General features: G+C 46.0%; 9 protein-coding genes, 2 long non-coding RNA genes and 2 pseudogenes across 15 annotated transcripts in view; 5 read left to right on the top strand and 8 right to left on the bottom strand.

Moving 5' to 3' along the window:
• Positions 1-3041, bottom strand: part of LOC136522138 (uncharacterized) — a 3980-nt gene extending 939 nt beyond the window's left edge. Inside the window, exons 1-3 of one of the 2 annotated variants that reach the window (XR_010775796.1) lie at positions 2839-3041; positions 2006-2771; positions 1-1701 (exon numbers count right to left, since the gene is read on the bottom strand). The exon at positions 1-1701 is cut by the window's left edge and continues 939 nt beyond it. This is a non-coding gene — a long non-coding RNA (uncharacterized lncRNA). Of the gene's footprint in view, positions 2772-2838 lie in introns of both variants that reach the window. The other variant, XR_010775795.1, reaches the window with a different exon arrangement.
• Positions 3042-20689: 17648 nt separating this feature from the next.
• On the top strand, positions 20690-22500 carry LOC136523217 (sugar transport protein MST1-like; annotated as a pseudogene).
• A 1435-nt stretch (positions 22501-23935) lies between these two features.
• LOC136522565 (sugar transport protein MST1-like) lies at positions 23936-25899 on the top strand. Its single transcript, XM_066516369.1, has 4 exons — positions 23936-24071; positions 24320-24642; positions 24725-25357; positions 25448-25899. The coding sequence occupies exons 1-4, from the start codon at positions 23936-23938 to the stop codon at positions 25895-25897; spliced, it is 1542 nt and encodes a 513-aa protein (XP_066372466.1). The 3' UTR covers positions 25898-25899.
• A 5802-nt stretch (positions 25900-31701) lies between these two features.
• On the bottom strand, positions 31702-33629 carry LOC136522738 (aspartyl protease family protein At5g10770-like). The gene is made up of 2 exons (XM_066516549.1): positions 33401-33629; positions 31702-33215 (listed from the first exon to the last, which is right to left on the bottom strand). The coding sequence occupies exons 1-2, from the start codon at positions 33555-33557 to the stop codon at positions 31888-31890; spliced, it is 1485 nt and encodes a 494-aa protein (XP_066372646.1). The 5' UTR covers positions 33558-33629; the 3' UTR covers positions 31702-31887.
• An 18873-nt stretch (positions 33630-52502) lies between these two features.
• LOC136522726 (aspartyl protease family protein At5g10770-like) lies at positions 52503-54422 on the bottom strand. Its single transcript, XM_066516536.1, has 2 exons — positions 54194-54422; positions 52503-54016 (listed from the first exon to the last, which is right to left on the bottom strand). Exons 1-2 carry the CDS (start codon positions 54348-54350, stop codon positions 52689-52691), a joined length of 1485 nt encoding a protein of 494 aa, XP_066372633.1. The 5' UTR covers positions 54351-54422; the 3' UTR covers positions 52503-52688.
• Positions 54423-74526: 20104 nt separating this feature from the next.
• LOC136523216 (uncharacterized) lies at positions 74527-76378 on the top strand. Its single transcript, XM_066516977.1, has 6 exons — positions 74527-74710; positions 74814-75201; positions 75293-75485; positions 75577-75792; positions 75881-76054; positions 76130-76378. Exons 1-6 carry the CDS (start codon positions 74527-74529, stop codon positions 76376-76378), a joined length of 1404 nt encoding a protein of 467 aa, XP_066373074.1.
• A 6161-nt stretch (positions 76379-82539) lies between these two features.
• On the bottom strand, positions 82540-84504 carry LOC136522794 (aspartyl protease family protein At5g10770-like). The gene is made up of 2 exons (XM_066516594.1): positions 84277-84504; positions 82540-84095 (listed from the first exon to the last, which is right to left on the bottom strand). Exons 1-2 carry the CDS (start codon positions 84431-84433, stop codon positions 82768-82770), a joined length of 1485 nt encoding a protein of 494 aa, XP_066372691.1. The 5' UTR covers positions 84434-84504; the 3' UTR covers positions 82540-82767.
• Positions 84505-98793: 14289 nt separating this feature from the next.
• LOC136523215 (uncharacterized) lies at positions 98794-99249 on the bottom strand. The gene has a single exon (XM_066516975.1). It carries the CDS (start codon positions 99247-99249, stop codon positions 98794-98796), a length of 456 nt encoding a protein of 151 aa, XP_066373072.1.
• Positions 99250-105811: 6562 nt separating this feature from the next.
• On the bottom strand, positions 105812-108976 carry LOC136521172 (rRNA biogenesis protein RRP5-like). 2 transcript variants are annotated; one of them, XM_066514874.1, is made up of 8 exons: positions 108346-108976; positions 108112-108223; positions 107743-107879; positions 107157-107260; positions 106982-107062; positions 106829-106903; positions 106645-106746; positions 105812-106058 (listed from the first exon to the last, which is right to left on the bottom strand). In XM_066514874.1, the coding sequence occupies exons 3-8, from the start codon at positions 107768-107770 to the stop codon at positions 105996-105998; spliced, it is 453 nt and encodes a 150-aa protein (XP_066370971.1). In that variant the 5' UTR covers positions 107771-107879; positions 108112-108223; positions 108346-108976; the 3' UTR covers positions 105812-105995. The 2 variants fall into 2 exon arrangements, with proteins under 2 accessions (XP_066370971.1, XP_066370970.1); XM_066514873.1 differs by having other exon boundaries at positions 107743-108223.
• An 8757-nt stretch (positions 108977-117733) lies between these two features.
• LOC136520406 (uncharacterized) lies at positions 117734-118314 on the bottom strand. The gene has a single exon (XM_066513911.1). The coding sequence runs from the start codon at positions 118289-118291 to the stop codon at positions 117734-117736; it is 558 nt and encodes a 185-aa protein (XP_066370008.1). The 5' UTR covers positions 118292-118314.
• A 9178-nt stretch (positions 118315-127492) lies between these two features.
• LOC136519690 (sugar transport protein MST1-like) lies at positions 127493-128710 on the top strand (annotated as a pseudogene).
• Positions 128711-129967: 1257 nt separating this feature from the next.
• LOC136522195 (sugar transport protein MST1-like) lies at positions 129968-132051 on the top strand. Its single transcript, XM_066515987.1, has 4 exons — positions 129968-130133; positions 130382-130704; positions 130787-131419; positions 131510-132051. The coding sequence occupies exons 1-4, from the start codon at positions 129998-130000 to the stop codon at positions 131957-131959; spliced, it is 1542 nt and encodes a 513-aa protein (XP_066372084.1). The 5' UTR covers positions 129968-129997; the 3' UTR covers positions 131960-132051.
• A 692-nt stretch (positions 132052-132743) lies between these two features.
• Positions 132744-134674, bottom strand: LOC136522196 (uncharacterized). 3 transcript variants are annotated; one of them, XR_010775807.1, is made up of 5 exons: positions 134029-134674; positions 133793-133882; positions 133616-133709; positions 133441-133528; positions 132744-133194 (listed from the first exon to the last, which is right to left on the bottom strand). It is a non-coding gene; the product is annotated as an uncharacterized lncRNA (long non-coding RNA). The 3 variants fall into 3 exon arrangements; XR_010775806.1 differs by having other exon boundaries at positions 132744-133528; XR_010775805.1 differs by having other exon boundaries at positions 132744-133709.
• Between the last annotated feature and the right edge of the window lie 7487 nt (positions 134675-142161).

Below are 142161 nucleotides of genomic sequence, written 5' to 3'. Positions count from 1 at the left end.
AGCAATTGAATTACCATACTAAACAATTAAGTGGTCACATGTCAGACTCTTTGTAGGTTAGCATTTTGATATTTTGTAAACACATTCCATTTACGGTCAAGTTACAGTAGTGGTCCAAGATGGAGTGACTGTGGTTGTGCAACAGCTAAAGATTGCTTTAAAAGTTGATTCACTATTGCATCAAAGTGATACTTCTGAAATTAGAGGTTCACTTAGCTGCTCTACTACTACGGTAACAGGCTTACACAAGTATACAGGGTAGCTATTGATGACCTGCTGTGAAAAGAAAAAAGTTGATGCCAGACCCATACAGCTACATGTTCTAATGATCAATCAAAGGAGTCAACATCCAAACAAGAACTAAACCATTCAGAACCTATACTTATCGGCAATGTAATAAACTAAAAGTCACAAGCACTTGCACGCGGATTATTGTCATTTATGCAAATCACAATGTTCAGAACCTATGCCAACTGCTTGCTGCTGCAACCGAACATAGCGGTCCAACCAAGTAAATTAAAATGAGCTGCTATAAGATCAACAATTTTCAACACACATGCAGGAATTGTTTAAAGCTCAGTGATGTTCAAATTACCTTGCCATAATTAGCTTAACTAATGGATTAGAACTGTGTTGTTGCTATCACTGAACAATAACTGGTGTTGCTGATCTGAAAATGAAAGTGGCTACTAACTGAATAAGAAAGCACATGACCAGACAAGAAATTCAGAACAGCGTGATCTGCAGCTGCTAACAGCGAGAGACAGATAGCAGATCGATGGGAGTTGGGAGGAATGAAAAACAAACAAGCTAAGATCAAAGTGCGAGATCTTATGTGGGTAGCGACGACACGGAGGAGCCCCCTTGCAAATCCTGGCTTAGTACATAATCTCTCCTGAACGAATTAGTAAACCTACAGTATTCCAATTCATAACCCACTATAGTGATCTTGCTGGCCTTAACCGTGCTGTCATGTTAGTTAGGGCTTGGCATTGAAGTTCATGGACAAATCATCTGAAATAATAATAGTACCTGACATCAGTTTATACAATAACATAGATCTGTAATATGCCCAGCTACAATTTACAAATCAGCTGTTAGGAAAGGAACATTAATTCTTCTGTGAATGGCATAGTTGGACATGTAAACTTGTACATTTAATAATTTATACAATAACATAAATCTGTCATATGCCCACCCAACTTTTATCTGTCCCATAATGTTGCATTCAGAATAAGCCAATTAATATGATATGAACACCGAAGCTATTACAAGCAGCATAGGTAAAGGAAGTTATGCTCCTCATGATCAAGGAAATAGCCCACCAGAGTCAACAATAAACAAAGATATAATCTCATACAAAAAAGAAAAAACTGTACTCATGTTATGATTCTAAACTCTTATTCCACATGCTGCGGAAAGAACTGCATTACACACAAAAATACAGCTTAGATCGCAATTACATTGGATTTACTCATAAACTATGATTCCGAAATCCGAATACCTGATACTGCAGTGGTGCTCCTCACTGCTCGAATGAAAAATCCCCTGTGTTGGTGCCCCAAACATGTGAGGATAGTGAGAGAGAGTGAAGGCCCGATGCGGCCTCGTCGTCGAGTGGCCACAGCCATGTTGGAGCCACCCCCACGGACCCCAGTGCTGCCGGTCAGGAGAGGGGAGTCTCTTTCATGCTGTCCAGCTCTTCAGTTATCTCAAAGAATACTACAGTGTTATTAGGTGAAATAACAATTGAAAGAAGTAAAGAACCTTTTCCTATTTTTTTTTCTCAAAACAGTAATGGGTCTTTTCTCAAAGTCACTGGTTTTCTTTTCTCAAAGCACTCTATATCATGATGAAAGAACCAGGATTAATTAATTTCCAACCATACTATTGCATTATCACTTGCTATCTAAATTGTTGCTCTAAATTACACTACTGCATCATGCCCATGAAAGAAAATAAATTACAAGGAGGGACTAAATATTCGGTTGTTCAGTAAACTCACATTAGGATCGTCTCCAAATCCTCATGTTCAGCACTGCAACAATGACAACAAAAAGATGGATTGCAAATGTCTTATAATCCGTACTTTTCAGCTTGTTTTTTCAGCCGGAACAGTGTTTTTCTCTCGCAACAAATCAGCCGAAACACTGTTTCGGCTTTTTTTAGCGAAGCGAACGGAGCCAATTAGAGATATCGAGCCACTGAATTGAATGCTCAAATGAAATAACAAAGGCTTAATTGTGGATGTATTACTCTCAACATTATTGACAAATTGGACAATATACTGGAATATCAGATTCCTCGGTGGTCCAGTCTGGTCGGGCAGCCCAGCGCGACGAGCATGGAGAACGGGAGAAGTCAACAACCAGGTAAAATAGGAGCCCATCTTCGATAATTCCCGTGGGATTGATGTCGTGGAACCCATATCTTCTGCCCCTGTGGATGTCGCGTATTCGGCAGCCATACGTCTCGCCGTCGGGCACCATCGAGAAACCGCTCGACAGAGCTGTGTGCAAGCCAACGCAGCACGCGGCTCTGGCGCGCGGGCGCATGGGCATTGACGCAGATGCAGCACGTGCGCTGCCTGCGTCCGTCCGAGAGGTGCGGCGTGCTCTCGCGACCCCCTGGTCCTGCTGGACCGCCATCGGCTCCGGCCGCAACGCCCCCGGGATCCCTCCATAGAGCCACCAAGGACCGCCGGGGGAGGACATCGGCTTCCTCGTCTGCACCCCAGCTTGACCTGCTGCTTCATAGAGGACGACGCGCATCTGCGAGAGAGGGAGAAACAATGAGGGTGAGGTAAAGGACAGGGACAAGGAGAGGGGAGGGGCTCACCACGGCCTGGGATTAGGCGCGGTGACCAACGGATCCCAGCCGTGTCACGCGCAGATCCTGGCTGCCTGCCTCACGGCGAGAACGACAGCGACGGCGAGGTTGCGAGGGCGAGGACGGCCGTGGCGCGGGGGCGGCCTCGAGGCGCCCGCGCGGTTGCGACGGCGAGGGCGGGGGGAACGGCGGCGCGGGAGGAGCGAGGGCGGGGGCGGGGCATCGGGGCCGAGTGGGCTGCGAGTGGGCCGAAAGCAAGTCAGTGGCCGAACAGTAGGATGAATCAATGGGCCAGACGAAAAAGCCCAGACAAAAAAGAGGCTGAAATTTTACCTCTTTATTAATATATATAGGTATATATTCTTTTTAATCAAATACTACATTTACAATTATTCATTCAAAAATATTATTTTTTAAAAAAATTCATGAGTTGCCCTGTCGCGAGGAACTTGGGTTCGACTAGTGGGCATATTTACTGTGGGCTTGGCTCGTATGGGGCCTCCATGTTTCTTTTTTGTTGGCCCGGGCGCACTTGGGCTTACTGAGATTGGCTTGCCGTTGTGAATGCGCTGCCAGGAGCCGGTTGTATAATCCCCTAAAAAAAAGGAGCTGGTTGTATACTTGTTGTGTACTCGCTCCATCCTAATGTGTTGTCTAAAAAAGAATAGGGAAAATTAGTTGTGCAACATCTAAAGATCGATCTCCGTAAAATACAACTGAAAGTTTAGTGCTCCGTAAAACACCACTGAAAGATTGAACGTGAACTGAAAGTATCTGTTAAAATGAAGTCACCGGAGTGACAGAAGCCTCCGCCGTGCCTGTACGCGATGTTGTCGCAGATGCTCGCCACGAACAGGAACGGCTTCTGCGGCACCCCGCCACCACGTGCAGCGCCCGTAGGTTGTGCTTGCGCACGTCCTTGCCAGATAGGACTATAGGAGCACGCGCCAGGACATGGGCTCGTAGAACCGCTGCACCAGCGCTAGCAGGTTCCAACGGCCAGAAGCATGTGTCCTTGTCGAGTTGAAGAAGCACACGTCCAGCAGCAGGTTCCACCGGCCAAAAGCAGCACATCGCCTTCGCCACTGCCGGACCATGGCCCTGTCAACGGCTTGGACGAGACCGACGAGACCGAGGGTGACGCAGCTGTCGAGGGTGGAGCCGAAGTCGGCCTTCCACTTTAGAAGCACGCCATCGTCAGTGCCAGCTCGATGCTGAGCGGAGCACCTCAGAGCACAAGTGGTGGACTGGTGGGAGACGTCCGCAACGGGCGCGGGCAGTGGCTCGGAGCGCCAGGAGACGCCCGCTGCAGCGGGGGACAGGATCTGGCCGAGCGCGTGGCGATGCCGCTGACCAGGACGCTCACGATGTGCATGAACACGCCACGCCCGCAGCTAGCGCCTGGTGCGGCGGGGAGCCTGGTACAGCGGAGGAGGAGGGCGGCGGGTCGTCGGGATGACGCAGCCGACGCGAACGAAGACGGAGTCGACGAGCAACACGAGCGCGTGGAAGCGGCGCGAGACGAGGACGCAGCTGCCGAGCGCCTTGATGTCGCTGATGCGGTTGAGGACAGCCCGCTGCAGGGGCCCTCCTCCTCCTCCTCCATCCCACGCAGGTTACAGGCACACAGATCGGGATCAAGGAGAGGCGTCGGCACAGGGCAGGACCGGGCGGGGCGAGAGCCAGGATAGCAAGGACGTGCGCAAGCACGGGCGTTGCGGCACGTGGTGCCGGTGGTGCCACAGGAGCCGTTTCTGTTCACGGCAAGCGTCCACGAGAACAACCCGTAAGGGCATGACAGCGTGACGGAGGCTACTTTCAGTTCCGCCACTTCTGTCCCTTTATTTTAACGGAATGCTATTTTCAGTTCACGGTTCAATCTTTTGGTGGTATTTTACAAGGACGTAAACTTTCGATTGTATTTTACGTGATCTTTCCATGCTACACAACCAATTTTCCCAAAAGAATATAACTCTAGCTTAAAGAGTAGGAGTGGTATCTAAAAAATGTGCTCTATGGATGTATGACACAATAAAGTATACAATTTATAATTGCAATCAATTGTTTCAGGCTTTTGATATTGCCTTCGTTTTCATCCTACTTCTAAATGGACTTTGTGAAATTTTGGGTAGGTATGAAAAGCGGCATACTTGCGGCACATAATTTTTCTAAGTCAAAGAGTGGATCCAAGGAGATGTAAGTCATACACTTTGATTAAGAAGTGCAAGTGTGTAGAATTTTAAATTAAACATTGAGTCATGGGGATTCTGACAACTGATGAAGGACACTGGTGTTAGTGTTGATCAAGTCATGGGGAGAGCAGAGGTACCAATACTCCCAGGAGCTGATGTCTGGAAATATAAGTATGGCCAGAGTCTTGTCAAACCTGCCTTGATACCGAAGCTGCCAACGCAAATGCACCGTTTACACAAATGGTACATGAAAGCGTGTCAGGAAGGTTGGGAATGGCTCATGGCAAAAATTAAATACGAGCATTACTTCCGTGGCGAGGACTCGATAAACATTGAGTTTCCGGAATCTCTTGACAAATCTATCGTCAGCTACCGGTGTCTGTAAGTGATACCTTTCTATATGAATAATGTCTCTTGTTCATTGTCTATAATTATCCTCACTATATTTTTTTGTACTATATATATGTAGAATGGAGATGATGAACCACAAAAAAATGGGATCTATGATGTTGGTTCCATGTATCCATATACCATACACCATGAAACAGTTCGTGGTAAACCAGATGATGTAGAGAAGAGCATGCTCAGGTTCTTCAACAACCAACATCACAGGACAATGATACTCTTCCCTTACAACTTTAAGCGAGTGTTACTGTCTTGTACACAACTTACTCCATGTTGAGTGTAATTAATGAGGTATGCATGCGTATAAACATGCAGCTTCCACGGGATATTGTTGGTCATCACTTTTTACAGAAGTAGTGTCTGTATCTTGGACTCCTTGAGGAAACCGAGACAGGATTACCGAGCAATGATAGTTATTCTCCTGAGGTAATTTCGGTCTCGCACTATACCTCTATCACCATTTTCTTGATATATCAGGAGAACAACTCCTTTTATTTATTTTCTTGGGCAGGGCTTGGGCAAGATTCATTTCTAAAAACACAGGTGACTGGAAAGCTTCTCTGCATATATTTGACCACAAAGTAAGTACTAGCTAGGTCTCCGCATCTTTATTTCGTTCATTCCATTATTACCATGCTTGACTATGGTTTGATGAATCATTTTCTCGTAAAGTAGTGTATGAGGTAGGAACCAGGGAACAACTTATAGGGCGTGATTGGTTGTAGACCAGGCCATAAACCAGGATGGCCAGGCTATGCAGGACCAAAGAAGTTGGGTTGAGCTTGTGCAAGTGGTCGTGTTTGGTTGTCTTTGCTGTTGCTCTAGTACGAGATGAGATTGTGTTTGGTTGCATGCATGCATCAATTTTTTGGGTGTCTGACGTATGGGTCCCTGCATCCTGGGTGAATCAAGTCATCCTGCATCATGAGGGAAGGAGAAATCCAGAAGACGGAGGCGTGCAGGATGGAGGAGGGCAAACGAATGAAAAGATGCAGGCAAAAGGTGCGAGCAGGGCAACCAAACACGACGCAAGTGCACGGAGGAATGTAGGATGCCCCTTCGGACGCCCTGGTTCGGGCAACCTAATGTCTTACTCAAAGAAAACACTCGAAGAACATCTGGCAGTACGCAAACAATATACACAATTTATTTATTATATATATACACACACTACTCATATATTCATATTTTTTTCTTTCGTTCGTAGCTTGAGTGGAAGCTGCGACCGGAACAAATCAAAGCAATACAAGAGGCATTGGCAGGACTTATCTTTTAGCATGGCATAGATCCCTGTCGGTACGGGACCCACGGGATACCCCGCAAGGAAGGGAGAAGACCTAGTCTAATTAGGATTCTTCCCCTGTACTCTTAGTAGCAGTATTATTCTGTAATCCTACTAGGAACTCTCATTGTAAACCGACTAGGACTCTGTCCTCCTGACTATATAAAGGAGGGCAGGGCTCCTAGGGTCCAAGGTTACAGAGAACAATTGTACGATACAACACTTGATAATCAATCCAACGCAAAGGCTAACGCCGACTGGACGTAGGGCTATTACTCGATCGAAGATCGAGGGCCCGAACCAGGATAAATCGACTGTCTCTTGCGTTAACCGTCGAGTTCTGCATACGCTGAAGCCCGAACATACTGCCCCAGGGACCCCCATGGTAGGCTATCGGTGGTCAAACATCGATAGCTGCACGCGCCAGGTAGGGGCTTTCGGTGACTTTGCATCCGAGAGCTCGATGGACCTCGACAACATGATCTTCTCAAAGGGATCAACCTTCATCTTCGGTTCATAGATCTGCGAGGCAGGCGATGATGGCAAGCTCCAAGGTCGTCTCCTCGAAGATTCAGATCATCATCCGGACTTTTCCATTTCGGCAACAATGACAGATCAGCTTGCCAAAAGGTTCGCACGGCTCGTAATGTCCAATCCAACTCAGATTTTATGACTGCGCGCATCCGATTCAAACTCAAGTTCTGCTTCCGAGATGGAGTCTTATCCAAGTTCTTTTGGAAAACCGAGTTCTTTTCCGACAAGGCTCCGAGGTACGATGTCAACTTGTCAAGGATACAACTTGGAGTACACTCAGAGTACTGAAAAGAAGTCGGGTCCTCTTCCGTTTGGACTCCACAACATGGCAACATCTTATCAGACATGGCCCGAAGGATCCACCTATCCTGTGCTTAGAATGCCGCTGAAAGGAGCCCAGGAAGGTCTCGTCTTAACTATAACATCTCAAGACTGCATCGTCCACTGGCTAGGTTCCGTTCCTGAGGATGACGACACCCAACTAGTCGACGATACGACAACTACAACTCTACCCTACCAAGAAGGAGACTCGATCTGTGACCTTGAAACCTCTACTAAAGTTATCAATAGCTTTGGCAGTACGGAAATCAACGACGATGATAGAACAACTCATGCTAGAGAAGTATTCATGATTCACCGTCCTCGATCACCATTGGTCCCCGTAGAAGCACCCGATGTCAGATCTTTAGATGAATCTGAATCCAACATATCACCATTTATCCAGGGGCACGATGGTGAAACTAAGAGTCAGAGGCAGGCCAGAGAGAGAAAGAACAAATTGAAGCAAGGACGTCAACACTGTGCTAAGCAACGAAAGGAAACTTGGATCAAATATGAGTCAAACCTAGCCGAGTACAATAGAAGAAGATCAGAGCGAGAGGTCGAAGAAGGACAAGCAGCAAATACACCCTACGACAAGATCCGAGAAGCACTAGAAGAACTCAGGGCGACTTCACATCCCAATGAAAAACAAGAACAGCTTCGGGACTTCCTCCAATCAATAGTCCTAAGGACGCACGACGGAAAGGCCCGCTCAAGACTACCTGACAGGTCAACATCTCATGAGCAGGAAGATCAAAATCAAAGGAAGTCCGCTTTTGAAAGACTTGGACCAAGCAAAAGTCACAACAGAGAAAGTAGAAGAAATCATAGTCAAAACGACCGAGTCAAACAAGCAAGAAAAGCCAGAAGCAAAGCACCCACACGGACAACTACGCAAAACTACTCTCACCAAGACAACAGTTGGCAAGAAGGGGGCGCTGAATCAGAATACACAGAAGCCAAAACGCACGATAGATTCTCCTATTTTGCAAAATAGACTTTCTTCAATACGACTACCTCACAAGTTCAAGCCATCCAACCACTCCAAGTATGATGGTAAGACCGAACCAAAGCAATGGCTCAGGATTTACTCGCAATCGATTAAATTGGCCGAAGGAGACGATGACATCAAGACCTTATTCTTTCCCAAGGCCCTAGAAACCATGCCACTTCAATGGTTTGACAAATTAAATCCAGGATCAATTAGAAATTGGGAGGACTTGCAAAGAGCTTTCTGTGAAAATTTCACGGGTATTATTATACACCCAATCACCCACGCAGAGTTAAAAGGACTCAAGCAGAAAGGAGGTGAAAGTCTCAGAAATTACTATCGATGATTTGGTGAACTACGAGCCTAAGTACATGACATCACACAATGAGAAGTAATCGAAGCTTTCTCTCACGGAATCATGGCTAGGTGGCAATTTCAAGACTTCTGCAAAGAAAATCCAAGAAACAATGAAGAATTCAGACGAACAGTGGAAAAGATGATTACTGCAGAGGAAAAGACACGAGAAAGATTCCCGAATAGAAATAACAGAGATAATCTGGACAGGCAAAATCCTCGAAACAACAGACATCAGGAAAGAAAACGTGGTCCAGACAACACCGTAGCAGTGACTGACAAATCAAGGAAGTTTTCAAAGACAAGAAGGTATGACGACATTGAAAACATGCGTTGCCCCTTGCACCCCAAAGGAAATCACACCATCGAAGATTGCTATACCTTCAAAGATCGATACACGAGGAAAGATAGTAAGGAGAATACCAAAGAAGGCAATCAGAAAAAAGAAGGCAACCACGAAGACAAAGGATTCCAAAAATCTAGGGGGATAGTGGCAGTAATCTTTGCTGGGGTTCTAGATTCCAGAAGCAAACATCAAGAAAAGCTAGCGTTACAAACCATCATGGCAGCAGAACCTGCTACACCAAGATATCTCAATTGGTCAGAGTATCCAATCTAATTTTCAAGAGAAGACCAATGGACCAGCGTAGGAAACGCAGGCCATTACCCACTGGTTCTAGATCCAACCACTGCTGGAATGACTGTTACGAAAGTACTAATCGATGGAGGAGTTGGACTTAACATCATTTTTTCAGAAACTCTAAGGAAGATGGGGCTACAACTCGCCGGGATGATCACACCAACAAGCATGCCTTTTTATGGCATAGTACCCGGTAAGGCAGCAATGCCACTTGGACAAATCACTCTACAAGTTACTTTTAGGACTCCCTCAAACTACCGTACAAAGTTCATCAAGTTTGAAGTCACGAACTTCAATTCATCATATCACTCAATCCTCGGGCGCCCAGCACTAGCAAAATTCATGGCAATATCGTATTATCCATACCTGTTGCTTAAGATGCCAGGGCCTAATGGTGTTCTCTCTCGTCGGAGTGATTTGAAGTGCGCATTTGACTGTGATGTTCAGACAATCCAAATTGCAGCAAAAGCACAGGCCAACGATGGAAGAAAAGAAATAACCACCGTTGCAGCAGAAATGAGCCTAGAAGAGCTAGAGATACCGGCTAAAAAAACTCAGCATCCTAGCACCACCAAAAGAAGCCGACGTCAAGCAAATTGACCTAGGCACCGGTGATCCCTCTAAAACAGCAACCATCAGCGCCCACCTATCGGCAAAATAGGAACTCGCCCTCACCAACTTTCTTCGAGACAGCAAAGATATCTTCGCTTAGAAGCCGGCCGACATGCCAGGGGTCCCAAGAGAGTTGACTGAGCACAGAATTGATATCAATGAAGGCTCCAAGCTTGTGAAGCAACGACTACGATGATTATCTCCCGACAAGAAGGCAAAAATTAAAAAGGAAATTACAAAACTAATGGCAGCCGGATTCATCAGAGAAATCCTCCATCCAGATTGGCTAGCAAACCTAGTTCTGGTATAGAAAAATAATACGGACGAGTGGCGCATGTGTGTCGACTACATAGATCTCAACAAACACTGCCCGAAAGATCCGTTCGGGCTACCACGCATTGATCAGATAGTAGATTCAACAGCAGGATCTGCCCTATTGTCCTTCCTTGATTGCTATTCAGGATATCACCAGATTGCATTAAAGGAATAAGACCAGAGCAAGACATCTTTCATCACTCCATTCGGTGCCTACTGCTACAAAACCATGTCATTTGGACTCAAAAATGCTGGTGCGACTTACCAAAGAGCTATCCAAACATGCCTCGATGATCAGATCGGCAAAAATGTAGAAGCATACGTGGATGACGTAGTGGTAAAGACAAAGAACCCGGATACACTAATCAAAGACCTAAAGCAAATCTTCAAAAACCTGAAAAGATAGAGGTGGAAATTGAATCCAAACAAATGTGTATTCAGAGTTCCTTTAGGACAACTACTCGGATTCCTGGTCAGTCATCGCATAATCGAAGCAAGTGCTAAGCAAATTCAAGCCATAACAGAGATGGGTCCTCCTCGAAGTGTCAAAGATGTGTAGAAGCTAATAGGCTGCATGGCAGCACTAAATCGTTTCATATCAAGAATGGGCGAAAAAGGGTTACCTTTCTTTAAATTGCTAAAAAAGACAGACAAGTTCGAGTGTACAGAAGAAGCCAACGATGCTTTCAAGAAACTCAAGGAATATCTCACATCCTCACCCGTTCTCACACCTCCAAAGAAAAACGAAGACATGATGCTGTACATTGCGACAACTTCTACTGTGATCAGCACAGCGATTGTCGTGGAAAGAGAAGAAGAAGGGTGTGTATATAAAGCACAATGCCCCGTATACTACATCAGCGAAGTACTGTCAGAATAAAAAATCCGGTACCCGCATGTGCAAAAACTACTCTACGCCCTCTTGATCACTTTATGCAAGCTTCACCACTATTTTGAAAGCCACAAGATTACCGTAGTAATAGATTTCCCACTCGAAGACATCCTACACAATAGAAATGCAATAGGGCGCATATCTAAGTGGGCAGTTGAACTTGGTGCTCTTAATATCAATTTCACCCCATGGAAAGCAATTAAATCTCAAGCCTTGGCTGATTTTGTTGCCGAATGGACAGAAATTCAACAACCTATGTCAAATACCATCCTTGATCACTAGAAGATGTACTTCGACGGATCACTCAAGCTAGGCGGAGCCGGTGCAAGCGTCCTCCTAATTTCTCTAGACGGAAAGCAACTCAAGTATGTCCTTCAGATATTATGGCAAGCTACAAACAATGAAGCAGAATACGAAGCCCTCATCCATGGGCTACGAGTGGCAATTACCCTCGGAATCAAGCGTTTATTCGTTTACGGTGATTTAACAATGGTAATCAATCAAGTCAACAAAGATTGGGACTACACCAAAGAAAACATGGGCGCTTACTGTACTGAAATATGAAAGCTCAAAAAACATTTTTAAGGATTAGAAATTCTACACGTCCTGCGTGATTCTAATATTGCGGCAGACATCCTCGCCAAGCTAGGATCAGACAGGGCAAAGGTCCCACCCGGTGTATTCATAGAGGAGTTATCAGCCCCCTCTATCAAACAATCCGATGAGATAACCCCTGAAATCTCAGCCAAAGACACCCAGATCTTGGTAATCACCACTTCATGGACCCAGGTTTTTATTGATTACATCAAAGAAAATAAGTTACCAGCGGAAAAAGAAGAAGCTACTCGAGTTGTTCGTAGAAGCAAGAACTACGTTCTAGTAGGAGACAAGCTCTATAGAAGAGCCGCATCATCATGAGTACTCCTAAAATGCGTCTCATTTGAAGAGGGCAAAGAGATCCTAGACGAAATACACTCAGGTTGCTGTGGAAATCATGCCGCTTCAAGAACACTAGTCGGAAAAGCATTTCGCACCGGTTACTACTGGCCAACTGCTTTGAAAGACGCAGAAGAACTCGTCAGAAGATGCAAAGGTTGTCAAATGTTCGTAAGACAGGCTCATGTGCTAGCTCACAACCTCATCTACATCCCACCTGCTTGGCCTTTCTCCTGCTGGGGGCTAGATCAAGTGGGACCCCTCAAGAAAGCAAAAGGTGGCTTCGAGTACATCTTCGTAGCAATTGACAAGTTCACCAAGTGGATTGAATTCAAACCACTCGCAAAATATAGCGCAACCAAAGTAGTCGAGTTCATCCAAGACATTATGCACCGCTTTGGCATACCCAATCGAATCATCACGAATTTGGGTTCTTCCTTTATAGCCACATAATTCCAAAGTTGGGCACAGGACTACGGCTTCAAAATAAATTACGCATTAGTCGCACATCCAGAGGCCGACGGACAGGTCGAAAGGGCAAATGGACTCATACTAGCTGGATTAAAACCAAGATTGTATGAAGAACTAGAAGACTATGGATCAAAATGGATTGAAGAATTACCCAAGGTCGTATGGGGGCTATGGACTCAAATAAGCAGAGCCACCAGATACTCACCTTTCTTCCTGGTTTATGGATCAGAAGCCGTACTACCTGCAGACTTGATCTGGATGTCACCAAGGATAGAACAATACGACAAAGGAGAAGCAGAACACACCCAAAGATTAGAACTCGACAGTACAGAAGAAGTTAGAGTAAACGGTACCCTTCAATCAGCAAGATACCTCCAAAGACTAAGATGCCACTGCAACAAGAATACCCAGTCTCGATCATTACAAGTCGGAGACCTAGTACTAAGAAGAATACAAAAAACCGACGGACGCCATAAACTACTCAGTCCATGGGAAGGTCCTTTTATCGTCACAAAGGTCATCGGACCGAGCACATACAAGTTGATAATCGAAGACGGAAAAGAAGTCAACAATACATGGCACATCAGTCAGCTATGAAGATTCTACGCATGAAAACAACTTAAGGGAAAATATGTATACAAGACACAAGAGATCAACGTTCATGGTCAACAAAGATAGCGCTCATCAACAACATATGAACTATTGTGATCTATCAATATTCATGATCAATAAAGATGGTTCTTTCTCGACAAACACATGTCTCATTATGGCTTTCCCCGAGTTGTTTCCAATATGAACAAAAAGCAAAATGGCTGAAAAGACACCTGAGCATACCGGCCGAGAGCAAAAGAGCTGAAAACATGCTTGAGCCCGCCGATGAGGGTAGCTAATAAGCTAACACCCGAACTAAAAAGCAAAATGGCTGAAAAGACGCCTAAGCATACCGGCCGAGAGCAAAAGAGCTAAAAACATGCTTGAGCCCGCCGATGAGGGTAGCTAATAAGCTAACACCCAAACTAAAAAGCAAAATGGCTGAAAAGACGCCTGAGCATACCGGCCGAGAGCAAAAGAGCTAAAAACATGCTTGAGCCCACCGATGAGGGTAGCTAATAAGCTAACACCTGAACTAAAAAGCAAAATGGCTAAAAAGATGCCTGAGCATACCGGCCGAGAGCAAAAGAGCTGAAAACTTGCTTGAGCCCGTCGATGAAGCTAACACCCGAACCAAAAAGCAAAACGACTGAAAATAAGCCTGAACATAAATCAGAGCAATTTCAAGAAAAGACCCTCAAGCTCCTTGTTCCAAATAGCAAGAGGCTCAGGAGCTACACTCAGAAGATCCCAAGAAGCGCTACACGGTTTCGCTCGCTCAAGAAAGCACTCGGTCAACGCTTGTTCCTGCTCAACAAGACTTGAAGAAAACAAGACGAGGCTTCTAGAGCTCTACCATGAAGTGCTCGGGGGCTTGCCGGTCCTAGGATATTTTTGCAACTAGAGATAGGACCAGTTGCTGACCACACTACGAACCAAGCCGAGAAGAAGAAGCTAGAGATATCACTAAGTCTTTTCAGTACTAACAAGAACACAAAGTTTATTGAGACAACGGTCTATACCGGGTTGTTTACAAGTCACATACAAAAGCTAGACAAGCACTCGACAAGTCAAGGAAGTCTATCAAGACATCAATCTACATATGTCGAGTTGTTTACAAGGCACAAACTAAAAGCCAGAGAAGAACACGACAGATCAATAGAGTTTGTCAAGACAATGATTTACCTAACCCGGGTTGTTTACGAGACAAAGAAATACAAACAAAGAAGACATCAACAAAGAACCAAAGATCTCCATTCAGTTTTCAAGTATAGTGTTTTATTACAGAAGCTAGAATACAAAAGTCGATTACATTAGGCATTTTCATCAGGAGAAGAAACATCAATGTTAAGATTGTCTACAATCTTCCTGGCTAAGTCATCGACCTCAGGCTCCAACCTCTCAACAGCATCCAAGTACTCTTGGCTCTCGGCTTCATCAGCAACCTTGGACAAAGGAAAGTCTGGAGAAAGAACCCGGACCTAGGCAAGAACGTTCCTGGTACATAGATGGGCGCACCTCTTCATGAACTCCTAGAAACGAGTCGGCACTTGGGGAATAAATTGAGCCCAAGATTGACCGTCATCTGCTGGAGTCTGGAGAAGGTCGGCTACTGACCGAAAAGACTTCCACAAAGCATTCCAGTTATCAGTAGCCGTTGCCAACCTACCAGTCAAGTCTTGAACAGTTTTTTGGGCCTGCATAAGATCCCTATCAGCTCCATGCCTAATCGACTTAGCAAGCGTGAGTTCTTCTTCAGCTCGAGTAATTACCTCCTTAGCTTTGTTGTGGCTAGTGCGAACGAGTACCTTCATCTCCTCAATACTCTCCGAGAGCTTCTGCTTTTCAACTCGGAGAGCTAGGCGAAGCAACAAAAAACAAGTCAACAGAAAGAGAAGTCAGAATACAAAAGGAAACAAGCGGAACCCACAATACCTTTGCACTCGTTCTTCATGGACTCCACCGCAGCATCCTTTTGCTTCTCTTCCTCTACCACCTAGGCACGAAGAGCCTTCTCCTCCTCCTGATGCGTCTGACGCTCAGTCTCTAGCTCGGCCCGATAGAGGTCAAGCTCTGCCTTCAGGGTACTCACCTTAGAGGACAACTTTTTCTCATTTTCAAACGAGAAAAAGAAGCCAGTATGATCATGAGAAAAAGACTGAGCAAGAAGAGACAAAGAAAGACAAGACATAAGGACAGAAGAAAAATGGACATCCAAAGAAAGAACTACAGAAAAATTTACCTAGAGCCTTTCCCTAAAAGAAGTCGCAAGGGTTGATAAGCTTCCCCAGGCGACAGTTAGCTCCGACAATCGATGAGTGGCATCAAACTGCTGCACCATGTCATCAGCAAAAAGCGGACCACCGGAGACAAAAAGAGGAGAAGGAGAAGCCAGCCGAGGCGAAGAAGGCATGACCCGGGCAATCTCCTAGGAAGCCAAGGCCAATCCCTCAGATGAACCCGCCACCATGGCCACGGTCACCTCGGGAGCCAGCAAATCAGCAGCTGTGGACTTTGTCCCCCTCACAGCCACCTCGACGACCGTGCGTTCTGAGTCCTGAGACTCAGTATGCAAGGGCGCACTAGAGGTTTGATAAGAAGTCGACTGGAGGCTCGAGGAAGATGAAGGCCTGAAAGACGACAAGGAAACCCGTAAAAAAGAATAAGAAAAAAGGAGAACAGAAGCAGAGAAATAAAACCAGAATTCACTCACTCAGCTATCTTCTTCTTCATAAAACCAAAAGAAGACCTCACAGGGGGAACCACGGCAGCAAAAACATCCCCACCACTCGACGGCAGGAGCGGCGTAGCCGGTACCGGAGCCCCGGAAGAACTCGGTACCAGAACTACGGAAGAACTCGGTACTGGATCTATAGAAAAACCCGGTGTAGGAGCCTTAGAAGAACTGGTACCCGACGAACGCCTGCTACAAGGGAACAAGACCAAAAGTCAAAACAAGAAGAGGGTTTCAACAACAGGAAAACAAGAAAAGAACTCACCGACGAGTAACAAGGGGAGCATCATCATCCTCTTCTTTCTCACTCTCAACTAAGGCCACCATAGCACCAGCTGAAAAAGGACAAAAGTACTCAGTCAAAGATATAAGCAAACAACAAAAGGATAGAGCATATTAATATGCTCACCTAAGAGCATGCTAGCTACAACTAGAGTACCTGGATGAGTACTCGTCTGATAGGACTTCTTGGCAGCAGATAGAGTAGAAGAAGAACTATCTGCTCGCCTCCTCTTTCTGGAAGTACGAGGAGCTCGAGGAACTAGACGAGGGACATACTCTTCATATACGTCAGAAAATGCGGAAGAAACACCAGGAAGCATCATAATAGTTTGAGACTTACTGGTCAAGGACGCCCTAGCAAGACTACCCCCAGTCTCCACATTTGCAGGGAGATCATCAAGGGGAATTGGATTAGAGAAATTACGCCCCAATTCCTATAAAAGAGTAAAACAACAAGACAAGGAAGATTAAGCAAAAGTGGATACAACGAAAGAGAATCCAAAGTACCCGAATAAAGAAAAGAACAACTCACAACAGGGGGCGAGTTCTTTGCGCTGTACTCGAGGACAGCAAGTGGAACGACGCTTACTCCTTTCAGCATCTTCTAGAGACGCTCGAGCACTTCCTCGTCGGTCAACTCAAGGGCAGGGACCATACGAGAAGGGTCCTCTGCCACAGAGTACTCAAAACCGTAATGTTCATGCTCCTTCAAAGGTTGAACTCGGCGGCGAAGAAAACTTGAAATAATACCAAAGCCGGTCAAGCCTTGCTGCTTCAGAGGGCAAATCTTCTCGAGAAAGGGCTTGATTGTCTAGAGCTCAGCAGTCGTCAACGGGTTCTTTTCCCATCGGTCATTAACTAAGGGACCAGACCCAGAATGAATAGAAAGAAGAGGAATCAAGTTGGCAGCATAAAACTAGTCAGCACGCCAATCTCTTACAGAATCAATCAGGTCATAGTCAAAGAATTTACTTCTAAAACCCTAGCGAAACTAAATCCCATAGCCACCAAGAATGCTGGTGTCATCGCGGCGAGGTTGGGGCTTGAAACGAAAGAAGTAATGAAAGAGGGAAAGAGAAGGAGGAATTCCAAGGAAGGTTTCACAGAGATGAACAAAGACAGAAAGATGGAGAACAGCATTGGGAGCAAGGTGATTCAGGCTAATCCCAAAATAGCCAAGAAACCGATGAAGAAAAGTAGAAGCTAGGAGGCAAAGTCTAGCACGGACAAAGGAAACAAAGAGAATGATCTCACCAGGACCTAGAGCAGGGACCCGATGCTCGCCCGGAGCCCTCCATTCAGCAATGTCCTTGCTCTAGATCAGGCCATCGCCAACAAGCTCGCGAAGCTGGTCTTCAATCGTTGTCGGAGCCGGCCAAACCTTCTTGGCAGCCCTCATGGCCATGAACTCTTGGTTCTTGATCACGGAAAGTGATGATTCCTCATCCACAAAGGTTGCCTAGGACTTGCTCGTGGCTTTCTTCCTACCCATGTACTAACAGAGGCAAAAAGGCACTAGGGAAAGAGAAGGCTCGGACAGCGGCGCTCAGATGGCGGCGGCAATGGCGACGGCGGAGTTGCGAAGGCTAGGGTTTTTCAAGGCAAAGGCAGGGTACCAAAGAAAAGGAGGACAAAGGCCTTTAAATAGATTTTACACCGGTAAAAACGCGGCCCACCAGGCCCGTTTTAACACGGCATGAGGACACAACAGTCCATTTACCGACGCAGCTAAAATAACGGACAGCTCAAATCCACACAACGGTACAGTTCAACGGGTAGATTTCAGACTTAGCCATCCAGCACCACGGCAGAATTATCATATCACCACAAAAAGAACTCATCAACAATGAAGCAAAGAAGGGTTATCTCATAAGGAGCGCAACAACCCGGTCCTTACAGAAAGAACTCGAAAATCTCATCAACAACCAGGACAACAGGAAAATAAAGAATTACAACTCAGAAGACAAGATTCTTTCCATTATAACTAGTTTAAAAAATAGAAGATTACACATCTTACAAGACCCAGCGAACTCGGTACCACGAAAAGCAAAGTAGCAAAGAGAAACCCAGACACGGCTAGGCTCTGGAACGACTACGCGTTTCAAATTGCTACTCGGCAGGACAAACCGGCCTCGGCTACACTGTTTTCTTCAAAGGACAGGCGTAGTGCATCCAAGGCGGAAATCAACAGCACGGCGGGACAACATGGAGCAGAGAAGGCCGGCAGACATATGTCTACCCAAGTCCGATGTGATGCTGGATATGATGCTAATCTGCACCGGACAGTCTCAGGGCAGGCGATGAGGATCAATCTAGAACTGCCAGATGAAGGATCGCATCCCACATCACAAGACTCCCTCCAACTACCGCCACATACTTCCAAGTACAATGCTGCTGCGGGATTAGCCTACCTCTAATCCCTATCACAAGACTCCCTCCAGCTACGGCAAGACACACAAGAACTGCAAAAATAAGCTCGGGGGCTGCTTCACTTCACAAACTACCATATTCATGACTACAGAGACTTCAGAACAAGCAACAAAACGTTCAACGAATCAAAACAGCACTCCAGGAGGGTATTTATAGACCGAAGGAGCGGTGCACATGGACCAGGAGCACAAACGAAACAAGCCTAAAAAGGATATAGTGAAAAGACAGAATTCAATGAAAAAGGACTCAAGCGTAAAGGAACAGTACTCAAGGACAAGCATATTCGGAAGAATATACCAACACTATACAACTCGTGAACAAACAACATTCACACTCAACCACCACCATACAACTACATCTGACAACAGCAGACTACCAAAGAATATGCCAAGACCCTGCATCCGAGTTCTTCCTGAACAAAACAACCCAGGTATATGCTCGGGGGCTGCAACAGGAGAAGTTCTCAGTTCTTTCGAACAACTCAGATTCAAGACCCTCCAACTTTTTGTTTCAAATAGCAAGAGGCTCGGGGGCTACACTCACTCAGTGAGTGCACTTTTTCTTTTAAAAAGCGCACGTCACCAAGACGACTACTTCAAGACAACAGTTTTTCAAACCACATAAAATGGCAGTATTTTTTTCTTCAAAAAAGGTACACACCACGCAAAGATCTCACGAAGCGCTACACGGTTTCGCTCAAGAAAGCACTCGGACGACGCTTGTTCCTGCTCGACAAGACTTGAAGGAACAAGACGAGGCTTCTAGAACTCAACCATGAAGTGCTCGGGGGCTTGTCGGTACGGGACCCACGGGATACCCCGCAAGGAAGGGAGAAGACCTAGTCTAATTAGGATTCTTCCCCTGTACTCTTAGTAGCAGTATTATTCTATAATCCTACTAGGAACTCTCATTGTAAATCGACTAGGACTCTGGCCTCCTAACTATATAAAGGAGGGCAGGGCTCCTGGGGTCCAAGGTTACAGTGAATAATTGTACGATACAACACTTGATAATCAATCCAACGCAAAGGCTAATGCCGACTGGATGTAGGGCTATTACTCGATCGAAGATCGAGGGCCCGAACCAGGATAAATCGACTGTCTCTTGCGTTAACCGCCGAGTTCCGCATACGCTGAAGCCCGAACATACTGCCCCGGGGACCCCCGTGACAGGCTATCGGTGGTCAAACATCGACGATCCCAAAGGAGAATACTTTTATGACAGAAAATTAAATCCTTTGTTTCCTGAACAGCTGGATGACTTGGAGCGTACACATCGTAATATACAACCTCTTATTAGTTTATGTATAGTTTCATGTATATACAAGCTTTTGAAATATATGTATAGTTTCATGCTAGCATATGTATAGCTTCTAATATATGTATATATGCTCGAACGACAACTTATGTGTATGGACATAGGTTAGTAGCGTAGAATACGTATACGAAAAAAATATTTGAAATGAAAAAATGAATTAAATTGAAAACAAACCATAAAAGAAAAGGATACCATAAAAGAAAAGAAAAATAAAAAGAAAAAAAGAAAAAGAAAAGAAAAAGGAAAACAAAAGGGCTCCGCAGATAGGTTCCCCTAACCCTGGACCAAAGGGGGGCTTTAGTTCCAATTGGAAAACTGGAAACAGGGACTACAGGTTTCCAACCGGAACTGTAGCCCCTTTCTGTACCGGTGTTTGGATAGTTTATTATGAAGCTGAGTCTTAATATAATGTTCCCGCTGCGTCTATTCGGATACAACTTCGTTATTAATAAGTGTTCTTTCTAATATAGTGCTTAGGCGAAGTCATTATATGTGCTCATTCTGCAATATGCGTCCTCGAAGCAAAGAGAAATTTGATCACATTTCTCTCTCCGGAGGGAAATGGCCGGAAGTGTCATCGTTCCCGATGACGGCCCTGCCGCAAAATACGATGGAGGCCTGACGTTCTCAGTGTTCATGACATGCCTTGTTGCAGCCTCGGGCGGCCTAATCATGGGCTACGACATTGGCATCTCCGGTCTATTATCTTCCTCTGATGATGATCATGCGTACAACTCCATTTTTGTAAGCTTTGTTACTTCAGAAACACTAACAGAGTCATCTGTTAATCCAAGGCGGTGCCTCTGAGATGGAGCCGTTCCTGCGGCGCTTCTTCCCGGGCATCCTCAAGAGGATGGCGGCGGCGAAGCAGGGGAACGAGTACTGAACCTACGACGGCCAGGCGCTCACGGCGTTCACATCCTCGCTCTACGTTGCCGGGATGGTGTCCTCGGTGGTGGCCAGCCGCGTCACCAGGGCGATGGGCCGGCAGGCCGTCATGCTCATTGGCGGGCCGGGGCGCTCTCCATCGCTGGCAGCGCCATTGCCGCCGTCGCCGTGAATATCGCCATGCTCATCGTCAGGCGCATGCTGCTCGGCTTCGGCGTCGGCTTCACCACCTAGGTCAGCAACAGCAAGTTCTTTCAGCATTCAGGCATTGCTCGCTGATTCGGTCACCCCGTGCTTCCACAGGTCACTCCTCTGTTCCTCGCCGAGATGGCCCCGTCGCGGTGGCGGGGCTCCCTCTCTGCCCGCTTCCAGTTCTTCCTCCCGGTCGGTATACTCACCGCCTACACCACGGCGCGCTTCTAATGGGGCTGGCGCCTCTCCATCGGCCTCGCCGGCGCGCCGGCCGTCGACATCTTCGTGGGCGCGCGCTCTTCCTCACCGACACGCCCAGCAGCCTCGTCGTGCGCGCCCGCGCCGCCCTCGCCCGGGTACGCGGGCCCGGTGTGGACGTGGACGCGGAGCTCAAGGAGATCTCGCGCGCCGTCGAGGCCGCGCTCCAGAGCGAGGACGGCGCGTTCCGCCGGCTGGCGACAAGGCGCGAGTACCGCCCGCACCTGGTGCTCGGCCTGGCCGTGCCCATCTTCTGCCAGCTCACCGGCGTCATTGTGCTCGTCTTCTTCGCGCCGCTGGTGTTCCTCACCATCGGCCGGCTTCGGCAGCAACGCCGCGCTGATGGGCGTCGTCATACTCGACGCCGTGAAGCTGGGCGCGCTCCTGGTCTTCACCCTCGTCGTCGACCGGTACGGCCGGAAGGTGCTCTTCTTGGTCGGTGGCGTCCAAATGATCATTGCCCAGGTACGCCCTGTGTTCACCTTGAATAATCACTTGCCTATATTGGAAGGTCGCGGTTGCTTGATTCATGGGCGCGCAAATCGGCAGGAGCGGCGAATCGGCGATGGCGCGGTGGCGGTGGAGGCGTTCACGTGCCTGCACGGCGCCGGGTTCGGCTGGTCGTGGGGGCCGATGAACTGGCTAGTGCCGAGCCCTGTGGACATCCGGCCGGCTGGGCAGACCATGAACGCGTCCCTCGCCCTCGGCCTCATCTTCGTGCTCACGCAGTCGTTCCTCGCCATGCTCTGCCGCTTCAAGTACGCCACCTTCGCCTTCTACGCCGCCTGGGTCGTCGCCATGACCGTCTTCTCTTCGTCGAGCTCTTCCTGCCTGAGACCAAGGGGGTGCCGCTCGAGCCCATGGGCACCTTCTGGGTGAGACACTGGTACCGGAAGCGGTTCTTCCAGGATGGAGAAAAGAACGCTGCCGCGCCGAGACCGTCACCTGATTATACGGTGTGGGTGTGGTTATTAAACTTTGTGGCCAGACATGCCAGTGCATACTCTCTCTATATCTGTGCACATATTTTGTGACCATTCTTTGTCTAGCGTTGTATTCTGCTACCCGCTCTTCCTTCTTCTTCTTATTTTTTTTTTGTTGGCATTATTATCTGTCATCTTCAAATTATATGTACTGCTGCACTTTCATCTTTGGTGACCACCTGTCGGCTGTCGGACATGCATCTCCTTTCTCTGATTAATCACAGGGTTAGGATATATCAACCGAAGTGAAAATGGCTCACAGCTAATCTGCAAATTTGTTGGAGTCCTTCTCAAAATTTCCTGAGTTCTATGTGAGGTGCATTCATGCAAAATTTTAAGTGCAAATTCGATCATGTTCGTGAGATGAAAAAATGACAGAATTTCAGGTTTGTCATCATGTAGTTCTATTTCCCCCTAATTTTGTGTTTTTAATCCTACATAGACAAGTTCAAATTTGCTGTTGACTTTTCATGTGCCTGTGCATTTTGCTTCAATTTTTTTTAAGCTTCAAGCAATGTTTTCTTATGAGCTTGCAAATTTGGCAATATTTGCAGTATTTTCATTGGAGATGCATCCACCTTTTAAAATATTAGGCACTAATTTATTGCTGCAAGTTGGAAAGCACAATTAAGGTTTCTAGCGTCACCAGAAGTACTAGTCCTTGCTTGTTGTGAGCACTGAACAATGACCCTCGGGGTTCTAAATTGAACCAAAGGCTGAAAACACGCCTGACAATGTTTGTCCCAGGTAACACCTATTTCCTTGATAAGTAAGTCTGCTTTGTGTTCTAACAATTGGTTGGCTCATATTAAATCTGTGCCATAGCCAATCTCCTTATTTGCCCTTCCACGAACTTCTGACCAAAATTAAACAAACCAAAAACAGTTTCAAGTGGTTATATGTTTATTCCCCAAGCGAAGTTGACCAGCACCCAACAAATTCAAAAACAGTTTCAAGTGGTACTATATTTATTCCCAACTGAAGCTGACCAGTAATCAACAAAATTATTATCCGAATCCATCAAGTTTCTATGAGATTCCTAGTTCTCATCCAGGCCAATACATTGATACTTTCTTAGTCCAGCGGTCCTGCCGGCCTTGCACCAGAAATAGTTCTCGCAGTGCTGACTTGCGGATCAGTAATGCAATTCAGTCTTACAGTAGTATATTGTTGGCGCTAATATATCGACATGCTCTCTCTATCTGGAATTCTGTATACAACAAATTGGCCCTTCTCAAATCAAATGCCAAGATGACATATATAGGCCCCGTTCGCTTCGATGAAAAAAAGCCGAAACACTGTTCCAGCTGATTTGTTGCAAGAGAAAAACATTGTTCTAGCTGAAAAAATAAGTTGAAAAATACGAATTATAAGAGAAGCGAACATGGCCTATATATGTCTTCATCTACATGGATCTTTGAAGCAAAGGGGAATTGACCAGAACAGCTCTGTCGTCGGTGAGAAGAAAGAGTGGGAGATCGAGACAATGGCTGGAGGTGTAGTCGTTCCGGATGGTGTCTCTGCTGTAGATTACGGCGGAGGCCTGACCCTCTCGGTGTTCATGACCTGCCTTGTGGCTGCCTCAGGTGGTCTAATCTTCGGCTACGACATCGGCATCTCAGGTGCATCTCACACTCCTGTCGATTTTTCTTGTGTGCGTGATGAGCAGCCCAGTTTTCCTTTACTGGTCAGGGAGAGCATCTTGGTTCAGTTCTTGCTTCTTTGTCACAAATTGCTTGGGTCCATCTTCTGATCGTCTGTTTAGAACAAAAGCATCATTGGATGTTGCTTGATCTTACCGTGTGTCGTTTTGGCAAGCCTTGTTAGTGGAGTAGTTGAGTAACACATTGACCTGTCAATTCAATTCAAGGCGGTGTCTCTGAAATGGAGCCGTTCCTGGAGCGCTTCTTCCCGCACATCCTCAAGAAGATGGCGGAGGCGACGCAGGGGAACGAGTACTGCATCTACGACAGCCAGGCGCTCGCGGCCTTCACGTCGTCCCTGTACGTGTCCGGGCTGGTGGCGTCGCTGGTGGCCAGCCGCGTCAGCAAAGCGCTGGGCCGGCAGGCCATCATGTTGATGGGCGGTGCGCTCTTCTTCGCCGGTGCCGTCTTGACCGGCGGGGCCGTGAACCTAGCCATGCTCATCGTCGGGCGCATGCTGCTTGGCTTCGGCGTCGGGTTCACCTGCCAGGTAAATCACAGCTCTTGCGCTCATGCACCGGTGACGATTTCACTTGTAGGCATCACTGACACGCTTGACGTACGTGCGGCAGGCCGCTCCCCTGTTCCTCGCCGAGATGTCCCCGCCGCGGTGGCGCGGCGCCCTGACGGCAGGCTACCAGTTCTTCCTCGCGCTCGGGGTGCTCATCGCCAACCTCATCAACTACGGCACGGCGCGCGTCTCCTGGGGCTGGCGCGTCTCGCTCGGCCTCGCCGGCGCGCCGGCCGCCCTCATCTGCGTGGGCGCGCTCTTCCTCACCGACACGCCCAGCAGCCTCGTCGTGCGCGGGCGGGCCGACCGCGCCCGCGCCGCGCTCGTCCGGGTGCGCGGGCCCGGCGCGGACGTGGACGCCGAGCTCAAGGAGATCTCGCGCGCCGTGGAGGCCGCGCGCCAGAGCGAGGACGGCGCGTTCCGCCGGATAGCGACGAGGCGCGAGTACCGCCCGTACCTGGTGTTCGCCGTGGCTGTGCCCCTGTTCGCCGAGCTCACCGGCGTCATCGTGCTCTCCTTCTTCTCGCCCCTTGTGTTCCGCACCGTCGGCTTCGGCAGCAACGCCGCGCTGGTGGGCGCCGTCCTCATCGGAGCGATGAACCTTGGCGCGCTAATCCTATCCACCCCTCTCATCGACCGGTACGGCCGCAAGGTGCTGTTCATGGTCGGCGGCGTCCTGATGACCATTTGCCAGGTCAGGTGCTTTATTCCATCAACTCGCTGGGTCTTCAGTTCAGTCAAATCTGACAAGTTCCCGGCCGCTGACGGCTCTTGATCCTTGAAGGCTGCCATCGCTTGGATCATGGGCGCGCAGCTCGGCAAGAGCGGGGAGGCGACGATGGCGCGGCCGTACGCGGTGGCGGTGGTGGTGCTGACGTGCCTGCACAGCGCCGGGTTCGGGGCGTCGTGGGGGCCGCTGGTGTGGGTGGTGCCCAGCGAGATATTCCCCGTGGACATCCGGTCGCTGGGGCAGGCCATGAACGTGTCCATCATCTTGGCCCTCGCCTTCGTGCAGTCGCAGTCGTTCCTCGCCATGCTCTGCCGCTTCAAGTACGCCACCTTCGCCTACTACGCCGCCTGGGTCGCCGTCATGACCGTCTTCGTCGCGGTCTTCCTGCCGGAAACCAAGGGGGTGCCGCTCGAGTCGATGGGCACCATCTGGGTGAAGCACTGGTACTGGAAGAGGTTCGTGCAGGGACATGGTACCAACACCGTGGCACTGGCACTCACCTGAGATGGAACAGACCTCGCTGTGTCGTTGTTTCCTGTCTGTGGCTTGACACGGGAATGTGCGACGATATATCACTGTGGTGTAATCTTTGGTTAGTGTAAGCCATTTCCAAGTGTGCTATACTTCCTGTCTTCCTCAATCTATGTAATCACTTCTTTGTTCGAAGAAGAAATATCTATATATATATATAATCTCTACTACTAACATATACTACTAGTAGTTTGGCAACACAGATTGTTGACAGTAAAGAATGGAGTGTGTGTCAGTATGATGTACCGTTCTCATCAGAAACAACGTCGTCACAACACTAAAATCATTTGTCCCCGAAACTTGAAGCATTGGCTTGTTGATGGCCCAACATCTACTGAATTATGAAGCCGAAGCAGGAAACAAAGATGATCCCACCCATATATCTTTTTGTTGCAAATCCCACTCCACCACATGAAAATTCAGCAATGTAAAGCTACTGACATAGTATATATCCAAGTCATATACTTCTACAAGTGTAATCTCGATATTTTTTTTTCTCCACTAAAAGAATTATTGATGAAGGCATAATCATAATCACACCACGATTTTCACTCTATTTATCTTTCTATCATGATATGATGAATAAACATAATTCAAGTACCTAAGTAAGATTGACTTAGCTACATTGGTTTCTAGTAGCTATATGTTCATGAAAACATAGGGAAGTAATTAAGCACATGTCAGTGAACAATATGTAAAAGCTGACTGTCCATCTGTTCTTAACAACATGTAAAAGTCGACAGAACCTATGTTCTTAACAATAGCTAAGTCCTAACCCCACGGAGCGTTCTAAGGAATACCCTGTGGATCCAGACTTGTCCTATAGAGATTTCAAGAACAAATGTATGTAAATATGCCTACCAGAAAAGCATACTAAATAATCAGGGCGTTCGGATGGTAGCCAGAACAGTGTTTTTGGATGGTTTTAGATGATTGAATAGTATTCTGTGAGAGAGAATGAGCTGAAACAAGCTGGAACTATACCAGCTGAACGCCTTGAACAAGTAAAACGGCTAGATAAATTACACACCGAGGATTGTAGTAAATAGTAAATGAGCCACCACTTGATGCTGCATGAGCTGCAGCAGCAAGAACACCTATGTGCGTACTGTCAGTAGACAGGACGGACGATGACAAAGCAGATTGTTGTCAGGTGGTATGAAATTCTTTTATCTCTGCTTTCTGCAAAAGTTATCGGGGTCTTCAGTTTTTTTTCTTTACCGTGCTTGTGACCTGACAAGACACAAGAGATGAAGGACAATAGTAATTAAGGAATTAAGGGCCGGTTTGGTTCCTTAGACTGAATTTTAGTTCCTGTCCCATCGAATGTTTGGACACATGTATGGAGTATTAAATATAGACTAAAAGAATAACTAATTACATAGATTGCGACTAATTTGCGAGATGAATTTTTTAAGCCTAATTAGTCCATGATTTGACAACGCGGTGCTACAGTAAATATGTGCTAATGATGGATTAATTAGGCTTAATAAATTCGTCTTGTAAATTAGTCTCCATCTGTGTAATTAGTTTTATAATTAACTCATATTTAGTCCTCCTAATTAACATCCGAACGTCCGATGTGATATGGACTAAAATTTAGTCCGTGGAACCAAACACCCCCTAAAAATAATAACAACCGGCGAGGAAAGAAAGGATGATATTTTTGCAGAAAGCAGATGGCGGACATGTATCAGATCATGCAAACCATCGGGCAAGCATCGGGTGTCCAAGTGCAGTTGCCAGCTCCAGCTCCGGTTCGACACTTCACTCCTGTGAGTATGGAAGTTTAATGCGTTCGTGCCGTTGGGATTGTCGGCCTTCGTGCCATTGTGATTTTCGGCCTTCGTGCCGTTGGGATTGTCGGCCTTCGTGCCGTTGTGATTGTCGGCCTTCGTGCCGTTGTTTCTTGCAGGTTGGAAACCTCCCCGTGTAGGGGAGGTGCTGCCAAAATTTTCAATTTTTAGTCTAACACATGCAATCTCTTCTCTTTTATGCAGCCTCCGTCGGCGGGTTCAAACAATCCCGCTAGCGTGTCACCAACGGCTGATCACGTCAACCCTTCGCCGCAGTCCGATCCTTCACCGCTGTCCAGGGGGCCACACCTGCAGTTTCCGTCGCCGCAGTAGAGATGTTGAACTTTGTGATGTCGAACTTGTAATAATACACTTGTGATGTTGAACTTTGGTGAATTTGTGATGGATTTATTAAATATGCGTGTGCTTGTGATATATAATGCATGTTGGTGATATAGATATATAGATGTGATGATTGATGTATATATATATATATATATATATATATATATATATATTGTCTGTTACAATGGAATGTAAAAAAAAATTACAATTCTCGGGGTCTTTGCCGAGTGCCATGGACAAAGCACTCGGCAAAGTTTTTTCCAAAAAAATTCCAGAAATTCTTTGCCGAGTGCTCGGGCAGGGGCACTCGGCAAAGTATTTTTTAAAAAAAATCCAGAAATTCTTTGCCGAGTGCCTGGGCTGGGGCACTCGGCAAAGTAATTTTTTAAAAAAATAAAAAAAAAACTTTGCCGAGTGCCCGGGCAGGGGCACTCGGCAAAGTATTTTTTAAAAAAAATCCAGAAATTCTTTGTCGAGTGCCTGGGCTGGGGCACTCGGCAAAGTAATTTTTAAAAAAATAAAAAAAAACTTTGCCGAGTGCCCGGGCAGGGGCACTCGGCAAAGTATTTTTTTAAAAAAATCCAGAAATTCTTTGCCGAGTGCCTGGGCTGGGGCACTCGGCAAAGTATTTTTTAAAAAAAAATAAAAAAAATTTGCCGAGTGCCTGGACAGGGGCACTCGGCAAAGTAATTTTTTTTTGCCGAGTGCTGGGTCAGCCCCTCGGCAAAACAACCGTTAACGGTCAATGTGGAACGGTCGAAAATATTTTGCCGAGTGCCGCCCCAAGCACTCGGTAAAATTGTTTTTTATTTTGCCGAGTGCCCCGATAAAAAGCACTCGGCAAAGACCCTTTGCCGAGAAAAAATTTGCCGAGCGGACTTTGCCGAGCGCTACACTCGGCAAAGCCTTTGCCGAGTGCAAAGGGCTCTTTGCCGAGTGTAAAAACACTCGGCAAAGCCGCGGCCTCCAGTAGTGCCCCCCCCCCCCCCCCCCCCCAAAAAAAAAAATCATGATACTTCTTCTATCTTTTCTGTAAGTCCTCTCCCTCCAAGTAATTCTTGGCGTGTCACACTCATTATCAGATCAGAATCGAGTCCTTTCTCTTTTGTGCTGAAACATATATAAGTCCCATTTTATAACATGCATGACAATGCTGATGATAACCCTAGTATATCATTCCTGCTGTCTCCCCTCTTTGTCGGAAAAGAAAAGGAGTAGTCTGTGTTCTGGGTACAGCACCACAACCATTTTTATTATCATGACAATTTTAATTAGTAACAGGACCCCTTTATTTCAAATAAAGAATCAGGTTCCATGGACTTGGGTAGTCCTGTTAGGCAACGCCAGTTTCACAAATGCCTCAAAAAGGTCACTCAAATGCTTAACGTACGCGACAACACAGCGTACAAATAATGCTAATAGATCCTTTATTAATTGCTTTAGTTTTGTTTATTAAGTGGCCTGTTCAGGAGCATATATTGGAGCGCCATGTATACTGAATGGAAACTTTAATAGTGTGCTTCAATCAATTGTTGGTGTACTGTAGCATGTTTGAGGCTTCGTTTGGCGAATATACGTCAACCTGATTACTCCTCGGTCACATTGCAAGCAGACTTTTTTTTTGTTTTATTTCTGTTTCTGACCATTCATGTCGCAAACAGTTAAAATCTCACTACTACACTAAACTTAACCGAAGTGGGCGTTTTTCATTATCCGAGGCAGACAAAGGCAATCGCCTCCGACGAAAGGTCACGGTTAATCCGTGAATAACGGAGGCGGTTGCCCTGATGCCTCAGTTAATCGATTAGCTAAGGCGGGCTGCTTACAACGTCTGCCTCGGTTAATCGATAAAAAAAACAAAAAGAATTCCGAGCCCGCCGGCGAGCCCGTTCCTGAGCCCAATAGCTAGATCCGGCGACGAAAGACGCCACCGTCGCCACCTCGACGGATCCGCTGGCCCCCTGCAGTTCCTGAGCCCGCTAGCTAGATCCGGCGCGGTATGCAAGCTCGCCGAGTCCTAGTAAAATTTGGATTCGAAGGCGTCGGCTCCGCTGGTTTCTCTGATTAAAAAAACTAAAACTTTTTTTGTTTATTTTTTGCGGGAGCTGGAAGGGAAGTAGTGAGGCTTGAGGAGGGTTGGATTCGGATTCGGTTGGGTTAGGGTGGGTGAGGTGGAGGGCCAGAGCAGCGCGCGACGCGGATGGCTGCGGTGGGCGGCGGGCGGCGGAGTTAGGGTTTGGACTCTACTCTACTGCATCACGTGCGGCTGGGCTTTGGCCTCTTGCTAGATTTCGTGAGACTTTTCAGGGCCTTTTTCTCTTCGTTTTCTGTCAGGATTTCTGGCCGTGAGATTGGCGAAATCTTGTGTATTTTCTCATTTTTGTACGGTGGTATGTACTGTGCCCAGAAAGTTTGGGGTACAACTCCATCTCCATGGTTTACCAGTGTCCAAACTTTATGCTTGTCCGTTTCAGCCGCAAAACCATGCCTGCTGGAGTTTACATGGACGGCAGAGACCAGTTTTAATGATAAGTAATTAAGTCTTTACTTCCATTTTTCACTAAAATTAGGTGCATATTTAATATTTTCCTGCTCTGTAGACATTCTTCCTTCTATTCTAACTCGCCTCCTCGCCGGATCCGCTGGCCCCCTGGCCCCCTGCTCCGGATCCACGCCGGCCTCCTCCTCGCCTCCACGCCGGATCTGGACGCGGTCGGAGCAGGGGGTGGCCCGCTCACCAGATCCGGGTGCTGCTCGCCGGAGAAGAGGGAGAGGGAGGGGCGCTGCTCGCTGGCTCCAGATCTGCAAAGAGAGAGGGAAGTAATAAAATGGAATAAAGCAGAAAGAGAATTATGGGAAGGGAAAGGAATGTATCGGTATGTCACCACACAATGATCATGATCGTGATCCTTCGCGTTCATTGTGTGGTGAGAATTATGGGAATTGTTGCCACACAATGAGAATTGTTGTCATGCCCCATGCATCTTTTGAAAAAAATATGTTTCCATGCTCAGAATTACAAGGACGGACGAGAATTGTTGCCACACAATGAGAATTATGTGAAGGGAAATGAATACATTATTTTTTTTCAAAAAATGAATTGCTGACATGACTCATGCATCTAGGCTACGGCATGGTAATTCCGAGCATACATGTTTTAGGCAAGGCAGAGCATGGATAAATTCAATTCGATGCCTAGCAATAAATTTTTAGCCTTTCAGGCAACTGATGCTTGTCGTAACTTTCGGACAACAAGCTCTAAGCCTAGCTTTTATTTCAGATTCATTACGATAATGAATGTGTTTCTAGACATTATCATGGTATAACACACGTGCAAAATTGAATTGATATATTCTTGATTTTGTCTTGGTTACCAAACATCCCGTTCAATTTATGTTGCATCCGTTGGCACGGACACTTATCTAGTATATTATTACGTGTGTGTGTCTATATATATATATATATATATATATATATATATATATATATATATATATATATATATATATATATATATATATAGAGAGAGAGAGAGAGAGAGAGAGAGAGAGAGAGAGAGAGAGAGAGAGAGAGAGAGAGAGAGAGAGAGAGAGAGTATAATAGTATTAGATTATAAAAATAGATACATATATGACATTTTACACCCACCCAGCCTTGTAAAATTAACAGGGAGTAATACATAGCCACAAACATGTGCACAAGTTGCGCATCTTGGCTTTATTTAGTTGAACAATAATCAAGCTACCTCATGCATCTCCCAATGAGCTATAGCTTGAGCGATGTAGTAGAGCAGGCCTCGGTGAGTCGAGGCAGCCTGAGCACTCAGCAGGCGTTGCGGCGGAATCCGACTGACCCTCCGCCGACGTTGTAGAGCACCTCGATGGTCTGCTGCTGCACGTTGCCGAGGATCCCCGGCATGCGGTCATCCATGCTGGAGGTGAAGGCGAGGCAGTCGTGGAAGAGGACGCCCGACGGGTCCAGCTGCACGGTGGCGTCCCCGTCGAACACCAGCGCGACCTTGGGCAGCTTCACGCTGCGGACGCCGGTGAAGTCGTAGCAGGTGTCGAGGCTGCCTTTAGGTGCAGCCGCGCGGTACATGCTCATGCTCCTCCTGAACGCGTCGCGCAGCGCCTGGTACGCCGTCGGCGGCAGGCGCGTGATGGACGTGCGGGAGTCCAGCACCGTGCCGGCGGCGAAGACCGTGGCCGGCACGCTCAGTCGCTGCCCGCCGACGGTGATGGCCCGGAGCTGCACGCGGTAGAATGTCGCCGGCGCCCGCTTGTCCCTGAGCATGGGCGTCACCACGTACCTCGACGACGACGCGGCCCGCGGCATTCCGAGGACGAAGAAGCCGAAGTAGCTCGCTGACGGCGGGATGCAGTAAGAGAAGGCGCGGCCGTAGGTGGACGCGGTCTGGGACGCCAGCGACTCCGGGCCGCCGCCGAGCGCCATGATCCCGGCGGTGGTGTTGTCGAAGTTGCCCTGGTCGACGTGGCTGCACCCGAACTTGAAGTTGTTGATCCTGGTGTTGGGGTTGAGCGTGAGCAGGTCGGAGCTGTACGTGCCCGACGTCGACGACCCGTCGACGGGGTAGGTGACCCGGTACTGGCACTGGTTGTTCACGCAGCCGTTGGCGTAGGGGCCGAGCTGCCGGCAGGAGGGGGAGCCGCAGGAGAAGGCGGCGTACGTGGGCGACTTGGTCGGGTCGTAGAAGGTGTCCGTCTGGGGGTGGCACGGCGGCACGGGGCACGGCACGCACTGCACCCACGGCACGTCGCTCGCCGTGTCCAGCACCACCGTCTGGATCACGCCCGGCCGGAGCGGCGCCGCCCCGCTGCCGCCGACGGTCGCCGCAGGGTCAAAGCTCATCGCCTTTGAATTAGTGTCCGCCGTTGTGCCCATCTCGACTTGCGTTCTGGCCCCGGTGTTGAGCTCTGATTCATCAGTATCCGCCGGTGGCTTATCAGCCTTGCTGTCGTTGGTGCCATTCTTGCTAATAAACAGCCTCCTCTGGACGTCGTCGGCGCGGCGCTGGTCCCGGCGGAGCAGCTCGGCCACGGACGGTGGCGCCGCCGCGTTCGACGAGGATAGCGAGCAGGGGCCGTGAGGGAGATCCACTGGTATCCACGTGCCGTTGGGGGGCGGAATCACTGCATCATGTCATGTCGTCAAATGTAACACAACATAAACGTAAGTCCTTATGAAAAAAAACACGTACTCATGCATGCATGCATGCATGCATAAAGCAGATGGTTGCTGGAACAAATTGAATACAGCAGTACTGCAGTACGTAGTGCATGCATGCATGCATTGCCTGACGCCCTGACCAACATACCCCTGTGTCCCAAGCAGTAGGATGAGGCTTTTGGTTTCAGCGAGCTCACGGCCACTACCATGTAGTAGTCGTCTCCATGTTCATGTTCTGCTGCACGGACAAGAGGAGGAAAAGGACAAAGCAAGACAAGCAACAATGGAGCCAAAACGAAAGCCATGGCTTTGAGTGAACAGGCTACGTATTTTTCCTGCCAAGTACTGGGCTACAGCTCAACCATGCTTGGAATCAAGTTCCCATGGACTCTGCCTCTCTGGCATGGCATGGGCATGTATATATAGGCACTACAAGAGCAGCAATTAATAACTAAAGCTTGGCCCTTGCTCCCTTTACTTCGATCCTTGTTATTAGGCTATTAGCAAGCACTACTACAAAGCTAAAGATCATCGCTTGTTCTCTAAAACCATCATGGCTGCCGTTTCTTTTTCCTTTTTTTTTTTGCAACCGCCGGTGTTTCTCAAGGTACCAATATAATGCCTGTGTTAGAACTGATAGTGATTTAGGTTTTCAAAAACAAAATTGAAGAAAAAAAATTGATGATGCCATCGCCGGATCTACCCTCCCTGTACCTTGCTACGTAGTAGCTTGCCGTCGTCGCTAGGGTTGGAAAGGGGAGGGAAGGAGAGAGGGAGAGGGGTGAGATCTAAGGGAAGTAGATGTTATCCGTGAGCGGAGAGAAAGGATAAGGGACAGAAAAGAGGGAGATGGAGCCTACGTAGACCAGACGTGAGGTGGGAGTTAATCGAGTTGAAAAGAAATTTCAGGCCCGAGACGATGGAGTCACTGCTAGTTGGTAATGCAACCCAACAGTGATATCGCTATTGGGTGTTGTATTACCAACGTCAGTGATAATTATCCATTATCATTCTCGGTTGGGTTTAAAATCCCAATGGTCATTAGCTTTTTGCTTATGAACCGGTATGATACCCTTGTCACTGTTGGTTTTAAATTATCAAGCGGTGATGTGCCAGCAAGGATTGTGCGTTGTGTACTAGTGAAGGGTCCACCGCTACATTATGTTGCGATTACTAGCTATGCCATAAGGTCTCTTGTGTGACTAATTAATCAAGTGTAGGATGGTTTCCTTTCGTATTAACTTCTAAGTTCAATGAATATTGAATAAATATTTTGCCTACTAAACACTCTCAAATTAGAAAAGTTTTAACTATAAAGTTCTTGATCTTGTTGAGTACTACAACTTTGGTATAAAGTGTATTTTCATGTGAAGTCACTTGGAAAATTCATAAATTTGAATTTCAAAATCTAAGAACTTAAACATTTTTTTGGCACCCTAAACGATTTTAAATAAAAACATCATCAACCACAAAGTTGTAGATCTCTTTGAGCTTTAAAACTTTGATATAAAGTTTGTCTTCAACTAACTTCTTTTGATGATTAGGATTTTTTTTGTGTTACGCCTGTTTCTAGAGGCGGATCAAATTACTATATACTCCCTCTATCCCAGATTATCTATCACTTTTGGTTTTCGTGCCGCAAGTTTGACTCGATTTATAAAAAAAATACGTGCAATATTTGTATCTCTAAATAAATTTATTAAAAACTAGATTAAAAAACCTTTCAATGATACTAATTATTTACCATAAATATTTATATTTTTAATATATATTTTGTCAAAATTGTTTCTCAAAAAACGAAAACGATAGAAATTTTGGGACGGAGAGAGTATGTCCAAATTGGACAGCACTGTACTAGCATGGCTCTAGCACCATTAGACACGGTACAAATGGGCACTACCAGATTAGGCACTATATCCTAGTCGTGCTCGTGCTATGCCATGCCACCACGTCGTGCCCAACTCTCGGGCGCGGGCATGGCCCTACGATGTCTTAGTCGTGACATGCTAGTCAGAGCACAATGCACAAGGCCGCGCTCGAGTCATCGTCGTAGCTGCAGACCCGCACTGTTGTCGTTGTCGTTGCTGCTGCTGCACGCACGCGCCGCCACTGCTATGAGCTCCACGCCGCCGTTGTGCCATGTCCCACGCCACCGCTGCTGACGCTGCTGCCAACGCGACGCACGAGGAGCCAAGGAGGGGCTACGTAAGGTGGGCGAGGCGGGGCTGCACGCCCGCGCAAGGAGCCACAAATGCAATGGTAAATGATATTGTAAGTAAACTAGCTAGCAATGCTCCATCATGAAAGAAACTCTGACATTCATACTTCAAGCACATATACACCACACATATTTTGATATTTCTTGCTGATTGAGGGACGGGTTATTTGGCTCATTACTCTCTCAGTGAAGGGTTAAACATATATAAATACTATTGACCTAACCCTCTCCATCTCAACATTGCGTTTTCAATTAGTTAACATTCATATGCTTTCTAGAGGTTGAAAAAAGGAAGAGACCATCATAAGTAAAGGACTACCATGTGTTACCAATATCTGAATCATTGATATGTACTAACGAGATTACAGAAATATCTTTATCATGAACTATGAAATATTTCAATGAAATGACAAATTACCTAGATATGTTATACATTCGCCATTTCCTTTTCAAAATTACACACTATTTGTAACCCCCCTCCCCTAGGAACCACACAATCCCTTGGATGCTACTCCCTCCATTCCAAACTATAAGTTGTTCGGCTTTTCTAGATTCATAACTTTTGCTACGCCACCTAGGTATTTATGTCTAGATATATAATAAAAGTTATGTATCCAGAAAAGCTAAGATAGGACGACTTAAAATTTAGATCCGAGGACACTACACTATTGTCTGAACACGTCGAACTAGTTTTATTAGTAACCCGGACAGTGCTTGCTTGCATGGTTCTTAGCGTGTTACTTTACTTATCAAGTACCCCTTAATAATTCATGATGCCTTATGTGTGTAAAGTGATCAAAGGGGAGAGGGAGAAAAAAAGAGAGGAAGGTTCAGAACGCCTAACTCTATATGGGCTACAATATGATATTGGAAGGCGAGAAACACGAGTGTATGATTCGCAATAAAGGAAGGCACTAGCATGCCTATGTATGACTCGCGTTGACATACCCATTTATATATATGAAATAATATTAAGAAACACAAGTGCGTGATTGAAAAGAAAGTCGAATAAAATATATAAGTGTATGATTGTAGATGAGATCGCCAAAGGAAACCAAATCCTAAAAAGTAATAAAACTATTCGAAAGTTCAACCTTGCAGTGTCATACTGATCTCCCATGAAATTGAAAGAAATAAAGAAAAGCTCCCTGTGTTGTTCCCCGGTGTCAGAGATGCGTAGTGCAGCAACCCATTTGTGAAGGTTACCACCTCAAACAAATCTCTAGGAACGACAAAATGACTTCTCAGCCTTTAAACTAAATCAAAAATTTTAAGTTGTTTATTTATTTATACACGGTAATGTTGTTTTTTTTTCATTCAAAATTCTTGTAGTGGGTTTTGTTTGTGTAGTCCCCTCCCCCCCCCCCCCCCCCCCCCCACCCACCAAAAAAAAAAGAAAAGAAAAACCGCGATACTTATTTTCACCTTTTTTAATTCATAGCTCTCCATCCAGAGAATTCTTGGCGTATCACACTAATTATCATATCGTAATCGAGTCCTTTTTCTTTTGTACTGAAACATATATATATATATATATATATATATATATATATATATATATATATATATATATATATATATATATATATATATATATAGGGAGAGGCTATTCAGCAGCCGGCTACAAAATAAGTTATTCTGTAGCCACCTCTATTTACCATAATTTTATATACTAATTTACCATAATGTCAATACATATTTACGATAGTTGGGTTACTATAACACATGGGAATATTTACCATAACGTTATAGTAAACCACTTAGTAAGGAGTTACTGTAAATCTCGTAAATTAACATAGTAATTATCGTAACTCAAAGTGGCTACAGAATAAGTTATTCTGCAGCCAGCTATAGGATAGTAGTTCTATATATATATATATATATATATATATATATATATATATATATATATATATATAGTGTGTGTGTGTGTGTGTGTGTGTGTAAACCCCATTTTAACATGACATGCATGCCAATGAAGAGCCTTATCATTCCTGCTCTCTCCTCTGTTTAGTTCCTGCCGTGACTTCCCCTTGTCCGGCCTCTTGCCCTCCAATCATTTCCGTTGTTAAATTTTGTAGGTACTTGATAAGAGAGAAACTTGTGTGTGCATGGTGAGCGCATGCAAAAGTAGTGTGCGTGGGTCAGTGCGTGTGCAAGTAAACGTAAGACAGTGAAAGGTTTTACTGTTATTTTAGAAGTATTATTTTACTGTTATTTTAGAAGTACTACTAGGTAGCATGCCCGTGCGTTGCTACGGGATAACTAACAATTTGTACTTAAAACACATGGATCGCACGATAAGATAACAATACCGTAAAAATTAAATACTAACGTTAAAGTGACATTTAATCCAAAAAAATAAAGTTTGTGAAATCAACACAGTCATAGAGATTATGATTTGTGAACACATGTTTTTTTGTCAACACAGACGGCCTGAACCTGTCTAAATCTTGTGTCTTGTCATCATCTCGCTCCTAATCTCGCTCACCTCTATGACAAAACTACCATCGCGTGATACCCCTCGGTGGACTGTCAAGCATCTTTTGTCGACAGTTGCCGAGCATCTTTTGTCGACAGTTCAAACCATAGCTTAAGTTAAGATGGCTCTTGTCCAAGCCAAATGTCATTAATCTAGATTTAAATTTTGATCTTATTAATTAGTTGCAATATTTTTTCCTCAAGTTAATAGATACTCTTGAGTTTATTTTACATGTTACACAAACTTCTATTGTATGTTATTAAAAATAATGATTTTAGGTCTTGAGATGCACTATTACTAAGCCCGTTTGGTTCCATGGAATTGACTGGATAGGCCGGCATTGGGGTATATTAGCTCGAGTACAACCTAATTAATAGTCATCCATATTCATAGTATTCCACTCTAGTTCATGCTCACTGCTACTCTTCTGGAAGGATAAGAAAGGAAAAGAAAGAAAATTCAGGTGACAGGAACAAAAAATGCATGGGCACTGCAATAGAAATATCATTTTCTAACTTATATGATTCTAATAGGAATGACTTGCTTGTTTAATAGAAAAATTCAGAAGATTGTAATGTGAGTTCAGCCATGGAGAAATGTTCTTCATGTATCCTTCTTTTTGGTCTAACCATATGTTTTCCTTGTGTTCCATCCAAACAATAATCACTATTACAGAATTGATTTGTAGAGGCGCTTGTAGCAACCATGTCTACTCAAGGGCCACTAGGAATCAAGGATTTCTAGGGGTGGGTATGCAACTGTCCTTTCACTACCAGAATCCAGAGATTTCGTGAGAGTGCAAATCACGTCACGAAATATGCTTTTACTCTCACGAAAATAATTCGTGAGGGTACACTGTCACGCAAAAACTCTAACGATAATAGACACACGAAAATCTCATTTTCATGAGAGTTGGCCGCCACGGATAATTTTCCTGACGGGAGTTCGTGAGGGTCACCCTCATGAAAATAAAGTTGCCTCCAGATTTGCATAGGTATTTTCATGAGGGTTTCTGGTGGTATTTCATGAGAGGTAACCGTCACGAATTAATTTCGTGAGAGTTAAACATTTCGTGAGAGTCACCGTCATGGAATGAATTTCGTGAGAGTCACCGTCATGAAATGAATTTCGTGAGAATTTAGTATTTTGTGAGAGTCACCGTCATGGAATGAATTTCGTGAGAGTCACCGTCATGGAATGAATTTCGTGAGAATTTAGTATTTTGTGAGAGTCACCATCATGAAATGCATTTCATGAGGGCACAACACCACGAAAAATATATTCAGGCCATCACAGAAGAATGTTTTCATGAGAGTTTCAAACTGTCATGAAAATTACCGAACAACAGGATCATCTCATGCCAAATTTCAAATGCATATATATTATCCAAATGTCTTCCAATATGTGAATATAGGCAACAGGTTCCAATCACAATACATTCTAGATCCATCCAAGTGTCCAGCCATTACACTAAAAGGACTAGCTCATTGTCTTAGACATACAACATGATGAGTTGCAGCACCGAGTCTGAACCATGCAATATAATAAGTTCCAGCATAGAGTAGCAACCTTCCAGCACATATATATATATATACTTACTAGTTACTACAACAGCAAGGATGCCTGGTTAGCAAAAGAAGCCAAAAGCCAGCACATACACATACTACAGCACCAAGGATGGATGATTAGCAAAAGAAGCCAAAAGGTTAGCAATGGTCAGGTTCCAATCACATCCATTGCATCAGTTATCACTGATATCAGCCCCGTCGGTATGGTCGCCATCCTCTTCTTCATGGTTGTTGCTTATGTTGTCACCTTCACTACCTCCGCTATCATCTTCATCAAAGTCATCACTGATACTGCTGTTGTCATCGTAGCTGTTACTGTCATCCATCTCATTGTAATCTTCATCATCATCATCAGTGACTATGTCATTGTCATTGCTAAGCATTTCAAGTGAGTGAGTGGCAGCATGTGATGATTCAGAGACCTAAAAAAGATCAAGTATGTTTGAAATGTTTCAGTCTTCAAGTAAAAAGAGATTATACAGTGGGCTATGTTTGTTTAGATTACTAACTATTTTTGTGAAAACAGGCTCAGATTTGTGAATAGTACCACATTTACCTGATGACGACGGGCATCAAGATTTGCTAGATGGTTCATTAGATCAGCAGGAGGTTGCTTGTTCAGATCTTCAAAAATTGTCTGAAATTTATGTGTAAGCATGTTGGATCAATGCATATGATCAATAAACTGGTAAATGAAAAGGATTGCTTATTACCAGCATAAGCTGACGATTAACACCATTTTCCTCAATGAGAATCTTATTATTCTCATTCAATTTCTTATTTGTTTGTTCCAAGGCATCATTCCTCTCCTTCAACTGCTCATATTCATGTACCATGGATTGATAGGCAGCAGTTCTTGCTGAAGAACGATGGGATTTAGCTGTTGCTGCAAGTGCTTGTCTATCGACACAACCATCAGCTATTGGCACCCTACCATGGGCCATTCTATGATCCATGACATACAATGCGTTTGCATCCAAATCTTTTGAATTCTCAGGTAGCTTTGTTCTTGTAATGTAGTTAGCCTAAGACAAAATACCAGAGCATTGATATGAACTAAGAAAGCAGATAATAAACTGTCACAATAAACTGCATGTATTTATCTATAGTTTGTTTTAGCTATAACCCTCCATCATATAGGCTGATTAAGACACTCAAATTTTTATCTAGTTTTCAGATTTGTATCATAAACTTGGTGTCAGATTAGATTTACAAATTGTTGTATTAAACTACATGTTTAGGTTAGATTCAGATTTATATCACTTGGATTTATATCATACAGAAATGTAGAATGAAGGAAGAAACATTTAATGATGAAATGGCAGCAAGCAAAGAGAGGGAGTTGCATAGCGAAGCAAAAATACATACCAAACGCTTTTCTGCTCTTCGACTAGGAATGGGAGCGCTTTTTCCAGTGCTGTCCACTTTTTTAAATCCAGACTTCATCACAGCATATGTGTTCACAGTGCTAGCCTTACCAGAGCCAAATTTATATTCCTACAAGACCACCCAAGTGAATTTCCTAATCTTTAAATACTTGATTTCATACAAGACCACAAAAGAAGAAAGATTTCATACCAGTAGCTGTTGTGTCTCACCAAATGGCCTCGAACCTCCTCGGTTCTAAGCAGCATCTTCAGACTATATGCTAGGGTCGCAGTGGATAAAGTGAGCAAAGGTTATGAGGATCTAGCTCTTGACATTCCTGGAGGTGATGGAGAGAAGACTCTAGGAGAAGCAGAGAAGGCATATATACTATGGCGCAAGCGCTGCATCTTTATCCCTAGGGCGTCTGCTCCACTGCCAGCAGACATTAGGTGCGAACAAAAGTTAACAAAATAATTTTTTGATAATTTTCTATGGGCATGACTAATAATAAGCATTTACTTATATCTCATTATTTTTTGTACTCACAAAGCAGGGCCTCCGCCAACCAAAGTCCAGTTGTTGCTTCTCCCGACCATCATAGTGCTCAAGGCAATGATGATGCCTTTGAAGGCACTGCTGCATCCCCACCATCTCCAACTCCTCCCCCGCCTCCAAGAAAGTCCACAACTCCTCCGCCGAGGTCTCCAACGCCTCCGCCGCCTCCAAAGTCTGCACTGCCTCCAAGGCGGTCTCCAACGCCTCCCCCGCCTCCAAGGAAGCCAGCCCCTAAGAGGTCTGCCCCGCAAACGAAGCCGTTGCCCTGCCCGCCGGCAAAGAAGTAGAAAGTAAATACTCATCCAGTTATTCCCCAAAAACTATCTTATGAGAAAAGTGAACAGGATTTAAAGGATGCAGTACAAAAAGAAGTGATAGATTTCTTTGAAGGTGTAAAACAGGCACGACGAGCGAGGGAGAACCCGGAGCCATCATACTTCTTCCTACCTCCAGATCAGCTAAGAAAGAAGTTGGAACAAAAAATGGGATTCTCTTAAGAGCGCCGCGAAACAACCGATATCGGACTATGACCGCTCTCTCACCAAGTCATATGAGGCAGCGCAAAAAAAAGAAGAGAGTAGGGAAAAGTGTTGCACAACTCGGACAATAATCGCAACAATCAATCCTCCCCTTGTCATTCCTAACGAATATGGTTCAAACTTAAACTTAGTGGCGGAGGAAGGCGGCTATGAGTCGTTTCTTCGGTTTTATGAGGACACTGGTTTGAACCTTGCCGAAGTGCTCGCTGAAGGACCATCTGCTCCGGAAGTGGATCCTTACAAGAAATTTGTACCAGGCCAGAGTCTATACAACCCAGAGAAATTAGGTGAACTGGGTATGCAAATGTACCTGCTAAACGGGTGGTACATGTCGGCGTCTGATGCGGGAGAAATCTATCTTTCTGTCGGAATTAGAAACCACCATTACTTCCGTGGCAATGACATTATCTATGTCGAGCTTGCGGAATTACACCAACTATGCCACCTAGACTCTCTCGACAAAAGTCTCATTAGCTGCTATTGTCTGTAAGTGTGATTATTTTTTACTATATTCACAATTTCTTTATTATATATTCACAATATATATATTCATAATTTTCATGTATGCAGATATGAGATGATAGAACTTAGAAAGAGAAAGAATAATGATGTTGGGTTCGTTGATCCGTATGTCGTATACAAACACCCTAACCCCCGAAGGATTATAAGCCTCAACCTAAGAGAAATCTCATGAATTTCTTAGTGAACCAACGCGACAAGAAGGAGATACTCTTCCCCTGCAACTTCAAGTGAATGTTATTATAAGTAATTAATGTCGATCATATATATGGGACATCAATATTTCCTTACTAGCTAGTTACCTCTCTCTCACACACGTGTGTGTGTATTTCCTTCACTATTCAGTATATTACTACGTGTGTGTATATATATATATATATATATATATATATATATATATATATATGGAGAGTATATTCAGTAGCCAGCTATAAAATAAGTTATTCCGTAGCCACCTCCATTTATGATAATTTTATATACTAATTTACGATAATGTCAATACATATTTACGATAGTTGGGTTACTATAATACATGGGGATATTTACAATAACGTTATAGTAAACCACTTAGTATGGAGCTACTATAATCTCGTAAATTAATATAGTAACTATCGTAACTCAAAGTGGCTACAAAATAAGTTATTTTGTAGTCAGCTACAGGATAGTAGTTCTCTCTCTCTCTGTGTAGATAGATAGATAGATAGATAGATAGATAGATAGATAGATTAAGACAGTATAATAGTATTAGATTATAAAAATAAATACATATATGCCATTTTACACCCACCCAGCCTTGTAAAAGGAACAGGGAGTAATACATAGCCACAAACATGTGCACAAGTTGCGCATCTTGCCTTTATTTAGTGGAACAATATAATCAAGCTACCTCATGCATCTCTCAATGAGCTATAGCTTGAGCGAGTATTGTAGTAGAGCAGGCCTCGGCGAGTCGAGGCAGCCTGAGCACTCAGCAGGCGTTGCGGCGGAATCCGACTGACCCTCTGCCGACGTCGTAGAACACCTCGATGGTCTGCTGCTGCACGTGGCCGAGGATCCCCGGCATGCGGTCATACATATATAAATACTATTGACCTAACCCTCTCCATCTCAACATTGAAACATTCATATGCTTTCTAGAGGTTGAAAAAGGAAGAGAACATCGTAAGCAAGAAATATCTTGTGTTGCCAAAATCTGAATCACTGATATGTCCTAACGAGATTACAAAAATATCTTTACCATGATTATGGAATGTTTCAATTAAATGACAATTTACTACATTCACCATTTCCTTTACAAAATTACACACTATTTGTAACACCCCTAGGAACCACACGATTCCTTGGATGCTACTCCCTTCATTCCAAATTACAAGTCGTTCGTCTTCTCTGGATACATAACTTTTGGTACGCACCTAGGTATTTATGTCTTGATACATAGTAAAAGTTATGTATTTAGAAAACGTAGAATGATAATTTTGATCCGAGAACACTACACTACATGTTCGTTTCACTGAAATTTGGCTTATGCTGATGCTTATGCTGAAATGCTATGAGAGAAAAACAATGTTTGGTTCGCTGAAAAGTACCGCTGAAGTAGTACAGTAGAATAGGTGAACAGTGACTTTCATGGTTCTTAGCGTGTTACCTTAGTTATCAAGTACTCCTTATCCTTAATAATTCATGATGCCTTACGTGTGTAAAGTGATCAAAGGAGAGAGGGAGGAAAAAAGAGGAAGGTTCAGAACACCTTATTATATATAGGCTACAATATGATATTGGAAGGCAAGAAACACCAGTGTATGATTCGCAATAAAGGAAGGCATATTAGAATGTATATGTATGACTCCCGATGACACACCCGTTTATATATCTGAAATAATACTAAGAAACACAAGTGTATGATTGAAAAGAATGTTGAATAAAATATGTAAGTGTATGATTGTAGATGAGATCGCCAAAGGAAACCAAATCCTCAAAACTATGAAAACTATTCGAAAATTCAACATTGCAATGTCATACTCTCCCATGAAATTGAAAGACAACGAAAAGCTCCCTGTGTTGTTTCCTGGTGTCAAATGTGCAGCAACAGTACACGTACTTGTGATGGATACCACCTCGAACAAATCTCTGGGAACAATGATTTCTCAGCCCTGATTAAGTAAAAAAAAGTTCAGTCATTAATTTACACACGGTAATAATGGTTTTTTCCATTCAAATTTCTGTAGTGGGTTTTTGTTAGGTCATTGTTTTGCCCCCCCCCACTACTGGAAAACTGTACTTTGCCGAGTGGCTGAGACTTTGCCGAGTGCTTTTTATCGGGACACTCGGCAAAGAAAAATTTTGCCGAGTGCCGCACTCGGCAAAATCAAGCACTCGGCAAAGGCGGCTTTGCCGAGCGCCATGCCCTCGGCAAAGCCTGGCTCTCGGCAAATCTAGGCTTTGCCGAGTGCCGCGACACTCGGCAAAAGTCCCACTCGGCAAAAGGTGGCCGGCCCGTGACGGCGGGCATCTGCCGTCAGACTTTGCCGAGTGCCTAACGGATGGCACTCGGCAAAATTTTTTTTATTATTTTTAAAAACTTATTTTGCCGAGTGTAAACCTTGGGCACTCGGCAAATTTTTTTTTTAATTTTTTAAAACTTATTTTGCCGAGTGCCAGCGTCAGGCACTCGGCAAAAAAAAATTATTTTTGAAAATCAGCTTTGCCGAGTGCCTTCTGGGCCGGCACTCGGCAAAGCCCACTTTGCCGAGTGCCCCCCCATGGCACTCGGCAAATTTTTTTTTTTGATTTTGGGCCCAAATTTTTTTCTGTGGCCTTGTGACAGTATTTAAAACTCTATTTTAAAATTTGGGGCAATTTTGACTTTTTTTGATATATTTCATAAGTTTATTTCGTTTCGTCTAATTGTTTGGGATATTTCAAATTTAAACTGCAGGTACATGGAATAATGGACTTTGGTCATCCAAAAATTGATACTCATGATATTTAGGGTATGTTTAGGCCGTATCCAGAAAGTCACATGAAATCTCGAGTATCTCGTTGACGTAACATGTCGAGGTACTTGCCGGAAATGTGATTTTAAATTATATAAAATGCAAACGAAGTCCGAAAATCATGAAACTTGTCGAGGCATCGTGTTATCACATGTGGAGGCTATGGTAAAAAATTTTAAAGGTTTCGAGCAAATTGTGACGTCGGATGCCAAAAACCCAGACATCTCCACATGATGCCAAAAACCCAGACATCTCCACATGTGATAACACGATGCCTCGACAAGTTTCATGATTTTCGGACTTCGTTTGCATTTTATATAATTTAAAATCACATTTCCGGCAAGTACCTCGACATGTTACGTCAACGAGATACTCGAGATTTCATGTGACTTTCTGGATACGGCCTAAACATACCCTAAATATCATGAGTATCAATTTTTGGATGACCAAAGTCCATTATTCCATGTACCTGCAGTTTAAATTTGAAATATCCCAAACAATTAGACGAAACGAAATAAACTTATGAAATATATCAAAAAAAGTCAAAATTGCCCCAAATTTTAAAATAGAGTTTTAAATACTGTCACAAGGCCACAGAAAAATATTTGGGCCCAAAATCAAAAAAAAAAAAAAATTTGCCGAGTGCCATGGGGGGCACTCGGCAAAGTGGGCTTTGCCGAGTGCCGGCCCAGAAGGCACTCGGCAAAGCTGATTTTCGAAAATAAAATTTTTTTTTGCCGAGTGCCTGACGCTAGCACTCGGCAAAATAAGTTTTAAAAAATTAAAAAAAAATTTTGCCGAGTGCTCAAGGGGCTTACACTCGGCAATTTTTTTTTAAATAAAAACGCCGGCCCAAAATCCCCCCACCCCCAGTACCCTAGCCGCCTGCTCTGTCCCGACGCCCGCCGCGCCTCCCCTGCCGGCCAGCGCCGCCCGCGCCGCTCCGCCGCGCCGGCGCGCCCACGCCGGCGAGCCCCCGCCCCCGCACGCCCCCGCCCACCCGAGCAGCCCCCAAGCCGGCGCGTCGGCTCCCCAGCGCGACCACGCCGGGAGAACTGCGCCCCCGAGCACCCCCGACGCCCGCTCCGCCGCGCCACCGGCGAAGGCCCCCGCCCACCGCGTGCCCCCTCCCACGAGCACCACCCCAGCCCGGCCGCGCGGCTCCCCGCGCGCGCCCCACGCCGGCGCGGCACCCACGCCCAAGAGCACCCCACAGCCCCGCCGCGTGGCTTCCCCGGCGCGCCCCAACCCCCGAGGGACCCCCCCAGCCGAGCGCCCGGCCGCGCGGCTCCCCGGCGTTGCCTAACGCCGGCGAGCCCCCGCCAGAGCCACGCCCCCGCCCCCGGAGGCACCCCCAGCCACAGCCGCGCGGCTCCCCCAGCGCGCCCCACGCCGGCGAGCCCCACGCCACCACGCGTCCCCCACCCCTGAGTTACCCCCCAGCCCGGCCGCGCCGCCGCCGTCCGAGCGTGCTTGCCACCGCGGCGCGCGCGGCTGTCCTCCCCTGCACGCGCCGGCCCCGTGCGCCCCTGCTCTTGCCGCCGGCTTGGAAGAAGGAGGAGGAAGCAGCAGTAAGGAGAAGAAGGAAGAAGAAGGAAGAAAAAAGAAGAGAAAGAAAGAAAAGGAAAAGGAAGAAAAGGAGAAGGAAAAAAGAGAAGAAAAAGGAAGAAGGAGGAGGAGAGGAAGGAGGAGGAGAAGGGGAGAGGGGGAGGAAGCCGAGGTAGAGGGGAGGAGGAGGTGCCTCGGCCGTCTTCTTCGTGTGCCCGTCCCGTCGACGCCCCTACCGTCACCGAACCGCCTACGAGCGTGGGCAAGGTATATCCACCCTTTCTCCGTTTGTCGGCCTTCGTGCCGTTATGATGTCGGCCTTCGTGCCGCTGTTCTTATCGGCCTTCGTGCCGTTTGTGATTGTCGGCCTTCGTGCCATTGTTTTTTGCAGGTTTTGGAAACCTCCCCGTGCAAGGGAGGTGCTGCCGAAATTTTTGAACTTATAGTGTCGTGTTTCTTCTTTCGCAGAGCAGGACCTATCGGAGGTGACCCGGAGGTCCCCGATCGTTTTTGTCGGCGTCGCGGGTCTGCCTGCACTACGTCGCCTCGCCACTGCGTCGACTCGCCACTGCCTCGCTATCCTGACTTCACCGACACCCTAGGTATAAATCATCTCTTTTTCCGCTTGTCTGTCGTCGTAGATCGGTGTAGCCTAGTTAGGCGTCTCCCGTCCGAAAGAGATATCTTTGGAGGTATGCAGATCTTTGCATATCTGCGAGCATTTCTGTTTCGGATTGTCCACGTTTTTTGGACAGCCCGCGGATGCGTAGATGGGTTAGTTTTCATGGTCCGCTCTGGTCCGAGACGGTGTTTCGGCATCACCCCCTATTGTTCTCCGGATACACACTCTCCCTTGCAGGACGTGTATCGGGAGAACAGCAGGGAGGTGCTGCCGAAATTCCGTCTCGGATAGGAGCGGAGCATGGAAACTAACCTCATCTACGGATCCACGGGTGGGATTAGGACCTATCCTCACCTATTAGAGAGTAGGGACACCGCGTAGATGCAATTGATGGTGACTCATATGTGCTGATACGTCTGTTAAAGGATGGAGGCTGGGGCAAGGCAGGAAGCACGGGCGGTTGTGGATTGCAGACGGCGCCGACTCCTCGAGCTCTGCACCCTCTCTCTCCGACGTGAGGGCACGGAGCACGGCCAGAAGCCTTCCCATACGTGCACGGCCTACTCCAACACTGTCGCGGGTCGACGAACTTCAGGTAATTCTGGTTTCACTCGTCGTACATTGAACGTTACACACATTGATCAGATTTGCAATACTGAAACATGTGATTGAAACACTGCAGGCCGAGCTGGCAGAGACAAGGGAGACACAAGCGCACCTGACCGTAGAGCTGGAGGCCACGAAGAAGCAAATGGCGGACATGTATCAGATCATGCAAACCATCGGGCAAGCATCGGGTGTCCAAGTGCAGTTGCCAGCTCCAGCTCCGGTTCGACACTTCACTCCTGTGAGTATGGAAGTTTAATGCGTTCGTGCCGTTGGGATTGTCGGCCTTCGTGCCATTGTGATTTTCGGCCTTCGTGCCGTTGGGATTGTCGGCCTTCGTGCCGTTGTTTCTTGCAGGTTGGAAACCTCCCCGTGTAGGGGAGGTGCTGCCAAAATTTTCAATTTTTAGTCTAACACATGCAATCTCTTCTCTTTTATGCAGCCTCCGTCGGCGGGTTCAAACAATCCCGCTAGCGTGTCACCAACGGCTGATCACGTCAACCCTTCGCCGCAGTCCGGTCCTTCACCGCTGTCCAGGGGGCCACACCTGCAGTTTCCGTCGCCGCAGTAGAGATGTTGAACTTTGTGATGTCGAACTTGTAATAATACACTTGTGATGTTGAACTTTGGTGAATTTGTGATGGATTTATTAAATATGCGTGTGCTTGTGATATATAATGCATGTTGGTGATATAGATGTGATGATTGATGTATATATATATATATATATATATATATATATATATTGTCTGTTACAATGGAATGTAAAAAAAAATTACAATTCTCGGGGTCTTTGCCGAGTGCCATGGACAAAGCACTCGGCAAAGTTTTTTCCAAAAAAATTCCAGAAATTCTTTGCCGAGTGCTCGGGCAGGGGCACTCGGCAAAGTATTTTTTAAAAAAAATCCAGAAATTCTTTGCCGAGTGCCTGGGCTGGGGCACTCGGCAAAGTAATTTTTTAAAAAAATAAAAAAAAAACTTTGCCGAGTGCCCGGGCAGGGGCACTCGGCAAAGTATTTTTTAAAAAAAATCCAGAAATTCTTTGTCGAGTGCCTGGGCTGGGGCACTCGGCAAAGTAATTTTTTAAAAAATAAAAAAAAAACTTTGCCGAGTGCCCGGGCAGGGGCACTCGGCAAAGTATTTTTTAAAAAAAATCCAGAAATTCTTTGCCGAGTGCCTGGGCTGGGGCACTCGGCAAAGTATTTTTTAAAAAAAAATAAAAAAAATTTGCCGAGTGCCTGGACAGGGGCACTCGGCAAAGTAATTTTTTTTTGCCGAGTGCTGGGTCAGCCCCTCGGCAAAACAACCGTTAACGGTCAATGTGGAACGGTCGAAAATATTTTGCCGAGTGCCGCCCCAAGCACTCGGTAAAATTGTTTTTTATTTTGCCGAGTGCCCCGATAAAAAGCACTCGGCAAAGACCCTTTGCCGAGAAAAAATTTGCCGAGCGGACTTTGCCGAGCGCTACACTCGGCAAAGCCTTTGCCGAGTGCAAAGGGCTCTTTGCCGAGTGTAAAAACACTCGGCAAAGCCGCGGCCTCCAGTAGTGCCCCCCCCCCCCCCCCCCCCCCCAAAAAAAAAATCATGATACTTCTTCTATCTTTTCTGTAAGTCCTCTCCCTCCAAGTAATTCTTGGCGTGTCACACTCATTATCAGATCAGAATCGAGTCCTTTCTCTTTTGTGCTGAAACATATATAAGTCCCATTTTATAACATGCATGACAATGCTGATGATAACCCTAGTATATCATTCCTGCTGTCTCCCCTCTTTGTCGGAAAAGAAAAGGAGTAGTCTGTGTTCTGGGTACAGCACCACAACCATTTTTATTATCATGACAATTTTAATTAGTAACAGGACCCCTTTATTTCAAATAAAGAATCAGGTTCCATGGACTTGGGTAGTCCTGTTAGGCAACGCCAGTTTCACAAATGCCTCAAAAAGGTCACTCAAATGCTTAACGTACGCGACAACACAGCGTACAAATAATGCTAATAGATCCTTTATTAATTGCTTTAGTTTTGTTTATTAAGTGGCCTGTTCAGGAGCATATATTGGAGCGCCATGTATACTGAATGGAAACTTTAATAGTGTGCTTCAATCAATTGTTGGTGTACTGTAGCATGTTTGAGGCTTCGTTTGGCGAATATACGTCAACCTGATTACTCCTCGGTCACATTGCAAGCAGACTTTTTTTTTGTTTTATTTCTGTTTCTGACCATTCATGTCGCAGACAGTTAAAATCTCACTACTACACTAAACTTAACCGAAGTGGGCGTTTTTCATTATCCGAGGCAGACAAAGGCAATCGCCTCCGACGAAAGGTCACGGTTAATCCGTGAATAACGGAGGCGGTTGCCCTGATGCCTCAGTTAATCGATTAGCTAAGGCGGGCTGCTTACAACGTCTGCCTCGGTTAATCGATAAAAAAAAACAAAAAGAATTCCGAGCCCGCCGGCGAGCCCGTTCCTGAGCCCAATAGCTAGATCCGGCGACGAAAGACGCCACCGTCGCCACCTCGACGGATCCGCTGGCCCCCTGCAGTTCCTGAGCCCGCTAGCTAGATCCGGCGCGGTATGCAAGCTCGCCGAGTCCTAGTAAAATTTGGATTCGAAGGCGTCGGCTCCGCTGGTTTCTCTGATTAAAAAAACTAAAACTTTTTTTGTTTATTTTTTGCGGGAGCTGGAAGGGAAGTAGTGAGGCTTGAGGAGGGTTGGATTCGGATTCGGTTGGGTTAGGGTGGGTGAGGTGGAGGGCCAGAGCAGCGCGCGACGCGGATGGCTGCGGTGGGCGGCGGGCGGCGGAGTTAGGGTTTGGACTCTACTCTACTGCATCACGTGCGGCTGGGCTTTGGCCTCTTGCTAGATTTCGTGAGACTTTTCAGGGCCTTTTTCTCTTCGTTTTCTGTCAGGATTTCTGGCCGTGAGATTGGCGAAATCTTGTGTATTTTCTCATTTTTGTACGGTGGTATGTACTGTGCCCAGAAAGTTTGGGGTACAACTCCATCTCCATGGTTTACCAGTGTCCAAACTTTATGCTTGTCCGTTTCAGCCGCAAAACCATGCCTGCTGGAGTTTACATGGACGGCAGAGACCAGTTTTAATGATAAGTAATTAAGTCTTTACTTCCATTTTTCACTAAAATTAGGTGCATATTTAATATTTTCCTGCTCTGTAGACATTCTTCCTTCTATTCTAACTCGCCTCCTCGCCGGATCCGCTGGCCCCCTGGCCCCCTGCTCCGGATCCACGCCGGCCTCCTCCTCGCCTCCACGCCGGATCTGGACGCGGTCGGAGCAGGGGGTGGCCCGCTCACCAGATCCGGGTGCTGCTCGCCGGAGAAGAGGGAGAGGGAGGGGCGCTGCTCGCTGGCTCCAGATCTGCAAAGAGAGAGGGAAGTAATAAAATGGAATAAAGCAGAAAGAGAATTATGGGAAGGGAAAGGAATGTATCGGTATGTCACCACACAATGATCATGATCGTGATCCTTCGCGTTCATTGTGTGGTGAGAATTATGGGAATTGTTGCCACACAATGAGAATTGTTGTCATGCCCCATGCATCTTTTGAAAAAAATATGTTTCCATGCTCAGAATTACAAGGACGGACGAGAATTGTTGCCACACAATGAGAATTATGTGAAGGGAAATGAATACATTATTTTTTTTCAAAAAATGAATTGCTGACATGACTCATGCATCTAGGCTACGGCATGGTAATTCCGAGCATACATGTTTTAGGCAAGGCAGAGCATGGATAAATTCAATTCGATGCCTAGCAATAAATTTTTAGCCTTTCAGGCAACTGATGCTTGTCGTAACTTTCGGACAACAAGCTCTAAGCCTAGCTTTTATTTCAGATTCATTACGATAATGAATGTGTTTCTAGACATTATCATGGTATAACACACGTGCAAAATTGAATTGATATATTCTTGATTTTGTCTTGGTTACCAAACATCCCGTTCAATTTATGTTGCATCCGTTGGCACGGACACTTATCTAGTATATTATTACGTGTGTGTCTATCTATCTATCTATATATATATATATATATATATATATATATATATATATATATATATATATATATATATATATATATAGAGAGAGAGAGAGAGAGAGAGAGAGAGAGAGAGAGAGAGAGAGAGAGAGAGAGAGAGAGAGAGAGAGAGAGAGAGAGAGAGAGAGAGAGTATAATAGTATTAGATTATAAAAATAGATACATATATGACATTTTACACCCACCCAGCCTTGTAAAATTAACAGGGAGTAATACATAGCCACAAACATGTGCACAAGTTGCGCATCTTGGCTTTATTTAGTTGAACAATAATCAAGCTACCTCATGCATCTCCCAATGAGCTATAGCTTGAGCGATGTAGTAGAGCAGGCCTCGGTGAGTCGAGGCAGCCTGAGCACTCAGCAGGCGTTGCGGCGGAATCCGACTGACCCTCCGCCGACGTTGTAGAGCACCTCGATGGTCTGCTGCTGCACGTTGCCGAGGATCCCCGGCATGCGGTCATCCATGCTGGAGGTGAAGGCGAGGCAGTCGTGGAAGAGGACGCCCGACGGGTCCAGCTGCACGGTGGCGTCCCCGTCGAACACCAGCGCGACCTTGGGCAGCTTCACGCTGCGGACGCCGGTGAAGTCGTAGCAGGTGTCGAGGCTGCCTTTAGGTGCAGCCGCGCGGTACATGCTCATGCTCCTCCTGAACGCGTCGCGCAGCGCCTGGTACGCCGTCGGCGGCAGGCGCGTGATGGACGTGCGGGAGTCCAGCACCGTGCCGGCGGCGAAGACCGTGGCCGGCACGCTCAGTCGCTGCCCGCCGACGGTGATGGCCCGGAGCTGCACGCGGTAGAATGTCGCCGGCGCCCGCTTGTCCCTGAGCATGGGCGTCACCACGTACCTCGACGACGACGCGGCCCGCGGCATTCCGAGGACGAAGAAGCCGAAGTAGCTCGCTGACGGCGGGATGCAGTAAGAGAAGGCGCGGCCGTAGGTGGACGCGGTCTGGGACGCCAGCGACTCCGGGCCGCCGCCGAGCGCCATGATCCCGGCGGTGGTGTTGTCGAAGTTGCCCTGGTCGACGTGGCTGCACCCGAACTTGAAGTTGTTGATCCTGGTGTTGGGGTTGAGCGTGAGCAGGTCGGAGCTGTACGTGCCCGACGTCGACGACCCGTCGACGGGGTAGGTGACCCGGTACTGGCACTGGTTGTTCACGCAGCCGTTGGCGTAGGGGCCGAGCTGCCGGCAGGAGGGGGAGCCGCAGGAGAAGGCGGCGTACGTGGGCGACTTGGTCGGGTCGTAGAAGGTGTCCGTCTGGGGGTGGCACGGCGGCACGGGGCACGGCACGCACTGCACCCACGGCACGTCGCTCGCCGTGTCCAGCACCACCGTCTGGATCACGCCCGGCCGGAGCGGCGCCGCCCCGCTGCCGCCGACGGTCGCCGCAGGGTCAAAGCTCATCGCCTTTGAATTAGTGTCCGCCGTTGTGCCCATCTCGACTTGCGTTCTGGCCCCGGTGTTGAGCTCTGATTCATCAGTATCCGCCGGTGGCTTATCAGCCTTGCTGTCGTTGGTGCCATTCTTGCTAATAAACAGCCTCCTCTGGACGTCGTCGGCGCGGCGCTGGTCCCGGCGGAGCAGCTCGGCCACGGACGGTGGCGCCGCCGCGTTCGACGAGGATAGCGAGCAGGGGCCGTGAGGGAGATCCACTGGTATCCACGTGCCGTTGGGGGGCGGAATCACTGCATCATGTCATGTCGTCAAATGTAACACAACATAAACGTAAGTCCTTATGGAAAAAAACACGTACTCATGCATGCATGCATAAAGCAGATGGTTGCTGGAACAAATTGAATACAGCAGTACTGCAGTACGTAGTGCATGCATGCATGCATTGCCTGACGCCCTGACCAACATACCCCTGTGTCCCAAGCAGTAGGATGAGGCTTTTGGTTTCAGCGAGCTCACGGCCACTACCATGTAGTAGTCGTCTCCATGTTCATGTTCTGCTGCACGGACAAGAGGAGGAAAAGGACAAAGCAAGACAAGCAACAATGGAGCCAAAACGAAAGCCATGGCTTTGAGTGAACAGGCTACGTATTTTTCCTGCCAAGTACTGGGCTACAGCTCAACCATGCTTGGAATCAAGTTCCCATGGACTCTGCCTCTCTGGCATGGCATGGGCATGTATATATAGGCACTACAAGAGCAGCAATTAATAACTAAAGCTTGGCCCTTGCTCCCTTTACTTCGATCCTTGTTATTAGGCTATTAGCAAGCACTACTACAAAGCTAAAGATCATCGCTTGTTCTCTAAAACCATCATGGCTGTCGTTTCTTTTTCCTTTTTTTTTTTTTTGCAACCGCCGGGCGCGTCCTCCTCTCCCTGCTCGGCCTTGCCCCTAGTCTGCGTTGTCGTCGCCTGCTGCAGTTGCGTGAGTTTCCAGTGAGGAGCGGGCTCAGTGTGAGGAGGGGACATCGGATCCCGGCTCGCCGGCTGTGACATGGCCTGTGCCCAGTGGAGGCGCAAGATGGTGGAAAAAACAGGCGATTGAGGCGGGGCGGCGTAGGGAGGGATGATTGGAGTCGGAGATGGCGTCGCACGCGGCGTGGATCGGGTCCTTGGCCTAGAGCCTGGAGGTCGAGCAGGCAGGAGGAGGCGTCAGCTCGGGGCGGAGGCATCAGCGCCGAGGGAGAGGGCGCGGCGCAACGCAAGAGGGGGATGGCTGCGGCAGCTTGTCTCGCGCCGAAGACGAAGGCTCTGGAATCGCTATCTGCTGCACCGTGGATGGTTCGATCAATATGCAACAGAGGATAAAAAAACAGGCGACGTGGCCCAATGAGAGGGCAGAGCTTGGCCCTGATTTCGTTATATAGAGAAAATCTTCTAACGGAATTCTTGCATGTATGTCTTTCAAGCAAATTATAACAAATAACTGAAATGGTCTGTTTGTTTATTGTCACGTTATTTTCACATGATTTTCGATCCTCCGAATCATATATTGTACTTTTACCTATGTTTCTCGTTGCAATCCAAATATCCAATAGACCAATAGTCTTAGTTAATGTTTACTTATCTCCTTGCTCCTATGGTTACAAGCAAAGTACTAGTATAGGATAGCATGGGGCGGAGGAGAAAACTGAGAGCTTCTTTGGCAGCCCATTTTAACGTGGGGTTCTCGGCCTTTTCCCTACGGATGAAGCCCAACTAGTTCACACATTTGGAAGCCTGTTATGCAGGGGTCTTAGGCTTGAGCAAGCCCAGTTTCCACATGGAAACAAGCTCGGCCTACTACGAACACGAGCCCAGAGCAGTCCTCCACGTCTCACGGGCACTATGCTAGCGCGCCAAGTAATATTTCTAGACTGATTTTTTTCAGGGCAACCCGATTCATAATCTATTTTAATTTGAACGTGAACAGCACCCTATCAAGATGTGATCAACTTCAATAATAGGAACACGCCACTTTTGAAATGGGTTGTCATGAACATGGATGCTTGGCTTTTGGAAGGATCATTCGTTAAAGTGAGTGGCGCTGTTTCCTACCAAGGCTACCGACGGACTGCTAGGGTATGCCCTTAAAAGCCATGAGTAGTACTTACAGTAGTTCAGTAGTGCTTTGCTTTATATTAGATTATAAAAAACAAGGCCGTCGACAAAAGATGCTTGGCAGTTCTTCGAGGGGTATCCCACGAAGGTAGATTGATCGGTGGAGGTGCGCGTAATAGGAACCGGATGGTGACACAAGGCGCAGAGACAACGATTTAGATAGGTTCAGGCCGTCTGATCGATGTAATACCCTACGTCATGTGTCTTTGGTGTATTGTATTGAGTATGAGATCTAATGGAGATGCCTTAGGCTAGGCATAGGATCCATATGGGGATGTCGACTAGGAAACCCCTGCCTCTCCTTATATACTCTGGAGGGGTAGGGTTACAAGGAAAGTATCATATTTGGTACTATACAATATCTTGCGGTGGACGTCGACCAGTGCCGTGCACGCCTTGATCTTGTGGGCTGGGCCACCTCTGATGGTGCGGCCCATGTAGTCTTTCTATCATGATATGATGAATAAACATAATTCAAGTACCTAAGTAAGATTGACTTAGCTACATTGGTTTCTAGTAGCTATATGTTCATGAAAACATAGGGAAGTAAGTAAGCAAATGTCAGTGAACAATATGTAAAAGCTGACTGTCCATCAGCATTGACGGAGCGTTCTGTTCTTAACAATATGTAAAAGTCGACAGAACCTATGTTCTTAACAATAGCTAAGTCGCAACCCCACGGATCCAGACTTGTCCTATAGAGATTTCAAGAACAAATGTATGTAAATATGCCTACCAGAAAAGCATACTAAATAACAAGTAAAACGGCTAGATAAATTACACACCGAGGATTGTAGTAGATAGTAAATGAGCCACCACTTAATGCTGCATGAGCTGCAGCAGCAAGAACACCTATGTGCGTACTGTCAGTAGACAGGACGGACGATGACAAAGCAGATTGTTGTCAGGTGGCATGAAATTCTTTTATCTCCTACTGCTTTCTGCAAAAGTTATCGGGGTGTTCAGTTTTTTTCTTTACCGTGCTTGTGACCTGACAAGACACAAGAGATGAAGGACAATAGTAATTAAGGAATTAAAAATAATAACAACCGGCAAGGAAAGAATGGATGATAATTTTTTCATAGTCATCAAACATGAGCAGATTCAGTCCAATTTCATTTTCGTCTTTGTAGCCATCTCAAAATTCTTCAAAACAAGAGGTGATTGGAAACTTATCTGATTCATTACTGAGTATTCCATATATATCTGAATTTTTTGATTGCATCTTACCAATCAGATGTATTGCAGTGGGCTGAGGTCGTGCACGGGTTGAAGCGCTTGTACGTGAACTGCAGCAGAAGCCACGACTTCCCCACACCTGCAACACAAACAACCAATCAACCGATCATTCGCCGCTCGTATCTACCAATACCAGTGGCCATATGACACCCAGGCTCCCTCGCACGAGGCAGGGCAGCGGGTTCGAGAGCGAAGAGGAGTTCGCGCCGTGGTTGACCATCCGCAACAAGTAATTAATCAACAATATGCATTGCCTTTCCCTAAAATTCATACACGCAGAAAAAACAACAACTGAACATTGTGTTCAATTACAAGGAAAGGAAAGGAAAGGTGGTGACGGTGCATACCCCTCTCATGCAGCACAAACACTGGAAGGGCAGCAACACATCTTTAGCTTGAAGATCCATCTGAGCATGAAACTCGGCTAGAATGTCATCCTGTACTTGTGATATGGAAAAATGCTTACCACTTCAACAAATGGCAATCAGAAATTCAGAGAATCGATAACACGTCTGCCTGAAGATGAATCGAATCAAAATTGCATTTTGAAAACAGATCCTTCTCCTACCTGTTGATTACGTACCGGGGCCCTGGAGGAAGTGGGCTTGCGGTCCCATTGCCGTCGGCATGCACGGAGATCTTCTCAGTTGTAGATAGGGCCCAATCCGCTCTCTCCGATGAAGTAAGGCTGCCGCAGCCACCTAGCCCAGCCGGCCGCCGGGATCAAGCGGGGCGGTCGTCCTGGCTGTGGGGAAGAGGAGAGGGAGAGGAGTCGGCGTCCGTGGGGGAGGGTCGAGGTCGAGTCGCGGCGTCGGGGAGAGATCCAGGAGTCCCAGTGTCGGGGGAGAGGGAGAGTGGCGCGGGGTGGGCAGGATGAGTGATGCAAACAATTTGGGCCGTTGGACTTGAGTGAGTAAGAGAAAGAAGAGTTTAAAGTAGATCTGGTGCGTTCGTTTTTAAGGTGCGTTGTTTTTGGGTGTAATTTTTTTATGCATCTAGGAGAGATCATGACTGTAGTGGACAGTTTTTTATGTGGCTTTAGAAAAGTTTACATCTATGCATTATATGTGGTAGAGATACCGAGACATTGTTTGAAGATGGCTTACCATTTTTCTACTGCCACTTGTGAACCACAGGTGAGCTAGCTTTGGAAATTTTCCATTCACTACATATATAGCAGTATATAATCTTTCTAGCTTTGGAAATTTTCCATTCACTACATAGCAATCTATAATCTGTAACTGGCATTAGTTAATGGGTAAAATATTTTTTCAAGGTAATATTAGATTTTGTGCTTGCAGAAGATATGGAGCAGATTTTTACAACGATATTAAAGCAGGCATAGGTACTAGCGCATATGGCATACAGCCGGTAATGGCAAGGATCCCTCAAACCCTATTCGCTTTAACTACTTCAACAGTACTTTTCAGCGAACGAACAACGTTTTTCTCTCCCAACAAATCAACATAAGTTAAATTTCAGCGAAACGAATAGGGGCACCTAGTTGCATGCCTTAATGAGCAGTCTAGAGTACTTGGAAATCTTTGATGAGCACAGGGAACATGGTAGTATTAGTCATTTTTTTTTTCGGAAATCAATATCTCCTACGTCATACATAAAAGGTTAATGCTCACATTGCAGAACTAAACCAAACTAAAGTGACATGTATATTGACTGTAATTTTTGTTTTGTTTAATAAATAAACGGGGTAGGAGCCTAGGAGCAAGTTCAATTCAAATTCACGCCATGCTTATCATTTCTAATTTTTATGTAGTTATATCCATGCTTGAAGAAAGTTTATTGGCCATGATATATTCAGTATTATAATACTTATCAAATGAAAAAGAGGGCAAAGAGGGCAGGTAGCATCTTTTGTAATTGCCATCATCCATCGTAGCTTGTGGAACTTGTATGTTGCCTTTACATCAGTATGCACTTCCTGCATCGCCCAGTCAGAATCCAGGGAGATGTCTATGCTGGATCCCTGTGTTCTACAGCGCGTTACTCCTAGGCCAAAACAGATTTCCATCTCCCAAAGGCATTTGAGCAAACAGGTGGAGCGCATGCTATTGCATACATTGGAGCAAGGGAGCAGCGCCACGAAGGCAGCCTGCCGCCGGCATGGCCTAGGGAGCGCCAGCAACAGCAGGGGCGGGGCACGAAGCACTACCCGGCGTCGTCCGCAGCGCCGCCGGGCGCATCCTCCTCTCCCTGCTCGGCCTTGCCCCTAGTCTGCGTTGTCGTCGCCTGCTGCAGTTGCGTGAGTTCCCAGTGAGGAGCGGGCTCAGTGTGAGGAGGGGACATCGGATCCCGGCTCGCCGGCTGTGACATGGCCTGTGCCCTGTGGAGGCGCAAGATGGTGGAAAAAACAGGCGATTGAGGCGGGGCGGCGTAGGGAGGGATGATTGGAGTCGGAGATGGCGTCGCACGCGGCGTGGATCGGGTCCTTGGCCTAGAGCCTGGAGGTCGAGCAGGCAGGAGGAGGCGTCGGCTCGGGGCGGAGGCATCAGCGCCGAGGGAGAGGGCGCGGCGCAACGCGAGAGGGGGATGGCTGCGGCAGCTTGTCTCGCGCCGAAGACGAAGGCTCTGGAATCGCTATCTGCTGCACCGTGGATGGTTCGATCAATATGCAACAAAGGATAAAAAAACAGGCGACGTGGCCCAATGAGAGGGCAGAGCTTGGCCCTGATTTCGTTATATAGAGAAAATCTTCTAACGGAATTCTTGCATGTATGTCTTTCAAGCAAATTAGAACAAATAACTGAAATGGTCTGTTTGTTTATTGTCACGTTATTTTCACATGATTTTCGATCCTCCGAATCATATATTGTACTTTTACCTATGTTTCTCGTTGCAATCCAAATATCCAATAGACCAATAGTCTTAGTTAATGTTTACTTATCTCCTTGCTCCTATGGTTACAAGCAAAGTACTAGTATAGGATAGCATGGGGCGGAGGAGAAAACTGAGAGCTACTTTGGCAGCCCATTTTAACGTGGGGTTCTCGGCCTTTTCCCTACGGATGAAGCCCAACTAGTTCACACATTTGGAAGCCTGTTATGAAGGGGTCTTAGGCTTGAGCAAGCCCAGTTTCCACATGGAAACAAGCTCGGCCTACTACGAACACGAGCCCGGAGCAGTCCTCCACGTCTCACGGGCATTATGCTAGCGCACCAAGTAATATTTCTAGACTGATTTTTTTCAGGGCAACCCGATTCATAATCTATTTTAATTTGAACGTGAACAGCACCCTATCAAGATGTGATCAACTTCAATAATAGGAACACGCCACTTTTGAAATGGGGTGTCATGAACATGGATGCTTGGCTTTTGGAAGGATCATTCGTTAAAGTGAGTGGCACTGTTTCCTACCAAGGCTACCGACGGACTGCTAGGGTATGCCCTTAAAAGCCATGAGTAGTACTTATAGTAGTTCAGCAGTGCTTTACTTTATATTAGATTATAAAAAATAAGACTGTCGACAAAAGATGCTCGGCGGTCCTTCGAGGGGTATCCCACGAAGGTAGATTGATCGGTGGAGGTGCGCGTAATAGGAACCGGATGGTGACACAAGGCGCAGAGACAACGATTTAGACAGGTTCGGGCCGTCTGATTGACGTAATACCCAACGTCCTGTGTCTTTGGTGTATTGTATTGAGTATGAGATCTGATGGAGATGCCATAGGCTAGGCCTAGGATCCATATGGGGATGTCGACTAGGGAACCCCTACCTCTCCTTATATACTCTAGAGGGGTAGGGTTACAAGAAAAGTATCATATTTGGTACTATACAATATCTTGCGGTGGACGTCGACCAGTGCCGTGCGCGCCTTGATCTTGTGGGCCGGGCCACCTCTGATGATGCGGCCCATGTGGTCTGCCATGGGTATCTAGGGGTCGTACCCCCCACAGCTAGTCCTCGAGCGCCTTGTATCCGTTGTGCAACGCCGTCTTGAGCTTGTCCGAGTAGGTGCGAACAAAGCCGAGCAGCCAAACTCATGGTCCGACCACCGTGATGAGTTGCCGAACAGTTGTGAACCGTCGCCGAGCAGTGTGAACCGTCGCCGAGCAGCGTATCCCAAGTTAGGCTTGCCATAAGGATGTAAGGAGCTCAAGTTCAAAATCTGAAAATTCTTCGACTTAGGAGAAGTGTAGCCACTTAGACTCCGTCAATAAGGAGGGTAAATCAAGAAACAAGCACTACATTCACCATCAGGTGAAGTGTAGCCACTTAGTCCCCGAGTCTGCTGGAAGATAAAGAATGAATCTTGTAGCAAGGTCAAAGAAAAGAAGTCTGAAAGCTTGCCGACGTCATCTGACATGCGCGTATCAAGACCCTAGACGTGCTGCCCAAGATCAGCACCCTGATCCAAACAGCATGGAGCAGCTTGATAGCATACCGATGAGACGTAGCAAGATCCGACCATCAAGAGAGTCCTCAGCTTAGCTGGTGATGTTTGCACGAAGAATCCAAACACTGAGGAGTCCCTAGCGTAGCCGGTGATGTCCGAGCACCGAGGAGTCTCCGGCGTAGTTGGCGATGTCCGAGCATCGAGGAGCCCCCGGCATAGCTGGCGATGTCCGAGCACCGAGGAGTCCCCGGCGTAGCTAGCGATGTCTGAGCACCAAGGAGTCCCCGGCATAGCTGGCGATGCCCGAGCACCGAGGAGCCCCCTGGCGTAGCTAGCGATGTCCGAGCACCGAGGAGCCCCCAGCGTAGCTGGCGATGTCCGACCACCGAGGAGTCCCCGGCGTAGCTAGCGATGTCCAAGCACCAAGGAGTCCCCGGCATAGCTGACAAGGTCCGAGCGCCGAGGAGTCTCCGGCTTAGCTGGTAAGCCACCAGCGTAGCTGATGATGAAGCACGAGCGACGAACAGTCCGGTCAACTGGTCGGCGGCGAAATGAGCATTGAGTAGAAGCGACCGGCGAACAGTCCGATCAACTGGTCGGCGACGAAGTCCATGAACCTAGCAGTTCGACCAGTTGATCGGTAAAGAAGTCCAGGCACCAGGTGGTCCGACCACCTGGACGATGATCCTGCAATACAAATATGTAGAACGGGTATTACATGATGTAAAAATATATGAACTTCGGAGAAGAATCAGTAATGGTGATGAAATAGCGTATGCAACTCGACGATCAGTTGGTGTGAAGATGTATTTATATTTAATATAAACCGTCCGACCAGTTAGTGTGATGAAATAGCGTATGCAACTCGACGATCAGTTAGTGTGTAGCCCGTTAACCATAACGCGGAGCGTGGAGCCCATGTACGTGTAGGAAGAACAAAGCGTCCCTAAGAAGCCGCTGCCGACCACCCATAACACAGAGGGCAAACGCTCGTGCACGTATAGGGTGGAGCCGGAGACAGGGCCGTCTCTAGGGACATCCGAGCATCAACATGACTGTTCGGGGATTTGCCTTAGACTTAGCTGTATGTCATCTTTAAGATGGTATACATGAAAGAAAATCATTTGGAGATCAATCATGGAGAAAACAGCTCGGAGAAATATTATCGCGATGTACGAAGATTGGAGAATATTTAGAAGAATATTAAAGCGTGACTTAGGTTTAGACCGAACATCAGGTCAGTGGCATATGACGTTATCTGGTCGGCGACGCGGGTAGCTCGCTTAGCGGCTCTCTTGACGGCCAGAACGAAGTTGATCTCGTGTTGGAGTGGGACGGACGTAGTCGGAGCTTGGCGGTGTCAATCCGCGTACGAAGACATGCGCCGTGGTTGTCGAAGGATGTCGACGCGATCCGCCGAGTTGCCGCGAAGGATGTTGATCTTGAGTTACGCTATCTGGTTCGCCAGGGATCAGCGCGCACGAGTCCCACGGTGGGCGCCAACTGTCGACAAAAGATGCTCGGCAGTCCTCCGAGGGGTATCCCACGAAGGTAGATTGATCGGTGGAGGTGCGCATGATAGGAACCGGATGGTGATACAAGGCGCAGAGACAACGATTTAGACAGGTTCGGACCGTCTGATCAACGTAATACCCTACGTCCTGTGTCTTTGGTGTGTTGTATTGAGTATGAGATCTGATGGAGATGCCTTAGGCTAGGCCTATAATCCGTATGGGGATGTCGACTAGGGAACCCCTGCCTCTCCTTATATACTCTGGAGGGGTAGGGTTACCAAAAAAGTATCCTATTCGGTACTATACAATATCTTGCGGTGTACGTCGACCAGTGCCGTGCATGCCTTGATCTTGTGGGCTGGGCCACCTCTGATGGTGCGACCCATGTAGTCTGCCGTGGGTATCCGGAGTCGTACCCCCATAAGTACTTATAGTAGTTCAGTAGTGCATTGCTTTATATTAGATTATAAAAAACAAAGGTAAAGAGTTAGTAGTGCAAATGTGCAATAGTGCTTGTTCTCTTGCTTGCCCTTTTCTGTAAAAAAGAAGAAAAAAAATCCGTTACGGGCAATCGGGTAACTGGTTCATGATGGAGGCGATCTGGATGCTTTATTCGATTCTTTCGACCAACCATTATTAGCCTTTCCTCTGCCCGCTCGGATACCCTCGTGTTCCATGCATAGCCTTTTAAATTTGTGAGGATCCTTGGCAAATGGTCCATGTCCCTGTGCATGCTTTACGGTGCCAAGTGTCTGTATAAATAAGCTTCCTCTGTCCATTAAATACATCAATTATAAGAGTCGTCTTAAGGCCAGTCTCAGTGGAGGTTTCATCTCCTAGTTTCCAACACACTCATATTTTGAAAACAGTGCAGAAGAGTTTCATCCCCATGAAGCTCTCTCTACTCCCATGAAACTTTTATCTTCTCTCTCTTCATCAAGACAGTGTCATGTCAGCATATTTAATGCCCATAAAACTCTATGAAATCCCCATTGAGACTGGCCTAACTCAATTTTTTATATTTAACTAAATCCATAGAAAAAATACAAATATTTATGAAGCCAAATGACACATTATAAAAAATATAGTTTACGGTGTATCTAATTTAATGATACTAATTTGGTGTCATAAATCTTTATGCCCTTTTCTATAAACTCAACCAAAACTTAAAGAAGTTTGACTTAAGAGAACTCTAAAAGTTAATTTACTTAACTTTTTTGGATGATATTTTTGCAACTAGCTAGGCTCCAACATCATGGGGGGTATATATGGTAGTAATAACTCCCTCCGGTCCAGTTTATAAGACATAGACATCTTCTAATATAGCATGGTCTTCTAAATTACATTTTGATCATTCACTTGTTCTATATCATATTGTTTATGATTATTGAATAGTATATTTGATTACAAATCTAATAGTATCAAGTTTGTATTGCAATGGGTAAAAGTTAGCCAAATTATTGATCAAAGATTATAAAGTTTGATTCGTGACCTATGCGAAATGTCTTTTAAAATGGACCAGAGGACATATAGATGGCTTTTGTGTGTCGATTGTTGAGCTATGTTATGAAAGAGCCGTGCGCTAGCTATGGATGTTCATGAAGTGGGCAAGAGTGGCCGACACGGGATGAGGTGGACATTGGAAGCGCTTTGCTCAAGTGACCTATGTGGTGAGGCGATGAGCGGTCCTGTATGATGGTTGGCCGTTTTGGTGCAAGATCTTCAAATGCATGGCAGTTAGATGCCCCGTTTGACATATATCTGTCTTGTTCAATGAAGCGACTAGGTTGCCGAGAGCTACAATGCATGGAATCGGATTTTGAAGAACATGGTTGGCTAGTCAATGATCAGAGATAGTCAGATAGCTACTCATGTTTTCGGTTTAGTGGCTTGCAGCGGACTACAATAGCTAGCCCTTGATGGTAGGGTTAGTCCTCCCGCAACACCTTGGAGTACGTCGTTACCGTGGGCATCACTGCATGAGCACGCCGGCGATGACCCAGACGATGCTCATGGACACCGGCAGCAACGTCTCGTGGGTGCAGCCAGTGGCGGAGCCAGGAATTATCCTTAGGGGGGCCGGCCGCCAGGAATTATACTTAGGGGGGCCGGCCAAAAGAGCCAACATGTAAAAACTAAGTGTAACTCAACTCGTTAGATTCCTTGTGATGACTATCGGAATTAATTCACTGACTTGAACGGGTGCTCGCAATTTCTTATATGTATTCTAGGATCTAAGACGTAATTTATTCAGTGGTAAGTGATATGCCCGTTAACAGCAAGACGTATAGGATGACTTTGTAAATCTTGAGTACCGACTCGGTCTTTTTCATTGCGATAATTTTATTATCTAGTTGTGTTTTGTATGATTATATTATCTAGAAGATATTAATAGGTACATATGACAAGAATTTTATATAATCTCTCTCTTAATACAAATAAAAAATATTAAGTCATACTACTAAATTTTTTGTTGTGAAATATTGGGGGCCGTGCCCCACCCAGACATACCACTCCTAGAAGGACACCTTGTTCAACCCGGCCAGGTCGGCCACGTACTGGTCCTCCTGAATCTGAATCGATCGAGCCTGAGCAGATTAGAACAAATTAGATAAAATAAATAAAATAGTCTGTTTGTTTATTGTCACGTCATTTTCACACGATTTTCGATCCTCTGAACCATATATTGTACTTTTACCTGCAATCCAATAGACCAATAGTCTCAGTTAATCTTTGCTTATCTCCTTTGCTCCCATGGTTTGAAGCAAGTACCAGTATAGGATATCACAGGGCGGGGGAGAAAACTGAGAGTTATGCCTAGTTTGGCATGGCTCCACTTTACTAGTGAAGTTATTTATTTTATCAACTCCATCAACAGCTCTGTTGATGAAGATAGAGCAATTTTGGTAAACCGTTTGACAAAATAGCTCCACATGTAGAGCTCTTTAAAACATACTCTCATATAACCCATACAGGGCCTACCAGAACGAAGTCAAGCCGAGTGAAGCCACCATTTTTGGCTCCATCCCACCTTAAACCTTTGTGAGAGCACGATTTAAGGGGCTTGCTGAGTGAAACTATTTTGTTTTACCCCGTTTGGCACAAAACGGATCTAAACGACTCCTGAAGTTAGTGGAGAAACCGTGCCAAATGGGGGCCTTAGTTTAGCATCCTATTTTTAGGTGGGGTTCTTGGCCTTTTCCCAATGGATGAAGCCCACCTAGCTCACGTATTTGGAAGCCTGCTATGCTAGTGTCTTGGGCTTGAGCAAGCCCAGTTTCCTCATGGAAATAGCCTTAGCCTACTAACACGAGTCCAGAGTAGTCCTCCCCGGCTCGCAGATACGAAGCTAACGCGCCAAGTAATATTTGCTAGGCTGATTTTTTCAGAACAATCCAGATTGATAATCTATTTTAATTTGAATGTAAACACCACCCTATCAAGATGTGCTCAACCTCAATATTAGGAACACGCCACTTTTGAGATGGGTGTCATGAACACGGATCCTTGGCTTTTGGAAGGATCATTCGTTAAAGTGAGTGGCGTTGTTTCCTACTAGGCTACCGACGGACTGCTAGGGTATGCCCTTAAAAGCAGTGAGTAGTATACTTGGTTCAAGTTCAGTAGTGCTTTTATGCTTTATAATAGGTTATAAAAAACAAAGATAAAGAGTTAGTAGTGCAATAGTGCTTGTTCTCTTGCTTGCCCTTTTCTGTTAAAAAAAGAAACCGTTAATGGGAACCGCGTAACTGGTTCATGATGGAGGCAATCTGGATGCTTTATTCGATTCTTCCGACCAACCATTATTAGCCTTTCCTCGGCCCGCTCGAACACCCATTTGTTCCATGCATAGCCTTTTAAATTTGAGAGGATCCTTGGCAAATGGTCCCTGTCCCTGTGCATGTTTTACGGTGCCAAGTGTCTATATAAATATGTTTCCTCTGTCCGTTAAATACATCAATTCTAAGAGTTCTCTTAAGTCAATTTTTTATATTTCACTAAATTTATAGAAAAATGCAAAAAATTATGAAGCCAAATGACACATTATAAAAATATAGTCTACGGTGTATCTAATCTAATAATACTAATTTGGTGCCATAAATCTTGACGCCCTTTTTTCTATAAACTCGACCAAAACTTAAAGAAGTTTGACTTAAGACATCTATAAAAGTTAATTTACTTAATTTTTTTGGACGATATTTTGGCAACTAGCTAGGCTCCAACATCATGGGGGTATATGGTGGTGCTTACTCCCTCCGGTCCAGTTTATAAGACATCTTCTAATATAGCACGGTTTTCTAAATTATATTTGCGAAATGTTAATGTCTTTTAAAATGGACTTACTCGTGACCTATGCGAAATGTTTTTTAAAATGGACTAGAGGGAGTATTACTCAAGAATGAGATCACTAGCTAGTGACAAAAAATAGACATTATATTGCGAGCGGACGATCATTTCTGTCATCTTGTCGCAACTTAATATATATGATACCATATACATGGCCTATTTCAGAAAAAATATATTGCGTAGACTTTGGTAGTACTCGTATGTCCTGACTTTTTCAGGCTCTATTCAAAAAAATTCACCATGGTGGCCTATTTTTTAGCATTTGTTCTTTTAATTTGCCGGAGAAGTAGCAAGAGGAGGAAGAGGAATTGAATGAGGAGGATGATCACAAAACAGAGTATACCACGGCTAATTAAGTTCCTTGTTTTGGAAACTATCTAATAGATTGAAGTCTTCAACTTGGCATGGGTCTAGTCATTGCATTTTCTTAAATTTATTCTAAGAACAAAAGTATTTTTGTTGTCAGTGGACAATGAGGCGCCTACAATTCTTAACGTCCGTTGGTCTAATCTCTCAGAGGTGTTTGTAGTGGCAATTCCTATTTGACTTGATAGGAGTTGTGACGGTAGGTTTGTAGGGAGAGGAAAGCTAGAGTGAAAATAAATTGAGTATGTAGAGTAGGAGAAATATAATATCGTCCCAGCTAATACGGTAGGGGTTTCACAAAATTGAATTGAAAGTTGAGATATATAAGGGGCTACTGGCTACTACCTCCATCTCGAAATATAAGGACTGTGCATGCCATACTTTAAACCATCGTGGCCTATTTTGATGGTAGCATTAGTTGCTTGGTGGGATGAGCAAGAGGAGGAAGAGGAAAAGGTGGACGAGGAGGTAGCGAATGATCAAAGTGTAGCTCAACTAGTTAATTTTGGTGCGGTTATACACACACACACACACACACACACACACACACACACACTTGAGTTGAGTTTTTTTGACTTGACACGCGTGGTACTCGCATTTTTAATTTTGGGAGTTTTGTAAAAGGAAAAACATTACTATATATGCTTTCAGTGTGTAGTAGGCGACGTGCAAGTGCAAGTAACCTCGAAGGACTTGTGGCGACTTAGCCAATCACGAGATCCGTCGCCTCAGTTCGTATGTGATGCTCGAGGATAGAGTACGGCTGTACGGGTGTGTGAGTTGATAGAGGTTGAATGTGCATGCATGTATACGACTGTTTGCCATGCCATTGCGTCTGTAATGTGCTGAAAATCACGCTTTATGAAAAAAAAAAGGAATTCATGGTTGATTTGATAAAGAATGTGAAGACCGGGAGACCTATGTTTGTTTGGGGGGTGGGTGGTAGAGAGAGAAGCTAGCGGTGAGAGCAAAATACATGTGTTACGAAGAGGAGAGGGCACTGAGAAGTGAGAACCGGCTAACATAGAAAAATTTTCCACAAAAGTGAACTAAAAGTTGAATAGTTACTACTATCTCGATCCTGAAATATGAGGGTGCATACTGCATAGCCAAAATGAAAGAGGAGAAAATTACACTACTACTATATAACTAGCAAATAAACTTCGCAAAGTCCCATTAGACTGCAAGGCTACTGTAATAACACAAAGTCACAAACACGGATTTACATGCATATGCCATTATGCCAATACAACGACGACAATGTGTGTAGCGTTAAGCCGCAGGCTGGCATTCGGCTCTTGTGCTCGCGTTGCCGAAGAAGTCGACGTTCCCGGCCCGCAGTAGACCTTGATGTCGTAGAGCCTTGTCCACGCGACGCCGACCCTGAACCGCGCCACGGCGGTGACCGTGACGCTGAAGCTGTGGCAGGTCCTGTTCCCCGTGAACTCCTCCCCGGCGAGCCCCACCATGGACACCGTCGCGTTCACCTTTCTCTCGCTGCGCCTCGGCTGGTGCAGCGGCAGGTCCGCCGAAACGTTGGCCCTCATCCAGTTCAACCCCCACACCCCGCTGCTGTTGCTCACGTCGACGAAGATGCTCTGGTACCGCACCGCGTCGCGCCGGCTGGGGTTGTGGGCGGCGAGGGTGAGGAACAGGCGCGCCGGGTCGCTCGTGAAGTCGTTGCGTGCGTCGGTGACGGAGAAGCTGAGGTGCGCCGGGCTCAGCACCACGGAGACGACGGTGACGACCGTCGCCGCGAGGGCAGCCAGGATGAAGTGCTTGGTTTCCAGGCCGCCTGATGACGGAGGTGCCATCGCCATGCCTGACTACGTACGGGCGGGAGTCTGTGTAGTATAGCTGGGTCGTCAAATATAGACTGTGTTAAGAAGTTAGGATAGAAGTTAGGATAGACATATAGGAGTACTCGGTCTCTAGCTATGTAGCGTGGTCTAGCAAATTACTCCACGTGCATGCACGCGTACTTATGATTAAGGCCCTGTTTGCATAGCTTCACCAACTTAACAACTTCATGAACTATTGTGAGCTGTTTTTTTTTCAAACATGTGTTTTAAAACAGCTTTGGGTGAAGCTTCTTTTGTTTTGTGCTCTCACAAAGGGATGGGGTGGGACGAAGTTGAAAAAAAAACTTATTTAAGCTTCATATAACACAAGTGGACCCTAATAGACCTAAAAGATTACATGTGCCCCTTTGCCTATCGGGGAAGGAGAATGCAGGGAGGCGACCTGTCGACCGCCGGGGTGCGGCCCATGTCGGGAGTGCGGCCGCCGAGGAGAATCCCACCGGGGGCGCAGCTACCAGGGCATGGCCCACCGGGGCAACACACGAGCTCGAAGATGGTCGCCAGGGCATTGGCCCGTTGGAGCTTGAAGATGGCCTGCCGGGGAGCATGAAGATGGAGAAGAAGGTCGGAGCACGCGTGTGCGGTCGCCTGGGGCACAACTACCACGTGAGGCCATGAGGCCAGGCATGCCGCTGCTAGGGCGTGGGCCGGGACGTGAACGCTTGGGGCACGAAGCTAGGAGCGCTCGCATGTAGGCCTTATAGATCACAGATCACACATCAATTTAGGTGGCTATCCTATCAAGAATGAAGAACGCGCGAGATTGAAATGTGATGAACACACAGAGCATGATAACTGCCGGATGACAGAGCTATTTTCCTCTAATTGTTCTGGACAGTACAAAGGTGAACTCGTGGAGTTCTCAGGTGCTAACCACACCTTAACACACGCGCTAACACAAACGGGAGTTAGCCTCGCACTTATATATGAAAGTAATACACTTAACACAGACTCAACACAACTACCTACGAGTGCACGACGTGGGAGCGCGCTCACCGCGCGCCTGACAACCCTGGCCTCTTTCAAACTCCAAATTGCCGCCCACTGCCTTGACTTGGACAACCGTTGCATCAACGTCACATACATGTGCACAATAACGATTAGCCCAACATCGTGTGGCCACCGAGAGGGCACGTGCGGGCGCTGGGAGTGCTCACATGGTCGTCGGGAGTGCTCACGTGGCCACCGGAATGCGCGGCCGACAGGAGGGCTCCGTTCGGCCGTCTCTGTCTTTTTCGGTGGCTATGGGAAGAAGATGGCAAGTAGAGAAAGAAAAGCGAAATGCTAAGGGTATTATAGTACTTTATTGTTTTCCCCTCTTAAGAAGCTGTTTTGTCAAATGAGGTCAAGAAAACAGGTCAGCTTCAAGAAAAAAAACAATTTCACTGGTTAAGCTGAGTTGTACTAAACGGGCCTTATAGATTGGCAACGATCCAAGCATGGAAGCTAATTTGTTATGTCATGATCCGGCAGCTTAACCTTGCAAGCAGGGAAGGAATCATACATCCAGCATCCACGCACCACAGTGCACGTTAAGGACAGAGGTTTGGCACGATTCTCGAGGTAATAAGGGCAAGTATAATATTCCGATTGTGCGATGTTCGTTGTCACTCTTGCTTCCTTTTCCATTTAACAATGTCCACAATCAGACCCTTTTATTTATTTTTTCCTTTTCTCTTAAACAATTGGAAAGTTCAAACCATCTGCTTACACTTCGAATAAAGCTTGCGCTATTGTTCAATTTATTTACTTAATCATCACGTATAATATTATTCATATCGAAAGTCACATCTCTCAAAGATTCCTTTGCTTCGTTCCTGGGTTAGATAGATAGATTTCATCATCTTGCATTGGCTTTGGTTGTGCTGGTATATTAACTAATACTACAAGTTGATAGTAAGGATTTTTTACTCTGCATAAAATCACCCGTGAAGCTCAATATAACGCAACACATAAGTATATCACAGGCATTATATCCAACCTAGCTCGCTTTCACTTACATTATTAGGTACGTACGTAGTAGGTCAATATATGTATGTGTGACTCTTGAAATATTCGTGGTGCAAGTGTGAAATATATACAATTTTATGTGTACATGACAAAATAAAAATAAGATTTACGCACCATGATGGAATGATATGTTACTTTCTTTCACACACCCGTTACTGAAATTCACTCACTTCGTCATCAAGAAATTACTGGCGGCGCAAATGAACGTCCTTCGCACAAAATCGTATCATAGTATGGCATAAATTTATAGTTTGCGTCTGAACATCAAATTTGGCAAATTAAAACTACTGGTGGTGTGGAGGTGGGTCGTGTAGAAAAAAAAACAGATACGAAAATGCACTGTAATTGTTTACTACTAGAACACAAGGTAGGTCTGCAGAGCTTATTCACAGCCAACTATGGTACTCACCACTCATATATATAAACAGGTAGGCCGTGTAGGTGATGGAACAGCTTATCCAGCGATATCCATTGCTTCCATATACATACACAAAGATAAAAAGAAGCAAGCAAGGCCAGTTACGCCGCCGCCGTAGTTATGGCGCCGGTGGACGGCGACGCCGCCGAGAAATCACCATTCCGGTGGATAGACGCGGCACGGTACGTGGTGGCCTCCGTGGTGGCCGTGCTCATCATCGCCGTCATCGTCAACGCCATCAAGGTCGTTCTCCGGCCAGAGTCGCTCTTCTTCTCGGTCTCCGGCGGCTGCGTGCCAATGGTGAGGATCAACCAGGCGTCGTCGCAGCCGATGCTGGTTCTCCAGCTAGGTCTTCGCGCGGACAACCCGGCCGGGCGCGCCCGGATGTACTACGTCGGCATCACCGGCTATCTCTTCGACAAGAACGTATCGGCGGCGTCGTTGCATCCGAGCAGCGACTGCATCGTCTCGTTCCATGTGAAAGACAAAGTGGTGGAGCAGCAAAAGGCGGTTGTCTCCTCAGTGAATATCAAAGCGAGTAGAACAACCATGGAAAGGTCCTACTTCGACTTGCTGTACTCCGGCAATGGCAGCACCTTCTTCAGGGACGTCACGATGCGGTTGAACGGCACGCTAATCACCGAAGTGAGGTCCGGCGTCAACGCGACTTCTCGCCTTACCACGTACTACTGCCCGCATCTTCTCGTCGGCGGGGACTCGTCAGATGACGACGCCTTCAAGAACAGGCCGGACGTGGTTTGCAGCACCTAGCTAGGCCTAGGTGTACGCCAGTTGTACTTTTCGGGTTTCATGATTTTGCATATATATATGTATTGTTGCGCCAATTAGCTTTATTTGGAGCTTGCTGGACCAACGAATCGGTTGCCCCTATTTCTGTACGTTGACGAGTCTTCTTCTAATTGAATGATTTTTCTGCCTTTATATGAGTTGTTACTGTTTTAGATGTATATATACACACTAGTAGACAAGCACATCTATGTCCCTGAAGATCAGTGAACCATGCGGCTCATCTATGTGCCCAGCAGTCCTTAGTTTCTCTTCTTGATTTTGTTTGACAATCCGCCCTAGCTTCTTGCAGAATTGTCTGCAGTTCAATTGTAATGTTCACCTTAATGAATGAAGCGTTGGTTCCAAACAAGCACATGTGATACGCATGTGTCTATGTAAAAAAAATCATATATAATAGTTGAGAACTCATTTGCAACTCCTAATGTAAACCCCTGATTTCGAATGGTAAGTTCTACCATCGGAGGGATGGATTAAAATGCTAGTAATTCATTCTTCCAAAACTGCAGTATGGATGGCAAAGGTAAGCATCTCGTCGACCTTGGTACTTTCTTCCCTAGCATTTTGCCAAGCTGAAGACAAAAATTTAATAAAATTGTTAAGACAAATTACATATGAAAATTAGATGAATATTCTACTAACCAAACAACAATCAGTAATGTACATATCCATCTTAATTGACAAATTCTTTAAATCACCTCACCTTCTGTGCTCCATCAGGAGTGGCAGACTATCATGTTCACATTGTTGATCAACCTTGATGAAGTGATTCCTTATCAGAAGTAAGTTCTCAATGAGCTTGTTACCTACGCCGTCACTATCCTCCATCTATCATGGTCTGACCCTCTAGTTTCTTCCTTCTTTCAGGGAATTTATTAGTCAATACTGGAGAGGCAATAGGGCTCCTACCGAGCAAGAAGAAGACAATCTTCTTAGACACGGTGTGCCCGATTTCATCTCCTGGTTCTGTACAAAGGTACCAACCAACTAACCTCTTTCCGACTTTGTGATTCCACTTTGCTCCCCGGAGCGAGTTATGTAACGATCTCCTACCCTTGCAGGCCCGAACGGATGCAGAAATGAGCGATGAATTGAAACAGGTGGGCCGTGGCTTCTCCCGTAGGGTGAAGTCATTCACCGTTTATGATGTGAATGGCTATCGCTTTCGCACGAGAAGCTACGAGGAGAGTCGACCCAACCTAAAAACCATGTGCTGCGGAGTTCGTACGCCCGGCACGGATGGGAAGGACTACTACGGCATAGTCGAAGAGATATACGAGCTCAACTTTAAGGGTGCCGGGACTTTAGCGCCGGTGGTATTCAAATGCCATTGGTTCGATCCTGATATCACGAGGAAAGACCTTACGATAGGTCAAGTCGAGATTCGACAGGACTCCAGCTATAAAGGAGACGATGTCTACATTGTGGCCAACCGAGACGCCACGCAAGTTTATTACCTCCCATGGGCGTGCCAAAAAGACGAGAAGCTTGCGGGGTGGAGCCTTGTGCATTTGGTGTCGCCGCGCGGCAAAGCGCCTCTCCCAAACGACGACGATTACAACTTTGACCCAAGCACCGATGAGTTCTATCAACCTGAGGGGCTAGAAGGTACCTTGGAGATCGACATTGGTTCGCTCATGGGCATGGAAGTAGACAACGAAATCGATGAGGACGAGGGTGAGGAGGTGCAGGATGCCAGGGACTTAAGAATGCTTGAGCGATGGCAGATGCAGCGCGATGGAGTTGTCCAGGAGGTGGTACATGATGATGACTATGGAGACAATGAGGATGATGATGACAGTGATGACTTAAGGGAGCTCGACAATATTGATAGCGATGACGACGATAGTGATAGAGATGACGACTCCACGCCCGAGATATTGCCGTTCGCGGAGATAATTACGAGGCCATGTAATACTATATTGTTATTATTATGTTTCTTTACAAGTACTTGTCATTTATTTATGCTAACAGTTTTGTTCTTTGTCATTGCAGGCACTTGGCAAAATGCCAGGCGGACGGCGGCAGCGGCCGCATCGAGCAGTACGCTCGGCGTACCAGGTCCCCCCGCAGGAGACCGCCGACGACGACGAGGAGGATGAGGAGGTGTTGGTGCGCGGGTCGTCCAGTAGGGGGTCCCAGCCCCCCAGCAGACGTCGCCAGGCGACCAGGAGGCTGCCGTTCTCGTCCTCGCAAGGGGGGACGACGTCGCGTGACGACGAGCGCGGCGGCGACGACGACGACGACGATGACGACGACGACGGCGACGACGCGCCTACACCAGGCGAGACGGCTTCGACTTCGTCAGGCGTGGCCAAGGTGTACTCGCGCGGGCCCACGCAGCTTCCTAGGGTGCGGCCGCAATTCCACCAGCGCCCGGTGATCACACCCGTGGGCCAGACGTAAGTAACCATTATTGATTTCACTACTTGTTCATATGACATGTCAAAAATCGAACTGAAGACTAACAATTGTTCTTAATGACTCGTGCAGTTCCTGGAAGATTGTGAGTGGAGCAGGTCAAGCACGCCATATCAATGGCATCCAGGGCCTCCTGATTAAGGAGTACTACCCTGGCCTTGTCAACGTCAACGGCGAGATGAAGGTGCCCACCAAGTGGTCCCACTTCTACCTCGTCGAGGAGGGTGGCGAGACCATCGTGGCAAAGATAAAGAGGGAGTTTTGGGTGAGTCTTTCATCGCACCGCATTGCTAAATAGTACGCATTCGTCGGACTTCTTGCAAAAAGGAAATGCTACATGATGTGTCTGTGTGCAGGACTTCTTCACGTGCGAGGAGGGTAAAGCGGCCCAGGCGGCGCGAGTGCAGGAGGCGGTCTGCAAAGATCGTCTCAAGGACCTGTACCATGAGGCGCGCATACAGGCCATCCGCGACTTCCACGCCAACGTGCTTGGAGAGAACATCAAGAAGCCCCAAATCCGCCAGAGAATGAACTCGAGGGAGGCCGACCTCACCCAAGCGCAATACGAGCAGGTAATTAAGTATGACAACATTCATTCAGATTCCTTCAGTGAAACATTACACTAATCTTCTCGCATGTCAAATACTTGATGTCATGCAGGTGTGTCCGTCGTGGTGCGACAACCACAGGGAATGCTGGACGGAGATTGTGCGCATGTGGCGCACGGATGAGGCGTACGCGAGGCGCGCCGACCGTCAGGGCCGCCGCGCGCAGATGCGAGGGGTGTCACACCACCAAGGGAATCAGCCCCTCCCCCAGTTCGCGACAAGATGGGTATGCGTCCGTTCATGTCTTAATCCTTGCGCTCAATTGTCAATACTTGTAACCATGTTTGTGTTTTCAATGCAGACGCAGACGCACGGTGGGCAGGAAATCAACGAGTACACCGCGTACCTCCTCTCTCACAAGGGCAAGGCGACGGATCCGAACAACGTCTACAACCCGGAGGACGGGCCCGATGCGTACACCAACCCCACCGCCTACGAGAAGGCCACCGAGTACACCGTCGCGGCTCGCCAGCGCTACGGGGAGACGTTCGACCCCACCGCCGAGCCCCTGGACACAGACCTCCTGCAGAGGTTGGGACCAGGGAAGTAGCACGGCCGCTACTACATGGCCCACAGCGCCCTTGACCCGTCCCAGGTTCCTACGCTGACCTAGGTTCGATCCACGCCCACGAGCTCCAGCGACATCCCCGTAGCGCCCCGGCGGCAGTCAGCGTCACAGGTAAGTGCCGTTTCGTTCGTCGTTCACTCGTTTCGCACCTGTACATACAATCAACACTGCGGATGTAATATTGCAGGCCCAGATGGAGGCCAAGATGGAGGAGAGGATCGCCACGTTGCACGCGCAGATGATGGCGCAACAGATGGGTTACCAGCAAAGCCTGCAGCAGCACTACAACACTCAGATGCAGAACATGGCCAGCTTCTTCCAGTCCATGCAGACGCCCGGGGCGTCTACACCGCCTCCTCTTCCAATGTTCGCTCCACCGCCTCCTCCTCCAAAGTTTTTTCCTGTGCCTGCTCCTGTCGCTCCTGGAGGGACCCCGGTGAGTATATTGACTCTTGCTTTAACTTGTGCGTCCATGCTGCAGATACTAATGACATCACTTGGCGTTTAACTTGTGCAGGTACAGTCGGTGGGTTCGAACCCGTCTCCTGGAGGTCCCGGCCATCGGATGATGTCGTATCCACCACCTGCACCCTATCCACCGTATCCACCTCCGCGTGGCCCTCCTCCGACGTACTCGTGGCCGTCGGTGCGCGGAGGGTGGCAGTACGCGCAGGCGCCTCAGTTTGGTCCAACGGGGTTTCCGTGGGCAAACCCTAGGGGCTCTGGGGGCGGAGCGGATGACGAGACCGGGGACGGCGCGACGAGCTAGGTACTTGTCGATTCTGTTATCATGTATCCACCGTATCGTCGAAGTTGTTGTCATGTATTTCTTTTCTTCGTTGTGGACCTAGACTTGTTATGTTGAACTTCGTGTGATGGACGTCGACTTGTGGTGTTCGACGTGTTGGACTTCATGTGATGGTTGTAATGCACTTGTGTGGTTGTTATTGTGACATATATGTGAGATATATGTGATGTTGTGCGTTATTGTGATATATGTGGTGATGTTGGCGACAAATGTGATGAAATTGTGATATAAATGGTGCTACCGGTGCTTCTGGTGAAATTGGATTATAATTTGTGATTTTGTAGGGTTTTGATGCGAGAAAACAGAAAACAAAAGCAAAAAAAAAAATTCCAGCTTTGCCGACTGTTTACAGTCGGCAAAGCTGGGCAAAAAAACCCCAGGACAGAATCTTTGCCGACTGCAACTCCGAAAGCAGTCGGCAAAGAACATTTCAAAAAAAAAAATATTTTCTTTCTTTGCCGACTGCCTAGCTGGCGGCCAGTCGGCAAACAATTTTTGAAAAAAAAATTCTTTGCCGACTGCCGAGGAACCAGCAGTCGGCAAAGCCTGCCGTCAGGGCTGACGGCGCCACGTGGCTATGCCGACTGCTGGCGTGGCAGTTGGCAAAGGATTTGCCAACTGTGTGCCACGTGGCAGTCGGCAAATCCGCCTTTGCCGACCCAGGCTTTGCCGACTGCTCTTTGCCGACTGCCACGTGGCTTTGCGGTCGGCAAAGCCTTTGCCGACCGGGTTTATGCCTTTGCCGACCGGGGCAAGCAGTCGGCAAAGAGGCGTTTTCCTGTAGTGTTGGGAGCAAAAACGCGTATGGTTCTAACTCGCATGAGACGGATAGAAGAATTCCTTCACTATTCAGTATATTACTACGTGTGTATATATATATATATATATATATATATATATATATATATATATATATATATATATATATATATATATATATATGGAGAGTATATTCAGTAGCCAGCTACAAAATAAGTTATTCCGTAGCCACCTCCATTTACGATAATTTTATATACTAATTTACGATAATGTCAATACATATTTACGATAGTTGGGTTACTATAATACATGGGGATATTTACAATAACGTTATAGTAAACCAGTTAGTATGGAGCTACTATAATCTCGTAAATTAACGTAGTAACTATCGTAACTCAAAGTGGCTACAAAATAAGTTATTTTGTAGCCAGCTACAGGATAGTAGTTCTCTCTCTGTGTATATAGATAGATAGATAGATAGATTAAGACAGTATAATAGTATTAGATTATAAAAATAGATACATATATGCCATTTTACACCCACCCAGCCTTGTAAAAGGAACAGGGAGTAATACATAGCCACAAACATGTGCACAAGTTGCGCATCTTGCCTTTATTTAGTGGAACAATATAATCAAGCTACCTCATGCATCTCTCAATGAGCTATAGCTTGAGCGAGTATTGTAGTAGAGCAGGCCTCGGCGAGTCGAGGCAGCCTGAGCACTCAGCAGGCGTTGCGGCGGAATCCGACTGACCCTCTGCCGACGTTGTAGAGCACCTCGATGGTCTGCTGCTGCACGTGGCCGAGGATCCCCGGCATGCGGTCATACATATATAAATACTATTGACCTAACCCTCTCCATCTCAACATTGAAACATTCATATGCTTTCTAGAGGTTGAAAAAGGAAGAGAACATCGTAAGCAAGAAATATCTTGTGTTGCCAAAATCTGAATCACTGATATGTCCTAACGAGATTACAAAAATATCTTTACCATGATTATGGAATGTTTCAATTAAATGACAATTTACTACAATCACCATTTCCTTTACAAAATTACACACTATTTGTAACACCCCTAGGAACCACACGATTCCTTGGAAGCTACTCTCTTCATTCCAAATTACAAGTCGTTCGTCTTCTCTGGATACATAACTTTTGGTACGCACCTAGGTATTTATGTCTGGATACATAGTAAAAGTTATGTATTTAGAAAACGTAGAATGATAATTTTGATCCGAGAACACTACACTACATGTTCGTTTCACTGAAATTTGGCTTATGCTGATGCTTATGCTGAAATGCTGTGAGAGAAAAACAATGTTGGTTCGCTGAAAAGTACCGCTGAAGTAGTGCAGTAGAACAGGTGAACAGTGACTTTCATGGTTCTTAGTGTGTTACCTTAGTTATCAAGTACTCCTTATCCTTAATAATTCATGATGCCTTACGTGTGTAAAGTGATCAAAGGAGAGAGGGAGGAAAAAAGAGGAAGGTTCAGAACACCTTATTATATATAGGCTACAATATGATATTGGAAGGCAAGAAACACCAGTGTATGATTCGCAATAAAGGAAGGCATATTAGAATGTATATGTATGACTCCCGATGACACACCCGTTTATATATCTGAAATAATACTAAGAAACACAAGTGTATGATTGAAAAGAATGTTGAATAAAATATGTAAGTGTATGATTGTAGATGAGATCGCCAAAGGAAACCAAATCCTCAAAACTATGAAAACTATTCGAAAATTCAACATTGCAATGTCATACTCTCCCATGAAATTGAAAGACAACGAAAAGCTCCCTGTGTTGTTTCCTGGTGTCAAATGTGCAGCAACAGTACACGTACTTGTGATGGATACCACCTCGAACAAATCTCTGGGAACAATGATTTCTCAGCCCTGATTAAGTAAAAAAAAGTTCAGTCCTTAATTTACACACGGTAATAATGGTTTTTTCCATTCAAATTTCTGTAGTGGGTTTTTGTTAGGTCATTGTTTTGCCCCCCCCCCCCCCCCCCCCCCCCTCCCCCCCAAAAAAAAACTTCTTCTATCTTTTCTTTAAGTCCTCTCCCTCCAAGTAATTCTTGGCGTGTCACACTCATTATCAGATCAGAATGGAGTCCTTTCTCTTTTGTGCTGAAACATATATAAGTCCCATTTTATAACATGCATGACAATGCTGATGATAACCCTAGTATATCATTCCTGCTGTCTCCCCTCTTTGTCGGAAAAGAAAAGGAGTAGTCTGTGTTCTGGGTACAGCACCACAACCATTTTTATTATCATGACAATTTTAATTAGTAACAGGACCCCTTTATTTCAAATAAAGAATCAGGTTCCATGGACTTGGGTAGTCCTGTTAGGCAACGCCAGTTTCACAAATGCCTCAAAAAGGTCACTCAAATGCTTAACGTACGCGACAACACAGCGTACAAATAATGCTAATAGATCCTTTATTAATTGCTTTAGTTTTGTTTATTAAGTGGCCTGTTCAGGAGCATATATTGGAGCGCCATGTATACTGAATGGAAACTTTAATAGTGTGCTTCAATCAATTGCTGGTGTACTGTAGCATGTTTGAGGCTTCGTTTGGCGAATATACGTCAACCTGATTACTCCTCGGTCACATTGCAAGCAGACTTTTTTTTTTGTTTTATTTCTGTTTCTGACCATTCATGTCGCAAACAGTTAAAATCCCACTACTACACTAAACTTAACCGAAGTGGGCGTTTTTCATTATCCGAGGCAGACAAAGGCAATCGCCTCCGACGAAAGGTCACGGTTAATCCGTGAATAACGGAGGCGGTTGCCCTGATCGCCTCAGTTAATCGATTAGCCAAGGCGGGCTGCTTACAACGTCTGCCTCGGTTAATCGATAAAAAAAAACAAAAAGAATCCTGAGCCCGCCGGCGAGCCCGTTCCTGAGCCCACTAGCTAGATCCGGTGACGAAAGACGCCACCGTCGCCACCTCAACGGATCCGCTGGCCGCCTGCAGTTCCTGAGCCCGCTAGCTAGATCCGGCGCGGTATGCAAGCTCGCCGAGTCCTAGTAAAATTTGGATTCGAAGGCGTCGGCTCCGCTGGTTTCTTTGATTAAAAAAACTAAAACTTTTTTTGTTTATTTTTTGCGGGAGCTGGAAGGGAAGTAGTGAGGCTTGAGGAGGGTTCGATTCGGATTCGGTTGGGTTAGGGTGGGTGAGGTGGAGGGCCAGAGCAGCGCGCGACGCGGATGGCTGCGGTGGGCGGCGGGCGGCGGAGTTAGGGTTTGGACTCTACTCTACTGCATCACGTGCGGCTGGGCTTTGGCCTCTTGCTAGATTTCGTGAGACTTTTCAGGGCCTTTTTCTCTTCGTTTTCATTCAGGATTTCTGGCCGTGAGATTGGCGAAATCTTGTGTATTTTCTCATTTTTGTACGGTGGTATGTACTGTGCCCAGAAAGTTTGGGGTACAACTCCATCTCCATGGTTTACCAGTGTCCAAACTTTATGCTTGTTCGTTTCAGCCGCAAAACCATGCTTGCTGGAGTTTACATGGACAGCAGAGACCAGTTTTAATGATAAGTAATTAAGTCTTTACTTCCATTTTTCACTAAAATTAGGTGCATATTTAATATTTTCCTGCTCTGTAGACATTCTTCCTTCTATTCTAACTCGCCTCCTCGCCGGATCCGCTGGCCCCCTGGCCCCCTGCTCCGGATCCACGCCGGCCTCCTCCTCGCCTCCACGCCGGATCTGGGCGCGGTCGGAGCAGGGGGTGGCCCGCTCACCAGATCCGGGTGCTGCTCGCCGGAGAAGAGGGAGGGGGAGGGGCGCTGCTCGCTGGCTCCAGATCTGCAAAGAGAGAGGGAAGTAATAAAATGGAATAAAGCAGAAAGAGAATCATGGGAAGGGAAAGGAATGTATCGGTATGTCACCACACAATGATCATGATCGTGATCCTTCGCGTTCATTGTGTGGTGAGAATTATGGGAATTGTTGCCACACAATGAGAATTGTTGTCATGCCCCATGCATCTTTTGAAAGAAATATGTTTCCATGCTCAGAATTACAAGGACGGACGAGAATTGTTGCCACACAATGAGAATTATGTGAAGGGAAATGAATACATTATTTTTTTTTCAAAAAATGAATTGCTGACATGCCTCATGCATCTAGGCTACGGCATTGTAATTCCGAGCATACATGTTTTAGGCAAGGCAGAGCATGGATAAATTCAATTCGATGCCTAGCAACAAATTTTTAGCCTTTCAGGCAACTGATGCTTGTCGTAACTTTCGGACAACAAGCTCTAAGCCTAGCTTTTATTTCAGATTCATTACGATAATGAATGTGTTTCTAGACATTATCATGGTATAACAAACGTGCAAAATTGAATTGATATATTCTTGATTTTGTCTTGGTTACCAAACATCCCCTTCAATTTATGTTGCACCCATTGGCACGGACACTTATCTAGTATATTATATTATTACGTGTGTGTCTATATATATATATATATATATATATATATATATATATATATATATATATATATATATATAGAGAGAGAGAGAGAGAGAGAGAGAGTATAATAGTATTAGATTATAAAAATAGATACATATATGACATTTTACACCCACCCAGCCTTGTAAAAGGAACAGGGAGTAATACATAGCCACAAACATGTGCACAAGTTGCGCATCTTGGCTTTATTTAGTTGAACAATAATCAAGCTACCTCATGCATCTCCCAATGAGCTATAGCTTGAGCGAGTATTGTAGTAGAGCAGGCATCGGTGAGTCGAGGCAGCCTGAGCACTCAGCAGGCGTTGCGGCGGAATCCGACTGACCCTCCGCCGACGTTGTAGAGCACCTCGATGGTCTGCTGCTGCACGTTGCCGAGGATCCCCGGCATGCGGTCATCCATGCTGGAGGTGAAGGCGAGGCAGTCGTGGAAGAGGACGCCCGACGGGTCCAGCTGCACGGTGGCGTCCCCGTCGAACACCAGCGCGACCTTGGGCAGCTTCACGCTGCGGACGCCGGTGAAGTCGTAGCAGGTGTCGAGGCTGCCTTTAGGTGCAGCCGCGCGGTACATGCTCATGCTCCTCCTGAACGCGTCGCGCAGCGCCTGGTACGCCGTCGGCGGCAGGCGCGTGATGGACGTGCGGGAGTCCAGCACCGTGCCGGCGGCGAAGACCGTGGCCGGCACGCTCAGTCGCTGCCCGCCGACGGTGATGGCCCGGAGCTGCACGCGGTAGAATGTCGCCGGCGCCCGCTTGTCCCTGAGCATGGGCGTTACCACGTACCTCGACGACGACGCGGCCCGCGGCATTCCGAGGACGAAGAAGCCGAAGTAGCTCGCCGACGGCGGGATGCAGTAGGAGAAGGCGCGGCCGTAGGTGGACGCGGTCTGGGACGCCAGCGACTCCGGGCCGCCGCCGAGCGCCATGATCCCGGCGGTGGTGTTGTCGAAGTTGCCCTGGTCGACGTGGCTGCACCCGAACTTGAAGTTGTTGATCCTGGTGTTGGGGTTGAGCGTGAGCAGGTCGGAGCTGTACGTGCCCGACGTCGACGACCCGTCGACGGGGTAGGTGACCCGGTACTGGCACTGGTTGTTCACGCAGCCGTTGGCGTAGGGGCCGAGCTGCCGGCAGGAGGGGGAGCCGCAGGAGAAGGCGGCGTACGTGGGCGACTTGGTCGGGTCGTAGAAGGTGTCCGTCTGGGGGTGGCACGGCGGCACGGGGCACGGCACGCACTGCACCCACGGCACGTCGCTCGCCGTGTCCAGCACCACCGTCTGGATCACGCCCGGCCGGAGCGGCGCCGCCCCGCTGCCGCCAACGGTCGCCGCAGGGTCAAAGCTCATCGCCGTTGAATCAGTGTCCGCCGTTGTGCCCATCTCGACTTGCGTTCTGGCCCCGGTGTTGAGCTCTGATTCATCAGTATCCGCCGGTGGCTTATCATCCTTGCTGTCGTTGGTGCCATTCTTGCTAATAAACAGCCTCCTCTGGACGTCGTCGGCGCGGCGCTGGTCCCGGCGGAGCAGCTCGGCCACGGACGGTGGCGCCGCCGCGTTCGACGACGATAGCGAGCAGGGGCCGTGAGGGAGATCCACTGGTATCCACGTGCCGTTGGGGGGCGGAATCACTGCATCATGTCATGTCGTCAAATGTAACACAACATAAACGTAAGTCCTTATGAAAAAAAACACGTACTCATGCATGCATGCATGCATAAAGCAGATGGTTGCTGGAACAAATTGAATACAGCAGTACTGCAGTACGTAGTGCATGCATGCATGCATTGCCTGACGCCCTGACCAACATACCCCTGTGTCCCAAGCAGTAGGATGAGGCTTTTGGTTTCAGCGAGCTCACGGCCACTACCATGTAGTAGTCGTCTCCATGTTCATGTTCTGCTGCACGGACAAGAGGAGGAAAAGGACAAAGCAAGACAAGCAACAGTGGAGCCAAAACGAAAGCCATGGCTTTGAGTGAATAGGCTACGTATTTTTCCTGCCAAGTACTGGGCTACAGCTCAACCATGCATGGAATCAAGTTCCCATGGACCCTGCCTCTCTGGCATGGCATGGGCATGTATATATAGGCACTACAAGAGCAGCAATTAATAACTAAAGCTTGGCCCTTGCTCCCTTTACTTCGATCCTTGTTATTAGGCTATTAGCAAGCACTACTACAAAGCTAAAGATCATCGCTTGTTCTCTAAAACCATCATGGCTGCCGTTTCTTTTTCCTTTTTTTTTTGCAACCGCCGGTGTTTCTCAAGGTACCAATATAATGCCTGTGTTAGAACTGATAGTGATTTAGATTTTCAAAAACAAAATTGAAGAAAAAAAAATTGATGATGCCATCACCGGATCTACCCTCCCTGTACCTTGCTACGTAGTAGCTTGCCGTCGCCGCCTCTCGCTCGCCCCATGCAATGCTGGCCGTCGTCGCCAGGGTTGGAAAGGGGAGGGAAGGAGAGAGGGAGAGGGGTGAGATCTAAGGGAAGTAGATGTTATCTGTGAGCAGAGAGAAGTATAAGGGACAGAAAAGAGGGAGATGGAGCCTGTGTGGACCAGATGTGAGGTGGGAGTTAATCGAGTTGAAAAGAAATTTCAGGACCGAGACGATGGAGTCACTGCTAGTTGGTAATGCAACCCAACAGTGATATCGCTATTGGGTGTTGTATTACCAACGTCAGTGATAATTATCCATTATCATTCTCGGTTGGGTTTAAAATCCCAATGGTCATTAGCTTTTTGCTTATGAACCGGTATGATACCCTTGTCACTGTTGGTTTTAAATTATCAAGCGGTGATGTGCCAGCAAGGATTGTGCGTTGTGTACTAGTGAAGGGTCCACCGCTACATTATGTTGCGATTACTAGCTATGCCATAAGGTCCCTTGTGTGACTAATTAATCAAGTGTAGGATGGTTTCCTTTCGTATTAACTTCTAAGTTCAATGAATATTGAATAAATATTTTGCCTACTAAACACTCTCAAATTAGAAAAGTTTTAACTATAAAGTTCTTGATCTTGTTGAGTACTACAACTTTGGTATAAAGTGTATTTTCATGTGAAGTCACTTGGAAAATTCATAAATTTGAATTTCAAAATCTAAGAACTTAAACATTTTTTTGGCACCCTAAACGATTTTAAATAAAAACATCATCAACCACAAAGTTGTAGATCTCTTTGAGCTTTAAAACTTTGATATAAAGTTTGTCTTCAACTAACTTCTTTTGATGATTAGGATTTTTTTTGTGTTACGCCTGTTTCTAGAGGCGGATCAAATTACTATATACTCCCTCTATCCCAGATTATCTATCACTTTTGGTTTTCGTGCCGCAAGTTTGACTCGATTTATAAAAAAATACGTGCAATATTTGTATCTCTAAATAAATTTATTAAAAACTAGATTAAAAAACCTTTCAATGATACTAATTATTTACCATAAATATTTATATTTTTAATATATATTTTGTCAAAATTGTTTCTCAAAAAACGAAAACGATAGAAATTTTGGGACGGAGAGAGTATGTCCAAATTGGACAGCACTGTACTAGCATGGCTCTAGCACCATTAGACACGGTACAAATGGGCACTACCAGATTAGGCACTATATCCTAGTCGTGCTCGTGCTATGCCATGCCACCACGTCGTGCCCAACTCTCGGGCGCGGGCATGGCCCTACGATGTCTTAGTCGTGACATGCTAGTCAGAGCACAATGCACAAGGCCGCGCTCGAGTCATCGTCGTAGCTGCAGACCCGCACTGTTGTCGTTGTCGTTGCTGCTGCTGCTGCTGCTGCTACACGCACGCGCCGCCACTGCTATGAGCTCCACGCCGCCGTTGTGCCATGTCCCACGCCACCGCTGCTGACGCTGCTGCCAACGCGACGCACGAGGAGCCAAGGAGGGGCTACGTAAGGTGGGCGAGGCGGGGCTGCACGCCCGCGCAAGGAGCCACAAATGCAATGGTAAATGATATTGTAAGTAAACTAGCTAGCAATGCTCCATCATGAAAGAAACTCTGACATTCATACTTCAAGCACATATACACCACACATATTTTGATATTTCTTGCTGATTGAGGGACGGGTTATTTGGCTCATTACTCTCTCAGTGAAGGGTTAAACATATATAAATACTATTGACCTAACCCTCTCCATCTCAACATTGCGTTTTCAATTAGTTAACATTCATATGCTTTCTAGAGGTTGAAAAAAGGAAGAGACCATCATAAGTAAAGGACTACCATGTGTTACCAATATCTGAATCATTGATATGTACTAACGAGATTACAGAAATATCTTTATCATGAACTATGAAATATTTCAATGAAATGACAAATTACCTAGATATGTTATACATTCGCCATTTCCTTTTCAAAATTACACACTATTTGTAACCCCCCTCCCCTAGGAACCACACAATCCCTTGGATGCTACTCCCTCCGTTCCAAACTATAAGTTGTTCGGCTTTTCTAGATTCATAACTTTTGCTACGCCACCTAGGTATTTATGTCTAGATATATAATAAAAGTTATGTATCCAGAAAAGCTAAGATAGGACGACTTAAAATTTAGATCCGAGGACACTACACTATTGTCTGAACACGTCGAACTAGTTTTATTAGTAACCCGGACAGTGCTTGCTTGCATGGTTCTTAGCGTGTTACCTTACTTATCAAGTACCCCTTAATAATTCATGATGCCTTATGTGTGTAAAGTGATCAAAGGGGAGAGGGAGAAAAAAAGAGAGGAAGGTTCAGAACGCCTAACTCTATATGGGCTACAATATGATATTGGAAGGCGAGAAACACGAGTGTATGATTCGCAATAAAGGAAGGCACTAGCATGCCTATGTATGACTCGCGTTGACATACCCATTTATATATATGAAATAATATTAAGAAACACAAGTGCGTGATTGAAAAGAAAGTCGAATAAAATATATAAGTGTATGATTGTAGATGAGATCGCCAAAGGAAACCAAATCCTAAAAAGTAAGAAAACTATTCGAAAGTTCAACCTTGCAGTGTCATACTGATCTCCCATGAAATTGAAAGAAATAAAGAAAAGCTCCCTGTGTTGTTCCCCGGTGTCAGAGATGCGTAGTGCAGCAACCCATTTGTGAAGGTTACCACCTCAAACAAATCTCTAGGAACGACAAAATGACTTCTCAGCCTTTAAACTAAATCAAAAATTTTAAGTTGTTTATTTATTTATACACGGTAATGTTGTTTTTTTTCATTCAAAATTCTTGTAGTGGGTTTTGTTTGTGTAGTCCCCTCCCCCCCCCCACCCCCCCACAAAAAAAGAAAAAAAAAAAGAAAAACCGCGATACTTATTTTCACCTTTTTTTTAATTCATAGCTCTCCATCCAGAGAATTCTTGGCGTATCACACTAATTATCATATCGTAATCGAGTCCTTTTTCTTTTGTACTGAAACATATATATATATATATATATATATATATATATATATATATATATATATATATATATATATATATATATATATATATATATCTCTGTCTATCTGTGTGTGTGTGTGTGTGTGTGTGTGTGTGTGTGTGTGTGTGTGTGTGTAAACCCCATTTTAACATGACATGCATGACAATGAAGAGCCTTATCATTCCTGCTCTCTCCTCTGTTTAGTTTCCTGCCGTGACTTCCCCTTGTCCGGCCTCTTGCCCTCCAATCATTTCCGTTGTTAAATTTTGTAGGTACTTGATAAGAGAGAAACTTGTGTGTGCATGGTGAGCGCATGCAAAAGTAGTGTGCGTGGGTCAGTGCGTGTGCAAGTAAACGTAAGACAGTGAAAGGTTTTACTGTTATTTTAGAAGTATTATTTTACTGTTATTTTAGAAGTACTATAAGGTAGCATGCCCGTGCGTTGCTACGGGATAACTAACAATTTATACTTAAAACACATGGATCGCACGATAAGATAACAATACCGTAAAAATTAAATACTAACGTTAAAGTGACATTTAATCCAAAAAATAAAGTTTGTGAAATCAACACAGTCATAGAGATTATGATTTGTGAACACATGTTTTTTTGTCAACATAGACAGCCTGAACCTGTCTAAATCTTGTGTCTTGTCATCATCTCGCTCCTAATCTCGCTCACCTCTACGACAAATCTACCATCGCGGGATACCCCTCGGTGGACTGCCGAGCATCTTTTGTCGACAGTTCAAACCATAGCTTAAGTTAAGATGGCTCTTGTCCAAGCCAAATGTCATTAATCTAGATTTAAATTTTGATCTTATTAATTAGTTGCAATATTTTTTCCTCAAGTTAATAGATACTCTTGAGTTTATTTTACATGTTACACAAACTTCTATTGTATGTTATTAAAAATAATGATTTTAGGTCTTGAGATGCACTATTACTAAGCCCGTTTGGTTCCATGGAATTGACTGGATAGGCCGGCATTGGGGTATATTAGCTCGAGTACAACCTAATTAATAGTCATCCATATTCATAGTATTCCACTCTAGTTCATGCTCACTGCTACTCTTCTGGAAGGATAAGAAAGGAAAAGAAAGAAAATTCAGGTGACAGGAACAAAAAATGCATGGGCACTGCAATAGAAATTTCATTTTCTAACTTATATGATTCTAATAGGAATGACTTGCTTGTTTAATAGAAAAATTCAGAAGATTGTAATGTGAGTTCAGCCATGGAGAAATGTTCTTCATGTATCCTTCTTTTTGGTCTAACCATATGTTTTCCTTGTGTTCCATCCAAACAATAATCACTATTACAGAATTGATTTGTAGAGGCGCTTGTAGCAACCATGTCTACTCAAGGGCCACTAGGAATCAAGGATTTCTAGGGGTGGGTATGCAACTGTCCTTTCACTATCAGAATCCAGAGATTTCGTGAGAGTGCAAATCACGTCACGAAATATGCTTTTACTCTCACGAAAATAATTCGTGAGGGTACATCATCACGCAAAAACTCTCACGATAATAGACACACGAAAATCTCATTTTCATGAGAGTTGGCCGCCACGGATAATTTTCCTGACGGGAGTTCGTGAGGGTCACCCTCATGAAAATAAAGTTGCCTCCAGATTTGCATAGGTATTTTCATGAGGGTTTCTGGTGGTATTTCATGAGAGGTAACCGTCATGAATTAATTTCGTGAGAGTTAAACATTTCGTGAGAGTCACTGTCATGGAATGAATTTCGTGAGAGTCACGGTCATGAAATGAATTTCGTGAGAATTTAGTATTTTGTGAGAGTCACCGTCTTGGAATGAATTTCGTGAGAGTCACCGTCATGGAATGAATTTCGTGAGAATTTAGTATTTTGTGAGAGTCACCGTCATGAAATGCATTTCATGAGGGCACAACACCACGAAAAATATATTCAGGCCATCACAGAAGAATGTTTTCATGAGAGTTTCAAACTATCATGAAAATTACCGAACAACAGGATCATCTCATGCCAAATTTCAAATGCATATATATTATCCAAATGTCTTCCAATATGTGAATATAGGCAACAGGTTCCAATCACAATACATTTTAGATCCATCCAAGTGTCCAGCCATTACACTAAAAGGACTAGCTCATTGTCTTAGACATACAACATGATGAGTTGCAGCACCGAGTCCGAACCATGCAATATAATAAGTTCCAGCATAGAGTAGCAACCTTCCAGCACATATATATATACTTACTAGTTACTACAATAGCAAGGATGCTTAGTTAGCAAAAGAAGCCAAAAGCCAGCACATACACATACTACAGCACCAAGGATGGATGATTAGCAAAAGAAGCCAAAAGGTTAGCAATGGTCAGGTTCCAATCACATCCATTGCATCAGTTATCACTGATATCAGCCCCGTCGGTATGGTCGCCATCCTCTTCTTCATGGTTGTTGCTTATGTTGTCACCTTCACTACCTCCGCTATCATCTTCATCAAAGTCATCACTGATACTGCTGTTGTCATCGTAGCTGTTACTGTCATCCATCTCATTGTAATCTTCATCATCATCATCATCAGTGACTATGTCATTGTCATTGCTAAGCATTTCAAGTGAGTGAGTGGCAGCATGTGATGATTCAGAGACCTAAAAAAGATCAAGTATGTTTGAAATGTTTCAGTCTTCAAGTAAAAAGAGATTATACAGTGGGCTATGTTTGTTTAGATTACTAACTATTTTTGTGAAAACAGGCTCAGATTTGTGAATAGTACCACATTTACCTGATGACGACGGGCATCAAGATTTGCTAGACGGTTCATTAGATCAGCAGGAGGTTGCTTGTTCAGATCTTCAAAAATTGTCTGAAATTTATGTGTAAGCATGTTGGATCAATGCATATGATCAATAAACTGGTAAATGAAAAGGATTGCTTATTACCAGCATAAGCTGACGATTAACACCATTTTCCTCAATGAGAATCTTATTATTCTCATTCAATTTCTTATTTGTTTGTTCCAAGGCATCATTCCTCTCCTTCAACTGCTCATATTCATGTACCATGGATTGATAGGCAGCAGTTCTTGCTGAAGAACGATGGGATTTAGCTGTTGCTGCAAGTGCTTGTCTATCGACACAACCATCAGCTATTGGCACCCTACCATGGGCCATTCTATGATCCATGACATACAATGCGTTTGCATCCAAATCTTTCGAATTCTCAGGTAGCTTTGTTCTTGTAATGTAGTTAGCCTAAGACAAAATACCAGAGCATTGATATGAACTAAGAAAGCAGATAATAAACTGTCACAATAAACTGCATGTATTTATCTATAGTTTGTTTTAGCTATAACCCTCCATCATATAGGCTGATTAAGACACTCAAATTTTTATCTAGTTTTCAGATTTGTATCATAAACTTGGTGTCAGATTAGATTTACAAATTGTTGTATTAAACTACATGTTTAGGTTAGATTCAGATTTATATCACTTGGATTTATATCATACATAAATGTAGAATAAAGGAAGAAACATTTAATGATGAAATGGCAACAAGCAAAGAGAGGGAGTTGCATAGCGAAGCAAAAATACATACCAAACGCTTTTCTGCTCTCCGACTAGGAATGGGAGCGCTTTTTCCAGTGCTGTCCACTTTTTTAAATCCAGACTTCATCACAGCATATGTGTTCACAGTGCTAGCCTTACCAGGGCCAAATTTATATTCCTACAAGACCACCCAAGTGAATTTCCTAATCTTTAAATACTTGATTTCATACAAGACCACAAAAGAAGAAAGATTTCATACCAGTAGCTATTGTGTCTCACCAAATGGCCTCGAACCTCCTCGGTTCTGAGCAGCATCTTCAAACTTTAGGCGTGAAGCTTGAGCTACCTTCCTCTTTTCCATGTACCTCTCACTTGCCCAATACTTTGACAGAAAGCACCAAGCATCTTGAGCACACCACTCTAGCTTACTATTTATGTATTCTTCTTCTGTAAGATGTATGTCGCGTGCTTCATTGTCATTGCATTTTGCATGAAACTTAACAGTATCCAAACGAGTTTGATATATCAAATCAGAAACTCTTTTCATTAGATACGCATCCAAATTGTGATCAGCTTTTCTCACATCAGCTCGAGATACCTTGAACACTCTCTACATACATAAAAGAGGAAAATTCAGCTATTTCAATTCAAATCGTAGAGCGAAAAAAGGTTAGTTGCATTACCCAGAATTCACACTTGACTAGTTTGGCATATGTTATTCCAGCATGATCCTTTTTGCAGTAATAATCATGCCATGACATTGCTGCCCGCCTTTCAATAAGTTTGCCTTCCTCATCACGGATATTGACCATACCCGGGTAAAACCGCCTAATAATAACTCCAACTTGTGAACCATACTTGTAGTCTCTAGGGTTGTAGTTCACATAGGTGAATTGACTGTAACAAAGAATATAGCATCTCAGTTTGTAAATTGAATATCATGCAAAATGGTATTTTCCTACATGAATCAAACAAACAATTAAGACAAGGTTATCTTTGCTAAAGACTTAGTATAGCATTATGTTTTGTACCTCTCATATGGGTAATTCCAATGGGATTGCACAGGCCCTCCTAGTCGAGCCTCACGAGGAAGATGGATTATTAGATGTTGCATAGGATTGAAGAAACCAGGAGGAAATATCTTCTCCAGTTTGCAAATAAGAACAACAACTTGCTGTTCTAATGAACATATGGTATCCTTGCTCAACTCTTTGGCACACAATTGCCTATATAGAAAGCTGACTTCAGCCAAACACAACCATATGCTATGTGGAAGAAATCCACGGAATGCAACAGGGAGCAAGCGCTCCATAAATATGTGGTAATCATGGCTCTTTAGGCCTAAGATCTTCCTTTGTAACAAGTTAACCCCTCTTCTAATGTTGGCTGCATAGCCATCAGGAAACTTAAGTTCTTGAAACCATTTAAGAATTTTTGGCTTGTCATCCTTACTAATGCAAAATGGGGCTCATGGCCTGTCCCACTTCCCATTTGCCTTCATCTTCAAATGTTGTGATGGACGATTGCAAATATCAGCTAAATCTTTCCTTGTCTTGGCATTATCCTTAGTCTTGTCCGGTACATCGAAGCAAGTATACCAAATAGCTTCAGCTACATTTCTCTCATTGTGCATCACATCAATGTTGTGGGGCAGCAACAATTTTTGAAAATATGGAAGTTGCCAAAGGCCAGAAACATGGGTCCAATTGTGCAATGTACCATAGTTTTTATTGTCATATACGAATTTGCTCATTTGGGCAAATATTTCCTCCCCTGTTAAAAGCCTTGGAGCCTCATCAAGAACCACTGTGTCCTTACGAAATGCATTATTTTGGAATCTGAATTCATGGTCTATAGGTAGGAACCGTCTATGGCAATCAAACCAGCAAGCCTTGTGACCATGACGAAGTGTAAATGCCTTACTATCACTTAAGCACATTGGACATGCAAGCCTACCATATGTGCTCCATCCAGCAAAGTTGCCATAAGCAGGGAAATCATGTACTGACCATAGATAAGCTACTCGCATTTTAAAAGTTTTCTTGAGTGAAGCATCCCAAGTATCCACCCCTTCCCACAAACTCATTAATTCATCAATTAAAGGCTGCATTAGAATACCTAGTTTCTTTCCAGGATGTTCAGGACCTGGGATTACTAGGGAAAGAAATATGTACTCTGATTTCATGATTGTGCATGGTGGAAAATTCAATGGGGTAACAAACACCGGCCAACAGGAGTAAGGCGCTGCCATGAAACCAAAGGGGGTAAAACCATCTGTTGCAAAAGCAAGGCGCACATTTCTAGGGTCACTAGCAAAGTCTGGAAAGTCTTTGTCAAACTTTTGCCACGCTTCTCCATCACAAGGGTGCACCATTTTGCCAGAAGTGCATGGCTTGTGAGACCGCAATAGCTTTGCCGTGTTCTTATGCAAATATAACCTCTACAACCTATCGGTGATGGGAAGGTACCGCAACACTTTACGTGGCACTCGACTATTACCTTCACAGCGAGACAACCCACAAACATCACATTTGTCTTTGTTTATATTATCTTTGTAGTAAAGCATGCAATTATTATAACAAACATCAATTTTGACATATGCCATACCAAGACCCTCAAATAGCTTCTTTGACTGATAGAAGTCCTTTGGCAACTTAGATTCTGGAGGCAAAAGTTCATGGATTAATTCTAAGTTTGCCTCAAAGTGTGCAATTGACATGTTATATTGTGCTTTCATTGCTAGCAGACGTGCCATACCAGATAGAGATGAGTGTGATGTATTCTCATGTACTAATTGGTCAACATTTTCTACCATCCTATAGAAATCTTGAGCATAGGCAGGCTGCTCATCAATTGGTGGTGGATGGTCACCAACTAGGGTAGCTAACATTTCATCCATGTGGTCAGTTTCAACAAAATTCTCACCATGTCCACCTTCAACATAGGTATTGGCAGGTCCCTCACCATGTGATGTCCATACTCTGTAGTCTTCCTTAAAGCCAACCCTACACAAGTGCATCTCTACCGTTAACTTGGTGTGCCTAACACAATTGCGACATACCATGCAAGGACACTTAATGGTGCCATCTTCAACTAGATTAGGCATAGAGAAGGCACGATCCAAAAACTGGTTGGTGTTATCTATCCAATCATTTGAGAGGGGCTATGTACGAGACCAACCAGTGTACATCCAGTCACGCTCTTCCATTCTTTTTCTTCTGTTTTCATTAAAAAATTCAGAATTTAGACACCGGAAAAATTCACATGGCTATCAAACAAACAAAAAACTATTTTCTACAGGTTTACCAAGAGATACAATACAATCATATTATGATGTTTGCATATATACAGCAGCGAGCAGTCAACCACAAACAACATTATTTTTCTACAGATTCACCATACCATCGAAAATCATGGCATTATATTCTATTATACCAACAGCAGAAGAGGTAATTTCTCAGTATATATGGATCAATGCAAAATTCATAGCTCCATTAAGTTCAGGTGTAAGGCAAATGTCGCACTTAGTTCCAGTCTACCAGATCTTGCAAAATTGTTAGAGACACAACATAGTTTATATAATCCCAATTAAGTACACTGCAAAAAACTAAGCGAACTACCATGTGAGATGCATCAAGCATCCTCATATGGGTTAAGCACGGCATAGAAAATTTCAAGAGAAAGATGAAGCTTTATTAACTCACTCCGATTGGAAGTAGGAAGCGCAGATCCACACAAGGTAGGACCCTGTCTCCTCCAAGCTCGGTTTGGCGTCACTGCTGCGTTCTCCTCAGAGCCTAGCTCGGTGTCGCTGCTGCCTTCTCTTCCTCAGAGCTTCGACGGAGGAAAAGAGTAGAGGTGGCCTGAGGGACGGCGTGCTGAATGCAGGGTGTCGGAGGGCTCGATGAAGGGCGTCGGTGGGTTGGATCCAGGGCACCAGCGGCCTGAGAGGTTGCAGAGCTCGGTCTTGGATCAGCAGGGCCGGTCCTGAGGGTTTTTGGACCTAGAACAAAAATATATAGACGAGTTATGACCGTGCTGCAGATGTTAACTAGCACACCGAAATTTACAGTAGAAATATAGTATTTCTCAGAAGAAGCAAAATAAGCATGGAAAAGATGCTAGCTGAATACAACAACGAATACTCCATTTCCAAGAAGTTATGAAGTATGTGAATTACTCATTTTCAGCTGAAAATTCTAAAGTACACAAGTATACCACAGCACAGGGAAATTCTGCCAGGTGTTTCGCAATCAACAGGTGTTTCGCAATCAACAATTACGGTAGATTCATTACAGTAGACTTTGTATTCTTGGGGAAAAGACTGTGACCATTGAACTGCTTGATGGCTATGATATGTGTATCAAAATGGCAAAAGGTAAAAGCTACTGCATTTGTTTTTAAAAACAAGCATGCCTTCACCTTGACCAGCTCGTCTTAAAGGTAACATAATGTTTAAATTAAAAGAAAACAATGACCATTTGGCCGGATGTTCTTAGTTAAACTCTTCTAGTAGAGCAAACTCATTCAAACAGTAGTGTTCTATTGAATGAACCACCATCGGCATGAAAGAAGCATGAGTGGCATGAAAAAAGTTCACCAAAAGATTATCTTATAAAGCCAAACGTTCCTGCATTGGTTGCCCCTCTTCAATCAATTGTTTCTCATTTAATTTCCCATTTCATTCCAGCAAATAGAGTGCCCACATCATGAACCTAAATTAATTAATCTCATTGAGAAGATCCCGGGCATCACCCCTAACCTAGCAAACCAAATGAACGATTGTGATACTCTGCCACGACCAACGAGCATATCAAACAACAATCAACTTTGTCTCTTCAAAATGATGAGACACTTTGTCTCTAATAGGCAAAGTTTGAATAAATTGAAAGTTTCGCAAGTTAAGCTGGTAGTGAGGAATCCAAACCATTAGGGAATATAGACCAATAGGGAGCCTAGTGCCTAGCAGATTGAATATTTGACTAATCAAGTTGCAGTCTACGTATGCAGAGGAAAGAGGATCTGCAACTCTAGTGGAAGAGACTTGCTGCTGTGTGCGGCATGCAGCAGCCTAGTATACGTATGTTAGCTGGGTTGACAGAATACTACTACTGGTGTATGCTTACCTCGGGGAGAGGCCCATCGGCTCCCTAGGCCTGGGACGTTCGCGCCCTCTCGCCGTGCCCCAGGGCCGGGATCAGACGTAGGCAGCGGTAATACGAAGGAGATCCTGCCAGGCTGCGGCGGCGGCCGGAGAGGGCGGCGCGGCTCCTGCCAGGCGGCGACGGCAGCCGGAGAGGGCAGCGTGGCTGCGGGCTAGACCGGCGGCGGCGAGGGCGCCACAGCCATGAGGACGGGTCAGGCTCTTTTTTTTCTCACGGGTGGAGAGGATAAGGCACGCCGCCGACTGGAGGATAGGGTTTGGGGGTGCGGTTGGACTGTGAGGCTCGGGCTGTTGTGTATATTGGGCCGAAAAGTTATGCGCGGGCTATTTTTCCCTGTGGCGCGAATACCAAACGAAAGCGTGGGTCGTTGGCGCCAAATGATTTTATTTCACAAAAAACAAGAGTTCGTGCCTGCATAACAATTTTCATGAGAGTTTAGCATCACGAAAATTGTATTTTCCAGGCGGTGCACGAACCACTCTCACGAAAATCAGTTTTCGTGGCGGGATTTAACTCACCCTCATGAAAAGCATTAATTTCATGAGGGTTCATTTTCAACACTCATGAAAATACTTTCCTCTCACGAAATTTCCATTTTCTGGTAGTGTTTAGAAATCGATTTATTTCTAAAGATAGTCAGTGTTTCAAACTGCCCCTAAAAATGATTTCTAAAGGCAATTAGTAACGTGACTTGCCTCTAAAAAAATTAAAGACCATTTTCTAGAAATTTAAATTTGATCATAAAAAATAGAAAAAAACATTTTTAATACCGGGCCACTAGTGAAGCACCACAATCTAAAGTCATGCGATTTTTCAAGCATGTAGTTCCTAGCATGTCTGTTCGGTGAGGCGGGGCTGTGCACCCGCACAAGGAGCCACAAATGCAATGGTAAATGATGTTGTAAGTAAACTACAAATGCTCGATCATGAAAGAAACTCTGCCATTATTCATACTTCAAGAACATATACACGACACATATTTTGATATTTTCTCTCGTCAGCACCTCATAAGTTGTAAAGAATATATGTGTACTGAAGGGTTAAACATATATAAATACTATTGACCTAACCCTCTCGTCAGCACCTCATAAGACAATCACCTCCAACGAAAGGTAACGGTTAATCCATGAATAACGGAGGCGGTTGCCCTAACCACCTCGGTTAATCGATTAACTGAGGCGGGCTGCTTACAACGCCTCTGTTAATCGATAAAAAAAAACAAAAAGAATCCCGAGCCTGCCGGCGAGCCCGTTCCTAAGCCCACTAGCATGTAATAAAAAAAAACAAAAAGAATCCCGAGCATGCGCCGTAGTCCACATGTTTTTTTTTAATTTATTAATCTCTCACGAAGTTGCCATCAAGCCTTCAAATGAGCGCCATGCACAAGCGGCCGTATATACAAACTTAGATGTAATATTCGAGTAAATATAAACGTGTTACACGATATTTTTCTTGAAATGTAAATCTAACAAGTACAGATGATTTTCCAGTTGGCATGTAGTGTGTATACAACATCTCCGTGTAGAGTCTTATAACCAATTTAAAAATACCTAGAAACAGCAACAAATATGGCATTAGTGAGATACTATATGTGCAATATTTACTTGAATAAAAAATGCATTGTATGCGTTAGTAATGTTCTGCTACCTCGCCTATTGTGTTAGAATCCTCCTTAAATACAATATTCTTCGTGAAAAGTTCCATCCACTATTGGGTCTTCTTATCCTTATCTTTTTTATTTGACGCATTCTTATTTTTTTCTCCTTGGCATTCTTTTTAGCATTTTTCTTCTCCATCTTTTTGGCCTCCTCCTCCTGTGCATCCACATCAGGCAGGAGGGCAAGGATCTTAATATTCGTTCTTAACGTGGCTCTAGACATTGCAACGTACAACTGACCATGAGAGAACACCGGTGCGGGTAGGTACACACCCACATTCGGGATAGTTTGGCCCTGTGACTTGTTGACCATCATGGCAAAGCTCAGCCTGATAGGAAACTGCTTCCTCTTAAACTAGAACGGGGACATCTCGTCATCGAACGGGCATAGCGTTATTTCGAGGAAGGAATACCCGCTTCCCAGCATGCTGCCCCACCACGATTTCCGCATTGATTGTATTTCTTTGGAACCCTTGCACCACCAGCCTTGTACCGTTGCATAGCCCATTGGTAGGGTCAATATTCCTAAGCAATATGACTAGGACACCCGAGCTTGAGCTTCAAGACGTGTGGAGGCAGCCTGTTGGGGGTTAGACTGGTAAGGAACTCCGATGGATAGTAGTTATGTGGATCATCTACCGTGGAGTCAAAACTATGATACACCGTCTCGCCGCCCTGGAACATATCAATCATTTTCATATTGATCATGTCAACCCAATCGTTACGTGTAGATAAAATCGCTCTGGTGGTGATGTAGTCTTTGTCCGCCATGTTTGCATTTAGATCTAGAAAGATGATGCCGATCAATCTATGAAGATCTTTCTCAGCATCGCCATAGTACGGGACACAAATCTCATCTGGAATACGTACATAGCCATCTTCATTAACCTCTTTCGTTCCACCACCAATGCGCAATAGATAATCTGCAAACCACAGGTTACTATGAGCCCTCATGTTGCGGATGAGCTTTAAGTGGCGCATGGATTCCCAAAGATACGACCTTCGTAGAGAAGCACCGACTATTTGAGCCATGGATCCTTTCCGCACAACAGGGAGGACCTATCTAAAATCCCCACCAAGGACAACAGTCTTTCCACCAAGCGGTTGGTCTGACCGGCCCATTATATCCCATAGGCTGTTGTCTAGTGCTACCACATTTTGCCTCTTTGTCATAGATGCCTCGTCCCAAATTATGAGAGCTGCTTGTTGCAACAACTTGGACGTACCACTCTGTTTCATGAAGCTACAGCAACCACCCTCTTCAACAGTGAGGGGTGTCTTGAAACACAAGTGGGTCGTCCTCCCGCCTGGCATTATGGATGATGCGACTCCAGATGTAGCTGTAGACACGACAAGCTTGTCCTGGCTATGTAGTTTTGCGAGAAGTGCCCTATACAAAAAGGTCTTTCCCGTCCCGTCAGGTCCATCCACAAAGAATAGCCCACCTTGTTTGCTGTAGACAACGGCCATTATCTCATCATAGGCAGACCTTTGCTCGGCGTTGAGTGAGTCACACAATAGCACATCTTCGAGATTCTACTCGACGCTAGCTTCCTCAAATATCTCACGAGGAATATGGCTGGCATCGTCATATGAGTTATCAATATCTGGAAGAGGAAATGACCTTATGTCCTTCCCCATAGACTGCAGCATGTTTCTAATGTCTATCAAAACCATCTGTTGCACCAGATCAGGGGATGGATTACTACGGCTATAGTCCTCTGACATTGCATCGTAGTGTTTTTTCCACAACCCCATCACATCATTCGGCTCGCATAATACCAATATTGTTGCAAATAACCTTCGCAGAGAGGAAGGCATCTGGAAGAAAGTAGCTTCAGTTAGACATTCATCCAGTGTATTGTCTTCTTCGATTAGACCCCTCCTTTCCACAGCTTCACGGAACGAAGGTAGTAGCACGCCATCAACCGACCTGAGGTGTTTGTATGAGGTAGCACCAGCAACATTGTTTAAGAGAACACGAAGAAAGTAGCGTTCTCCCTTAGCAGGATGAGCCGAGATGACTTTGCCAACTTGGAAAATAGAGTTTTTCCTTTTCTGCCAGAGTTTACCATCAGACTGTGTAGGGGGTATAACCCCAGGTACCCACAGCAAGGGACATGGGCCGCACCACCAGGGGAGGTCCAGTCCATAAGATCATGGCCTACGGTGCTCGGCTCTAGTCGGCGTACACCTGCAAGGCAATCAGAAGAATCTTGAAGATAGAGAAGGATCTGTTCGGATATGATAGACATCGTATTCCTTGTAAATACTTACCATATAGCCGAATAGATCTAGATCTAACCGACTTTTAACCCTATCCCCCAGACTATATAAGGCGGCTAGGGACCCCCTCGAAATCATCTCATATTCAATACAATCAACCAAAGACACATGACGTAGGGTATTACGTCGATCAGACGGCCTAAACCTGTCTAAATCTTGTCTTGTCACCATCTCGCTCCTGATCTCGGTCACCTATACGACAAATCTACCATCGCGGGATACCCCTCGGTGGACTGCCGAGCATCTTTTATCGACAGTTGCCGAGCATCTTTTGTCGACAGTTCAAACCATAGCTTAAGTTAAGATGGCTCTTGTCCAAGCCAAATGTCATTAATCTAGATTCAAATTTTGATCTTATTAATTAGTTGCAATATTTTTTCCTCTAGTTAATAGATACTCTTGAGTTTATTTTACATGTTACACAAACTTCTATTGTATGTTATTAAAAATAATGATTTTAGGTCTTGAGATGCACTATTACTAAGCCCGTTTGGTTCCATGGAATTGACTTGGATAGGCCGGCATTGGGGTATATTAGCTAGATCCCAAGCCCGACGGCGAGCCCAGTTTCTGAGCCCACTAGCTAGATCCGGCGACGCAAGACGCCACCATCACCTCCAAGCCGGTCTCCTACTTGCCTCCTCGCCGGATCCGCTGGCCCCCTGGCCCCCTGCTCCGGATCTGCTCGCTGCTCGCCTCCACGCCGGCCTCCTCCTTGCTTCCACGCCAGATCTGGGCGCGGTCGGAGCAGGGGGCGAGCCGCTCGCCAGATCTAGGTGCTGCTCGCCGAAGAAGAGGGAGAGGGAGGGGCGCTGCTCGCTAGCTCTAGATCTGCAAAGAGAAAGGGAAGAGTGTAACATCCCAGGTGTTAGCCACTTGCTAAGTAGTGGGTTTGATCTCAAACATGACATGTTAAGTGGTAATCAGGAGCTTTAGTTCCTTATCTCCGAACTAGTGATGAAGGTGTCAAGGTCAAATCTATGAAAATGAGCCCCAACTTAAACTTGGACAACACACCTTTGCTTGTATGTGGACCCTTTTCAAAGGTATGCCTGAGTAATGTTGAAAGTGCCCCTTTCATGTGCCTCACATCTATTTCCATCTACCTTGACTATTGGAAAAGTTTCATGAAGTTTGGAGCCAAGAAGTTACATGTAATGATAAGTTATATTCTTGCTTGAATTGCACTATTATGTGAATGAGAACATGTGGTATGTGTACGGAGGAGCCAGAGACAGGGCCATCTCTGGAGGTGTCCGAGCATCAACACGACTGTTCGAGGGTTTGGAAAATTGTTTGGAGGGCAAATATGGAGAAAACAGTTCGGAAAAACATTATGGCGATATACGAAGATTAGAGAATATTTAGAAGAATATTAAAACGTGACTTAGCTTTAGATAGAAAGTCTGGTCGGCGACATATGGCGTTATCTGGTCGACGTTGATGGCAAACACTTAGCGAGCGGTGAGTTGTTGGTGAAGACGACCTCGGAGGTGGTTCCGAGATCGGATCTGCTGTCGCTGGGGGCTGGTGTAGCCAGCAATGAATCGTCGTCGTGGACCGACATGGATCTCCATGAGATTGACGATGAGAATGCAGTTGTTGATTTGAGGTCCATCTGGCTCGCCATGGGATCAAGCGTACACCCCTACCTGGCACGCCAACTGTCGACAGAATATCATTGACAGTCCACCAAGGGGCATCCTACGATGGTAGATTTGTCGGTGGGGATGCGTGTAATCAGGAACTAGATGGTGACACAAGGCGCAGAGACAGCGATTTAGACAGGTTCAGGCCGTCTGATCGACGTAATACCCTACGTCCTTTGTCTTTGGTGTATTGTATTGAATATGAGATGTATGGATCTAGATGGATCTTGTCCGCTAGGGGACCCCTGCCTCTCCTTATATAGTCTGGAGGAGCAGGGTTATAAGGAAAGTAGCCTATTTGGTACTATACAATGTCTTGTGGTGCACGCCGAGCAACACCGTGCACGCCTTGATCTTGTGGGCTGGGCCACCTCTGATGGTGCGGCCCATGTCTTGGGGGCCATACCCCCACAGACGGTGGCGGGAAGCATGACAAAAGGCACATTCAGTGCTTCAAATATCACAAACATGGCCACTATGCCAATCGTTGTCCATTGAAGAAGAAGGGCGGTGATGAAGCACACCTTGTCCGAGCTGATGATGTTGAGCCAACGCTGATGCTTGCGATCACGGAGGAGCTTGAGTCGCTCAAGCTCGCGCCACTGGTGACCACGGGTGCACAGCACACTGTTGTGTATCTGAATGAGAGGAAGGTGGTGCCTGAATTGCATCTGACAGGAGGTAGTGATGTTACAAATGATACTTGGTTCCTTGATAATGGAGCCAGTAATCATATGATAGGAGATGCCGAGAAGTTTGAGATGCTTGATGAATCAATCACGAGAAAGGTGAGATTTGGAGATGGGTCAACAGTGGAGATCAAAGGAAAGGGCTCAATCATGTTCAAGTGTAGAAACGGAGATCAGTGGGTACTGCCTGAGGTATACTTCATTCCTAAACTTCGCAGTAACCTAGTGAGTCTTGGTCAGCTTACTGAAACATGCCATAAAATTATGATGGATGATGATGTGTTGGAAGTCTTTGATAAGAACACTGCTAGACTGATAGTAAAAGTCATGAGAACTGTTAACAGACTGTATAGAGTTGAGTTGAAACCAACAGTACCAGTTTGCATGTTAACTAGTGTTGATAGTGGTAATCAGTCTTGGTTGTGGCATGGCCGGTTAGGACATGTAAATTTCAAAGCAATGGGCACTTGAGTCAGAAGAACATGGCTGCTGGAATTCCGACAATAGAGCATCCTGAACAACTCTGTCATGGTTGTTTGACAGCAAAACAGATCCATGTCCCATTCCCAAAGGTGGCTAGGTGGAGAGACACAAAAGCACTAGAGTTAGTGCTTATTGATTTGTGTGGGTCAATAACTCCAGGGACAGCAGGAGGTAACAAGTACTTCAATGCTTTTGATTGATGATTTCAGTAGATGGAGCTATGTTTATATGCTTAAGACTAAGGATCAGGCTCTGGATGCTTTCTTTAGTATAAAGCTGAAGTTGAGGATGTTACTAGGAACAAAATCAATACACTTCGTTCAGATAGGGGTGGTGAGTTCTTGTCAAGAGTGTTTCGGGATGTTTGTGAGAAGGTAGGCATTAAGAGACATCTCACTGCTCCTTACTCACCTCAGCAGAGTGGAGTGGTTGAGAGAAAAAACAGGACAGTCATGGAAATGGCCAGAGCAATGATGAAAAGTATGAGTGTGCCTGGGAGGTTTTGAAAAGTATGATAAAACAGCTTCTTAAGAGGGGAAAACAATAAAGTACCATAATACCCTTAGCATTTCGCTTTTCTTTCTCTACTTGCCATCTTCTTCCCATAGCCACCGAAAAAGACAGAGACGGCCGAACGGAGCCCATGCAGTCACGCGTGCTCTCCCTCCCAGCGGCCGCGCGAGCCCTCCTAGTCGGTCGCGCATTCCGGTGGCCGCGTGAGCACTCCCGACGACCATGTGAGCACTCCCAGCGCCCGCACGTGCCCTCTCGGTGGCCATGCGATGTTGGGCTAATCGTTATTGTGCACATGTATGTGACGTTGATGCAATAGTTGTCCAAGTCAAGGCAGTGAGGGGCAATTTGGAGTTTGAAAGAGGCCAGGGTTGTCAGGCGCGCGGTGAGCGCGCTCCCATGTCGTGCACTCGTAGGTAGTTGTGTTGAGTCACATTGTATCACTGTGTTAAGTGTATTACTTTCATATATAAGTGCGAGGCTAACTCCCGTTTGTGTTAGCGCGTATGTTAAGGTGTGGTTAGCACCTGAGAACTCCACGAGTTCACCTTTGTACTATCCAGAACAATCAGAGGAAAATAGCTCTGTCATCTGGCAGTTATCGTGCTCTGTGTGTTCATCGCATTTCAATCTCGCGCGTTCTTCATTCTTGATAGGATAGCCACCAAAATTGATGTGTGATCTGTGATCTATAAGGCCTACACGTGAGCACTCCTAGCTCCGTGCCCCAAGCGTTCAGCGTCCCGGCCCATGCCCTGGGAGCGGCATGCCTGGCCTCGTGGCCTCACGCGGCAGTTGTGCCCCAGGCGACCGCGCACGCGTGCTCCGACCTTCTTGTCCATCTTCATGCTCCCCGGCAGGCCATCTTCAAGCTCCAATGGGCCAATGCCCTGGCGACCATCTTCGAGCTCGTGTGTTGCCCCGATGGACCATGCCCAGGTAGCTGCGCCCCCGGTGGGATTCGCCTCGGCAGCCGCACTCCCGACATGGGCCGCACCCCGGCGGTCGACAGGTCGCCTCCCTGCATTCTCCTTCCCCGATAGGCAAAGGGGCACATGTAATCTTTTAGGTCTATTAGGGTCCACTTGTGTTATATGAAGCTGAAATAAGTTATTTTTTCAACTTCGTCCCACCCCATCCCTTTGTGAGAGCACGAAACAAAAGAAGCTTCACCCAAAGCTGTTTTAAAACACATGTTTGAAAAAAAAACAGCTCACAATAGTTCATGAAGTTGTTAAGTTGGTGAAGCTATGCAAACAGGGCCTTAATCATAAGTACGCGTGCATGCACGTGGAGTAATTTGCTAGACCACGCTACATAGCTAGAGACCGAGTACTCCTATATGTGTATCCTAACTTCTTAACACAGTCTATGTTTGACGACCCAGCTATACTACACAGACTCCCGGCCGTACGTAATCAGGCATGGCGATGGCACTTCCGTCATCAGGCGGCCTGGAAACCAAGCACTTCATCCTGGCTGCCCTGGCGGCAACCCTCGTCGTGGCGACGGTCGTTACCGTCGTCTCCATGGTGCTGAGCCCGGTGCGCCTCAGCTTCTCCGTCACCGACGCGCGCAAGGACTTTACGAGCGACCCGGCGCGCCTGTTCCTCACCCTCGCCGCCCACAACCCCACACTACGTAGAAAATGGTTTTTAGGGGCGGCTGGTAAGGCTCTGTAGGGACGGTTTTATCAGCCGCCCCTATGAAAGGGTGGCTACAAATTATGTATTTGTAGGGGCGGCTGGTGTTACCAGCCGCCCCTAGAAATAGATTTCTAGGGGTGGTTGGTACTGTAGCCGCCCCTACAAATCGATTTATAGGGACGGTCTGGGAACACCAGCCGCCCCTACAAATCGATTTGTAGGGGCGGCTACAGTACCCTACAAATCATTTTTCTGCAAAAAAAAATTAAATTTACAATTCAAATTCAACCAGAACATTAAACGACGTAAGAATTTAAACATTGGTACAAGAGGAGAGGGGTGAGGTCAACTGGCAGCAACTTGCATGCTTTCAGTTTACAGGCAGGAGGAAGATGAATGGTAGGTACGTTGAAGAATTCTAATGATATACTTAGTCACCCAAAGAATCTTAGCTCAAGTCTTCACAGTTGCGGGTTCCCAAACAATTGTTGTACTCCACTGTCATCATTGTAGAAGTAATAGTCCTGGCACACAAAAGCTGATCAGCTAGTGGTTTATACTTTATATAGGAGCATCAACAGTATGAAAAACTTCAAAATCTACCCTGAATGCATCAAAGCAATATCTAGAGAAGGATGCAGTGAATTGTGTTGAACTGCTGATTAACAAGGATGGCATTTAGCATACAGGGTGCATGGATAAGATCAGATGAACTGTCCAGACTAATGTGTTATATCTGGGATAAGCCGTGCTGATAAGTTTCAAGCGCATTGTAGGGGCGGCTACCCTGAATGCATCAAAGCAATATCTAGAGAAGGATGCAGTGAATTGTGTTGAACTGCTAATTAACAAGGATGGCATTTAGCATACTGGGTGCATGGACAAGATCAGATGAACTGTTCAGACTAATGTGTTACATCTGGATAAGATTCATCATAGTTTTGGAAACTTCTATTCAACAGAGTAAGAGGTAATTGTTTAGACATGCACTATATATAAGTGCATAGCAAAAGCCTAGAGAAGCCAAAACATCTTAATTTGGAATGGAGTACCATAAAGTTTTGGAAACTTTTATTCAACAGAGTAAGAGGTAATTGTTTCCATTATAACCTTCTGATCCAGAAGAAAGTATCCTTGAATAAATGAAGAATCCATTGAGGAGCACATTGACTGTTGAAGTGCGAGTTTTACTCTAACAGTTTCAGCATTTACCTGCAAGGGGAGGAACAAAAAAAAATTTAGAAGAACACAAGTAATAGATGATAACAAATATATACCAACAATTATGGCATACGCTGAGTATGTGACTCCGAACTGACTGGCCAACATAGAACGCATCAGAAAGCCTTTCTATCCGCCTATCAACTGCCTTTGTGAAACAAGAAAAATTAGACATTCTTTTCAAATAAAAAAAACAAAAAGAATGACAGAGCTGAAAATTTCTTACTTTGTCCTTGGGAGAGAAACCAGTCAAATGTCCGAGAAAACGGACGAAACAACCAGCTTCGATAATGTTGCAGATGTAACCCTAAGATAAAATAAATGTCAGCTGAGTTGCTCATCTTAGGCTAAGCAAAAAAAAAAAAAAAGAAAAAAAAAAGAAAGAAAAAGAGAAAGATTACATGAACTACTCCAGGATGCATCTGCGATATCTCTGAAGGAATGTCATTTGCGCAATTGATAAGTGAGTGCTTTGCCGAAAGAACTAAATTTTGACCTTCAATATCTGCAGACGGGTATTAGAAAATCAGATGGAAAAATTAGCAATGTGATCAAATATCCATCTGACAACAAAAGGTGCATCATCATTAGCAGTGCACACAACTGATTGTATCGTGAGGTCATGTACAGACCATGATAAGCTACAAGTGTGCATGCAAAACAGGAATAACCCTACATGGGGCAAAAATAAATGCAAAGAGGATAAAAGTTAGATTATAAATCTACACATCAGGAAAATGACAATTCTGGATATTCAGTACAAGTTCAAAAACATAGCAAAGAACTAACACCATCCTTGTTTTTTCTTGTTAAAAGATGACAAGCAAAATGACAGAAAATGCTCTGAGTGAAGCAATAAACTTCAAAGAAATTCTAAAAAATACATGTAAAAATTAAGGCAACAATTACAGCTCGTCATGTCAAATAAGGACAGATTATTAATAGAACATAAAAATAGTAGAACAAAAGCGCATGTAGAGAACTCACCTATTATGGGATATGACAAAACTAACATTTAGTTTCCTTGAAGCAGGGATCACATTGATAATTCTACATTTGACCACTTGACCAACATGATAAACATTTTCTGCTTCAGAATTCCAGCCTCTAATCCAAGGTCAGATCTAGTATCAATTTACCCATCAAGAAAGAAGATGATTCAGAATCATATCATATAAAAAAACGGTGATGAAATATCTATTTACTTAAATATCTATTCAGAATCATATCATATAAAAAAAACGGTGACGAAGTAGGATGCATGAATATCACAACTTTACTGTGACAGAGCAAACTGAAGTGCACTACCAAAGTACTGCTAAATAAAAATGGGGGGAGGGAAAAGAAACAAGTGACCTCCATGATGACTGCTGTCTGCGAGAGCTGTAGCGGCCTCTCGACGGCGGCGTAGACGGCCTTGTGCCCGCTCTCTCGCAGCGTCAGTACCGCGTAGTACAGCACCTGCGCCCTGCAACACCCCCAGATCAAAGAAACACCAAATCAGACCAAAACACGGCCAACGGAGCAAGAGGCGGAAGATCCATCCGGAACCCAAGAAGAACAGAGCAGCACGCAGCGGGGGCAACGGACCATCCGAAGAAGACGACCCGGTTGTAGACGGAGAGGTAGAGCCGCCGCACCGCCGAGCCGACGCCCGCCATCGCATGAGCCGCGGTGAGGAGGGAGAAGACGCCCGCCCAGGAGCTCCCGCCGCCGGAGGGGAACAGGTTGAGGGAGGAGGCACCATAGGCAGTTCGATCTAGGCTGGAGACGCGGGTACCTCGCCAGACGCCAACAGCAGCGGTGGTTGTCGAAGAGGAGATGAGGAGTGGCATCTCTAGATCCGATACGCAGCAGCTTTGTAGGAGGCGACCTCGCCGGATCTGGGGGCGTGCTACCAAGGTCGCCTAGCCTCCTTGGCGACGCCAGTGAAGATGAGGCCATGGAGGGCCTCTCTGATTGAATCAACTGGGCTTCGTGGGAGCCCCCTTACCGGATCTGGCGGCCGCTGGACTCACAAGCCACCATGCCTAGTATAGATCTCGGCCTCCGTGGAGCCGTCGTGGTTGGGGGATGGGGAGGGATGGTGGCGGCGGAGGAGGAAGAGGGGAGGTGCGGCGGCGGCGTAGGTGTAGGGGAGGAAGAGACGTCGAAGGTGGCGACGGCGGGGATGAGAGAGAGAGAGGGGAAAGGATCAGAGGGGACCGGGACCGTGGGGAGGTGGGAGATATTCGTTGTACAACTGATTTGTAGGGACGGCTGGTGATTGAGTCGCCCCTACAAATCGTAACATCTGAGGCGATCGGTGAGTGAGCCGTCTCTACAAATCGATCACATTTGTAGGAGCGGCTTGTATTATTAGCCGCCCCTACTGTGCTATTTGTAGTGGCGGCTGGTCTAGTGGCTCCCGAGCACGTCACTGTAGGGACGGCTCCATCACCAACCGCCCCTACAAAAAATTTGTCCCGTTGCTACAAACCATTTTTCATGTAGTGCCAGCCGGCGCGCGGCGGTGCAGTACCGGAGCATCTTCGTCGACGTGAGCAACAGCAGCGGGGTGTGGGACTTGAACTGGATGAGGGCCAATGTGTCGGCGCGCCTGCCGCTGCACCAGCTGAGGCGCAGCGAGAGAAAGGTGAACGCAACGGTGTCCATGGTGGGGCTCGCCGGGGAGGAGTTCACGGGGAACAGGACCAGCCACAGCTTCAGCGTCACGGTCACCGCCGTGGCGTGGTTCAAGGTCCGCGTCGCGCGGACAAGGCTCTACGACATCAAGGTCTACTGCAGGAACGTCGACTTCTTCGGCAACGCGAGCACAAGAGCCGACTGCCAGCCTGCCGCTTAACCCTACACACATTGGCATAATGACATATGCATGTAGATCCGTGTTTGTGACTTTGTGTTATTACAGTAGCCTTGCAGTCTAATGGGACTTTGCGAAGTTTATTTGCTGGTTATATAGTAGTAGTGTAATTTTCTCCTCTTTTATTTTGGCTATGTAGTATGCACCCTCATATTTCAGGATCGAGATAGTAGTAACTATTCAACTTTTAGTTCACTTTTGTGGAAAATTTTTCTATGTTAGCCGGTTCTCACTTCTCAGTACCCTCTCCTCTTCGTAACACATGTATTTTGCACTCACCGCTAGCTTCTCTCTCTCTCGATCTCTCTACCACCCACCCCCCAAACAAACATAGGTCTCCCGGTCGTCACATTCTTTATCAAACCAACCATGAATTCCTTTTTTTTTCTTAAAGCGTGATTTTCAGCACATTACAGACGCAATGGCATGGCAAACAGTCGTATACATGCATGCACATTCAACCTCAATCAACGCCCACACCCGTACAGCCGTACTCTATACACTGAGGCGATGGATCTCGTGATTGGCTAACTCGCCACAAGTCCTTCGAGGTTACTTGCACGTCACCTACTACACACTGAAAGCATAGTAATGGTTTTGTTTTTACAAAACTCCCAAAAAATGCGAGTACCACGCGTGTCAAGTCAAAAAACTCAAGTGGGTATATATATATATATATATATATATATATATATATATGTTCAACCGCAACAAAATTAACTAGTTGAGCTACACTTTGTTCATTCGCTACCTCCTCGTCCACCTTTTCCTCTTCCTCCTCTTGCTCATCCCACCAAGCAATTAATGCTACCATCAAAATAGGCCACGATGGTTTAAAGTATGGCATGCACAGTCCTTATATTTCGAGATGGAGGTAGTAGCCAGCAGCTCCTTATATATCTCAACTTTCAATTCAATTTTGTGAAACCCCTACCGTATTAGCTGGGACGATATTATATTTCTCCTACTCTACATACTCAATTTATTTTCACTCCCTACAAACCTACCGTCACAATGCAACTCCTATCAAGTCAAATAGGAATTGCCACTTTTCTAAGAAAAAAACATATATACTCTACTGTTTACCACTATAAACACCTCTGAGAGATTAGACCAAGGGACATTAAGAATTGTAGGCGCCTCATTGTCCAATGACAACAAAAATACTTTTGTTCTTAGAATAAATTTAAGAAAATGCAATGACTAGACCCATGCCAAGTTGAAGACTTCAATCTATTAGATAGTTTCCAAAACAAGGAACTTAATTAGCCGTGGTACACTCTGTTTTGTGATCATCCTCCTCATTCAATTTCTCTTCCTCCTCTTGCTACTTCTCCGGCAAATTAAAAGAACAAATGCTAAAAAATAGGCCACCGTGGTGAATTTTTTTGAATAGAGCCTGAAAAAAGTCATGACATACGAGTACTACCAAAGTCTACGCAATATATTTTTTTGTGAAATAGGCCATGTATATGGTGTCATATATATGTTAAGTTGCGATAAGATGACAGAAATGATCGTCCGCTCGCAATATAATGTCTATTTTTTGTCACTAGCTAGTGATCTCATTCTTGAGTAATACTCCCTCTAGTCCATTTTAAAAGACATTTCGCATAGGTCACGAGTACGCCCATTTTAAAAGACATTTCGCAAATATAATTTAGAAAACCATGCTATATTAGAAGATGTCTTATAAACTAAACCGGAGGGAGTAAGTACCACCATATATACCCCCCATGATGTTGGAGCCTGAATTTTTATCGCAGCGCCCATGCATTTTTTGTTCCTGTCACCTGAATTTTTTTTTCTTTTCCTTTCTTATCCTTCCAGAAGAGTAGCAGTGAGAATGAACTAGAGTGGAATACTATGAATATGGATAACTATTAATTAGGTTGTACTCGAGATAATATACCCCAATGCCGGCCTATCCAGTCAATTCCATGGAACCAAACGGGCTTAGTAATAGTGCATCTCAAGACCTAAAATCATTATTTTTAATAGCATACAATAGAAGTTTGTGTAACATGTAAAATAAACTCAAGAGTATCTATTAACTTGAGGAAAAAATATTGCAACTAATTAATAAGATCAAAATTTAAATCTAGATTAATGACATTTGGCTTGGACAAGAGCCATCTTAACTTAAGCTATGGTTTGAACTAAATACATACTGAAGACACATGGAGGTGCCACGCAGAGAAAGGAACACTACGGCGGCGTCGCAATATAATGTTAAGTTGCGATAAGATGACAGAAATGATATGTAACACCTAAAAATTTCAGTCTTTTGAAATAAGAAAATTCGATTTAATTAGGTTATTATGTGAGCATTCAAATATAGAAAATTAAATTTTTTGGGAAATTAAAATCAAATATAAGGTTAGTAACCTTTTTATGCATACATGCTGCTGCATATTTATTTTTGTGATGATTGGTCTTGATTCAAAGTTCAAATGATTCAAAAACTCTTTGAAAATGAATTTGGAAATGTGATTTGGAAAAAAAAAAGGAAATGCCTTTCCCTCCCCACCCTTCTTCATTTTCGGCCTGCTGGCCCACTTTCTTCCCCGCGGCCCGCTCGCCCTCCCCCTCTTTCCTTCTTGGGCCGGCCCAGCCGAGCCAAGCTGTTTCCTCGGTCGCAGCCCAGCATCGCCAGCAACTGCCGCCCGCGCCCTGGCTCGCGCGGCCCTAGCAACGCGTCGGGCCAGCTCGACCAGGCAGCTGTTGCCGCGCGCCTCAACCCCGCTCTCTGCCGCTGCCAACCCGGCCCCACCTGTCGGCGTCGTCTCCCTCCTCCCGCAACCGCCACGCCGGGTCCAAGCCGAAACCGCCGCCGCGCCCATCTTGCATCGTGGGAGCGCCCCCCTGCGCCCCGGCCTCTACAAAAGGGTGTCGTGACCCCGCGCGCACCCCTGCTGCCTCCCCACTCTCTTCTTCGCGATCGCCAGGCACCGAGGAAGCCACTGCAACCGCCACCGCGAGCGCCGAGTTCCGCCGTCCGTCTCACCGCGCGGACAGCCGTCCCCGAGCCGCGTTCGTCCCAGATTGAAGTCGCGGTGGGCTTCGACTTGTTCCCCTCTCTCTCTCTCTCGGTGCTTTCAATTTGACGAATCGTGGCCTCTAGGGCCTTAGACAAGTACGCCATGGAGCTTCTTGCCTGCCGGCCATGGCTACCACCGCGCCAATCACGTCCACCGACCCCATTCTCGGCCTGGCCGAGGTCTCCTTCACCCCCTCTATCCCCCGGATGTTCTCGGATGTGCAAACCGAGGCTTCTAGGCCTCGTTTCCCGTGCGCCGGTGAGGTTCTTGCCGTTGGCCATGGCCGCGCCGCCATCGAGCCACTGTTCCGGCCGGCGCCTCCCTCTCTCTCTCTCTTCCCCTCTCTAATCCAGGCCGTCCCTTGCTTGATCGACGGCCCAAAATGGCCGATACCCCTTCATGGGTAGATTTGCTTAAGAGCCCTCCTGGTTTCACCTATTTGAACCCGCCGTCCCTAGCGCAGTTCCTAGGTTTTCTCGTTTGGAAAGCATAAAGTACACTGTTTTAGTCCAAAATACATTTTCAGTATTTACATAAATGCCACTAGATTTGTTTTGCTCATAAAAACTTCGTTTTAACTCCGAATTGATCTGTTCAAATTACGTTAGCTTCGTAATTTCATAATCTACGTGTTATTACCACTGTTAATCAATTTTGCAACTTTTAAATTTCATGGTTAGGTTTAATTAAATAGAGTGCTATAGGAAACCCCGTTTAATTCATAACTTTCGCGTTTTAGCTCCGATTGTCGTGAACTTCGCGTTGACGTGATCGTAGCGAGACGTAGATTATTTTCATAAACATTTTATCTTGTTTTCTATACTGTTGGTGTACTGTTCTAACTGTAGGAATTGTTTGCTTCGCATGAATGCCCGTGGAATATTGTATGTTGCCGTGTTGGTCGCGTTCAAATGGTGAGGAGAACGTTGGAGATCAAGAGTTCTTCGATGACCAGCAGGATCAGTAGGAGTTTGTGAACCAAGGGAAGTATAGCATGGGCCTACCTTGATGTCCTATTCACTTTAATCATTTACTCATGTGCATGTGTCTAACTTTAATAACCATAAGGATATTCTAGTCATTTGATGACATGTTCCCTTAACTTCTATGGGTTAATTGCATATGGGTAGATTGCTAGTGCTCTAACTGAATATGATCTACACAATAGTTAATGGTTCTATGGAATTAAAAGTATAACATGAATTATAACAACTGATCCATAGGGCGAAGGTGCAAATGACTTTTGATCATGTTGCTCCCGGCCCTCCATAAGGACTTATCTGTCGGCAAAAGCTAGGACTGACAGTGCAACCGTGAGAGTCATATGGCTCTGACTTTAGCTCAGTAATAGGACCTTTTCTAGCTTGTTAGAGGTTACCTTTATGGCGCAAAAGGGGCTTGCCACGTTGGGTATAGGACTGCCTCTGTTCCTATGTGTATAGCCGCGATAGATATGTGCCATAGGAAAGGGGGGGTTCCTACATCTGCCTACCGAGGAAATCTAGCAACCCTGACTTGTTAGAGAAACCAATGAAATGGCTTCATAGTGTACCCTGCCCGCTCACCTTGGCAGTGACATAAGAGTAATTAACCCGGGCATATGGGAATCACGACTCGCGGTGAATATGCACCACCTTTGCAGAGGGTTACAAACTGTTATAACAGTCGTGCTCACGGTCACGAGCGGCCCGAAAAACTCATAGAATAATTGGATACTCATTGTGGTTCATTTATGATGGTATACGATGATAATATGATACAAATGGATCTGATATCTGATTATGTGGGTATAAATGGGAGCTTAAGCATAACTTGATTATACTTGATAATAAAATCTTGACTTACTAAAAGTGCTAACGGCAGTAAACCAGTGTCATTCCTTTTTGAGCTTCATAACCCCATGTTATCTTGTTGAGTACGGGAAGTACTTATGCTTGTTTACTTTCTATATTTGGATAAAAATCCTGGATGGGTAATAGATGACAACGTGTATGAGGAGTTTCCTGAGGATTATTAGGCTTGTGGTCAACCAGTTGACCTTCCCTGTGATGGTGTTCCACGAGAGAGAGTTATCTTTTACTTTTTCGCTGTGATGTGTAAGACTAAGTTATGTTATTATCGTAATGTAAGATATACTGTGATGATACTCTTTTATAATTTGTCAGCTTGTGTGTGTGACTGATCCCTGGGCACACATGAATTAGTGCATTCAATTTTATCCTTAAAATTGGGTGTGACATGATCATCCGCTCGCAATATAATGTCTATTTTTTGTCACTAGCTAGGGATCTCATTCTTGAGTAATACTCCCTCTAGTCCATTTTAAAAGACATTTCGCATAGGTCACGAGTAAGTCCATTTTAAAAGACATTTCACAAATATAATTTAGAAAATCGTGCTATACTAGAAGATGTCTTATAAACTAGACCGAAGGGAGTAAGTACCACCATGTATACCCCCCATGATGTTGGAGCCTAGCTAGTTGCCAAAATATCGTCCAAAAAAGTTAAGTAAATTAACTTTTATAGTTGTCTTAAGTCAAACTTCTTTAAGTTTTGGTCGAGTTTATAGAAAAAAGGGCGTCAAGATTTATGGCACCAAATTATTATTATTAGATTAGATACACCGTAAACTATATTTTTATAATGTGTCTTTTGGCTTCATAATTTTTTGCATTTTTCTATAAATTTAGTGAAATATAAAAAATTGACTTAAGAGAACTCTTAGAATTGATGTATTTAACGGACAGAGGAAGCATATTTATATAGGCACTTGGCACCGTAAAGCATGCACAGGGACAGGGACCATTTGCCAAGGATCCTCTCAAATTTAAAAAAAAATATGCATGGAACAATGGGTATCCGAGAGGGCCGAGGAAAGGCTAATAATGGTTGGTCGGAAGAATCGAATAAAGCATCCAGATTGCCTCCATCATGAACCAGTTACACGATTCCCATTAACGGTTTTTTTAACAGAAAAGGGCAAGCAAGAGAACAAGCACTATTGCACTACTAACTCTTTATCTTTGTTTTTTATAACCTAATATAAAGCATAAAAGCACTACTGAACTTGAACTAAGTATACTACTCACGGCTTTTAAGGGCATACCCTAGCAGTCCGTCGGTAGCCTGGTAGGAAACAACGCCACTCACTTTAACGAATGATCATTCCAAAAGCCATGCAAGGATCCGTGTTCATGACACCCATCTCAAAAGTGGGGATGTGCTCAACTTCAATATTAGGAACGCGCCACTTTTGAGATGGGTGTCATGAACACGGATCCTTGCATGGCTTTTGGAATGATCATTCGTTAAAGTGAGTGGCGTTGTTTCATACCAGGCTACCGACGGACTGCTAGGGTCATTTCTGTCATCTTATCGCAACTTAATATATATGATACCATATACATGGCCTATTTCAGAAAAAAATATATTGCGTAGACTTTGGTAGTACTCGTATGTCCTGACTTTTTCAGGCTCTATTGAAAAAAATTCACCATGGTGGCCTATTTTTTAGCATTTGTTCTTTTAATTTGCCGGAGAAGTAGCAAGAGGAGGAAGAGGAATTGAATGAGGAGGATGATCACAAAACAGAGTGTACCACGGCTAATTAAGTTCCTTGTTTTGGAAACTATCTAATAGATTGAAGTCTTGAACTTGGCATGGATCCAGGGGCGGATCCAGGGCCCGGGCTGCAGCCTGGGGCGAGTCCATGTAGCCCCTGTAACATATGTGGTGTTTAGCTTAAAAAACTATGATCTTAATTAGACAAAAGGAGGCCTAGGAAGGAAGATCAGACTGTTTTGAATGTGAATCAGCAGCTCAGCTCGGGGCGCAGCCCCATTCTGGATCCGGCCCTGCATGGGTCTAGTCATTGCATTTTCTTAAATTTATTCTAAGAACAAAAGTATTTTTGTTGTCATTGGACAACGAGGCGCCTACAATTCTTAATGTCCGTTGGTCTAACCTCTCAGAGGTGTTTATAGTGGTAAACAGTAGAGTATATATGTTTTTTTCTTAGAAAAGTGGCAATTCCTATTTGACTTGATAGGAGTTGCATTGTGACGGTAGGTTTGTAGGGAGTGAAAATAAATTGAGTATGTAGAGTAGGAGAAATATAATATCGTCCCAGCTAATACGGTAGGGGTTTCACAAAATTGAATTGAAAGTTGAGATATATAAGGAGCTGCTGGCTACTACCTCCATCTCGAAATATAAGGACTGTGCATGCCATACTTTAAACCATCGTGGCCTATTTTGATGGTAGCATTAATTGCTTGGTGGGATGAGCAAGAGGAGGAAGAGGAAAAGGTGGACGAGGAGGTAGCGAATGAACAAAGTGTAGCTCAACTAGTTAATTTTGTTGCGGTTGAATATATATATATATATATCTACCCACTTGAGTTTTTTGACTTGACACGCGTGGTACTCGCATTTTTTGGGAGTTTTGTAAAAACAAAACCATTACTATGCTTTCAGTGTGTAGTAGGTGACGTGCAAGTAACCTCGAAGGACTTGTGGCGAGTTAGCCAATCACGAGATCCATCGCCTCAGTGTATAGAGTACGGCTGTACGGGTGTTGGCGTTGATTGAGGTTGAATGTGCATGCATGTATACGACTGTTTGCCATGCCATTGCGTCTGTAATGTGCTGAAAATCACGCTTTAAGAAAAAAAAAGGAATTCATGGTTGGTTTGATAAAGAATGTGACGACCGGGAGACCTATGTTTGTTTGGGGGGTGGGTGGTAGAGAGATCGAGAGAGAGAGAGAAGCTAGCGGTGAGTGCAAAATACATGTGTTACGAAGAGGAGAGGGTACTGAGAAGTGAGAACCGGCTAACATAGAAAAATTTTTCCACAAAAGTGAACTAAAAGTTTAGTTACTACTATCTCGATCCTGAAATATGAGGGTGCATACTGCATAGCCAAAATAAAAAGAGGAGAAAATTACACTACTACTATATAACCAGCAAATAAACTTCGCAAAGTCCCATTAGACTACAAGGCTACTGTAATAACACAAAGTCACAAACACGGATTTACATGCATATGTCATTATGCCAATGTGTGTAGGGTTAAGCGGCAGGCTGGCAGTCGGCTCTTGTGCTCGCGTTGCCGAAGAAGTCGACGTTCCCGCAGTAGACCTTGATGTCGTAGAGCCTTGTCCGCGCGACGCGGACCTTGAACCGCGCCACGGCGGTGACCGTGACGCTGAAGCTGTGGCTGGTCCTGTTCCCCGTGAACTCCTCGCCGGCCAGCCCCACCATGGACACCGTCGCGTTCACCTTTCTCTCGCTGCGCCTCGGCTGGTACAGCGGCAGGTGCGCCGACACGTTGGCCCTCATCCAGTTCAACCCCCACCCCCCGCTGCTGTTGCTCACGTCGACGAAGATGCTCTGGTACTGCACCGCCGCGCGCCGGCTGGGGTTGTGGGCGGCGAGGGTGAGGAACAAGCGCGCCGGGTCGCTCGTGAAGTCGTTGCGCGCGTCGGTGACGGAGAAGCTGAGGCGCGCCGGGCTCAGCACCACGGAGACGACGGTGACGACCGTCGCCGCGACGAGGGTTGCCGCGAGGGCAGCCAGGATGAAGTGCTTGGTTTCCAGGCCGCCTGATGACGGAGGTGCCATCGCCATGCCTGACTACGTACGGCCGGGAGTCTGTGTAGTATAGCTGGGTCGTCAAATATAGACTGTGTTAAGAAGTTAGGATAGACATATAGGAGTACTCGGTCTCTAGCTATGTAGCGTGGTCTAGCAAATTACTCCACGTGCATGCACGCGTACTTATGATTAAGGCCCTGTTTGCATAGCTTCACCAACTTAACAACTTCATGAACTATTGTGAGCTGTTTTTTTTTTCAAACATGTGTTTTAAAACAGCTTTGGGTGAAGCTTCTTTTGTTTCACTACTGGATTCAGGTTCTTTGCCGAGTGCCTGAGGCACTCGGTAAAGGCCAGATTGCACTCGGCAAAGAACACACGGCAAAAAATTGATCGTCAAAGTCCTCTTTGCCGAGTGTCTTTTATCGGGCACTCGGAAAAGGCTTTGCCGAGTTCCCCGGGGGCACTCGGCAAAGAAAAGCAACCGTCACGGCGCCGGTCCCATTGACGATCACTTTACCGAGTGCCAACCCGACAGGCACTCGGCAAAGATTTTTTATTTTTTAAAAAAAATTCTTTGCCGAGTGCCAACCCTTCAGGCACTCGGCAAAGAGTTTTTATTTTTTTTTACAAAATTTCTTTGCCGAGTGCCAACCTTTAGGCACTCGGCAAAGATTTTTTATTTTTATTTTTTAAATTTCTTTGCCGAGTGCCCCATTTCCAGCACTCGGCAAAGTTTGATTTTTTTAATTTCTTTGCCGAGTGCCCTCTGCCCAGCACTCGGCAAAGTTTTATTTTTTTTAATTTCATTGCCGAGTGCCCTATGTCCGGCACTCGGCAAAGTTTGATTTTTTTTAAAAAAAATTCCTTTGCCGAGTGTCCTCTGTCCGGCACTCGGCAAAGTTTATTTTTTTTTAAATTTCTTTGTCGAGTGCCCTTTGTCCGGCACTCAGCAAAGTTTGAATTTTTTTTTAAATTTCTTTGCCGAGTGCCCTCTGTCCGGCACTCGGAAAAGTTTGATTTTTTTTAAATTTCTTTGTCGAGTGCCATGATCACAGCACTCGGCAAAGCTAGAAAAATGGTCCCATTTTTTTCAGCTTTGCCGAGTGATGTGACCATTGCACTTGGCAAAGGGGTCCTTTGCCGAGTGCAACACTCGGCAAAGTGACCCAAAACTGTAATTTTTATTTTTTTTACATTCCATCATGACAAATAAATTCATACAAACATATATCACATATATATCTCATCCATCACATATATATCTCATCCATCCACACATCCATCCCCACATATCACATCCATCACAATATATATCACATATATAATAATAAGTGCTCAAGTCCATCCAAATAAATACACAAGTCCATCAAAGTCCACAAGTGCATCACAAGTATATCACAAAGTGAACAACAAATGAAAAAAATACAACGTGCACTCATCTCGGCCAAGGCGACTGTGGTGAAGGTCCAGCTCCATCATTTGGAGGTGCATAAGGTGGATTATTCGAACCACCATCAGATAGAGACTGCACAAAGGAGAAAAGATTGTATATGAGACAAGATTATTTGGATAGCTAATCTAGGAAGGTAGAGGCCATACAAGCAAAGCACAAGCAAAAGTAAAAAACTTTCATACTCACAGGAGTAGCTGTAGCTACAGGACGCGGAGGCGGAGGTGGAACCAACAGTCCAGGTGGCAGAGAGAAGCCCACACGTTGCCCAAGTGCTTGTAGGAACTCCGTAATGTCCGTCAGCCTCTGCGCCCGGGCCTGCCACTCGGCCCGCTCAGCCTCCAGCTAGGCCACCATCCTCTGCTGCCCGGCCTCCAGCTCCTGACGTTGCCTCATTTCTTATTCCAGCCGGTCATGCAATATTTCACTCCAATGTTTTAGTAATGCAAAGCTAATTAAGGTGTGTAAAGATCAATGTATGATGAGTAAAATAGGAATAACCTCGAGTGCGTCGACCCGGTGCTGTGCAGCGGTCGGCCGTGTGTGAATGGCCGGGCTCTCGCTCGTGCTCCGTGCTCGGATCTGGGAGAGAGAGGGAGTAGAGGCCGTGTCGATGACGCCGTCGCCAAGCCAGAACCGCCCATGCTTCTTGCCTTGCCCCACCCTCATGACGGCCTCTCCATCGAAGTCCTGCGTGCTTGGATCGTGGTCTGACCCATGAGCGACCTCGCCACCTCAGTGTAATCACTGATGCGGGAGTGGACGCTCGGGTTCGTGTATGCCTCAGGCGGGTCCTCCAGGTTGAAGGAGACGTCGGACGTCGCCTTGCCCTTGTGGGCCATACACCATGCTTGGAAGTCCGAGCAAGCCTGACCACTATGTGACGTCGACTGAGAGAAAGACAGCACGATGATTAGAAATCAGACAGAACTGAGCGTCATAATAGATAACTGAATTCGCGTACCCATGCTTGTTTGTATCCGGCAAGGCTACGGCTGCCTTGATGGTGTGCTGGACCTTGCATCTGTAAATGACAGTCCCGGGCATCCCTGTGCATCTTGAGGTACTCCTACGTGAACCACCTGTCCACCATCATCGCCCAGCACTCGGGATATGCTTGGCACCACCAGGGAATCATCTACACGCCATCAAGTATTGGAATATAAGAAGATCAAATTAAACCAACTTAATCTCAAAACGAATCAATATTGATGTTCTTCATTTACCTCAAGGTACTGCTCCCGGGTCAGCTGCATCTCTCTTGCGTCTTTCTTGGTTTTCCTCTCTCCATGCTTTGACCCGTAGTAGGTTATGATAGCCTGGATGTGCACCTCGTGATGCATGTCGGAGATGAGTTTTTTACAGGCTTTGGTAGTCACCTGCTCCGCCCTGGCCTCAAATCCCTCCTCACATCTGTAATAAGTCTGCATACAAAAGCGATGTATCCATTCATTATTTCAAGAAAAGTCTGCAATGTTGTGCGAGGGAGACTTACTCAAAGCTCTGCCTTCACCCGCGCCGCCTTGTTGGGGTACTCCGCATCGGTGGCGACGGCGTAGTGGTCAAACGAGTAGGCCGGCTCCATCTTCGATGCATACGTGACAATGTCGGGGAAGTGTTGCCTACACAGAAGACCCAGGATGCCATTGACTAGCCGTGCGTTACCACCCGACACAACCACCCAGTTCCTGCACAAGTGATTAAGAAAAATTATTAGTTTTTTTCATCATATCATATGAAGTAGTGGTGATAACATATAAAGTTACTTACTTTTGCCCTTCGGGGCGAATCACTGGGCATTGGTGAGGAAGCGGAACATGTGGAAGGCTCGTGGGACCTCGCAAGTAGACACTCGAAGAGGAGTCGGAGGAAGCGGAACTCATGCCTGCTGCCTCCAACTCGTCATCCTCGTGCGCCCCCTCCTCCTCGTCCGTCTGCCGAACCAGCTCATCGTCCTACTCATCCATGGGCGCCACCTCCTCCTCCAGGTCCTCCTCACGTGGCGTGGGAGGAGACGGCCCCCTCCTACGTCTGGCAGTCCTCCTCCTCCTGTCCGATCCCTCCGCCGCCCCCTCCGCCTCCTCCTACAACTGGCGTTGTCTTTGGTATATCGAGTTCACAGACCTATGACGGTCGCCCGTCATCTTTGTTCAATCACCTGCAACAAAAAAGAAAAACAAGACGTAATTAGAAATAGGTGAAAAAAATAAACAAAACATAATTACAAAAAACATAGTAATACATGTATTAGAAATATTTGCAAAAATGAACAAAACATAATTACAAAAAATATAGTATTACATGTATTAGAAATAATCTTCATTATTGAGATTAGCTGGATCATAGGTCTCGTCATCACTATCAACATTATGCAACTCATCAACACTATCCGAAGGAGGAATGTTGTCTTCATTGTCATTGCCTAAACGTAATCGCTCAAGCATTTGTATGTCCCTCAGATTTCGTACCTCATCTCCAGCGTCCTCGTCATCATCCCTTTTATTGTCTACTTCCATTCCTATCTCTTCGGTTAAGTCTATGTCAAACATTTCTTATAGTCCCTCTTCTTGATAGAACTCTCCATCATATGTGTTTGGGTTGAAGTTGTAATCTTCATCATTTGGGACATGTAGTTTACCGTGTGATGATACCTTATGCACAATAGACCAACCCTTAAGATGCTCAGCGTCTTTGCACGCGTATGACGTATAATAAACCTGGATGGCCTGTTGAGCCACAATGTAGACATCTTTTCCTGGATTGACGGAATCCTATCGAATCTCGACTAGCCCAAGCTTAGGGGTCTGTCTCGTTACTCCAGGATGAAACCAGTGGCATTTGAATATGATGGGAGTAAGAGGTTTGGAACCATAGAATGATAGTTCATAGATTTCTTCAATTCTTCCATAATAGTCGAGTCCATCAGTGCCGGACGTAACAACTCCGCTGTTTATGGTTTTTCGATTGGACTGACTCTGCTTGTAGCTTGCTGTGTGAAAATGATATCTATTCACGTCATAACTGGTAAATGACTTGACCCTAACGTCACAGCCATTTGCAACCAGTCTCAGCTCGTCACTTATAGACACATCAGTTTGGGCTTTCTGTTTGAACCAACAAATGAAATCGGGGCTCCCTGGTCCTGTACCCCGTGAAAGAAGGGTATCATTTTCTTGTGGGGTAGGTTGCCTTGATCCATGCCAGGATTGACGAAGAAATTCCCTGTACCAACGAGAAACAAGGGGGTTGGACAAAGAAACAAGGACATACAGCGAAATGAAACAAGTTCGTTCAGAACTTACCCAATGAACGGTTGCACCTCGACAAGGTTGGTCAACACCTATAGCATGATACTATGCCACTCTTCATTTTTCAATTGCTTAGTGGTTGATGCACTTGCGCTTCTGAGTTGCCCTTGGAAAAGGCTGAGGTTTGATTCATTTTCGTCAGCATTGTAACAAGGGGGTGGATTATAAACGCTAGGAAGTTTCTCAGTGTAGTATTTCTCTGTGAAGTTCGACACCTCCTCTAGAATGTATGCCTCTGCAATAGAAGCCTCAATTTTGGCTTTATTTCTACATTTTTTGCGAAGAGTCTTCAGACATCTCTTGATTGAATAGCACCAACAGTTCTGCATGGGCCCCCCATCTATGCCTCATACGGGAGGTGCACAATCAAATGCTGCATCGGCAAGAAGAAGCCGGGTGGAAAGATCTTCTCCAACTTACAAAGCAACATGGGTGCCGTTTTTTCCAAGTCATCAATGATGGTCCGAGAGAGCTCCTTGGCACAAAGCTGGCGGAATAAGTAGCTCAATTCTGCCAGCACTTGCTAGACATGCTCCGGGACATAGCCTCAAACCATCACCGGAAGAAGCTGCTCAATCCATATGTGGTAGTCATGACTCTTTATCCTGTTTACTCGCAGAGTGCCTAAGTTCACTCACCTCTTTAGATTCGCTGCATACCCATCAGGGAACATTAGCATCTTGATCCATTCAAGTACTTCCCTCCTTTGGTCCTTTTCAAGACAAAATCGGTCTTAGGCCTTCTCCAGGTCTTACAACGGCTAGGAGGCTGCATCTCTTGATTTGGTCTATCGCACAATGTTGCCAGGTCCACTCTAGCCTTAGGGTTGTCCTTAGACTTTTTAGTGTCCATGAGTGGTGCCCAAAGTGTCTTGGTGACATTCTTTTCAGTGTGTATTACATCAATGTTATGTGGCAGAACAAGGTCATCGAAATAGGGGAGCCTCGTCATGCCTAAGATATGAGTCCACATATATTGCTCACCATATCCCACAAAACCAACTTCATTAGGCACGAGAGCATCTATCTGAGCATGAACCTCGGCACCAGTCATCATCCGCGGTGTAGGGTTTGTCACTTTGACACCTTTCGTAAAGTTCTTGATGTCTTGTCTGAATGGATGGTCAAGAGGTAGGAATTGACAATGTCTGTCGAACGACGAATACTTGTCACCCTTCTGCAACCAAATGAACCTCACACCTTCCTTGCATATTGGGCATGGGAACTTCCCGTGAACACACTAGGCACAGAATATCCCATACGCCAGGAAGTCATGCAGGGAGTAGTGGTACCAAACGTGCATTTTGAAGGTTGTCTTTGTAGCTCAATCGTATGTCCATACCCCTTTGTCCCAAGCATGGACCAATTCATCAAACACGGGCTCCATGAACACACCCATATTACTTCCTGGGTGTCTAGGAATTATCAACGACAAGAATACATTATGTCGTTGAAAGGAGACACCGGGGGGCGGGGGAGATTAAGGGGGATAACAAAGACGGGCCAACATGTGTATGGGGCAGCCATCATTCCATAAGGATTGAACCCATCTGTTGCTAGCGCGACACGTACATTACGAGTCTCATCTGCTTTGTCACGATGTTTGTCATTAAAGCAGATCCAAGCTTCACCATCGGATGGATGTACCATCTTATCAGGATTGTATCGTTTGCTATTTTTGTGCCATGTCATCTATTTCACGGATTCCTCGGTCATGTATAGCCGTTGGATCCTCGGTAGGAACCGAAGGTACCATAGGATTTTCACGAGGATCGTAAGTTGCCTCTTCTGGCCATCATCAGAGTCTACCTCTAGGTACCTGGAGGATTTACACTTTGGACAGAACTTTGCATGCTCGTGTTCTTTCCTAAACAGGACGCACCCCTTCGGACAAGCATGTATCTGCTCATATGACATCTTAAGTGCTCGAAGGAGTTTCTATGACTCGTACATGCTCTTTGGCAGAATGTGGCCCTCCGGAAGCAGGGTGTCAATCACGGCCATCTTATTGAAGCCAGGTTGACTCAAGTTTAACTCGGACTTCAACCCCATTAAGCGTCCAATGACATCTAATTGAGACACCGTTGACCGATCATGAAGGGGTTTCTGTGCTGAGTCCATCATGTCGTAGAACACCTGTGCGGCTGCCTCCATCTCCTCCTTCTCACGTCCCTTATCGAACTGTCCTTGGTGAAAGTCATCTAACATGTCTGGTACCCGGCATCAGCATCAAAAGCCTCCACCTGTGGTCTCACCACCTCCTCTCTCATACGATGGGCTTCACCATGGTGGACCCACCGGGTGTAGTCCGGCGTAAATCCATTCTTCACAAGATGTTTACCCATTTCCACCTTGTTTACCCTCCTCTTGTTTCCACATTTGCTGCAGGGACACAAAACTCGGCAATGTCCTTTAGCAGCCTTGCCAAATGCACTGTTCAAGAAAGCATCGGTCTTGTTCATCCATTTTGTGGTGTAATCACTCTGACTTCTTCAGCCCGTGTACATCCACTGACGGTCATCCATCCTCTAACATATGTATCAGCGAGTAATGTAACCATCAATTGCATCTACATGGTGTTCCTACTATCTAATAGGTGAGGATAGGTTCTAATCCCACTTGCGGATGCGTAGATGAGGTTAGTTTCCATACTCTACTCCTATCCGAGACAGAATTTCGGCAGCACCTCCCCGCTGTTCTCTAGATACACGTCCTGCCAAAGAAGAGTGCGTATCCGAAGAACAACAGGTAGGTGATGCCGAAACTCTATCTCAGACCAGAGTAGACCATGGAAACTAACCCATCTACACATCTGCGGGCTGTCCAAAAAACGTGGACAATCCAAAACAGATACGGTCATAGATATGCAAAAATCTACATACCTCCAACCGTATATCTTTCGAACGGGAGACGCCTAACTAGGTTATGCGATCTACGACCATGATACGGAAAGAGGGGTTATACCTTGGGTGGCGGCGGAGTCAGGCTAGCGGGGCCATGGCGGGTCGGTGCAGTGGCGAGGCAGCACGGTGCAGGCAGATCGACACGGCGACGGGAACTCCAACTCGGCTCTGACGGGCTCTTCTCTACAAAAATAGAACAAAATACTGTCATTTAAAAAAAATTCGGCAGAACCTCCCCTGCACAGTGAGGTTTCCAAAACCTGCAAAAACAGCGGCACGATGGCCGACAAGCACATATGTCTCAAGAGAAGCCATGTGATTTGGATATCAATCCATGCAGAAGAATATATTGAAGTAGTACAACTACTTCTACTACTACTTCCACTATTGCTACTACTACCACTAGTTCTACTACTACTACCACCACTATTGCAACAACTACTACCACTAGTTCTACTACTACTACTGCCACTACTTCTACTACTACCACTAGTTGTACAACTACTACCACTACTTCTAATACTACTACTACCACTAGCACTACTAGTAAAACTAATACTACTACAACTATCACTACCACGACAACAACAAGAGAGAAGGCATACCTGACGGGCGCCGAGGGTAGGGGCGGGCAGCGTCGGGGTCGGGGTCGTCGGAGTCAGGAATGGGGCCGGGGGCAGGGCGCGACCGAGGACAGGGCGCGGGCAGCGCGGGCGTGCGGGTGGCGCGGGCGATGGCGGCGTGGGCGCGGCACGCGGCGCGGGGGCGGGGGCGGCGTGGGTGTGGGCGCGGGGGCTGGCTGGCTGTCAGTTTGACTGCCCGCCCAGCCGATTTTTGTTAAGTCTCACATCCGCCCTTTGCCGAGTGCCGGATCAGGGAGGCACTTGGCAAAGATTTTATTTTTTTTAAAAAAATTCTTTACCGAGTGTCCCAGATCTGGCATTCGACAAAGATTTAAATTTTTTTTAAATTTCTTTGCCGAGTGTCCTAGATTAGGCACTCGGCAAATTTTTTTTTGAAAAATACTTTGCCGAGTGCCCCTGACACGACACTCGGCAAAGATTTCTTTTTTATTTTTTTTGAAATATACTTTGCCGAGTGCCTCTAGCACGGCACTCGGCAAAGATTTATTTTTTTTAAATGTCTTTGCTGAGTGCCCTGTGAAGACACTCGGCAAAGACGAATTTTTTTAAAAAAATTTCACAACCCTCTTTGCCGAGTGCCTTATTCGTGGCACTCGGCAAAGTTTTTTTTTATGTTTTTGGCCTCCAAATTTTTTGTGCAGCCCTTTTAAAGCACCAGGAACTCTTAGTTAGAATTTGGGGATTTTTTATGGCTTTTTGATATATTTAGTAACTTTATTTCATTTACTTGAATTTTTTCAAAAAATATAATTTTGAACTGCACGTGGTATGAATAAAGGAATTTAATAATTTAAAAAATGATAGTCATGTTACTGAGTCTAGTGTGAGGCCGTATCCAGGAACAGCAAGTTCTTTCAGCATTCAGGCATTGCTCGCTGATTCGGTCACCCCGTGCTTCCACAGGTCACTCCTCTGTTCCTCGCCGAGATGGCCCCGTCGCGGTGGCGGGGCTCCCTCTCTGCCCGCTTCCAGTTCTTCCTCCCGGTCGGTATACTCACCGCCTACACCACGGCGCGCTTCTAATGGGGCTGGCGCCTCTCCGTCGGCCTCGCCGGCGCGGCGGCCGTCGACATCTTCGTGGGCGCGCGCTCTTCCTCACCGACACGCCCAGCAGCCTCGTCGTGCGCGCCCGCGCCGCCCTCGCCCGGGTACGCGGGCCCGGTGTGGACGTGGACGCGGAGCTCAAGGAGATCTCGCGCGCCGTCGAGGCCGCGCGCCAGAGCGAGGACGGCGCGTTCCGCCGGCTGGCGACAAGGCGCGAGTACCGCCCGCACCTGGTGCTCGGCCTGGCCGTGCCCATCTTCTGCCAGCTCACCGGCGTCATTGTGCTCGTCTTCTTCGCGCCGCTGGTGTTCCTCACCATCGGCCGGCTTCGGCAGCAACGCCGCGCTGATGGGCGTCGTCATACTCGGTGCCGTGAAGCTGGGCGCGCTCCTGGTCTTCACCCTCGTCGTCGACCGGTACGGCCGGAAGGTGCTCTTCATGGTCGGTGGCGTCCAAATGATCATTGCCCAGGTACGCCCTGTGTTCACCTTGAATAATCACTTGCCTATATTGGAAGGTCGCGGTTGCTTGGATCATGGGCGCGCAAATCGGCAGGAGCGGCGAATCGGCAATGGCGCGGTGGCGGTGGAGGCGTTCACGTGCCTGCACGGCGCCGGGTTCGGCTGGTCGTGGGGGCCGATGAACTGGCTGGTGCCGAGCCCTGTGGACATCCGGCCGGCTGGGCAGGCCATGAACGCGTCCCTCGCCCTCGGCCTCATCTTCGTGCTCACGCAGTCGTTCCTCGCCATGCTCTGCCGCTTCAAGTACGCCACCTTCGCCTTCTACGCCGCCTGGGTCGTCGCCATGACCGTCTTCTCTTCGTCGCGCTCTTCCTGCCTGAGACCAAGGGGGTGCCGCTCGAGCCCATGGGCACCTTCTGGGTGAGACACTGGTACTGGAAGCGGTTCTTCCAGGATGAAGAAAAGAACGCTGCCGTGCCGAGACCGTCACCTGATTATACGGTGTGGGTGTGGTTATTAAACTTTGTGGCTAGACATGCCAGTGCATACTCTCTCTGTATCTGTGCACATATTTTGTGACCATTCTTTGTCTAGCGTTGTATGAGCTTCCTTCTTCTTCTTCTTTTGTTTTTTGTTGGCATTAGTATCTGTCATCTTCAAATTATATGTACTGCTGCACTTTCATCTTTGGTGACCACCTGTCGGCTGTCGGACGTGCATCTCCTTTCTCTGATTAATCACAGGGTTAGGATATATCAACCGAAGTGAAAATGGCTCACAGCTAATCTGCAAATTTGTTGGAGTCCCACCTTGAGGCTTTGAAAATTCTCAAAATTTCCTGAGTTCTATGTGAGGTGCATTCATGCAAAATTTTAAGTGCAATTTCGATCATGTTCGTGAGATGAAAAAATGACAGAATTTCAGGTTTGTCATCATGTAGTTCTATTTCCCCCTAATTTTGTGTTTTTAATCCTACATAGACAAGTTCAAATTTGCTGTTGACTTTTCATGTGCCTGTGCATTTTGCTTCAATTTTTTTTTAGCTTCAAGCAATGTTTTCTTATGAGCTTGCAAATTTGGCAATATTTGCAGTATTTTCATTGGAGATGCATCCACCTTTTAAAATATTAGGCACTAATTTATTGCTGCAAGTTGGAAAGCACAATTAAGGTTTTTAGCGTCACCAGAAGTATTAGTCCTTGCTTGTTGTGAGCACTGAACAATGACCCTCGGGGTTCTAAATTGAACCAAAGGCTGAAAACACGCCTGACAATGTTTGTCCCAGGTAACACCTATTTCCTTGATAAGTAAGTCTGCTTTGTGATCTAACAATTGGTTGGCTCATATTAAATCTGTGCCATAGCCAATCTCCTTATTTGCCCTTCCACGAACTTCTGACCAAAATTAAACAAACCAAAAACAGTTTCAAGTGGTTATATGTTTATTCCCCAAGCGAAGTTGACCAGCACCCAACAAATTCAAAAACAGTTTCAAGTGGTACTATATTTATTCCCAACTGAAGCTGACCAGTAATCAACAAAATTATTATCCGAATCCATCAAGTTTCTATGAGATTCCTAGCTCTCATCCAGGCCAATACATTGATACTTTCTTAGTCCAGCGGTCCTGCCGGCCTTGCACCAGAAATAGTTCTCGCAGTGCTGACTTGCGGATCGGTAATGCAATTCAGTCTTACAGTAGTATATTGTTGGCGCTAATATATCGACATGCTCTCTCCATGCTGATTTGTTGTAAGAGAAAACACTGTTCCAGCTAAAAAAATAAGTTGAAAAATACAAATTATAAGAGAAGCGAACAGGGCCTATATATGTCTCCATCTGCATGGATCTTTGAAGCAAAGGGGAATTAGCCAGAACAGCTCTGTCGTCGGTGAGAAGAAGAAAGAGTGGGAGATCGAGACAGAGAGATGGCTGGAGGTGTAGTCGTTCCGGATGGTGTCTCTGCTGTAGATTACGGCGGAGGCCTGACCCTCTCGGTGTTCATGACCTGCCTTGTGGCTGCCTCAGGTGGTCTAATCTTCGGCTACGACATCGGCATCTCAGGTGCATCTCACACTCCTTTCGATTTTTCTTGTGTGCGTGATGAGCAGCCCAGTTTTCCTTTACTGGTCAGGGAGAGCATCTTGGTTCAGTTCTTGCTTCTTTGTCACAAATTGCTTGGGTCCATCTTCTGATCGTCTGTTTAGAACAAAAGCATCATTGGATGTTGCTTGATCTTACCGTGTGTCGTTTTGGCAAGCCTTGTTAGTGGAGTAGTTGAGTAACACATTGACCTGTCAATTCAATTCAAGGCGGTGTCTCTGAAATGGAGCCGTTCCTGGAGCGCTTCTTCCCGCACATCCTCAAGAAGATGGCGGAGGCGACGCAGGGGAACGAGTACTGCATCTACGACAGCCAGGCGCTCGCGGCCTTCACGTCGTCCCTGTACGTGTCCGGGCTGGTGGCGTCGCTGGTGGCCAGCCGCGTCAGCAAAGCGCTGGGCCGGCAGGCCATCATGTTGATGGGCGGTGCGCTCTTCTTCGCCGGTGCCGTCTTGACCGGCGGGGCCGTGAACCTAGCCTTGCTCATCGTCGGGCGCATGCTGCTTGGCTTCGGCGTCGGGTTCACCTGCCAGGTAAATCACAGCTCTTGCGCTCATGCACCGGTGACGATTTCACTTGTAGGCATCACTGACACGCTTGACGTACGTGCGGCAGGCCGCTCCCCTGTTCCTCGCCGAGATGTCCCCGCCGCGGTGGCGCGGCGCCCTGACGGCAGGCTACCAGTTCTTCCTCGCGCTCGGGGTGCTCATCGCCAACCTCATCAACTACGGCACGGCGCGCGTCTCCTGGGGCTGGCGCGTCTCGCTCGGCCTCGCCGGCGCGCCGGCCGCCCTCATCTGCGTGGGCGCGCTCTTCCTCACCGACACGCCCAGCAGCCTCGTCGTGCGCGGGCGGGCCGACCGCGCCCGCGCCGCGCTCGTCCGGGTGCGCGGGCCCGGCGCGGACGTGGACGCCGAGCTCAAGGAGATCTCGCGCGTCGTGGAGGTTGCGCGCCAGAGCGAGGACGGCGCGTTCCGCCGGATAGCGACGAGGCGCGAGTACCGCCCGTACCTGGTGTTCGCCGTGGCCGTGCCCCTGTTCGCCGAGCTCACCGGCGTCATCGTGCTCTCCTTCTTCTCGCCCCTTGTGTTCCGCACCGTCGGCTTCGGCAGCAACGCCGCGCTGGTGGGCGCCGTCCTCATCGGAGCGATGAACCTTGGCGCGCTAATCCTATCCACGCCCGTCATCGACCGGTACGGCCGTAAGGTGCTGTTCATGGTCGGCGGCGTCCTGATGACCATTTGCCAGGTCGGGTGCTTTATTCCATCAACTCGCTGGGTCTTCAGTTCAGTCAAATCTGACAAGTTCCCGGCCGCTGACGGCTCTTGATCCTTGAAGGCTGCCATCGCTTGGATCATGGGCGCGCAGCTCGGCAAGAGCGGGGAGGCGACGATGGCGCGGCCGTACGCGGTGGCGGTGGTGGTGCTGACGTGCCTGCACAGCGCCGGGTTCGGGGCGTCGTGGGGGCCGCTGGTGTGGGTGGTGCCCAGCGAGATATTCCCCGTGGACATCCGGTCGCTGGGGCAGGCCATGAACGTGTCCATCATCTTGGCCCTCGCCTTCGTGCAGTCGCAGTCGTTCCTCGCCATGCTCTGCCGCTTCAAGTACTCCACCTTCGCCTACTACGCCGCCTGGGTCGCCGTCATGACCGTCTTCGTCGCGGTCTTCCTGCCGGAGACCAAGGGCGTGCCGCTCGAGTCCATGGGCACCATCTGGGTGAAGCACTGGTACTGGAAGAGGTTCGTGCAGGGACATGGGACCAACGCCGTGGCACTGGCACTCACCTGAGATGGAACGGACCTCGCTGTGTCGTTGTTTCCTGTCTGTGGCTTGACACGGGAATGTGCGACGATATATCACTGTGGTGTAATCTTTGGTTAGTGTAAGCCATTTCCAATATATATATATATATATATATATATATATAATACTACTACTACTACTACTACTACTACTACTAACATATACTACTAGTAGTTTGGCAACACAGATTGTTGACAGTATGATGTACCGTTCTCATCAGAAACAATGTCGTCACAACACTAAAATCATTTGTCCCCGAAACTTGAAGCATTGGCTTGTTGATGGCCCAACATCTACTGAATTATGAAGCCGAGCAGGAAACAAAGATGATCCCACCCATATATCTTTTTGTTGCAAATCCCACTCCACCACATGAAAATTCAGCAATGTAAAGCTACTGACATAGTATATATCCAAGTCATATACTTCTACAAGTGTAATCTCGATATTTTTTTTTGTCTCCACTAAAAGAATTATTGATGAAGGCGTAATCATAATCACACCACGATTTTCACTCTATTTATCTTTCTATCACGATATGATGAATAAACATAATTCAAGTACCTAAGTAAGATTGACTTAGCTACATTGGTTTCTAGTAGCTATATGTTCATGAAAACATAGGAAAATAATTAAGCACATGTCAGTGAACAATATGTAAAAGCTGACTGTCCATCAGCATTGACGGAGCGTTCTGTTCTTAACACTATGTAAAAGTCGACAGAACCTATGTTCTTAACAATAGCTAAGTCCCAACCCCACGGAGCGTTCTACGGAATACCCGGTGGATCCAGACTTGTCCTATAGAGATTTCAAGAACAAATGTATGTAAATATGCCTACCAGAAAAGCATACTAAATAACAAGTAAAACGGCTAGATAAATTACACATCAAGGATTGTAGTAGATAGTCAGCCTATTCGCTTGTTGGTTTCAGCCAGGGCTTATCAGCCAGCCAACAGTGTTTTCCTCTCACAACAAACCAGCACCGACTAAGCTTATCAGCCCAGAAACCAACCAGGGAACAGGCCCAGTAAATGAGCCACCACTTGATGCTGCATGAGCTGCAGCAGCAAGAACACCTATGTGCGTACTGTCAGTAGACAGGACGGACGATGACAAAGCAGATTGTTGTCAGGTGGCATGAAATTCTTTATCTCCTACTGCTTTTTGCAAAAGTTATCGGGGTCTTCAGTTTTTTTTCTTTACCGTGCTTGTGACCTGACAAGACACAAGAGATGAAGGACAATAGTAATTAAGGAATTAAAAATAATAACAACCGGCAAGAAAAGAAAGGATGATAATTTTTTCATAGTCATCAAACATGAGCAGATTCAGTCGAATTTCATTTTCGTCTTTGTAGCCATCTCAAAATTATTCAAAACAAGAGGTGATTGGAAACTTATCTGATTCGTTACTGAGTATTCCGTATTCCATATATATCTGAATTTTTTGATTGCATCTTACCAATCAGATGTATTGCAGTGGGCTGAGGTCGTGCACGGGTTGAAGCGCTTGTACGTGAACTGCAGCAGCAGCCACGACTTCCCCACACCTGCAACACAAACAACCAATCAACCGATCATTCGCCGCTCGTATCTACCAATACCAGTGGCCATATGACACCCAGGCTCCCTCTCACGAGGCAGGGCAGCGGGTTCGAGAGCGAAGAGGAGTTCGCGCCGTGGTTGACCATCCGCAACAAGTAATTAATCAACAATCTGCATTGCCTTTCCCTAAAATTCATACACGCAGAAAAAAAAAACAACTGAACATTGTGTTCAATTGCAAGGAAAGGAAAGGTGGTGACGGTGCATACCCCTCTCATGCAGCACAAACACTGGAAGGGCAGCAACAGATCTTTAGCTTGAAGATCCATCTGAGCATGAAACTCGGCTAGAATGTCATCCTGTACTTGTGATATGGAAAAATGCTTACCACTTGAACAAATGGCAATCAGAAATTCAGAGAATCTATAACACGTCTGCCTGAAGATGAATCGAATCAAAATTGCATTTTGAAAACAGATCCTTCTCCTACCTGTTGATTACGTACCGGGGCCCTGGAGGAAGTGGGCTTGCGGTCCCATTGCCGTCGGCATGCACGGAGATCTTCTCATTTGTAGATAGGGCCCAATCCGCTCTCTCCGATGAAGTAAGGCTGGTCGCGTCGGCGGGCCATTCGCATTCCCACCGCGCCGCCGTCGGATCGACCGGGGCCTCGCTGCCGATGGGCATCTTCAGCCGGATCCAGGCCGCCGTGCCCGGCGGACGCGCGAGGGGCCCAGGCGCGGGCACCGGCTGGCCGCCCGCCGCTGCTCCATGGCACCCTCTGCCCACCTCGCCCCTGCTCGCATCCCTTGGAAGCCGCCACAGCCAGCCGCCCTGGAAGCCCCTAGTCGCGTCCTATGGAAGCCGCCGCAGCCACCTAGCCCAACCGGCCGCCGGGATCAGGCGGGGCGGTCGTCCTGGCTGTGGGGAAGAGGAGAGGGAGAGGAGTCGGCACGTGGGGAAGAGGAGTCAGCGCATGGGGAAGAAGAGAGGGAGAGGAGTCGGCGCGTGTCTGGTAAATGCAGCGCGGATTTCTCCAGGAGGAGTCACGGCGTCCGTGGGGGAGGGTCGAGGTCGAGTCGCGGCGTCGGGGAGAGATCCAGGAGTCCCAGTGTCGGGGGAGAGGGAGAGTGGCGCGGGGTGGGCAGGATGAGTGATGCAAACAATTTGGGCCGTTGGACTTGAGTGAGTAAGAGAAAGAAGAGTTTAAAGTAGATCTGGTGCGTTCGTTTTTAAGGTGCGTTGTTTTTTGGTGTAATTTTTTTATGCATCTAGAAGAGATCATGACTGTGGTGGACAGTTTTTTACGTGGCTTTAGAAAAATTTATATCTGTGCATTATATGTGGTAGAGATACCGAGACATTGTTTGAAGATGGCTTGCCATTTTTCTACTGCCACTTGTGAAACACAGGTGAGCTAGCTTTGGAAATTTTCCATTCACTACATATATAGCAGTATATAATCTTTCTAGCTTTGGAAATTTTCCATTCACTACATAACTGGCATTAGTTAATGGGTAAAATATTTTTTCAAGGTAATATTAGATTTTGTGCTTGCAGAAGATATGGAGCAGATTTTTACAATGATATTAAAGCAGGCATAGGTACTAGCGCATATGGCATACAGCCGGTAATGGCAAGGATCCCTCAAATCCTATTCGCTTTAACTACTTCAACAGTACTTTTCAACGAACGAACAATGTTTTTTCTTTCACAACAAATCAGCATAAGTTAAATTTCAGTGAAACAAACAGGGGCACCTAGTTGCATGCCTTAATGAGCAGTCTAGAGTACTTGGAAATCTTTGATGAGCACAGGGAACATGGTAGTATTAGTCATTTTTTTTTCGGAAATCAATATCTCCTACATCATACATAAAGGTTAATGCTCACATTGCAGAACTAAACCAAACTAAAGTGACATGTATATTGACTGTAATTTTTGTTTTGTTTAATAAATAAACGGGGTAGGAGCCTAGGAGCAAGTTCAATTCAAATTCACGCCATGCTTATCATTTCTAATTTTTATGTAGTTATATCCATGCTTGAAGAAAGTTTATTGGCCATGATATATTCAGTATTATAATACTTATCAAATGAAAAAGAGGGCAGGTAGCATCTTTTGTAATTGCCATCATCCATCGTAGCTTGTGGAACTTGTATGTTGCCTTTACATCAGTATGCACTTCCTGCATCGCCCAGTCAGAATCCAGGGAGATGTCTATGCTGGATCCCTGTGTTCTACAGCGCGTTACTCCTAGGCCAAAACAGATTTCCATTTCCCAAAGGCATTTGAGCAAACAGGTGGAGCGCATGCTATTGCATACATTGGAGCAAGGGAGCAGCGCCACGAAGGCAGCCTGCCGCCGGCATGGCCTAGGGAGCGCCAGCAACAGCAGGGGCGGGGCACGAAGCACTACCCGGCGTCGTCCGCAGCGCCGCCGGGCGCGTCCTCCTCTCCCTGCTCGGCCTTGCCCCTAGTCTGCGTTGTCGTCGCCTGCTGCAGTTGCGTGAGTTCCCAGTGAGGAGCGGGCTCAGTGTGAGGAGGGGACATCGGATCCCGGCTCGCCGGCTGTGACATGGCTTGTGCCCTGTGGAGGCGCAAGATGGTGGAAAAAACAGGCGATTGAGGCGGGGCGGCGTAGGGAGGGATGATTGGAGTCGGAGATGGCGTCGCACGCGGCGTGGATCGGGTCCTTGGCCTAGAGCCTAGAGGTCGAGCAGGCAGGAGGAGGCGTCGGCTCGGGGCGGAGGCATCAGCGCCGAGGGAGAGGGCACGGCGCAGCGCGAGAGGGGGATGGCTGCGGCAGCTTGTCTCGCGCCGAAGACGAAGGCTCTAGAATCGCTATCTGCTGCACCGTGGATGGTTCGATCAATATGCAACAGAGGATAAAAAAACAGGCGACGTGGCCCAATGAGAGGGCAGAGCTTGGCCCTGATTTCGTTATATAGAGAAAATCTTCTAACGGAATTCTTGCATGTATGTCTTTCAAGCAAATTAGAACAAATAACTGAAATGGTCTGTTTGTTTATTGTCACGTTATTTTCACATGATTTTCGATCCTCCGAATCATATATTGTACTTTTACCTATGTTTCTCATTGCAATCCAAATATCCAATAGACCAATAGTCTTAGTTAATGTTTACTTGTCTCCTTGCTCCTATGGTTACAAGCAAAGTACTAGTATAGGATAGCACGGGGCGGAGGAGAAAACTGAGAGCTACTTTGGCAGCCCATTTTAACGTGGGGTTCTCGGCCTTTTTCCTACGAATGAAGCCCAACTAGCTCACACATTTGGAAGCCTGTTATGCAGGGGTCTTAGGCTTGAGCAAGCCCAGTTTCCACATGGAAACAAGCTCGGCCTACTACGAACACTATGCTAGCGCGCCAAGTAATATTTGCTAGGCCGATTTTTTCAGAACAATCTAGATTGATAATCTATTTTAATTTGAATGTAAACACCACCCTATCAAGATGTGCTCAACTTCAATATTAGGAACACGCCACTTGTGAGATGGGTGTCATGAACACGGATCCTTGCATGGCTTTTGGAATGATCATTCGTTAAAGTGAGTGGCGTTGTTTCCTACCAGACTACCGACGGACTGCTAGGGTATGCCCTTAAAAGCCGTGAGTAGTATACTTGGTTCAAGTTCAGTAGTGCTTTTATGCTTTATATTAGGTTATAAAAAACAAAGATAAAGAGTTAGTAGTGCAATAGTGCTTGTTCTCTTGCTTGCCCTTTTCTGTTAAAAAAACCGTTAATGGGAATCGTGTAACTGGTTCATGATGGAGGCAATCTGGATGCTTTATTCGATTCTTCCGACCAACCATTATTACCCTTTCCTCGGCCCTCTCGGATACCCATTGTTCCATGCATAGCCTTTTAAATTTGAGAGGATCCTTGGCAAATGGTCCTTGTCCCTGTGCATGCTTTACGGTGCCAAGTGTCTATTTAAATATGCTTCCTCTGTCCGTTAAATACATCAATTCTAAGAGTTCTCTTAAGTCAATTTTTTATATTTCACTAAATTTATAGAAAAATGCAAAAAATTATGAAGACAAAAGACACATTATAAAAATATAGTTTACGGTGTATCTAATCTAATAATACTAATTTGGTGCCATAAATCTTGACGCCCTTTTTTCTATAAACTCGACCAAAACTTAAAGAAGTTTGACTTAAGACAACTATAAAAGTTAATTTACTTAACTTTTTTGGACGATATTTTGGCAACTAGCTAGGCTCCAACATCATGGGGGGTATATATGGTGGTACTTACTTCCTTCGGTCCAGTTTATAAGACATCTTCTAATATAGCACGGTTTTCTAAATTATATTTGCGAAATGTCTTTTAAAATGGACTAGAGGGAGTAATACTCAAGAAAGAGATCACTCTAGCTAGTGACAAAAAATAGACATTATATTGCGAGCGGACGATCATTTCTGTCATCTTATCGCAACTTAATATATATGACACCATATACATGGCCTATTTCAGAAAAAAATATATTGCGTAGACTTTGGTAGTACTCGTATGTCCTGACTTTTTCAGGCTCTATTCAAAAAAATTCACCATGGTGGCCTATTTTTTTTATCATTTGTTCTTTTAATTTGCCGGAGAAGTAGCAAGAGGAGGAAGAGGAATTGAATGAGGAGGATGATCACAAAACAGAGTGTACCACGGCTCATTAAGTTCCTTGTTTTGGAAACTATCTAATAGATTGAAGTCTTCAACTTGGCATGGGTCTAGTCATTGCATTTTCTTAAATTTATTCTAAGAACAAAAGTATTTTTGTTGTCAGTGGACAATGAGGCGCCTACAATTCTTAATGTCCGTTGGTCTAATCTCTCAGAGGTGTTTATAGTGGTAAACAGTAGAGTATGTTTTTTTCTTAGAAAAGTGGCAATTCCTATTTGACTTGATAGGAGTTGCATTGTGACGTTAGGTTTGTAGGGAGAGGAAAGCTAGAGTGAAAATAAATTGAGTATGTAGAGTAGGAGAAATATAATATCGTCCCAGCTAATACGGTAGGGGTTTCACAAAATTGAATTGAAAGTTGAGATATACAAGGGGCTACTGGCTACTACCTCCATCTCGAAATATAAGGACTGTGCATGCCATACTTTAAACCATCGTGGCCTATTTTGATGGTAGCATTAATTGCTTGGTGGGATGAGCAAGAGGAGGAAGAGGAAAAGGTGGACGAGGAGGTAGCGAATGAACAAAGTGTAGCTCAACTAGTTAATTTTGGTGCGGTTGAACATATATATATATATATATATATATATATATATATATATAGGGAGGGGCTATTCAGTAGCCGGCTACAAAATAAGTTATTCTGTAGCCACCTCCATTTACTATAATTTTATATACTAATTTACCATAATATAAATACATATTTACGATAGTTGGGTTATTATAACACATGGGGATATTTACCATAACGTTATATTAAACCACTTAGTAAGGAGTTACTATAATCTCGTAAAATAACATAGTAATTATCGTAACTCAAAGTGGCTACAGAATAAGTTATTCTGTAGCCAGCTACAGGATAGTAGTTCTATATATATATATATATATATATATATATATATATATATATATATATATATATATATATATATATATATATATATATATATATATATATATAGGGAGAGGCTATTCAGCAGCCGGCTACAAAATAAGTTATTCTGTAGCCACCTCTATTTACCATAATTTTATATACTAATTTACCATAATGTCAATATATATTTACGATAGTTGGGTTACTATAACACATGGGAATATTTACCATAACTTTATAGTAAACCACTTAGTAAGGAGTTACTATAATCTCATAAATTAACATAGTAATTATCGTAACTCAAAGTGGCTACAGAATAAGTTATTCTATGGCCAGCTACAGAACAGTAGTTCTATATATATATATATATATATATATATATATACACACACACACACACACTTGAGTTGAGTTTTTTTTGACTTGACACGCGTGGTACTCACATTTTTTTGGGAGTTTTGTAAAAGGAAAAACATTACTATTCTTTCAGTGTGTAGTAGGTGACGTGCAAGTAACCTCGAAGGACTTGTGGCGACTTAGCCAATCACGAGATCCGTCGCCTCAGTTCGTATGGGATGCTCGAGGATAGAGTACGGCTGTACGGGTGTGTGAGTTGATAGAGGTTGAATGTGCATGCATGTATACGACTGTTTGCCATGCCATTGCGTCTGTAATGTGCTGAAAATCACGCTTTAAGAAAAAAAATAAAGGAATTCATGGTTGATTTGATAAAGAATGTGAAGACCGGGAGACCTATGTTTGTTTGGGGGGTGGGTGGTAGAGAGAGAGAAGCTAGCGGTGAGTGCAAAATACATGTGTTACGAAGAGGAGAGGGTAGTGAGAACCGGCTAACATAGAAAATTTTTCCACAAAAGTGAACTAAAAGTTGAATAGTTACTACTATCTCGATCCTGAAATATGAGGGTGCATACTGCATAGCCAAAATGAAAGAGGAGAAAATTACACTACTACTATATAACCAGCAAATAAACTTCGCAAAGTCCCATTAGACTGCAAGGCTACTGTAACAACACAAAGTCACAAACACGGATTTACATGCATATGCCATTATGCCAATACAACGACGACAATGTGTGTAGCGTTAAGCCGCAGGCTGGCATTCGGCTCTTGTGCTCGCGTTGCCGAAGAAGTCGACGTTCCCGCAGTAGACCTTGATGTCGTAGAGCCTTGTCCACGCGACGCCGACCCTGAACCGCGCCACGGCGGTGACCGTGACGCTGAAGCTGTGGCAGGTCCTGTTCCCCGTGAACTCCTCCCCGGCGAGCCCCACCATGGACACCGTCGCGTTCACCTTTCTCTCGCTGCGCCTCGGCTGGTGCAGCGGCAGGTCCGCCGAAACGTTGGCCCTCATCCAGTTCAACCCCCACACCCCGCTGCTGTTGCTCACGTCGACGAAGATGCTCTGGTACCGCACCGCCGCGCGCCGGCTGGGGTTGTGGGCGGCGAGGGTGAGGAACAGGCGCGCCGGGTCGCTCGTGAAGTCGTTGCGCGCGTCGGTGACGGAGAAGCTGAGGTGCGCCGGGCTCAGCACCACGGAGACGACGGTGACGACCGTCGCCGCGACGAGGGTTGCCGCGAGGGCAGCCAGGATGAAGTGCTTGGTTTCCAGGCCGCCTGATGACGGAGGTGCCATCGCCATGCCTGACTACGTACGGGCGGGAGTCTGTGTAGTATAGCTGGGTCGTCAAATATAGACTGTGTTAAGAAGTTAGGATAGACATATAGGAGTACTCGGTCTCTAGCTATGTAGCGTGGTCTAGCAAATTACTCCACGTGCATGCACGCGTACTTATGATTAAGGCCCTGTTTGCATAGCTTCACCAACTTAACAACTTCATGAACTATTGTGAGCTGTTTTTTTTTTCAAACATGTGTTTTAAAACAGCTTTGGGTGAAGCTTCTTTTGTTTTGTGCTCTCACAAAGGGATGGGGTGGGACGAAGTTGAAAAAAAAACTTATTTAAGCTTCATATAACACAAGTGGACCCTAATAGACCTAAAAGATTACATGTGCCCCTTTGCCTATCGGGGAAGGAGAATGCAGGGAGGCGACCTGTCGACCGCCGGGGTGCGGCCCATGTCGGGAGTGCGGCCGCCGAGGAGAATCCCGCCGGGGGCGCAGCTACCAGGGCATGGCCCACTGGGGCAACACACGAGCTCGAAGATGGTCGCCAGGGCATTGGCCCGTTGGAGCTTGAAGATGGCCTGCCGGGGAGCATGAAGATGGAGAAGAAGGTCGGAGCACGCGTGCGCGGTCGCCTGGGGCACAACTACCACGTGAGGCCATGAGGCCAGGCATGCCGCTGCTAGGGCGTGGGCCGGGACGCGAACGCTTGGGGCACGAAGCTAGGAGCGCTCGCATGTAGGCCTTATAGATCACAGATCACACATCAATTTAGGTGGCTATCCTATCAAGAATGAAGAACGCGCGAGATTGAAATGCGATGAACACACAGAGCATGATAACTGCCGGATGACAGAGCTATTTTCCTCTGATTGTTCTGGACAGTACAAAGGTGAACTCGTGGAGTTCTCAGGTGCTAACCACACCTTAACACACGCGCTAACACAAACGGGAGTTAGCCTCGCACTTATATATGAAAGTAATACACTTAACACAGTGATACAATGTGACTCAACACAACTACCTACGAGTGCACGACGTGGGAGCGCGCTCACCGCGCGCCTAACAACCCTGGCCTCTTTCAAACTCCAAATTGCCGCCCACTGCCTTGACTTGGACAACCGTTGCATCAACGTCACATACATGTGCACAATAACGATTAGCCCAACATCGCGTGGCCACCGAGAGGGCACGTGCGGGCGCTGGGAGTGCTCACATGGTCATCGGGAGTGCTCACGTGGCCACCGGAATGCGCGGCCGACAGGAGGGCTCGCGCGGCCGCTGGGAGGGAGAGCACGCGCGACTGCACAAGCTCCGTTCAGCCGTCTCTGTCTTTTTGGGTGGCTATGGGAAGAAGATGGCAAGTAGAGAAAGAAAAGCGAAATGCTAAGGGTATTATAGTACTTTATTGTTTTC

The sequence above is a fragment of the Miscanthus floridulus genome, chromosome 18 (assembly GCF_019320115.1).
Source record: "Miscanthus floridulus cultivar M001 chromosome 18, ASM1932011v1, whole genome shotgun sequence".
Classification (NCBI taxonomy): domain Eukaryota; kingdom Viridiplantae; phylum Streptophyta; class Magnoliopsida; order Poales; family Poaceae; genus Miscanthus; species Miscanthus floridulus.
This window is presented reverse-complemented; position numbering and strand designations above follow the sequence as displayed.

Coding starts and splice junctions, on each gene's coding strand:
- LOC136523216 (XM_066516977.1), top strand. CDS start 74,527: ATGCAGCGCGATGGAGTTGTCCAGGAGGTGGTACATGATGATGACTAT. Junction 74,711..74,813: donor GGAGATAATTACGAGGCCAT/GTAATACTATAT, acceptor GCAAAATGCCAG/GCGGACGGCGGCAGCGGCCG. Junction 75,486..75,576: donor AGATAAAGAGGGAGTTTTGG/GTGAGTCTTTCA, acceptor GTCTGTGTGCAG/GACTTCTTCACGTGCGAGGA.
- LOC136522738 (XM_066516549.1), bottom strand. CDS start 33,557: ATGGCTTTCGTTTTGGCTCCATTGTTGCTTGTCTTGCTTTGTCCTTTT. Junction 33,216..33,400: donor CTACTGCTTGGGACACAGGG/GTATGTTGGTCA, acceptor GACATGATGCAG/TGATTCCGCCCCCCAACGGC.
- LOC136520406 (XM_066513911.1), bottom strand. CDS start 118,291: ATGGCGATGGCACCTCCGTCATCAGGCGGCCTGGAAACCAAGCACTTC.
- LOC136522726 (XM_066516536.1), bottom strand. CDS start 54,350: ATGGCTTTCGTTTTGGCTCCATTGTTGCTTGTCTTGCTTTGTCCTTTT. Junction 54,017..54,193: donor CTACTGCTTGGGACACAGGG/GTATGTTGGTCA, acceptor GACATGATGCAG/TGATTCCGCCCCCCAACGGC.
- LOC136523215 (XM_066516975.1), bottom strand. CDS start 99,249: ATGCGCCACTTAAAGCTCATCCGCAACATGAGGGCTCATAGTAACCTG.
- LOC136522195 (XM_066515987.1), top strand. CDS start 129,998: ATGGCTGGAGGTGTAGTCGTTCCGGATGGTGTCTCTGCTGTAGATTAC. Junction 130,705..130,786: donor GCGTCGGGTTCACCTGCCAG/GTAAATCACAGC, acceptor TACGTGCGGCAG/GCCGCTCCCCTGTTCCTCGC. Junction 131,420..131,509: donor TCCTGATGACCATTTGCCAG/GTCGGGTGCTTT, acceptor TGATCCTTGAAG/GCTGCCATCGCTTGGATCAT.
- LOC136522565 (XM_066516369.1), top strand. CDS start 23,936: ATGGCTGGAGGTGTAGTCGTTCCGGATGGTGTCTCTGCTGTAGATTAC. Junction 24,643..24,724: donor GCGTCGGGTTCACCTGCCAG/GTAAATCACAGC, acceptor TACGTGCGGCAG/GCCGCTCCCCTGTTCCTCGC. Junction 25,358..25,447: donor TCCTGATGACCATTTGCCAG/GTCAGGTGCTTT, acceptor TGATCCTTGAAG/GCTGCCATCGCTTGGATCAT.
- LOC136522794 (XM_066516594.1), bottom strand. CDS start 84,433: ATGGCTTTCGTTTTGGCTCCACTGTTGCTTGTCTTGCTTTGTCCTTTT. Junction 84,096..84,276: donor CTACTGCTTGGGACACAGGG/GTATGTTGGTCA, acceptor GACATGATGCAG/TGATTCCGCCCCCCAACGGC.
- LOC136521172 (XM_066514873.1), bottom strand. CDS start 107,770: ATGTTAGTTTTGTCATATCCCATAATAG. Junction 107,063..107,156: donor TGCATCCTGGAGTAGTTCAT/GTAATCTTTCTC, acceptor ATTTTATCTTAG/GGTTACATCTGCAACATTAT. Junction 106,059..106,644: donor ACTTTCTTCTGGATCAGAAG/GTTATAATGGAA, acceptor TTTGTGTGCCAG/GACTATTACTTCTACAATGA.